The sequence below is a fragment of the Coloeus monedula genome (assembly GCF_965178545.1).
Source record: "Coloeus monedula genome assembly, chromosome: 6".
Classification (NCBI taxonomy): domain Eukaryota; kingdom Metazoa; phylum Chordata; class Aves; order Passeriformes; family Corvidae; genus Coloeus; species Coloeus monedula.
Window position 1 is genome coordinate 52,247,313 of NC_138786.1, and position 121,931 is coordinate 52,369,243.

The following is a 121,931-nucleotide window of genomic DNA, read 5'->3' on the forward strand; positions in this document are numbered from 1 at the left end:
GCTATTTTTCCTACAGTGTTTTTGTACACTGTGACCCAAAATTTAGTACTTAATTTCTTATTTTCTACTGCAGAAAATTCCAATATTTTGAATTAAGTTTTCGATTGAGACCAGCTTCTGCTGAGCATAGGAACAATCATGTAGCCCGGCCGTATGCTGTACTGTGGGCAGAAACAAATGGTCTGCCAGTGTCCTCAGCCAACCACACTCCCCTCAACCGCAGCTAACAAAGTATTAAATCTGACATAAGTCCAGCTGATAATGAACCCAAATATGCTGACATCAAGAAGGCAGACAACTGTCCCACTGTTTATGATGTTCCATTTTTTGCAGCTCAGCAGGGTTATGTCCTCCTACTTGTCAAATGAGTGTGCAGTGCACACGCCATATCAATACACCCACCTACAAGAGGAAACCAAGCCAATGGATTCATTCCGTGTATCTACAGCCACTAAATATTTGCAGTGAGTGAAAACACATATTCAGATTACAGCTTTCCACTGCTAAAACTCATGTTTAAATAATTTTCAACTTCCTTTTTAATTATGTGCCTTGGAGCCTGCATTCCAGATTGAATCTGTACTCTAGGCAGACTGGATCTGTGCTAGAACAGCATGAATCATTTCAGCAGGTATCTGGTAAGAGATGGCACCCAGAAAGCTGCCTTCTGCAGGGGAGGATGAAATGCAAGAGAAAAAACTGAGGGGCTGAGGACCCTGGTACAAGCAACCAAGGCAAGCAGATTTGGATATGCATGTTGTGCCTGCAGAGCAGCAAATTGCCACAGGTGAGATAAGCCTCAGATTCTCAGCCCCTGTCAGCAAGGACAGCTTGAAGTGCGAGAGTAACTAGAGCCAGCTCAGCCTTTTTGAGGCCAGAATTTGCCTTGCCTCAGATTCAGAAAGAGAGGTAAGGGAGCTGCTGCAAGTGTCCCAAAATTTTGGCCTGTACTTTTGGAACAATATAAATCATGTGAGAACGACCAGCTAAGGAAGTGAAGAGGACAGACAGGCTCTGATAGCCAGCCCCACCAGGGCTTCCCATTACACAAATCCCCACCAAGTGAGACAACACTCAGAGGGACAAAGAAACACATTAATTGTTTTCCCCTGAATAACTCACATGTATCTCTTGTCCAATGAACCATTCTTTTCCTGAAAAATCACATTTTATGATTCTATGATCAGAACTTGTAAAAAGCATCACATTCAACTGTCTCTGCAATATAACTATGGCTGAAGATTGAATCTAATATATTTGATGGTTATGGGCAGCAAATTCCTAAAACCCTTTACCATTTCAATTTTCCATGTGTAATTTACATGAGACTATTGTTAAAGAGTGGCTGTTGGTTCTCTAAAGTTTAATTCCCAGAGGTATTGTCTTCAAAACCCCACTTCCAAAAAGCAACTAAGAAATTTGTTTTCCCCGCTGAAAACTGCTCCTGGTTTTGGGAAGTACTGGATTTGTTTATTATTAAACCTTCTCTATGAAAATTGTCCTCCACAGGCAAGAAATCACAGCAAGTACCAACAATATGCACCTACAGACTTCCAGTTACTCAGTCTGGGAGCAGAACTGAAGAACTTCTTCCTCTCGTCACAATTATTTTTTTTGCCTCTGCCTACCTATAGCTTCCTCTGTAAGAAAAGTGAAATTTGCTGTCATAGCTTCAGTCTCACTATGTAAGTTAAAAACATGTCCTGTCTCCATTACATGATTACAGGCAGACTTTCAACTCTGATAGTCTATGAGCTAAAGTCGAGAAACGTGTGCCAGCTGTTACAAAACAGTTTTCCTGGAAAATAGCCACCGGACCAGCAGTCAAACTAGGACATTCTACATACAAGGAAGAATAAAATATAAAAAAAAAAAAAAAAGACAGCAGTACAACACATGATTTTAATAAAGTCAGGAATGCCATGAAATGTCCAGAAGAAAATATGTCTATACTAACTACTAAATTCGATGAAATCTGTGAACATTCACTGCAAGAAGAGCACCATGGCACTGAAACACTCCCCACAACATCTTCACTTTCTATTAAAATCTGCTTCAGAAATTCAGGTATCTTTCTGTCCTGTTGAAACTTAGATACTTGCTCAGCTAAGTATCTGAGGACATCAGAATATGTGATGTGTCTCACATCCATCACATGTTCTTTGTTCTCTCATCATCTCCCCATGGAGGAGGAGGATGTGGTGCCAGGCCTCTTGTTTTCCTAGGGTTTGTTGGGATTTTTTCTGGTTTTGTCTGCACATGTTTCTGCACAGTGGATAAAGCAAGGTCACAAAGCATGCCTCACATTTGGAGTGGAAGACTGTGAGGCTTGTGATAGTCCTTAGCTTCTTAGGCTTTTGTTTTAACTGATGGAGAGCTACCCTAAGGCTTTGTTTCCCTCCCAGACAAGTTTTATCCAAAAGGAAGAGTGCTCTCTTGAGCCAGAGGAGCAAAACTATCAGTGTCCACCACCAGAATGCCACTTATGTATCTTTCTAGAAACTTCCGTGAATAAATCCCAGGTGTTTCCTAGAGAATTCAAGAGAGGAGTTGTGGCTTGGTCCCATTTCTGATCAGAAATTACTAAGTCTAATGATCCACATTATGAACCACTACAACAAAAAGTAGTGTAGCTTTTATTTAGCACACAAAACAACTTCTGCAACAAGTGTTCACACTATTTAACTTCAGGAGAGAGCTCTGGTGACTAAGACCAACCTCCCATGTGTTCATAGCCTGGGGATTCAGAGCTAGGAGCCTACTCATCCACCCAGGTGTCCAGGCTCTTATGCCAGTTTCCTCATGCCAGCATGAGCACAAATCACACCAACATTAACCACAGACTTTCAGACAAATAAGAATGAATTTAAGGACTTACTGACCATAATGTTTTGTAAAATTCAGGAGAAGCAGTTGCAAGATGTGACAACGCTGTATGGCCATGATTGCTGGCATATGTCATGAGAGGAAGGAGGATGTTTAGTCAGCTTGTCCAGGATGTAGTGAGAGCTTTTGGCAGCTGGGAAGGACAGTTTTGGGCAGCCAGGGATATTGCACATGGATTAAACATTTTGGAGGGTCTGGATATCTCAGTTGCAGGAGATTGAGCAGCTGAGAAGACAAGGGGTTTGTGAGTACTCTCATCATGGTTAGGAGGGGCTTCTCTTAAACTGTCTCCAGACAACCCTGTGAATTTTGATGGCAAAGCAAAGCCATTCTGACATGCAGAACTGACAGTGCAGAAGCCAAGGAACACAGGAGGGCATTGCTGCTTGTTTAGGTTTGGCATTTCAGTGATTTTGTTGCAAGCTGCCCAAAGGAACTGCTGTACCTGGTGGCTGAGGTTCACAGTGTGCAACTGAAAAATAAGTCAAAGAAAATGAAGAGTGTGTGTGTGTGTGTGTGTGTGTGTGTGTGTGTGTGTGTGTAAACACACATACTAGTTATCCTGAAGATTCAAGACAAAGTTAATTGTTCTAGAAGCAAGAAAGCTTATATTTAAGACAATAAATACAATGTCAAGCCATCAAGAATAAAGCAGAGAATCTCATGTTTAGATGTTTAGCATATGCATATCAATGCTTTTAATGTTATCAGAGAGGAAGTTCTTTCAAGAAATGTAAAGTATCCTGATTTGGCTTGAGCATAAGTATTCCCTTAGAAACACTAATCAGTTAGGTAAAAATCTACAGAAAAATATTTTGCACAAACCTTTTGTCCTAGATATGAGCTAAATGGGAATAATTTCATGATGAGATGTACTCTACCCTATGTTCCCTAAACAGGCCTCAGTCCTAGCTTGACCTTCATCCATGAAAGCACCCCTCTCATAATTTTTTTAGTACAGGCATGAGCATTTTACTGTACATTGCAAGCAGCAGTTCAAACCATCCTGTTGTGCTTCTAAACATGCTCAGATGTGTTTGGACAGGGCAATATGGGTTAATTGTAACTTTACCAGTTATATATTGCAAACAAAACACTGACAATAAAACATGAGACAGAAAATCAATATGGTTACAGACAAATTAATTATCAATGGTATATGGAGTTAAAAATAATGGAATGAGATCATCCACTTAGTTATTTTCAACAGCCTGAGCCTCTGCGATCCTCTTTTGAGTTTAGAAAATTCTCCGTAGGTCTGCAAAAGCAGAATAGTTGCCTGTTCAGTCAAGCTCCTTTCTCCTTCTGCTTCTGCAGTGTAAACTCAAACACACCTCGCCAGCCCCAGCCCTGTGCCTCAAATCACACCAGTTCCTGCCTTGCTGGGACCTCCTGGTGCTCTCATGCCTTATTATCCCAAATGAAATGGGTACTTCCAATTTCCAGATCTTAACCCCGTTTTCCCACTTCCTACTCAGGTGCCCAGCAGTGAAACCCCCCTAACTATTCTGCTGACCCTCACCTCCCACAAAGCCCTGCTCTTTCTCATTGTCTTCCTATCATTTCCCTGGCCTGGATTTCATTCCCATGCATTCCTTGTTCTCTCCTTGCTTCTTTTAGCCTATCCCCTATTTTGCATCTTCCACATCACCCAGGCTTTCTGAACTTCTTATTCAAACTCGTTTGAAGGGCTTCCATATCTCCATCCCACCTGCAGCTCCCACAATCTCCTTTGCTACATGCCTTTAGGTCAGGTTTCCAACTTGAATGATACACTTACAGACTATCCCTTTCCCAAGACAAAAGCAGATGTCTTTGGGCCAAATCCGGATCTGATATGCATCAGCTTGGCTCTCCTGATTTCAGGGGAAGGCTGCAGGCTCCAAGCAGCTAAGCAACTCACAGGCAGCTTCACCCAAGGGGATGATTGCACCACATCACACTGAGAGCTGAGAAGTTCTCATTACCCCGGTAATGGCTAAGGCTAGCTCTGCCTAAAGGCCAAAGACAGGAGCCGGTATATTATGTTTTTACAGTTGTGGGTCATTCACAGTTCTGTCAGATACACAATAATCACAACAGACTTTGTTTGGCTGTTCTCAAAAACTTGGAATTGCTTGCGGGAAAAGGGTAAAAAGCAACAAAAGGACTTAATTAAGGCGTATTCACTGAGGTCACCAAGTTATGACACATACATTTGGTTAAAAAATTGCATTTTTGTTCATTGTCACAAAAACTGGCAATTCCGATTTACAAGGCCAATTTCTGTCTGCTGACTCCGCTGTTCAGTTTGGAGTCTCCCTTAGTGCCAGCATGTAACAGCAGTGGCCTCCTGTAACCAACATTTACGTAGGACAAAGTGTGATTTTCCAGGTTCTCCTCCCTCCTGGATTACCAAACTTTAATTAACAGGACTCAGAGGTCAGTAACTCAGACTTTCCACATTAAGGGATCCTTTCATCAACAAATTATGGCTCTGATCGTGCCGCAGGCGCAGCCCTGGGACAGCAGTAGGTGATGACGGCGAGTCAGCCCAGGAGCAGCCCTGGGAGGCTGAGCCGCTCAGAGACAGCCGCGGCAGCACACAGGCCCTGCTCCTGCCCCTTCCTCGGGGCAGAAAGCTCTGTCTGCCACCAGCCTCTTCCAGCAGCTGCCTCTAGCCCTCCCCCTGAGAGCCCCGCCGTCCCTCCGAGCCCCTGCCCGTGGGAGCGGGGAGCAGCTGAGGAGCTCCACCCGCACACCTGGGCACAGGCGGGTTCGCAACATCCTCACTCCTCTGCACGGACACACAGATCTGCCCCAACAGGTTCCTCTCCCCAGCTGCAAAATGACTGAAATATTCTGCAGATGATAGGTCTCTGAGCAAGATGAATGAGCTAAGAGCCAGGGCCAAACCCTCAGCTGTGAAGACTTACAGCCACGCTGATTTTATGCAATATGGAGATTTGCTTTTTTGTTTGCTTTTGGGCAGTTTTTTCCCCTTTATTTCCCTGCAAAACAAAGTTGCTGTCTAGGAGCAGTAAATTTTGACTGGAGATTATTCTATTGCTTTGACCACCCTTCTTTTTTCACTCCCTCCTTTTTTACACATTTTAACCTGATAGATTTCAAATAAAAAATATTTATTGCTTACCTAACTTCCAGTGTGCCATCCTGACTAATGAAAGCCAGCAAATCTCAAAGTAAAACCCACCTGAACTATGGTGCTACAAATGAAGAAAGAAGACACTTAGCAGAAAGTTGCTGTGAGATGCCAGATAAAAGCCAGGGATGTATCTGAGAAAACAAGGCAACTGCAAGAGATAAGGCAGATATAGAGATTTAAAGTCAAGAAATAAAGCAGGTTTTTGTAAATCAGAATAATGATATAAAGACAAAGATGAGAGAGAAAACCAGGAAGAACAACATGGAATTTATCAAGACAACACTGAACAAACAAAACAAAACTTGAAAGTATGGTAGTAGAAAGAAAGCACAAGAAAGGGAAATAACATTTTATTGCAGTGCTGGGAAAAAGACAGAACTCTGTAAGTGACAGGGCACAAATCATTAAAAGAACTGAAGTATTCTACAGAGACTTGGAGTCCTGCGTCTATAGCAACTAGCCAAGAAAAGAGTTTTTGCCTTCAAAAAGCACCTCTGAATTCACAAATGAATGAAATGCGTGGCCTGACCAAAGCGTACAGTAGGTCAAGGCACTGGCAGGCAGCTGCCTTTGATAATCCATGCAACAGCCTGTCTGACAGCAGTGTGCTGTTTCTGATGTCTGTTTGGTGTCCTGTATAAAAAAGAGCTGTTGGTTCCCCGTGCAGGAGGTAGTTGTCTCTCTCACAAAGGATACCAGGGTAGCTGGCACAACTGATTCTCTAAGCAAAGATGCTGAGAGATGGCTGGACACAGAGATTTTTTAAATTTTTTTTTTTTTATCATACGGGCCACAGACATAGAGATATTCTGAATGAACAAATACAGCATCACAGTTACCAACATATGGCATGGCCCCTATTAGGAAGGCCACTGACGATTTTTTCAGAAAATTTTAGCAAGCTGTCATGAAGTACATACACCAGCCTACAACACCAGCCTTCCACATTTGATTGTCAGCCCCTGAGTATGGCCATAGCAGCAACGTGTGGGATCAGAACAAAGGTCTGCACCTTTTTTCTCCAGCAGTGCCCAAAACCAGGAGAACATGAAGCATCTAAGATCAAGGTAGCATGTACAACATTTCTCTAGTCTTCCAGTCTCCATCCCTTTGTGCTTCAGCAACTTCCTAGGCCAAAGATGGCTTCTGTGTACTCAGGAATCCTCAGGTTCCCTTTCTGCAAGCTTAAAAAGCCTTCCCTTTTAGGCGTGTAAACCTTTATAAAGATGAATCGGGGAGTGCTTCAGCTTACTTGCATGTAGGGTGAAAAATCATTTCTTACCTTCCCTAGCCATCATCATTTCATCCATCCCTATCAACAAACATGTTTTTACAAACCTCAAATATCTTTTTCATGGTCTGAAGAGATCTTTTCTTAATTGTTCTCTTTCCATGTGTTGGATCTTCCCTTTAGACCTTCTCTGAATAAGAACCATGATGAACCACTTGAAAAAGGAAGTACCACCAATGGTCTTTGTAGCTGATCTGAGGACCAGTGGAAGGCAGTTTTGTATCCATGTTAATGTGAGGGGTTTTAGTGACAGAGGAAAGCAGAATAGAAAACACAAATTCTTTCAGAAAAAGTAGGCAAGAAAGATTTGAGAGTACATTGAAATTAATTTATTTGGGCCTGACATACGTGTAGAAATGCAATGCAGGTGTAACAGCATTTCTGTAATAGAAATGTTCTGTACAAAGAGAAGATCAGAATAGGTCCCCTCCACTCTTATGAAGCCACATCATGCTGAAGCAGCCCAGCAGAATAGGCAGAAGATCCCAGATCTCCAACCAACCCGTCTTCCCTACTGCCTTATCACACCGGTCCAGGTTGCCACTGCACCAAAAGTCAAAGCCCCTTAGGGGATAGCAGCAAGATCTGCCTTCCTCTGAGCTATTTGGGTAGCTTCATTCCCCTCTTTCTCTATCTCAGAGGAGGTGATTTCGCATTGCCCTTATCTTAACCTCCATTAAACCATCTTTAACTCCACAGTGCCCCTTAATTTTAGTAAGATCAACCACAGATTAAGACACTATTCAGTGCAGGAATGACCCTACCCTCCATTTTGCCTCTAAGAATCAAAGCCTGGGAAGTATTTCACAGGTATTTAACAGCTAGTACCTGTTACCACCCCTTCACAGATATTTAAGAGGCCAGTCTACTTGTTTATAGTATTCATTTATCCTAGCCTAAGCAGTCAAGTGCTACCCTGCCTGGGGAGAACACCAACAGTAGCAGAGCACTAATGGACAAACCCTTACAAAGAAAAGCAAGAGTAAACCAAGACAAAGCACTTGTAAATCATTACGTCTTTTCAACATCACCTACAACCCTCTGCCACCAGCTCCACGGTAATTGCTAACACGGTGGGTATGGGCTCCAATTAGGCAATCTGCAGAGGGTAAACACTTGGGCTGGATCTTGGAGCTTCTGCCGATTTTTGCCACCTACAGATCTGGCCTGAGATCTGCTGTTTTCCCGCGACAAAAGCGAGAAAGAGTATGTCTTATGCATCCTGTTAGCATTCGAGCAAACATCGTGTTTAATATTAGAAGCCAGTATGCATGTGGTTGCTTAGGAATGAGAAACATCCTTTTGCTATGCCCTCCGATATGCACAGGGTTGGTGTGGGATGTTTTTGTGCATTCTACTTGAGCAGTTAGCGGGGTCTAGAGTCCACGGGAACATGACATTGTAATCTTGGTCATGTTTTATTTATGGGAAGAAGCGCAGCAGATAGGGTGTGTTAACAAACAAAGATGATTGCTTCAGGGGCACTCTCTCGTCCTGAGGTAATTAAGACAAAGTAGTTTCACTGGTTGGGGGATTCATACTGCAGACAACCTTTCCCTTGCTAAAATGATCTGCAGCAACCAGGCCAAAAAGGCTAAATCAGAAGCAATGTGGGTAGTGTTTTATCTTTGGTTAAAGGTGCATCATTAAATGGCACTGACATAAATTATACTTCTTTAAAATCCATATAACATTAAAAGCTACTGAGAAGAAAATGTCATACTCAGAGTTGTGCAGATTTTCAGGTGGAGAAATATCCAAAGTATTACTGCTGTAGCCCAGCATCTCTTTCACATCTTGAACTGAAAACAGTAACTGTCACCAAGGCCACCCTAACCACAAACCCTGAGAGATGCTGGCCTGACAAAACGCGTAAACTCAGAGTCAGGCTCAGCTGTCAAAAAATCTCAGCGTCACAAGGGAAATCTATTCCACCAACAAAGGTCACAACTCAGAGACCTATGGCTGCTCACATTTGTTGGTTATTTGCAAACTGTATGACTGTGATCACAGCCCTGCAGTACTTGCTCCAGAGGAACAGACAGAAACACACACAAGGCACAGCACAGGTTTCACTGGGAAGTACACAAAGACCCTCCTCTTTTTCCATTGCCCCTTCTCCCTTCTTTTATCCCTAGCCCCATCCCTTCCACTGCATCATGTCCAGTAAGAAAACTCTCCCCATCTCCTTCTCACTCTCCACAGCAGATCAGCTTCTCCTGGTTATGGGCAGGTGCCTTGGCTGGCCAAGGTCAGGCTGATCCCATGTGGTCTAATGCAGTCATGCTGTGCCCACACTGAAAGTGGAGAATGGCCTTGTTCCCTGAAATTTTAAGCTGGCCCACTGAAATCAACAGGATGTTTTTCACTGATTTAGGCAAGCTCTGGGTAAAGCTTCTTTGGTGGAAAAACCTAATTTCCCACACCTTGAGATGTAACTTGCCATAAAAACATGTCTCCCAAAGGATGTCCCTTAGGACTTAAGAATAAGATCAAAACCCACCAGAGCTGAACTCAGGAGAGCTGCATGAAATTTCTGGTTACTTCACAGAGTTCTCTGTATGACCTTCAACAAATAAAGTAATCTTTCTGTGCTTCAGATCCCCATTCATAAAGGTATTATAATAACAGTTTTTTCTCTTACTGTTTATCCATGCTGCCCAAAGGTATTAGGTCTCTCCCATAAGCAGAGGTAGCAAGCGCCAGCACTGCTTTTCTGAGACAGTTATAAGCATATGGGGCATTTCAGAGGCATCAACAATACAGTAATTCATTTTCAAGATTCCCCATCTTTCACTAATAGGCTACATTTGCTGTGTAGAATGCTTACAGCACTGCTGCTGTCTTCTGTCACCATTAACCCAGAAGAGTGGTCTGCTCAAAGCAGAGACAATTTGAAAGGAAAGAATAAATACACTTAATGAAACCTGACAGGTACCTTTCACACCTTTCCAGGGAAAGACATTAATTGCCCCCTTTGCTTTTAACTGTCCTACGTTGATATTTTAAAATAGATCAATATAGTACAAAACCAGTATCTTGATTGCTTGAACTGTATGTTTAATTAGGCTAATTTGCATTTTTCTCTGAGTTAATTTAAGGGCTAAAATCAGGTCTGGTGGAAGAAGGGAGAACTCTTTCAAAGGTTGTGTTGCATTAGCTTACACCAGGTCTGAATCTGGTCCACAGGTCTTATGTTTGAAGCCTGGGTGAAGGCAAGGTTGCCATTGAACTCCCTTGTTTAGTAAACATTAAAAAAACCCCTTGCTCTTTTAAGATGCCATTCAAGGAAGACATGATCACTGATTCATGAGGAAAGGAAAAGTTTGCCAAGGAAAGTTTCTGAGAGTGGCATAAGGTGAAATTCCTTGTGAAGGTGCAGTGGATTTGTTTCTTCTTCCAGATACCATGGAATCATAGGTCACCACAGAGGGGGAGAACATGTTTACAACATTCTCTTCCCCACTTGAGAAGAGTTATCTTCCTCCTTCGCTTTGGCTCGTTCTGCTCTTATTTGGACAAACGATCCAAATTATTTCAGTATTTCCTCATCAAACATACACCGTTTCCTTTGCTCCCTTTAGGTCAACCTTCAAACTGGCCTGCATTTTTCTTGATTTGTATGTGCTGAACCCATAGCTGGATGTCTAAAGTCCTCACCAATGCTGGGTAGAGTACACATCACTCCAGGCTACACTCATTGATGCATGCCATGGTGGTATCTGCCTTTTTTGCAAGAGCATGTTGTTGTCTCCCTGTCACTTATGATCCTTCATACCCTTCTTCTTTCCTCTAACCAATGGATGTTAGTAAATTAGTCAAATATTAAGATTACTTTGAACACCACCATCAGCCTTCAAAACAGTGTGGATCTTTCAAAACCTGGTTTGGTGTGCAAATATAATAAATTGCCTTCAGTTCATCACCTAAGGATGTCAAGAAATTAAATTTAATTACACAGAACTGCCCTCAGTACTGACCCCTTAAAACCTGCTCTGTTTTGAGAAGGGCTCCTCCAAGACAACTTTGCTCCCTTCAAGCTCTATGTCTCTCTCTTCCTGAACAGAAAAGGCACCTTGAAAAGAAAATTGGGAGAGTGTAGTAATACAAGCAAACTGAGACATGCTATTTGGCTGGTAGATACAGAGGCAAGCTGAAAAACACTTTATTTGTAGGTATGCAGGTTTTTCTAGCGTCCTTTGTGCTCAGAGGATCTGAATTCCTTCTTCTTTAAGCTCCTATTTCACTTAAGCAGCTCTTGTGTGGGAGAACTGCAGAAGCAGATCACCAGACCCCTAGGCCAGAAGTGTTTCACAGATCACGAAATTTCACTTGAGGCACAATTACCTGCACAAATTAGTTCACATCAGCAGTTTAGGGAGAAATCAATGTCCAGTCTTGCTGGGAGAGGAAGAAAGACTGAAACCTCATCTGTGGGAAAACAGCATGGTGAAGAGAAACATACTGGTTTTACACTGAGGAATCATTCATCACCAGGGTTAAAGTGGTAACATGAAATCACATCTGAATAACAGCTAACAAAAGAAGCAGTCTGAGTATGGAAAATCATGTGAACTCTCTGCCCAAGGTTTTTGCATATCAAGACAAGTATATACTTCTGGGAAAAATTGCTTGAGAGGTTACATCAGACTGAAATGACAAAAAAGTTACTTCATTCTGCTGGCTGATCATTCACATACATCACAGAAGTTCCTACTGACATGCACAGTAGACCTATTTGCCAAGAGTTACTGCTTTCTACTGCTCTTTTTGAGGATTGACTTATTGGAAACTGACACTCAGTATCACGAAGCAATCAGGTAACTTTGTTTAAAACACCTCTCGCTTTAAAAAGTCTGAAGAACATGTTACTCTTTTAAAAAGATATATCCAATATTAAAACCATTTACCAAGCTGAGTTGGATAGCACACATTGGAAGATCACTCTTAGCTGATAAGTAAATATGCCTCTCTGCCTTGGCACAACAGAGCAATGCTGAGTTACATCAACACATACCCCACATTAGTTTGCGCCCCCACAAAGCAGAATTAGAAAATTCATTTCTCTAACTTGCTACTAAAAAAGGGAAAAAAATCTGCTTTTAGAATCCATATCTGGGAAGACAATCCATCTTCACAGACACAGCCCCATCTCCACTGGTCATTACCAGTGTTCTGCATACATCTGATGTGGAGTATCCCAGTGTTATGGGTGGACAAGACATTCTACAGCCGTTGTCAAACATACATTGTAGAACAAGGTGTGTCAATAGAAATTGTACTGCCAAAGTCCTCTCATTTTCTCTGATTAGCTTGATCTGTTAGCAGAGAACTGGTAAATCTACCTGCCTTTGCACTAGAGGGGACTAGGAGCACCCATGCGAGCTATACTGCAACTCTTTTATAGAAAGAATAAACTATGGCAGAGGAGTAAACTGCAAATGTTTCACATATCAAACTTCAAAACTAGTGCATACATAGCAACATTTCCATCATAGAACATTTTTCATGCAGAGACATGAATTTTTGACTAAAAATGTGTTTCCCTCAACAAGAAAGTTCATGTTTTTCGTCGCTTGTAGATTGAGCATTTTAAATAGCTACGATTTCATACTATTACTTCAAGAGTCTTTGCAATAAGCCAACTTGCAGATATAAATTTCAGCCTCCTGCAGATAGAGAGAGGCATCTACCAGGGTGTAATTTCAAGAGTTTCATAGGACTATTGGAACACTTACAAGCCATATTGATCTGAAGATAATGCTGCAGCCTTTCATATCTAGTGAAATGGTTAAAACACTGTCCTGGGCATGTGCTGCTTACCCTGAATTTCTGTTATCTGTTGGGTGCAGTGATGGGTTTCTTCACCGGAAACATGGGGAGTTAGGAGTTATGTCTCTTTTTAGTAAAGGTGAGGTTAAGCCACAAACTGAAACAGGATGAATCTGCCATTTCATTTTCTCTAAAATGTTCAGACATTAAAAAGCAATACTTTAAGCCATTGGAATATGAGCAGAATAATATCTATGCCTATTCTTTTTCTAAAACAGCTTTGGACCACTGCCTTATTTTCAATAGTCATTTGGAAATGTAAAGCTTGTTAAAAATCAGTGGGTCTTAGCACTCAAGTTACCTCTAAAATGTGATTTAAATCCCATTTCACTTAGGTATTTTGAAATGTCTAACAGTCCTGATTCATCAATGATCCTCCAACACATTCCTTTCATCTGAACATTATTACCATGTGAAACATGATTTTCTCCCTTGTTTATATCTCTTAACATCTCCTTACCGCTCCTCTTCTAATTCTGTAATTGTGTCATTTTGTTCTGTCAGTCATTTGGGAGTATTTTGCTGGAATGGTGTTTTTCTCTGTGAAGCTGCATTATGTTACATCATTGCTAAGAATTCAAACTATTCTGTAATAAGTGCCTGGATTCTAATTAGATTGTTTCAGCCACATCCTGAATAGAAACTACGATTGCTATCAATATCAATTTTCCTTGGTTCACATTGAAAATGTATCATATGAAGACTCTACTCCTTTGGCCTCTTTTCTCAATCCAAAAATTCTTCTCACCATCACATCACAGAGAGTTAAATGAGGAGAGCTTGTTCTGAGTTCTTTGTTTTGTGCTTCATGTCTACTTGACTTTTCTAATTTATCTGTTTCACTTTGTCTCTCTACATCTCACACTGGTAGGAAGACCCATTTAACATGATAAGTGAAGTCCCACATCCTCCAAACACATATGTAGTTATATCCATCTTCACATATAAATTAATAAATACAGTGAAGGAAAGAATTATCAACATACCTCCTAGTGGTACTTTGCTACCGTGGAAATTTAGCATGTGCCAGATTATCTTGGCTATTCATTGAACTTTGCTTTATGATCTGTTGGTTTCTAGTGAAAAACAGCATTTTAGAGATTTTAATAGTGTCTAGTAGAATGCTATATAGACATTGCCCGCACACAATGGGTGCTCCAGTTGTGATTTCTAGAGGGGAAGCAAGGGGTCTTCATTTATCATTGTAATATCCATTTCATTTGGCAATCTTAAGAATGTAGTGTGGTGGACTAAAAGGAGCTCAGTTACATTTGTCTGCTAATTAGGAGAAATTAAAATGAAACCACTACTCTAGCTTTCTACAGGTACACAGATATCTAAGTTAGGTATGGAGAGATGTATACATTGTTTTTACACACTCACACACATCTAACCTTTTGCTCATTGGACATTTATTCTTTATGCTTAAAACATTTTTGAAGAAGAATGTGTATATTTTTTTGCAGTATTGTGATTCCCAGTCAGTTTTCAGGAATAATTTAATCATCATTATTTTCTTTCACATTCTCGTTAGCTCTTGTGTTCTCTGATGATACCTATGATATCTACCATAATCAGCACAGCCACTTGCCAACCCTCTATGAAAAAATGCAAGTGATCTTCACTTGCACCAGACGTTTATCACAAATATCCTGACAGAATAAGAAATAATTTAAAAGATACACATACAAGGAAACTTGTCTAACTTGTGCAAAGGAAGTAATCTGTGAATCAATACCTTGTCTGCATAATGCAATGGTCTCCTCATTAGTATGGGAAGTAGAAGAATCAGAACAAATTTTTAACTAGTCTCACCCTCAAACTGAACTCCAAAAAAGCCCTGAAGTGTGTGTCCACTCTCAATAAATTTAGTACCATGTTATCTCCTGTGGTTAAAGCCACGGGAAAATGGACAGTGACAAACTGGATGAAGAATCTTTTCTTACCAGACAATTTTTTTCAATGGGTAGGTGTACAATTACATTTGATTCTGTTCTGCATAACAGCTTGTTTAGGAAATGTACTGAAAGAAATAATCTTGCATTGGTAAAGCATTGGCAAATGGAGTGAATAGGTCTTTTCCATCTCTAACGCGTGATCCCAGAGAATGGTCTGTCATCTGCCAGACAATGAAATGCATGTTGTCATTGAGTAGCTAAAGGTCAGTGTTTAGCTGAGCTAGGAGAATAATTCAGAGCAAATCAACTATTAGGCAAATGTTGCTTCTTTTTTGCTTACAAGTTGTCTGCAAATAGATCACAATTTTCTCAAATATATTCATTATTCAGAATTATTTCCTGAATGATTTCTGTGTGTAATTATTGGTCTGTTCACAAGCCTTTCATTTTGGGTGCTCAGTTTTCAAGCTGTGTTAATAGGGCATACAGATCACATGGCATCTTTCTGTCCTTTGGTAGGCTAAATGTAACTCTTGGACTCTACTTTCTGATGGAAAAATCTCAGTTATTGTCTTGGAGTTCAATGATCACTGCTATTCTGTTATATGTTCCTATCACTTATGTAAGTTTTATGTACATTAAACCAGATTCAAGTCCATGGAATACTTATGTAATATTTATTGAATCCAAAGAAGTAATATGGTGTACAACCAGTGTGAAGAATAAGGACCTTGAGAAATCGAATTACCTTTATAATAGTTTTTCATTATAATAATTACAATGCTGAGTTTAACTACCTCTCCTTTCATACCAAAGTTTGAATTCCATTGGTTTCACTTGGATTTCACAAAATTTTTTCTAAGCCCTCTTCCTTTACCAATTATAATGGACTTCTTGGACTACACAAGCATGTGTGAAATAGGAGTATCCATCCCAAGGATGTCACAAAGAGACTCATTTGGATTTAGTTGTTTGCAGCTTTATTTGTGTGATTTCTCACATTTTCTCTGTCAAAAGGGCCTAATTCTACTTTTTCCCTCATGCCAATGTGTATGGGTAATCAGGGCTCTGACAGAAAAACTCTAGCAGCTTCAGTGGTGATGAGTTACAGCATTACAACTTCCAGGAGGTCCAGAATTCTCCTTGCCAGGCAGATATCACTTTCCCTAGCAGAGGCAGTAGACAGAGACCCCTTGTACCTCCATACCCTCCTGGCCAGAAGTTGTCATGCACAGCAGTAACTGCCACCGCTAAATCTTCAAACACCACATCAACATCTGCGAGGCCTGCAGCGTCTTTACAGCTGACAAAATGACATGGTGGTGTAAAGCTCAGTTGGAGTGAAGTCATGTTTATGGGGTGTCAAAAACACCCCATTCAAATGCAAACTGTACGAAACTTAGAAGTAAAATGTAACAGCCTTTACAGCTCACTTCAGAAGGCATCCAACATGAACATGGCATTTGGGAAATTATAGCGTGAACTATTGCCCAATATAATTGTCAGCGTCGGGTTCCGATTTCATTTTCACTGGTTTTTCATGAGTGCAACTTTTCAAAGCCTGTAACTTTTATATCACTCTGAAGTCTTGATCCAGCAAAGCACTTACACACATACCTAAATTTAGACTGTAGATTCAGGGAGCCTGAGATCAGGAAGGGACCATCTGTAGGAGCTCCTCTGTAGCACACACCACTTAGCTTCCCCTCCTGACTTCTGAGTTGAGCCAAATACTTTAAAGTCCAGGAGCAGTTCCTTTGAAATGAATTTCAATTACCCGCCTGCTTTGAATCAAAAGCCTGTTACATGGTTTGTTGGACCAGGGCCTCCAGGAAACCAGAATCTGGTCTCCAACACTCCACATTTTTCCTATGCTTTCCAATAATGGTTTGAACAACAATTCTCTTATTTAAGATTTCCATGTGTTAGCTAACAGGTTGGCTTGATAAAGAGCATCAGTACAGTGAACTACCTGTAGCCATCAGCTCTTATCCTCAAACTGCAAATTGTGCAAAATTCTGCCTTTAGCTGTGCATGTCTTTGTCCCTAGCTGAGGGGGAGGAGCAGATGTTTAGCTGCAGTTACATTTTGGTGCTTCTCACATAATACAGTCTGTGGCCCAAATTCAGGTCCTGGTTGAATTGGTAAGTGTTCTCCCTATTTGCATTGGCATCCAAAAAGCAGAACATGTTAACAAATTTGAGTGCATACACCATATGTTTACATTTATGGGGAGGGATGGAAAAAACCACAAGAGCAAAGCACTTCTCAGCATCTTCAGAAAACTGAGATAATGGCCCCAAACATAACATAATTTTGTATGAGAAATGTGTCTGTACCAAGCATTATTCTACCATTTTCTCTCAAGACCCCTGTTCAGGAAATACCTTGCATTTTATTTAAGTCCAAGGGATGTAGGCAGGACTTGAGCATCTGCTTAGCATCATTCAGGTTCTCCTTCCCAAAAAAGACTTCTCTCCTGAAGGACTTCCATGAGAACTGATAGAAAAAATGGCAAGACCTCTATCATCTGTACTGAGGCTTCTACTCCCTGCCCCCTTCTTTTTTCCCCTTCCCACCCCTCAATGTCAAAAAAACAGGAAAGACAAGATTTGGAGATCAAGTCAAATGTCCAATTTATTTTTATAACTTGAAACTGGAACAAACGTTGTTTTGAACGAGCGTACAAATGAAATGGTAGACACATGCTGAACTCAACATTGTGACAATAAGGGGAAAAAAAAGAGGCCAAAAATCTTGTACAGAGAATAAAAGGAACAATAAATATTTCACTAAGCCATATTGAAATGACCTCCAGCCATCTCAACATTTTATCCATAATAAAAAAAAAAGTGCTCTCGTTTTTTAAACAGAGCACAAATACCAAGCAATAATAAATAGTTCCAAACTTGTAGTAAAAGACAAAACCTCCAAGTAAACAACAAAAGCTCATACAATAAGTAATAGAAAAAGGTAATAAAAATATTTTGCCTTGCCGGTACAAATGCAAACAACTTAAATCAACGTTACTTTGCTTTGCAGTTCTAAAATACAAAGAGCACCATAAAAATGAGTTTGCCTGTGATAAACAAAACCTTGGACTGTCTTTTACATAGGACTGGGATGAAATGCTGATTTTTTGACCCTTTCCTTAAAAATTGGTACTTTTCTTTCTAAAACCAGGTTCCCACACCTGTCCTGTTGCCAAGGGAGTCGACTGGAGTTTTGCTCTGGACTTCAAAGGCAGCAGGACTAGACACAATGAAAGTAATAAATTCAACCTTGAAAAAAATGTAAAACTATTTAAAGTGTGAAAAGAACTACAGCGGCATTCTAGCTATGTCCATGTTATATTGTGCTTATGGCCTGGTAAACTACAGCTCTTCTAAGCAAGAAGAAAAGGAGGGCCATTTCAGTATCACTACAGTCTGCAGAAACACAACCCTTGTGCTTTTGGGTGACTTATTGTTAGTTTCAGTGATCTAAGTCACAAAATTAGACAACTGCTGGTGTTAGCTATCCTGGATAATTAAAAACAACAGGGAGACTGAAGCTTCTAAGCAACTTACACTAAAATGAAAAGTGAAATTCCTTCTTAAATCAATGAATTGTGGACTGAAAATGTGCAGTTAACTTCTGATCTTCGTTTCACTGATGCAAGTCCAAGAGATTCTTCTGAGTGCTGTGACATGACTGGATTTATACAAAAGCCAGAGATCTGAATTTTCACCAAAAAGTGAAAATGTGCCTTTAAGGGACCACATTCCAACCTCAGTTATGCTGGAGTAATCCAGGACTAAGAGTAATGAATAATTCCTGATTTATATCAGTTTAATTGAGACATAGAATTTGTCCAGAAGACTTAAGGGTGCAATGTTCAAGCCAGGAAGGCATATATCTATCTGATAATTAGGTGGACCAAATTCTCCCAACTGTCACACCCATGCCTCCCCAATTGCTCCAATGGTTCTGCACCGATGAAAGCAGAAGAATTTGGCATGGCAATATATATTTTTTTCTTGCTTTTGTTTTAAGATTTACCGTCATTTTCTGCAAGAGCGGTGATCATTTTCTCCTCCCCTTCTCTAAAGCATTAGTGCCTCTTCTGCCACGTCTTCCCCTCGACCCAAAAGGGAGAGAGTGTGAGAGAGAGAGAGAAGGAGAACTGCAAAGAAGAGAGACATCAAAAGGTACAGGATTTCATCCCAGTCCCTGAAACATTCAGAAATTTATGGAATGTACAATTAGAAGTGAACAGCAGCAAAGCAGCTAATAACATGGACTGGCAAGACCTGTACACGGAGTCGGTCCTGTTCTGACAGGGAAGAGGAGGGCTGTGCCTGGACTAATTTTACTTCAACCCGATTACAGCTGTACCAACAGCAGGCCATTTCATCATTTTATGTCAAAGTGGATGCAGCAGCTCTCACTTTTTGCTATAAAAAGACTTTCTTCCAGAGGGCAGTGGTAGGGTGTGAGGAGCAATGAGTGGGGATTGGCCAGGAGAGGGAAGATGTATTGGGCATCTTCTTGTTTGGAAGGAGGGGAAGAAATCTCCTCTCTCTCTCTCAAATCTGCAGGGAAGCTGTGGGATGTCACCCCAGACACCTTTCCAGGAACAGAATTTCTTTTCACACAAATAGGCAATAACCATCTAGCCTGGTTCAACCATACCTGGTAAAACCTTGATGCAAGGGGTCCAGGCAACTTTGAAGTTATTTAGAGCCCTGTGGGAACAGTACTTTTTTGTAGGCCATTTCTGACAAAAAAAAAAATATATACAACTAAAATTATTTGTGAACAACAACAAGAAAAAAAGTAAAATAAAAAAGCACTTAATTATTTTGTTTTGTTTCTTTTACTCAAAGGTCGTCTAACAACCCCCTTTTTTCCTGTACAATAAGGACTTCACATACAAATTTTTTTTTATTTTTGCAATATTTTATCCTGCCAAATTAAAAAAATATATTATGGCAGCCTGTTTGTTTGTTTTTATTTTTATTTCCAAATTCACTAACAAAAAGGTACATTAAATCCCTTTAAAAGGACAAGCATACAGTTAAAAAATTACAAGCTTCAGTAAAAATACAGCAAGTGCCTACATCATATGAATCAACCAATATCAATATCCATTCCAGAAGGGGAAGGGAGGGGGGGAAGGGGAGAAAAAAAGAGAAAAATAGGTACAGGTCAGAAACGTGATTTTTTTTTTTTTTCTGCAAAGCAATAACAATATTAAGCACTTTTTTCTACATACTTTTTCTACATGGTGTAGCAATCACCTTTTAATCCCCGAATACAAGATTCTATACATTTTTTGAAATAAAAATTCAACACCCAAGGCAGAAAAAAATTTACTAAAACTCAAGACTTTACAGTTACAGTGACAAGAACAAATTTATAGACCCACCATTTAAATTTTACTGCAACATTTTCAAGGAAAAAAGAAAATTTTTTTTTTCTTTCTGGTTTTGTAAAATGCCCAGGCATTCTCCATTATTACAAATACTGGTCCACTTTTACAGTAATCAAGAAATTTTAATATATATAATATATACTAAAACCCCGTCACCAAAAGAAAACAATATACACATGGCCATTATGGCATTTTTTTTAATAACCTATTAAGCAAACTTTGAAAAAAAAAAAAGATTGCTCAAACACACATACACACAATTTCTTTTTTACCCTTGTATGTATTCAATACTGTAAACGTATTTTAAGACAGAGTGCACTAAATTTAACTTTTAAAAAAAAATTAGCCGTTGTTCCTGAATTGTTTTTTCTCATTCAATGATAGCAACTTGTAATTTGTGTCATTTGAGTTTTAATTCAGCAGTAAATCATTTCCATTCCATTTCCTAAGCAGCGTTGTCCTGAAAAAAAAAAAAGGCTGAGAATAATTCAGCTAATGTATGTCCGAAGTTGTGCTGGGTATACATCTTCATTTGATTGGGTCTTATGGCATTTTCATGTCCACTATCTTCAACCAGTAATTTTTTTTTTTAAGTAAATGTGGCTCTTTTTTTTCTAAAGAATGTACTTTTCTTGTTTTACTTTTTTTTTAAAAGTCTTTCCATTTCACAAAAACATTTTGCATTTGTCTCAAGAGACTCAAATAGGAAGATCAGTTTTCAAGGCACTCACGTCAAATTGAATGGCAGTAGAAAAACTGTCCAATAAATTATTTTTTATTTATTTTTCTTTATAGTGCCAGTATTGTGAATGCCATGCTTAGCAACACTGACACTTAATCTCAGCTGTTCCCTTACAGTTTAACCCACCTTTGGGCCAAGTAGAACATGATGTAATTTCTTGTTGAGAAGCCATTTTTCTCTTAACCACAAACAAAAGCTTTAAAGTGCGGGTCAACATAATTAAAACCTCTAACCATAATTATTTATTGTTTGCTAATATTAGTTGCAAAAGGCTTTAAAAAATTTGGAATTTGAAAGTAGAGCAGGTGCATTTTTCTTTGCTTTACTTTTTCTCTATCGTAATGCTTTTATCTGAATACAATTCCATTCTGTTCCTAATTAAGTTGGAAAATATCTTACCGACTTCAGTAGGAAAAGAATCTTGCCAAGACAGGTAGATCAACCAGAATTTAGTTTTTCCCTTCTGTATAATAACATCAGTGTACAGCATCTAAGATTGTTCTAATATTTCTGTTCATAAACCAAATGCCTATGAGTTGAGGCTTTTCATTGAGAAATTCACACTTTCCCATCTTCTAGTCATTAACTACAGCAAATATGGACTAAGGTAGACGTCCTGAATTCAAATGCATGATTTTGTGGTTTTAAAAGAAAAGAAAAAAATGATGGCAATTTGGCTCCTCTGAGGTTAGAAAATAATATTAAAATGCTTGAGATGTACTTTTATTGTCTCTGGGAAGAGTCACAGGAGGGTAAGAGGGAGGGAAAAACACTCCAGAAAGTGACAAACTGGCATCATTATGTTGCCATAGCTTTTAACAAGAAGAAACTATCTGATAGTAATGTACAATTAAGAATGTTTCTGGATTTTGAGTGTAGCAGCCTTCTGCATCTATGTCTTTTTTGTTGCCATAACTTAGTGCTGAAATCCATCTAGAAAAGGCCTCTATCGTCAGCGACATTGTCAGTGCTACGTATTTGATCCAATTTCAAAAGAAAGTGCTAATTTTAAAGATTGTTATCCGCTGTACAATTTTGTTTTCCCTAATCTTCAAGGTTATTTAAGAAGAGGAAAGAAAAATAGGAAGAAAGAAAGAAAGAGAGAAAGAGAGAGAGAGAGAGAGAAAGAGAGAAATAGAGAGAAGAGAGAAAGAGAAGGAAGAGAGAGAGAATGAAAAAAGAGAGAAAAAAAGAAAGAAAAAAAAGAAAAGAAAAAAGAAAGATTTCAGTTCAAATGCTGGCTTCTTCACAAGAAATTACACACACTTAGCTTAAATTTCAACAAAGCAGCGGCCCAAAAATTATAATTTTAAAAGATATGTTTCTCTTCTACAATGCAAGTAATCTCAGGCTACGACTGGGTAAAATTAAAAAGGGATACCCAACAAAATTTAAAAGAAATTTAAACAGAAAGAATAAAAAAGAGTACCTGCACATGCCAAAAAATTACAAAAACCCAATAAATACAGAAATTATTGCACAGTTAAAAGGCTCCACAATTTTTACTGCCTTAATCAACCCTCGGGTTTAATAGAACTTTGTAGACACAGGTTATATTTAAGTGCCAAAGTCTGGCACCTACCATAGTTATGCTAAGTTATGTTTACGGAGGCAAGTTAGGTCATCTTTTCTCAGTTGGCAATAGTTAAACTGTACAAATAAAATGTTACCTAGACCCCTGAAATTTAACCTAGCGGAGGTGGGGGGGGGCGGGGGGGGGGATGGGGGGGGGCCTTAGCTTCTTTCTGCCTGCTCAATTTTGACGTCATTTGTCAGCAAATGTTCTCCATGCCACTTTTTCATGTGTTTCTCCAGGGTGCTGTAAACACTGAAGGGCATCTGGCAAATGTCGCAGCGGTAGACCTCCTTCCCTATCTGGCCATGCGTTTTCATATGGCGCGTCAGCTTACTGCTCTGGGCACATGCATAGTTGCAGAGCTCGCATTTGTAAGGCCGCTCTCCAGTGTGGCTCCGACGGTGAACCGTCAAATTGCTGCAGTTCTTAAAGACCTTGCCACAGTACTCACATGTATCGCTCCTGCGTCCTTCCTTCGAACTGGGTCGCCCGGGGCCGGGTCCACTGATGTGGGGGGTGCTGCCTCCACTCGCCGTGCCGCTGCGCCCTGAGAGCCCCCCGTCCAGCATGTCCCCCGGCGGAGTGGAGAAACGCAGGCTCCCGTTCTCCGATGAGTGCTCGGAAGAGGTCGCGAAGGGGGATTGTCGGGAGTCTGTGAATCCGAGGAACGGATCCTTCATGAAGTGCCGCGATGCTGCATACCCTACCAGCCACTGGGAGTAAACGTTTTCAGAAGGTATTATCGTTGCTGGTGGCAAGTCTAAATCTTTCTCTACCTTTATTCTTTTAGAGGAATTGTTTAAACTGGGGCTCGTGATAGGTGTTGGCTTGCGGGGGAACAAGTTTGGGAAGGGTTCACCCGGGCCAAAGTTTCTTCCATTGACCGTACCTTCCTCAGTGCGGTCCAGCTCTCCTACCACTGAGTCTTCGTCACCCGGATCTCTCTGACAGAGGTCTCGAGGACACAAGTCTCGCTGGTCAGAGGACCTTTTCATGAAGCTACTCCTCTTCTGTTTTTCAGCTAACATGTCGTTATATTGCTGAATGGCACCTAGACTTACATTCTCAATGACTTTTCCCAGGACGAGGGATTTCTCGTCTGGCAGCGACTTGGAGCCGTTTTCTCGGTTACGACTCAGCTCTGAGTCCATACTGAAGCTCGACTCTGGCCGGCTCTCATTCTCAAGCTCCTCTTCCTCCTCCTCCTCCTCTTCCTCCTCTTCATTGTCATGGCCCAGGGAAGGATCGCTCTCATTCCTGAAATCTGCCTCACTGGATTTCAGTCCCTCTCCAGTGAGCTCGCTCGTGCCTGGCTCAGGGGAACTAGTGGTAGACAGTCCATCATCTGACCTGCCCGTCATGGAGCCAGCTTTATGCATATGCGTTTTCATGTGGCGTTTTAGCTTGCTGGCCTGGGAGCAAGCATGGTCACAGAGCTGACACTTGTAGGGCTTTTCTCCTGTGTGACTGCGCCGGTGCACGATAAGGTTACTCTGGAACTTGAATGTTTTCCCACAAAATTCACAGGACTTGCTCTTGGCCTGAGGCTGGGGAGGCGTAGTGCTGCTGGGGGGCATGGGGGGCAGTGGCGGGGTGCTCAAAAAAGGTGATTTAGGACTCGGCTGAAAAGGATTCAACAGACGATGCATAGGGTTGGTGCGACTGGGTGAGACTGGCGGAGGGGTGGAACTGTTTCCTGCCAGCTCTCGAAGCCTTCTGGAGAAATCCATCGCTGGGGACTCAATTGCCATGGGGTTTAAACGCATAACTCTGTCAAAGGCACTGGGATGCTGGGCAACTAACCCCATTTCTTCGGCACTAAGGCGATGTGGATCCAGATGATGACGAGGCGGTGGGCTGAACAGCGGAGGCGTGTTTGGGAGCCGACCCTCACCAAAGCCAGGGTGTTCACGCAAGATGGGTCCTGTCATGCGCAAAAGGTTGAAAGGGTTGTTGTCTCCAAGAAAATTCATCAGCGGGGACTGTGCAACAGTCTCCGGTCCCAGAGGAGGAGGGATGGTGATGCGTGGAGTAAGGGAACTGTTTGAAGGGCTTGTTTCCAGGTAGATGCGGAATCCATGTGTGTTCTGGGCATGCTGAAGCAAGAACCAAGCGCTATTAAAAGGCTGCTTGCATGTTGTGCAAATATAGCTTGAAGGCTCATCTTTACCTATAAAAGAAAAAACAGAAAGAACACTTAAAAAATAATACAGCAGAGAACATTTAAATAGAGTTGGCATTCACTTTATTTTGCTAACACATTTCCTCCTTGGCATTTCTGAAATAAGGATTTAATTGCAACGTATTGACTGATATAAATTGTTGAACAGCACATTTACTCACCACACTTATTCACTTAGTATGTATGACAAATATCACATGTACGCATTTGTGTTATATAGGTTTACATCCTCTAATTTGCAAATAAAACCTTCCTTTATGACGTATAAGCATCCAAATCCTTTCATGTGTTTATTCCACAAAAAGGAATTTGTTTCAAGGGATTTATGACTACTGACAAAAACCAAGAAAAATGCAGTGTGGTAGGTTTTACAAGGCACCTGTAAGGACCTTCAGTGTCATTTTCACTCTTTCATTTTATATACTTCATGCAGCACTCCCCTGAGATCTTGCTGAATTTAATTTATACATGGTTAAGTCATGCCAGCCCTTCCATTTTTAAAATACTATGTAGATATTTAGCCACAAAAGTCCTATTCAAGTCAACAGGAGCTTGGAAAACATACCCTTGCATAAACCACTCTGACGTTCTTTTTGCCAAAACACCAAGAAGCCACTCAAATGAAACATCCGGTAATCAAAGCCGACAGCACAGTTGCAATTAACAGTAACAAATGTCGGGCCGTGCTTGAACTGGGTCCCAAGAATTTCTGAGCCTGAGCCTGCCCTCCAATGCAGAAATGCTCACCAGAGCCAAAAACATTGTTCTGTTTGCTTTTCTAGCCTCTTTGAACGACTGCATAAAGGTGGAAAGCATTCCTTTAACCTTGATTCAGCTTTACATAAAGGACAGGTGTGGACAAGTCTGCATCACAGTCATAATTTTGCTAGCTAGAAAATTCCGGTCCTGGGCACAATATAAACTATGTGCTATCTGCAAAAAGCACTTCCCTCCTTGCCCTCCCTCCTTTTTTCAATGCCTCTGCAAGACTCTGATAAATTCATAAATATGTGTCAACTTGAAAATCATGATGTGGGATTTGTTTTGTTGTTTGTTTTTAAATGAGGAGGATGTTTTGTGAAAGAAACCTGCCCATTTTGGAAAATCTAAAATTAATTTCTTGCTTGTTTGTTTGTTTATGATAGCATGTATTTTCTCTAGCAATGGCCCCACTGAACCTAAAGGCACTAAACTTCCTGAAAGTTCTATACCTGAACCAAGCTTCCTGCCTGACCCATGATGGAGCAAGGACCTAAGCAATGCCTGATTCAGCCCCTCCACAGGAGCTCAAATCCAAAGCTGAGCTAACAGACGCTTTCTAGACAGGGGGGCTGCCATTCCCAAAACCCTGTTACATGAGCTTGAAAAAGAAAGAGTTTATAAGGTGAACGGAACCATATTATTGAAACTACCTTGTAAAGAGGAATGACTCATAGCACACACACACAAAAAAATTTACACTTGGGCGCATCAAGAGAAGCTGATTGAATTCCCCTCTTCTGGCTGTTGCAGGAATGACTGCTGCTAACAAAACCTACAAAACCTTAGACAAGGAGGCTAGAAGATTATCTGCCTACCTATCAGCCTGTCAGCTTATCTAATCTTATCACCCAGTATACATCCATAACAGCATAAAGGAAAAAGCGTGTATCAGATTGAGACTTATTTACAAAGGTAGGTGATAAATGTGCTGCAGCTCCTCACTCAGTTATTGATTTAGTAGGGCTATTGCTGTGAATAGCAGCTTGGAACCCCGATTTCAATGAAGCCATCTCTTCACAGCCAGTAAAAAACGTACACAATACAGTGGGCATTACTGACTGGCTGAAGTGGCCCCTGTGCCCTGGCCCCACATTCTGTGTCTGCATGGGCCAGACACAGTTGGTTTGATTAATCTCTAACAGTCGCTATTGGAAAAAAAAAACAAGTTTGGGAATTGCACTTGGCTTGGAAAAAGTGCCCATAACTGCTATTGACATTAATAAAAGCCACATACAAACATGGAAAGAAACTGATACATTATCCCTTAAAAATCTACTCAGCACTGAGGCAGTTAGGAAGTTTTATGTCAGCTTTGCAGCAAAAGAAGCAGTAAATGCTCCCATTATTACTTCAAATATTTAAATTTCTGTTTCTTACAGAAATATGACGAAAATGTCTAGACCTTTAACTTTTCTTGCACAGCAACATGTGTAGTATAAAAAGTGACAGAAATCACTGAAGCAGACTAAAGTATATAACATACTCTGTCAAAAGCTTTTTTAAACAATATGTTTTACCTCAGCTCACCCTAGAATAGATTTTAATAAAGCCCCTTAAGAAGTGTGATCTAATAGCAAATGAAGTGCAGCATCTTACAAGGTCATATATCTTCAAATTAAAGAGTGCTCTGCACCCTTCACCTTCACTTTATCCACTCTAATTAATCGATTTATTACCCACAGCTGTTCAATTCTTTCATTTTTAAAGTCACAGCATGCACTCTTTTTGTTGTGGAGTTTTTTCTCTCAGAAAATAAAGTGTCTGAGTGTCTGTCTATGTACATGCATTCTCTTTGCTTAGCTCAAGAACTGACAGGAGAAAGAAAGCAGCTGTGTATTAAGCGACAACAACAGCAACGTGTTTACTTCAGAAAAGGCACATACGTAAGAAGAAAAATTCCTGGGCAGGCTGAGGATCAAGGCCAACCTAAAACTGAAATGGCTGATTAAAAAAATTACCCTCAAAATGGCAGCTGGCAGGATGCTTGCTACTACATGTTACATGGAACTAAGATGTTTTTGGTTTGTTTTGTTCTCCAAAATTTCACCTCCATGAAGTTCAAAAGAGGAAGTAAGTCCCCTCCTTTTTAGTTTTCTTTAAAAAAGACAAAATTAGTGCTATTAGTGATCTAAGATTTATAAGCTAACAGTCATAAGTGTTCTCTCCCTTTTTTGTTTTGTTTAACTTTTATGTTCCTTAGCACTCCTCTTCAGGAGACCCCAACACAACAGCAAAATTGACTGCAGGCTACCTGGCTACCAATCTCTGACTGATTTTTTTCACAGCCCTAAAAGACTCTCCCTAGACTCCCTGTTAAAAAAAAAAATAGGAAAAAAAATTAATTACCATATTATCACTTCATGGTTATCTTGCATAAAAGTTGCCCTGAGCAGTGTAGATGCTCACTTTTAAGAACAGAAAAATGTCAAAAAGTCTTTGAAGATTCACTCCAAATATTTTTCTGTTCAAAAACTTGCTAAATATTTTAAACATGCCCAGAAACAGCCATGTATTACTCAAGAATGATCCTTATATTTAATAATGAACCTACACTATAAAAGTCTTTGTTATAAGGCTACTTTTGATATATGGCTATCTTAATCCCTTGCCACCTGCACTGAAGTCTGTCTAAATACTCACTTTACGACAACTAGCTATATAGTCTTTGCCATATGCAGTCTTTATCACTTTAGCATGTGCTTGACTTTGAGCATGTGAGTAATCAACATCAGTGAAACTTAAGCATAGGCTGAAGTGCTCTGTTGGATAGTGATGAAATTATTCATGTGCTTAGAGTCAAACACAAGCCAAGACTTCATTAATACTGTTGGATGAATTGCACATGGTTTCAATCCCACAGTCTGTAACTAGGCATGAATTTCGGGGCAAGCAGCTGAGGTATAATTCTTTATCTTTACAGTAGTTGGTAGATATGTTGTATGTACAGAGATGAGACATCTAGGTCACAACTCCTGAGCAATCAATTGTAGCTTCCAGGCTGCAGTAAAGCCAAACACATACTGCCAGTTCAGACATGATAGAGGTTTTTAGGGCTGAATCCTACTAAGACACAGGTATTCAGGAGGGATTGCGAAATTAAAGAATGAGAGGACTGGGATAAACCCTAATGTTTGACCTCATCCAATTCCTGACCCAAAGGATCATAGAGTCATGGTTTGGGTTGGAAGGAACCTTAAAGTTCATCTTGTTCCAGCCCTCCTGTCATGGGCAGGGACACTTCACTAGACCAGGTTGCTCAGACTTCCATCCAGCCTAGCCTTGAACACTTCCAGGCATGGGACGTCCGTAACTTCTTTGGGTAATCTGTTCCTGTGCCTCACCAACCTCATAGTAAAGATTTTTTTCCTAATATTTGATCTAAACCTACTCTCTTTTAGTTCCCTCTTTGTCCTGTCACTACATGTCCATATCTATGAATGTATTCATATCTATGCCAGCTGCTCCAATATCCTGCTTCAAAGGCCACCAAATAGAGAGTCTACAACCTTTTTAAAGTCTACCTCATTCTTTCTCTCCTTTACTGTCGTTAAGACTTCCCATGTGCCTAATCTAAATCTTTCTTCCTGCAATTTCAGGTCTTACTATATTGTCCTACCCAGATGTACGTGCAAAACGCAGGAAAGAAGTTAGTCTGCACCTCACAGTTATCATCCAACCCAGGGATTTGCAGCTGAACCACTTCACGTCTTTTAGCACCCTTTTCTCCCAGTTTGATTTGGAAATGTTGAAGGAGAATTCACTTTGTACTGGAGTAGTCTGTGGCCATGTTGACTATTTTCAGTATGAAAAAAAAAGCTGTCTTCTTTCCGATTCAAATTGCTGAGTCCAGTTCCCAACCATTAGATCTTGCTATATTTTTATCTGGAGATTAAAAATCTCTCTAGTGTCTTCTCCCAAAGCAGGTAATTATAAACTATGAACTTATTGAACACTCTTGCCTTTTCTGCATATTATGACAAAAGATGGTCCTTTCCAGAAATATTAAAATGTGTTCCCTCCATTAGTGCATGACAGATTATGTTCCATTCAAAATGTCAAAGCAATAACGAGCCTTTTTCTCTTTCATGAACAGCACTAAACAAAGCTGGATTCAGAACCTGCCTCCCAAATTTTGCCCTTACAGAGGACAGTGAGAAAACACAGGTCAGAACAAGACTAGGCTGGGTCTATAGACATCCACCCCGCTGCACCAGTGAGCCTGAATCCCTGATTTATCTGTCCCCTGCAGTCTGACTTGTATCATTTAGTGATACGCAGATCTTCCTTGCCCAGTTGGTACATAACTTTCTATATACCCTGAATGCTGAGCGCCTTTACCCTGGAGATAAAAATTTCCCTCAAAATATCCTCAGTTATTCTGGATACCATCAAACAATAATCAGTGTGAGATAAGAACTGTTGAGAATTCATTATTTTCTGCTGAGCTACAGTGACATCCACTGCCTTATGAATCCTCCCCTCAGCATGCCTGAGTAATTCCATTAGCTGTAACAGGGAATGAACTCTGTCTGATTTTAATCACCCACCCATAACCCCTGCCAGGACTGCGATGAGGACCTGCAGTCAGGTCCATATAACCACCGCAATTCTTTACCTCTAGCAGTATTTTCCAGATAATGTTTCTGGTTCCCTTTTACAAAGTTACAACATCAGCAATAAAAATGTTAAGGAATTTTAATGCTGGTTTACTGCATCTTTAGAAGTTCAGGAAAAGTAGAAACTTGCAAGCTTTAAAGAAAGTACACCTTTTATTGTAGCACTCAGGAACAGACATGTATCAGGTTCCTACAGTCTTTCCACCAATATTGCTCTCTTCTCCACCACTTGATTTTAATGAACATTTAAATAATTACTCCTTGTTATTATGATGGTTACTCTAATAATACCAATAAAGGCAGCGTGGATGCTCCATAAAAAACACACCTTTAATTGAATTATTATTAAATTAAAATGCCATAGTTGAGAACATGAGTTTAACAAGTCTCCTTAGAAGACCAGCTGACATTAAAGAGAAGGGCATTAAATAATGGAAAGATTTGGTGTTGCATGGTGAAAAAAATATATCATTATAAGTAGTTTGACAGACAAGGGCCAAATGCTTTTCAGGTGTCTGCAGTGTGGATCTGCTATGTGACTTGTATCAGTTCATGCTTGATGCTTGATCGGGTCTGCAAAAATATCTCTAATATACGTATTTATTCTGAAGGGGTTTTATAAGCCATATTATAACTTTAAATTTTCCAAGTTAGCAAGAATGTTTACTCACCTATGTTTATAATAGAATAAACATTATCCGAGCACACACAATACTTAGAGTTTTACCTTTCCTCCCTGCATTCATTGAGCTCTTTGGAAGTTTTGCTACCTCCATTTCAGAAGGACTGACAGTCTCAATAAAAAAGATAGAAATGTAAAGTAGGGTCCAAGTCTGGGTGTGAATCACCACTGCCAGTCCAATGCCAGTCACTAGCTTTAAACAACAAACACAAACGTCCCATATCTCTTTACACCTTTCTTCATATTAATTCTGTTTTCATGGCAGCAAGAGCTGAAGATGAAAAACAAGCACAACTCCTCTATACATCCCCAGAGCTAACACAGTTCATCCCTCCCTATACTGCCTCATCTAAAGAAAGGGCTCAAGAGAGTCTTGCAGTACATCCTGCTGAGGGTTACAGGGACTATCACCAACAGTTCATAAAGTTAGCATCAACTGGCAGCTAAAGTTGGTATTTTATGACTTAACAAGTCGCCTGCAGTCTCACAACCTACGCACCTCCAATTCTACACTCAGATAAACAGCCCTTGTCTCCTGTAAAGCTCAGCCAACCTGAAGTGCATCTCAGTCAAGAAGAGCAGATGAAGGTTTAGATGCAAAAGCCGAAGCATGAGGGGCCACAGAGCCTGTCACCATCTGGAAATGGGGAATCTCAGGATGAGGTCAGTGAAAGGAAAGAACGTGACAGGGAAACAAAAATGAAATGTTTTTAAGGGGTGGATGGAAAAACAGGGGTGTCTGAAGAAAGAAGTAATTGCAAGGTGTTACTTCTCAATAACAGAATCCTATTTCCTCCCATACAAGGCCCTCTTCTCTTTTCCTACTGTACCTCTTGATAGCCTATCTCCTCCAGTGCCATTCTCAACAGAAGAAAAATCACGACTTCATGCAATATTCTTCTCCCACACACTGCCTGTATGTTTTACAGCTTTCCCCATCCTCTTTCTACCTTGACTAGTGAGACTGCTAGTTCTCAACAGAGATTATGCAAGGGGCTTTATGCCAAGAGAACCTACACACCCCACAAGACCCTCTCATTCCCTGCACTGAGTTTGATTAGTGATGTAAATATTCTTTAGACCATTTTATACCTGTTGGAAAATGTCTACAGTAGTAGTGGTTGACACAAATATTAAAATATATTAATATTGCACTACTATTAGCAATGTGCTATTAATACTTGTTGTGCTAAAGCCAACTGTCAAACTCCAGTTTTGGTGGATTAAGTGCTGTGCCACTTTTGGGAAATTATTTTATCTTCTGAAGCCATTTCAGCAGTGGCTTTTTTTCTATTAGGCAGAACTGCAAATAATCTGTTTTTCACTCTTGTAATAATAAATATCTATTTTGCCAAATGAACTATTTTATTAAATGAGGGGAACACCAAACAGATTAATTACCAATCACAGAGCTGAGAAGACAGTCGTACTGTTTATCTACAGTCAATCCTTTCAGAATTCCAAGAACAAAGAGCATGAATCCTTGAAAGTCTTAGAGATATCAAGCTGATACACCTTGCCAAACTCTGATTTGAATTACCCTGCTATGAATTCAAAGTAGCTGCAATGATCACCAGCACAGATTTTGAATTTTTCCAGATAAACTATACCAGGTTGTCACTAACAAGGATCTTAACTAGACTTATATGAATATACCAAGTTGCAATTCGTTTTTTTTTTTGCATTGAACTTTCCCCAGAAGCATATTATATGTCCTCTCTGGCATTTATACTTACAGAAAAGGAGGAGGCTGCAGGCAGACTACAGCCATGCATAACACAAACAGATGCTTCCTGCGTCTTAATGGACACAGGCGACCTTTGGCTGAAGATGCAGCTTGTGTTCAATGGTCCCATTTTCTGTGAGACTTAATCATACCTCAGATCTGTACTGCCAGACTCACAAAATGAGCCAAATGCACAGCTCAGTTTAATTTCTAGTGTGTTACAAAATGGCAATATTATATTTTTAGGTATAAAATGTCAATAGGCATTTTGGGCAACTTCCTTCTGGATGTCCAATTTCTCATTCCTTAAAAGAGCTTCTGGCTTACTGGAAGTTAATCTTCAGCCTACAGAAGTATAAGAAATGCTTTTACTTAGTGCAGAAAAGGAGAGAAAAATGCGTAGCAAAAGTCGGAACTTGTGACACAGGGATTTTTACCCAGAAGAACTATTTAAATGGAAGGTAAAAAACAGGCTTGTCATCTCTGAACACCTTTTCCTAATTGGTGTTAAATCTAAAATGCAAAGGCAATTTATAAAGCAGAGGAAGGGAGAAGTGTGAAAAGTAAGGAGCAAACAGGAAAATCAATATTAAGAGATCAATAGTGAATGAGTTAACTTTTAAATTAGCCCTTTGTGATACAACAGTTTCAACTAACTCCACCTTTAGCATCTAAACAGCTTTGTGTCTTTTAGATAATTTCTTTGAACCTAAGACATCAACTAACAGACTGAACTAATGTTTTACAAACCTGCTGCATAAAATAGTGAAAACTATCAGCTAAAATGGGGAATGCAATACAGAGAGCCACCGTACCCACTTGTGAGATTAAAAGACTGTAGGACTACCCGTGGCTGATGGTATAATATATAGGATCCCATTTACAGCACTCATGAAAAACCCTTGTACTGCTCAAGGACACTTTTAGGCCTTTTCTTTGCATAAGGTATTCAAATGCATTTGAAATAATGTCAGTCTTTTCTACAACATATGAAATATGCCAGCAGCTTCCCCTTAAATCAGTTTCCTGTAAGCAGTTTTGTTTGAAAACTGGCAAGTGCTGGGATTTTTTTTTCCCACAGACTTTTCTAAGGTGCCATTTTCTCATCTTAGAGTCAAGAATTCTCAGTAATCTGAACAGGAACTAAACAGAGGGTACATGGAGGAAATTGTCCATGTCATATAATGGAAAAACTAAGAGTAAATTAGGAAACAATAAAAAAAGCCAAAGGATGAAAACAAATTTTCCTCTTTTTTTCCCCAGGAGTACTTCAGTCTGTTTTACTACAACTATTTCTTAAGGGTATTAGGTGCCTATTCACAGTTAGTAAAAGACATAGCATTTTTGTTTTAATTCATTGCTTCTTTAACAAATGCTATCTCCCATCTCTGCTTCTTTAAATCCACAAAATCTCCACATTCAAGCCTAAGAAGTATTGTAAAGGCTGTAAATCTTGTTTTAATGGAATGTACATTTAGCTATGAGGAGATAATTGACGTTATGGAGGGCCTAGATGCTGAATTATATAGGTTATCTAATACAAAGGGGACTCATTACCGCAGCACTACAAACAAGTAGTAATATATGTATATTGTTCTGAGTGGCGTTATAGCAAAAGTGTTCAGGTCTGCAGGGATTTATAAAACACAAGAAAACAGCAGACATGCACTTGTAAATTTGTCTCATTTGTCTCTGAAGTTAAAGGTTATTCCCTTGATCTGAATTTGTAATAAAAACATGCTAGACTAAGGTTTGTAGAGAATGTTTGAATATGTAAATTGTGTATAATGATAGGCAATTATAGGGTAAAAACTGGACCTTATGAATGTTACAGAATTGCATGGAGCATCAAAGTATTTTCCTTCAGATGAAATATTTATCTTTTATGCATGTTATAAGCACTTTTTCAAAGGTATTCAGCAACCTATTTGAGTGGAGAGTTGACAAAAATCAAACCATTACAACCAACTAAGACTGTGGGCTTATGCACAGGAGAAGCCACAGCTTTTTACTGAATATACATAATAAATCTCTTGAACTAATGGTTCCGGAGATGGATCCTCAAGGACAAGTTCCACTGATTTTCACTCCCTTAGATGAAAGCTGGTCAGATGTTCCTGGATTTTTTTTAAGACGATATGGGGGTGGAAGTGTAGGGAGGGGGACCGCAGAGAACAACTAGGTAAGAATGTGAATTTCCTTGGACTGATTCAATGAAGCCCCATTTTCCCTCCAGTTCTTTGGCTGCTATTTTCAGGGAATAATAAAAAAGGAAAAAAAAATAAAAAGACACTTCATCGAGATAGAAAGGAGTAAAGCCGGAAGATGATACTATAGTTTATGCTACCGAAGATAAGGTTTTCTCCTTCTCTGAGCACGACAGTCTGTTCAGGTTAACCAACTGCAGTGTTAGAATAACTCCAGCCGACTTGTCACAGAGTACAAAAGTCATCAGCAACTGAATGTTCTTTTCTGCACCGCAATTAAGACGAATCAATACGACGTGCCACAAATGGTATTTTACTCTCAATAAGAACTCGGGCTGAGTTTATTCAGAATATTTTAGCGCTTCCCCAGGGGATTTTGGTCCGACGCAGATGGCAAATAAAGTACTCAGCCTAGGGCTAGAGCACATTATGCTAATTCTAATGTCAGATGTACTTTAATATACAGCTCTATTTAATCACCCCATTATTTCACATTTCCATATGAAAAACCTGCGGCACTTCTGCAGAGCTTTCACTCTGCGACAATGCCAGCTTCCTTCAACTAGCTCACTGCGAAAGAGAAAAGAAGACTGGTCATTCTCGCCAGTCAAAATGTTACAGTTTCAAAGTTTCAGTATTCCTGAATTTAAAGTGGGTCTTCCAGTGCAATTAACAAATTGCTCGGCTAGAATGCTGATATGTACAAAATGCTAAGGAGGTGTGATTGAAAAAAATAAAAATAACAGCCCTCCCTCTCCAGCTCATCTGCTCGCAGACATAGGCATGCACGTATCTCAAATCCGCTTGCAGAACAGTAATAATAAAAATAATGAAAATATTTTCATAGTGCAATTCAACTAATATTCTCAACACTTGTCACTAAAACGTTGCTATTCCCGGCTGTGTGGCTTCCGTTACTTAGAAGAACAGACATGGCTGGCACAGCTGCCAACCTACAGATGTCTCTGAATAAAACCTTCCTTGTGTATCAATAATTTTCCCTGCAACAAACTACACCTCTAATTAGGTTTAGAAGCCACACACCTTCAATATGGGCCACTACCCAAATTATCTGCAAATTTACCTCAATGCCCCATCTCTGGTGACCACAGAATTTGAACCTTGAACATAAAATGATTTAAAACTGGATTTACATTGAAAGGAATGAAGGAAAAGACTTTGCTGTGGAGCAGTTTTTCCAGCCATGTAGGCTCTGGATGTGCAGGCAGGGAAAGCAGAAGCAGTCCTTGGAGCACCTCTTCAGCATCCAAGCTTTCCCTTCTGAATAATTCTGTGAAGGATTCTTAATTCATCATGTATGTACAACCACCAGTGAAATGAGTTGCATGGTCTCAACAAAATCTTCCCTCTGTTTGGCATAGCTGGGGCTGCATGACAACCAGTGCTGCTCATCAGGGAGAGCCAGGTCAGGCCTAGATTATACAGAGCTGTTATTAGAAGAATGTATGAAGCTTAAGTCGATAACTTTTTTAATAATTTCATTAAACCTAAAACATATTTTACCGGGGAAAAAAAAAAAGTATTTAGAAAAAGACATCCTTTTTTCCTCCTCCAACCACCAATCTGCATCCTTTAAAAATTGTTCAACAATGCATGCAGCAGCCAGCACCTGGGGCCAGATCTCACCTGGTTTCACTGCTATGCATCAACATTTAAAGATACAGAACTACACTCTGTGTCTTGACACGACATATGCTACGCTTTCCCTGTCCTAATTTGAACACAGAGGATGAAATCCTTCACAGTGAAGGCAGAAATTATTACATTTTCAAGCTTTCTTTTATTTTTGTATATATACATATATAAATGCATGTGTGCATGCATGCATATGTGTGTGTTTATATATGTATACATATGTGATTTGGTCTCTGTTAGACTCGCTATGAGTACAGCACTATGCACAAAGGAGAAGGGGGGCTCAGTACAGGGCAGAGAGGTCCATCCTTGCATAGCTACTTAAACTAGACCTTTAAACACATGATCTTACTATGGGAGAAGTATACACAACAGTTTCACCCCACTGGAAGTTTTGTGTGAATGGTAAACACAGCCCAAGTTAATTAGTAAATTAGGGCAACTTCAAGATTTGTTTAAAGTAAGGTCTCTCACTTTGAGGATGACTAGTTAAATTAAAAAAAAGATTAAATGAATGTTTAATATCCCAATGCAAAGCCCACCAAAGTCAATATGAATCTTTCCACTGGCTTCAACAGGGTCTGGAAGCGGGTCTTCTTCCACACTGGGATTTGTTAGACTCAAGACACTCTCTTCAATGTAGGGATAAATATGGCTGTGGTGGTGTAGTTAAAGGAAGATAACTGATTTCACAGCAGCTACAAGCCTGGAGAACTCAGCTGTAAATATTTTAGAGGAATAAACAGAGACACAGATAGTAAAGTATCTTTTGTATCTTTAGTTAAAATGAAAAACAGTTGAAATGTAAGATATACATAAACTGAAATTAATCCTTGACAATTCTGTTGCTTTTTCTTCTGCTGATATTATGTTGGTTTTTGGAAATAAAAAAAGGACAATAGCAGTTCTCCCTAGGTCTATCCTATTTCTTTAGCTCAGTTTAGATAAACTGACTCCATTCTTAAACTTCATTATTAAGAATTCTTTTGTTGAGATTAACAAAACAAATTTTAATAACATACTTATTCTTGAAAATACACATATTTGTGGAATCCCATTCAATTTCCATCATTATGGAAATTTTTGGGTGCCAGAATGTTTGCAGGCACATCTGCACTAAAGGGTTCCTACAAGAATCAGAAGTCCTGCAAAGGAAAATCCAGTCTGAATGAACAAAGAAGCAAAATGAACAGAAGCTTTAACAGTCTAAATGGGGAGGGGGCACAAGGGGGGGCAAGAGAAGGAGAAGGTATAAAATTCTCAGATGAAAAATAAAACCCATTAGTTACAGAAGTAGGGATCTTGAGGGTTGCTCTAGATAAAGCAGTTAAATTGCAATCTATGACTATGAAGTTGCAAAAGATGAATCTCCAATCATACTTCCTGAAGTGCAAAGATAAAAATACCACTTTTGATCCTTAAATAGGTGGTGTTTTATGTCACTATAACACTGCAAAAAATAACTCTGATGTTGGCTAAAAAGAAAATCCTAAAAACTTCTTATTTTATTTCTGTACAATCCAGACCGATCACCTAAGAGAAGCATAATTAAACAATGCTAAGCATCCCAACCCCTTGGAGAATACACTGCTGAAAAATATTTTTAGAACAATCACTGTAGTAATTCTTCTTAGTTGTAGAAACACTCCAAATCAGAAAGTCAATTTTTCCTCTATTTGCAGAAGTGTGCTGGTTTTCACTGGAAAGGCGCCTGTGTTTTGTTTGGCTGCTGTTCATATACTGCCTTGGCAGGATTTCCTTGGATTGCTTACAGTGAACATTGCTCTTGCATACAGTAGCACTCCCATTTTAACCGTCCCAGCCACACGTTTTCTAATAACACACAGAGAGCTGCAAAATCCCTATAAGCACAGCTCTTTAAAGCAGCAACAGAAGGGGGTGGGGGCGGAGGACCAGAGAGGGGGAGGCTCTGCCAGTTCAAAATCCAGCGATGCAAACAGAGGATAGTCCTTTTAAAAACAACCAATGTGAATTGTGTTTAAGGAACAGCTTTCCAGGGAAAGAAAAAACACCTCCGAGAAGGGGGCCTGATTCAGCTGATTCACTGAATCTGATCTGTACAGGCTGGGCTCTGAGCATCACAAATTGGGCCTTAAGTACTGTTTACATGCTGGGCTTTTTGGGTTTTTTTAAGTTTTTTCCTGCCATTTGGAGGGGTGTTCAGATAGATTAATAATTCATGGGATTACCTTGCATGTTTGAGACCCTGCACTTGAGCCTGTGCTCCTTGTGTGTCCAAATTTTTTGCCTGATCATGGAGAGGCTGGGGTGCATGGAGAACACAGGGCTCCACTGTGAAAACCAAACAGGCAGGAGAGATGAAAAAGGAGGACATCTATCTCACTGAGATAGTAGCAGGAAACAAATGCAGCATTTCTACCTACGGCTGAGAAAGAGAGAAAGCCAATAACAAAACCGTTATTCAGCTCCGTGCCCTTTACAAATAGGACTGACTTGTTAGTGGACAGCTGCGGCTCAGCCCCCCTCCACACCATTCCAACTTGCTGCCTTTGCCACCCTGCTTTTGGAGATCAACAGCAATTTGCATCTCCATGCATCTCATTTCTCGTTAAGTAAGTTGATTAATTTGGGCGAGGGAAGTTGTCATTCAAAAAACCAGAAATTTCCACTTGCATAATTTCTGCCTTTCAAAATTGGCCGACCTCCTCCCCACCGATCCAGCCCCCACTTCACACCTCTCTTTCTCTGGGTCCCTCTCTTCCCTGTTCCCGCTCCCTCCCTCCCTCTTTCCTTCTTTCTCCCTGTTGTTTACAAAGGTTTCATTATGTTTTCAACTAATCAGAAAGGCCTACTAATACACAATTAACATGTGACTATAAAAAAACAGCTTCCAGAAGAAGGAAAAGTAATTAAGTAGAGAATGCTTTTCAGTAAGTGCTTGCTTTAACCCATAGTCAGAGAACAGAGTGTAGGTTAGTCCACAATGGATGGAACAGATGCCAAGGGCGAAATGTTAAAAGCGAATAAAAAAGGACATTATTTTCTTTGGGAATAATAACTATCAATGCCACAAAAACGTACATCACGCTGCAGTTGTTTATATCTGACCTCCTCCTCTTTCCTCCACTTTTCTGAAGTACCTTTTCTGCCTATTTCATTAAAATAAATACAAAAATAACTGTATTTCTGAAGCACCTTTTCTGCCTATTTCATTAAAATAAATACAAAAATAACGGTATCATTTATTGCATCTTTGTTTCCAAAGTGACAGGACACCGAGTGTCTTGGTTTCAGCTGGGATAGAGTTAATTTTCTTCCTAGTATGGAGCTGTGTTTTGGACTTAGAGTGAGAATAATGTGGATAACACACTGATGTTTTAGATGTTGCTTAGCGAAGTCAAGGACTTTTCTTCTCATGCTGCCCCACCAGTGAGGGGGGCTGGGTATGCACAAGAAGCTGGGAGAGGAAACAGCCGGGACAGCTGACCTCAGCTGACCAAAGGCATATTCCATGCCTTATGCCCTCATGTTCTGTATATGAATTATGGGAAAAGCTGGCTGGGGGCTGCTGCTTGTCAGTAGTCTGGGTATCATTCTGTTCAATGTAAGCAGTGCTTTTTATTCACAAAATTTTTTCTTTGGTTTTACTTCTCTCGGGTTTTGTTATTTTCCTTTTGATTACAATTTTTCATTAGACTGTTCTTATCTCAACCCACAAGTTTTCTTACTTTTACCCTCCCGATTCTCCCTCCCACCCCACTGGAGGGGAGTGAGCAAGCGGCTGTGTGGTGCTAAACTGCCAACTGGGATTAAACTCAGTGACACCGAGTAATCACCGTCACTAGCAAAATAGCACAACGCTGTAGTTTATTAAAAAGATTTTACTTCAAAATATTTAGGCCTGAATGTACACATAAACTAAGCACCCAGAAAAATCAGTAGGAATTCTGCCCAAGTAATGACAAGGGGTGTTGGACCCTTCTCAAGATGTGCTGTGTTATTACAACACATAGGAACTACAGGAAACAGTTTTAAAGGATGTCGTGTTTGCAACACTTCAGTTATTAACTTAGATCTGTCTGTTGACACTGTCCTCAGGCTGAGAGCTGCCACACAGGTTGGAAGCCTGAGGACACTAGCATATATATATGTGTGTGTGTGTATATTGGGGAGGGGATTAAATGAAAGTGTTATCTAAATAGATTCAGCTTTTTTCTTTTTTTTTTAATCCAAAGATTGTCAAAATATGTCTAAATGTTCCCTGTGTTCTTTATGCATTCAGTCAACCTCCACAGTAAAAATTGTTCCCTTTGGAAAAATATATATGCCTCTATATGCCTGTCCTTGGAGTGGGGTGTTTGGAATATTTTTTATCTCTGTTCCCCTCCCTTAAATGAGTTCTAAAAAAACAAGACATTTAGTTGTGTAATTTCAAAACCAAATTCTGCAAGGAGCTCAGTGTTTTCAGCAAGATATTAAACACCACTTTCGTCCCACTGAAATCAAGTGGGAGCTGAGAGGTGTTGGGAGGAATAGGTCCGCCAAAGTCACAAAGGACTGCATGCAAAAACAGCTCCTTTTCCTTATGTTCCTCCCCACCACCCCATGAATTTATATTCCAAAGTATGTATCACATACAGAGTATTTTTTACTACCCAAAATCCCATTAGTTTCATTGGCACTTTAGGTAATAAGATTTGCATGGTAAAAATTCCATTTCTATTAGATTGGGTCCATAGGACTCACCAGCCTGATATGATTGTCAGAGGAAAGGGAGGATGTGTGGGTTTGTTACAATATGAGGATTTGTCCACACAGAATTTGGCACCAGTTTAATCAAAAGGACTCCGTTTAACCAGTGCAAACCCCAGTGTAGCCTCTATTTCTGTCAGCTTAAAACTGGCTGCATCAGGAAATTTCTGACTGTACATTTATATAGGTATGCTAAAACAGGTCAGCTAAACTGGAGTGGCAACCAGTTTAAACAATCAATACCCTGAAGTATTCTGGATTATCTGTCTGGAAGACTCCTTTGGGTAAACTAGTGGAAGAAGGTGTTCAGGCCAGACCCAAACGATGCTTCACACAGAAGAAATTATGGACTCCTGGGCTGAATCTCGAGGTCTCTTTCTGGACAGAGTGAAATCAGTGAGATCCTATCAGCCAGACGCTGCTGCTCTCGTTCAGAAACCGTCTGGGTCATGCCCACAGGCAGGACCCCATTTTCAATCATGGCCACCAGCTGAAGCTTAGGGACAAAGCTTGTGAATCAAGGTAGAAAAAAGTTCACAACTAGACCCTGTCCAGACCTCCCAGCTCCTAGCAATCAATGATTTAGAGTCTTTCAACTGCCGGGACTTGATCCAGACCAGATTAGCATTTTTATAAAACACCCACCAAATCTTCTGGATTTTGCCTAGTCCTTTTCCGAACCTGTTTGTTATTTTTAGCCCCTAACGCATCCTGCAGCAATGAGTTCCACACCTCTATTTGTTGTGAACAAGAAACCACATCAGTTTTGGGTCTGCTGCCTGATTCATGGGGTATTTAACAGGGACACTTGCACTGTCAAGTGCAACCTGAGTGGGTCAGAGCAGCAGACCATCACAAGGTACTGTCTAGAGATATGGACAGAAAAATCACACTCTCTGCTTTTACACAATTCTTACTTTAACCAAATCCTTACTGATCCCACAGGAGACTAAACTGTAACTAGCAACAAATGGAAAATTTCGGGATTGGGCACAAGTCAGACATGATAGCTCCTTTCCAGACCATCCTTCCCTTAGTTTGTTTGCTCCTGATTCCTGATTGACTAGAGTTTCTTGTCCTGCTCCTAGCCTTGACAAGGCTTAAACAAAGATGACACATTTACCAAATGCCAGGAGATGGGTTTGTAAGTACTTTGCTGAAACTTGGCAGTTTTCCTCCTCTTAAGTACACTCTACGACCTGAAAATCAGTCGTGGTCTGGAATTTTTTTCTGATGCTCATTTCACACACAGTTCAGTTACCTATTATTCATGGCTGTAGCTCTCATTCTGAAAATGCACCTGTGCAGCATCAGGCTGATACTGAAGTCTCTTTGGCCTCACAGACTTTGAAGCCTCACTCCAAACCTTCTGGAAATGAAGCCTGGAAGGGCTGTCACACTACTGAATCATCCCCAGTGTTCCTTGACACTTCAGTCATAATTCTTCTACCTGCTCGTTATTTAACTTGCTCATATATTTTTAGTTCTTTTCATCTTTCCTTTTGAAAAAATCCTGTCAACATTTTAATCGCTTTTGTTGTTCTTCTCTGAATTACCTCCAATTTGACAACACCCTCCAATTAGCAAGGTGCACAAAATCATAGGCAGTCTTGGGTCTTTGCTCTGTGAAAAAAAAGATTCCCATTTAGTCTTGCTGTGGATCACATTCTGACTTCAAGAACACCCTGGGATGGTGAAACTAAGGACTGAATTTGGTCCATGAACAAAACTGAGAAGTAAGATTCTTTTCCAGAGTTCGGTGTCAATGTCCGTGGATGTAGAGCTTTCCCTTCTCTACCCCTGAGACCAGAAGACAGAGCTGGGTGACAGAGGGGTTGATTGACTGCCTTCAGTCTGCACTGTTTTGCCTTTATCACTCAGGCAGATGCTTAACTCCACACTAACCAAAACATCATGGCCCGCCAGATTTACAAAAAAAATGCAGTTGAGGGATACGGGATGCAAAGCAGGAAGAAGGGCCCCGGAAGCACACAAAGCAGACAGCAGTGAGGCTGACTTAGAGCCAGAATTTGGTTGGAGACTCCAGATAATCATCCAGGAGTGTCTGACAGGGGACAGATAGTGAGGCTAGCAAGGAATTGTTTGGGGATCCCACTGGGGTATAAGAAGAAGTAATGAGATTTAATTGGGCTACTGACAGTGCAGCCTGATTATCAGGAAAACATTTCCTAACTCTGAGGCCAGCAAATCCTTGCAAGAAGCCCCAAGACAGCGACATCTCAGACGAGGAGGAGCACTTCAGAGTACACAATGATAATGTCCCATTGCCAAAGTGAGGCAGCATTATGAAACAGGCATTTTCTGCTTTCTAAATTTACAGTTGTGATTCACAAAAATGAATTGGGTTGATCCAAGCACCCCATTTAGAAACACCGGACTCAGGATGAGCTGCACACAGCCCCTCCAACCTCAACAGAGGCTGTGCCGTATGGGAGCCTCAGTGTGCTCTAGAAATGAGTGTTATCAGTATCAGTCACTGAGAGATCAGGTCAAAACTGTTAATATCTCATCAGTCACGCGGAATGCATCTCCTTTCCAACACACACCTACAGATTTATTATTAGGGTACTTTGACTCTTTTGTATTTTTAAATCAAGCTGATTCACATACGGTAACATTCATTACATAATTAAAAATATATGATGGTAAAAGGTTTTTTCCTAACTCATTAGGAAAAACATATGATATATATTTATAAATTGCTTATTATCATCTTTTTAGACTAATGATGTATGCTGTCTCAGGCAAGATGACCTGTTACTCAGACTAATTGAAGTCATTTCATAACTACAAGCACAAGGTATTTTTATCTAAGCTTGGTCAATTGGCTATATCCATAAAACATGTACTTTGGGTTTTGCTGGGAAGGGGGATGGGAGGGAAACAAGATTGAACATTTGAGTCAATATTTATCCCTTTGTCAAGATGGATGAGGAATGGATGAATCTAGTGTATAGCTTTGTCTGCTGAACCTGGCAACATGGACTCTGCTCAGCAGACCTATCTAAGTCAACAAATATTCTCCCAATTAACTAGCAGGGAACTCTAGGTATGAGGCAAACAAAGAAGTCCTGACTGCTGCAGTGAATAACATGAACTTTCATGAAGACAAAATCAACTCCTCCAAGAGGTGAGATAAACACTCAAGGTAATTGAAGTGTTGGGAGAAATAATAAAAGAATTTTGGGGGCGTCAAACCAAAGGTGCCTGTTTCTAAAGCCACTTTCTTCACCTAAGAAGATCCTCTACATATAGTAGCCTTCAATTCTTCCAAGCTCCAAGGCACACACAGTTGTTCTCAACTGCACTCTTATGTTTAAAAAAAGAAATTGGAGTAATGTGTAACCCTTGCCTTACTGAAGACTAAAATAGGACAGCGGCATGAAAGCACCCCTAATTCTCTAGCCCTCAAAGCATGGAACGGGACTTGCATCTTTTTGTTCTTCAAATCAAAGAGTATCTAAATCAAAGTGGTCACTCCTGCTTCAGCCTATGGGTCTGACCTTCCTCAGAGACAGGGAGTGTTTTGTCACATCCCCTGCACAGTGTGGGGTTCTCTGACAACACAAAGCAACAACCAGCGAAGGCTGGAGCCATATTCCACACAGCTCTACACTGCCAGCTTTCCCTCTCTTGGGGGTACACCAATGTGTTTGTGCTGGGTTTTGGAGCTGGAGGCAGACCAGGTTCCTCTGCACACTTCAGCCATGTGCTGAGGAAAGGCTGTGGCCATGGCATGCACAGTTCCAGAAGGACAGGGTAGGGCTGGGAAGCACCATGAGGACTGCAAAAGGTAACTGCCTCTGACAAAGCCACCAGGCTCTGATGAGCAAAGGCAAATGGTGGTGAGGGTGACATCTGAAAATTGCCCTAAGAAAAACACTGTGGAGCTCCATTGAAGATGCAGGGAATGAGAGATCTGCATTCTTCCCTTCAAATCTCACTATGTGAAACACACAGTCCATTCATATCTTTCCTATAAATCATCCATCCCTCCTTTGCCAACTTCCCCTTTGTTTTACATCCTGTCCTCAAGCTGTCTTATGGGAGATCCTGTTTAATTTTTCCACCACTGACTACCAGTCAGAAACTAAGCAGAACAAATTTTTGCCCTATTGTAAATCTACCAGAGCCTTTTACCAGAGATAATTGCAGCCCTGCAGACACAATAGCATGCAACAGCATGGTGTAAGGAAAGATCTGATTTTCATTACTAGATGGATAGACAGTGCAGTTATGTGGTGATCATTAGATAATCCACACCTCTATAATGGACAAACAGGAGTCAAACTTGTGTACTTCAGTAACAAAGGGTTTACAAATGGGCCTCTTCTATTCATGTAAATAGTCTTCCCTATTTTATTAAGACCCATCTACTGTGCAGTGCACTGAGCTAACAAGCAATCTTCAGTTGCCACCTTGCGTGTCTGCATTGCATAGTACAATTCCTCCTAGATAAATATCTCGGGAGAAGCAGGAAAACAATTAAAACTAGAAGGTAATAAATGATGAAGAAGCCTATGAACAGCCTGCTGGCCCTCTTCCCAGTCTTCATTCATGCATCAAAAAATCCCATAGCTCTGAGTCTTTGAGAGGGCAGCTGGGCAGTAGGGATGTCCACAGTAATATAAATGGGAATTAGATATGATCGAATGTGCTCATTGCATTTTCAACAGCACATGTAATATTCTCCCCCCTTCCCTCCAGTTCCCCCACCTCTCACCCTGCTACCAGAATAGATGACTAATGATCCTGTAACCAAGCAACGGGGCAATTGAAGAGTTTCAAAGTTCCAGTACATGATAATTTAGCTATGATCATTTGGGTGATCGGGCTCTGACTGGAGACACCATCCCTGAGTTAAATACCTCTGCTCTCTCCAAATAGTTTTACCCTGGCAAGGGTTTGCAAGGATTGGCGGAGGTAGAATTTTGTCCTCGGAGCTTGGCAGCTCTGTTCATTACTTCTGCTGCTCCCTGACACATGCAAGAGGATGACAACCACAGAGGAAATGAAGATGCATCTACTTGACAGTCACCTGTATAGCAGCAATGGAGGCAGCCCAGTTAATACAGCCATTGTGATACTCCATCAGTGATACCCCAATGAGATTTCATCCCCAGCGAGCAAGTGCTCATCCAGAGTACATCAGTAGGTACACTTAGTGCAGTTTAATCCACCGTTATTGTTTTGGTTAGTTTTGCATAATGCAAGAACATTATTTATAAGAATTAAGTCACTGAAAACATTTTAAAATACCTAAATCTTTTTCATGGGTCTATTCTAACTGCAGTAGCCCTTTCCACTGGGGAATGTATTGTGAGATAATTGATTTTGATGCCACCACGTGTGCCCTTGCTTTAGACTCAGGACACATAACTCACGTGGGTCAATTATCTCATAGTACAATCCCCAGTGGCAAAGTCTATTGCTTAAAAAGATCCTATGCTAGAAAAAGTAACCATTATCACTGGCTGGCGTTTGTTTCCAAAGAAAAATGTAGCGCTAAAATGGTTTATTGCCAGCCCACTTATGCACACATGCAGACAGATGTGTGTGTATAAAATATATATTGAATATAAAAAGAATATGTTGAATGTATATCTGCTTGTACTCATATGCCTGTAACTCTCACCACTACAACACCTTTGATGTAGATGTAGAAAAATGTACAGTAAGGATTTTTACCGCTTGCCTTGCCAAGAGAGTGTCTATAGTAAGGACATTCAGCTCTAGCCATTTGAATAAACAAGGCAAATATTTTTAAAAGAAATGCAGCCCAGATACAGCTAATTGTTTTTAACCTCTGAGCTTTATTAAGCCTTCTCAGATCCTGGACTATCCTGATAATACTGTGTCACTATTCACAAATCATCCGTAACTGCCAACTAGCCACCACAGTTGAAAACTATTAGTAATAAAACTTAACCCTATTACATTGACCCAAGATTAAGTTTTCTGGCTGATCACTGAATGGGGGTGGTCGGACATGCATCTGTACATCTCCATTTAGCCGCAGAGGCCCAAAAGAATGTGGCAGTATTCTAAAGAAAACTAGTCATAGGTAACTAAACCCCCCACAAAAGACTTGGCAAGCCTCACTAAGATCACACTGCCAAATTCCAAGGGAGTGAGTGCTTTCCAATCCTCAGCAAGTATAAAGGCTAGCCTCTTTGGTGATGTAGAGTTTAAACCAGTATCAGGTAGAGGAAATTGGAGCAAACAGTGGCATATTTACCAGTTTGGGATTCCAGGCTGAGCAGTAAAAGGTAGCTTGCAGATAAGGGGATATGGCAGGAAAATCAGTCAGCTGGAAAACATCACATTCTTTTTCTTTAGCCCAGCACCTTGGTGCCTCTCCATAACCAAGCACATTCAGGTTCCAGCCCCAGGTTTTAAGTTACGTTCAATTTCTGACCCCAGGTGAATGTTGAAAGTATTCACATCTTACCACTTACAGCTCCACTGTTCTTTACCACCTTAAACCCACACAATATAGCCTCAGCCATTTGAATACCAAACCTCAAGTCAATGTCAGTCCCAGTGAGAGATTTGCCACAGGGACTGAGATATGCCTTAAAGTGAAGACAGCAAAAGAAATTAGGAAAACTATCTTGGGAATGTGCTTGACACTTTAAAACTTAATGAAACCTATCTTTCTTTCGAAGTCGGGCTGAAAAACAAAGAGCTTCAAGTAAGAAAATATACACTTCAGGAAATCAAGAGGCTAGTGCAGATGGAGTTTTTAATCACTGCTTCTTAGTGTAGGTTTATTGGCCACTTTTAAGCAGAGAAAAGTATGCTTAGCAGAGATCATCTCTAGCACGAAGAGCTTCAAACCTGGAACTATTAGCAACATCTTCAGGGTGAGTAATTACAATCAATAAATTCACCCTCTTCATCTGTGTTAGAATTACAGTGGCTGTAATAGTGTAAATAAGGTGCAGGGATTTGAATAGTAAGCCTGCTCACTACTTTGGTCTTTCTGAACTTACATCTCACTGTATCAGGTAGTAATTTAGAAAAATAGAGAGATTTTTTTTTAATTATTTAAAAAGATAAATAAAAACACAAAACCAAATTAAAATTCCCTCCAGATCTTGTGAGCTATGGGAGTGAAGGAGGCCAGCTCCCTGTAGAGGCTGACATGTTTAATAAAACTAGTAAGAAAACAAGAGGAATAAAAAGAACGATACATGAGGGTATTCAAGAGCAGAGAACAGAATATCAACAACAGCACAACTTCCAAAGCGCTGCCCATTCTCCTCCTTGCTGAAGCACTAACTGAACAATTTGCTGCAGCAAAGAAGCAGATTTAATGAAACAACACGGCCGGCAGGGCTGCTGCGGCAGGACACCCGGCAGATCGTGTGACACACACATGGTCACCCGTGCCGGGCAGTGCGTGGGTGCCCACCTCCTCGCAGGGTGCTGATCCGCTCCCCTGCTCCCCACAGCGATGCCAGTCCTAGAGCAGCCATGCAAACAGCAGAGCCACCCACTCCTGCTCTCCCTCTACCCTTTCTCCTCTGAGGCAAACCCTGGGGAGGCAGCTTGGGTGCTCCAGAGCTAGTCTGGAAACGCCGGTGTGGGCTAAAGCAGAAGAGGAATGGAGGATGCTCTGCTGCTCACACAGTGGTGTTGGGAAATGCCTCACTCCTGTCTTACAAAAACCAGTTGGAAGCCTCCACAGATGCCAGCTGTGCTCCCCAAAACAGGTCACTGATGATCAGAAAGACCCATTCCTAAAAGGACTGCCCCTTGGCAGGAGCCAGGGTAAAAGAACTCAAGCCCAGGGAGCCCAGAGCAAATCCCCGGGAAGTTTCAATATCTCAGGTTTTGACCCAAAATGTGTCCTCCTAGGTGTTAACAGGGGTGACCAGCATGTCCTGTGTTTACTAATATGATTCCTGCTTGACTTACAAACCTCTCAGTTTCCCTGAGCATGTTCCACAGTTGCACATGCTGCATTCGGAACACCGCAGGCCCATCAATTCAGCGTTACTCAAATTCTCACTCTGGAGTGATGCTTTGCACCAGGCTATTGTCCACAAACCATTATTTGTCGAAAAACAAACAAAAGGAGAACACTGGAGATACTTTTATATGATACTTTTCTGATTCCTGAAAATGTGAGATAATGAATAAAAATGTTCATTACAGAATTATTCACTTTTCTTCGTGATTCACGTCCCAGTAATTACCGTGACCAGCCTAATAAAAACTGCTACAAAACGAAGGTCAACTAGCAGTTAGAAGTGTTCATTTTCATTTCAATGTATTCATCTCTGGCTCCTAATGGCCTCATTTTCTCCTATGCTCTTTAATAAATACCACTGAATTACAGGTTAAATAGCTAAATTAAATTATTGCAATTACAGCGTGCGGAGCACTGAAACTGGTTTACCTTTCCCAGTTCAATTAGAGGGGAAGTTTCAACAGCCTGAGACTCCTGATTGCTGTCAATATTCTGAATCACTAGGAATCCTCACTAAAGGCCAGGTTATTTGGTTACAGACTGGGTAATTTCCACACCCCTCTTCCCTCCTGTATAAAAAGGAATGACTTGAGTGCTCTCAGCTAAAACAAAATGAGGCAATCAAAGTATTTTGGGGGAAAGTAACCACAATGCATAATTGATTCTTTTTGACTGAAGAGGTGGAAGTCTTGAAGTGACTCAGGCTGAAGGAGAGTATATGAAACGACAACCTCCTTCCTCTAAAGCAGAGGCAAGTACATTTTAATAAATATGAATGCTTAACCTGCCATCGGCCCACAATTATTTTACATGTACAAATTAAAGATGTTCTTCATTATTTAAATATATTCCAGCATTTGTTGATGTTGCCCCTTACACAGGCTTAATTATTTAACATCCCTTTATAAAAATGAATATCTTAATAATAAGGACAGTTGGAAGATAAATTTAAAAAATAAGAAAAGGTTTCTTTCCAAAAGATCCCTGAGCATGCAGCGATATTTGTTGTGGAAGAGCTCCCCCTTACTTCTTCACTCTCATCTTTGCAAAAAGCACCAAAAAAACCTATCAAGAATGGGGGATTCTTTGCTGCAATCATAACAGGACATGAAACACAGGCACTCTCAAATACAGTTAGAACAAGAGACTGAAATATTTTGACTGCTCAGTGCTGTTGCTATTTCTAGCATCAAGGGAGAGGGGATATGTTTGTCTTTCACCAAAATCCACATGTTCAAAGCCACATGTTCTGTACTGCACTTAAACAGAGAAATTACACCGTCACTGTGAGAAAAGTGAGCTGGACCATGCAGGTAAATCATGCTATAGGCTTTCTTCTTAGGATACTTACAGGAAGTAGCAAGAAAGGCAGTTACTTTGTGCCAGGCTGAGGAGCCACATTAAAACATCTCTACAGCCAAAGTAAAAATATATAAACTCATTAAGGTAATTGGAAGCATACACAAAATCCTGTTATTTTATTATCTCATCTTTGAAATGTTTTGCCATTACAAGAATTTAATTCCTGGTAACCAACTGGGTCCAAGCAAGAACAGAATACAGCCAACACACTGAAATGAAGTTGGAAATTAGAAGGGGACACTGAGAGGTGCACAGCTGTGAATTAAAAATGCTACTGAGTCCTTGCATGTGGCATGTCAAGGCTATGTGACATTAATATGATTTTGCCTACTGGATTTTAGGCTGGGGTTTTCTTGCATGTGGATCCTGCTGCAATTAACCTTAATGAGCCACAATATTACAACAGTGAGTAGTCTCAGCAGCTTGAGCAGAACTGTATCCTACTGTATTTTCTACAAAATATAACCCACACTTCTCATGAATTTGGGTAGAGAGACAGATTCCACATGTGAATTACCAAGAGAAGATCAAATCACCAGCAAGGTAACATACAGCATAGGGAAGATACTGAATGCACATTATAGCAATACAAGAGCTAATTAGTGGCAGTACCCAGGGCCCCAAAGGAAAGCAGTGTATAGCATTTGAGTGACTCAGCAAAGAAAGACAGAAATGCAAGTAGAGGGAAAGTATTACCAGAATCATTTCAAAGTCCTGAGTAAAGAGTACAAAAGGGCTCAGTGCTCCTGTGAGTAGAGGAAGATGATGAGGAGTTCTGAAGGTGTGAATTTCTCTGATTCATCCCTCTAAGCAATCTTGAAAGGTTTGTTTCTCCACCCACCCTTCCTCAACCTGAGAGCAGGGTTTAGTTCACATAAAACCTTGTGAACTGGACCCTGCAGGGCTTGAACAGCACTAGACAAAACTGTAGCAATGGAAATGAAATGAGTGTTTTGTGATAGCTGACAAATTAGGTTACATCTCTCCAACTGCGAAGTGCATCCAGCCTACAAGGTATGTTTCCATCACTTTCCACACGGATCTAGGAGGGCATCCATAACACACCAGGGCTGAGTGACCCGTGTCTGGACTTTCATATCCTATTTGTAATATAGCTGGGATACTCAGGACATGGAAGAGAAAATTGGAAGGCATTTCTTATGTCTATCACATTGAAAAAGCCCTTTGATGATAACCGTACCAGCCAAGCAATGTAGTCAATGTGTAAAGCCCTCTTCTTCTCACAGAACACCACAGATCCTATCTTACAGATCTGACATGGTTAAAGTTAAAACAAGTTTGAAGATCATGAACTAGAGCTGCTCAGAACACTTTTACCAAAGATTCTTGACAGTTAATATGACCTGCGTTAAGAGCTGAGTTTCAGTGAAGCTTCATCAGAAAGACTGAGAGAAAAAGAGTTGCTAAGTGGTCCTGAGCCTGACGTTCAACTCCTCTTGTCAGTCTACAAATCGTCTGGGAGAAAAATGCTGAAATACTATTGATACTTACCCAGAAGTCATCAGATATAAAATATTGTGGGTTTGCCTAACGAACTGAGAACAAAGCTTAGTTTCTCACAAATCTCTATGCTTGGGTTTCATTCCAGTAGAAAAAAAAACACTATTTCAGACCTTAATAATTTTGCAAAGTGAACATTTGCTATTCTCAATTCTTAGGATGCAAATCCTCATGAAAAACCTACAGAAGTCACCATGAAGTTTCTGGTGGGTTTAACAGACCACAGTTTCACATGCAGATCATGTGGGGTTTTTTCAGAACACTAGTGCTAGTACCTGAAAAAGTGAAAGAAGATTAATTTTTCTGGGCAATTTCAAGCTTTTATATCACTATGAAGTTCAGGTTTCCACAGTGAGAAGCCAAGGAAGGAATATTAATGAATTAGTAACAGATAGGAAGCATAAAATATACACCTACAATTCCTTGAATTACAGAGACCAATCAAAGCTCAGACAACTTGGAAACATGAGCCTACACCAATTTCTTTTTTACTCTTTGTTTTTACTCAATAAAGCATAGTTTGTACCCTATAGGGTGAAACTTTTATTATACTCCCTAGGGAAGAAGCACCAGCGTGCTGAAGTCACTTGTTCGCTTCTGGCTAAATCACCACTCCCTTCTTCAAGGTGAAGAGAGAGGGCAATATCACCATAAAGCACTATCGAGATCTCAACAACTTCAAGAGACTCCAAACCAACCTCTCAGGGCTGGTGGTAAACTGCATCGCCTGAGGGAGGGTAGCAATAAAATCTAGAGACTTCTTCAGGGCTGACAACTGTATCACTTCAGTCAGATGCAAATACAGAGCTGGAGCAGCCAGCAGGAAAGGGGGTTGACAGTGACCAAGAAAGAGGAAAGGCCTGGGAGAAAGCAGACCAAACATTAGTAATGCAAAGTCAGTTGCCTACATTGCTAATCCATGTGTTACACAAAGGACCTCCTTTGGCAACCACTACTCAAGATGACTAACGTTTGCTCATGCTGACTTCAACGAAAATTGAGTGCCTGAGAAACTGCTACCTAGGGTGAGGAAGGGTATGTCTACATGGCACCTGGCAGGCTGACAAAGGCTCACCCTGCCTGCACTCCAGCCTGGCCAGGCACAAGCCAGCACCAATGCAGAGGACATGTAGCTGTGGTTAGTAAAACTTCAAACCCGAGCTAACCAGCCCTGCAGAGGAACAGGGCTGGGGCTCCACATCCTCGCTCACACAGCTGTACAGCTTCCGCTGCAGGTTGGCTGGGGTCCAGTTGGCTTGAAGCATGGGCAGAGCAAGCTCATGTCTGCTTGCAAAATACTGCGCACACCTACCTTCACACAGACCTGACTTTCGCCCAGGAGGTTGAAGAAATGAAGAAAACTCACATAAAGAAGCCATTATGGATTCTTGGCTTCTTCAAAACCTGAAAATTCACACTCTTAGAGCCAACCCTGGTTTGCCTTCCTAGCAGGTTCCAGGTATTAAATACTTAATCTCAACAAAATAAAATTAATTGCACTTAAATCTTTCAGCTCCCCTCTTTTTTTGTTTTTTAATTAATTTCACATGTTCTCAATTACAGTAAAAGTTAAAACCCATGATTTGATCAGAAATGTTTCAGTATCTCCACACCTAAACAAAAATTGTAGATGTACTTCTGTCATGCATTTCAATTCTGACTACCTTGGGCCAAAATACCTTCTACGAGATCATTTGATAACTGCTGACCTGGATTATGGGCCTAATCCAAACCCAAAGCAAAGCACTTTCAACAGTAAATTTATTTTATGCCTTTTGTTCATGTAGCAACGTGACCAGGCCAGATTTCTTGAGGCTGGGAACTTATTAACCAAGTTTGTGCCCAGGCCCTTTGTTTTTTTCTTGCCTGGATAATGGTCATACACACCTGTGAGGGCTGATTAGGAGAAACCACAAAGATGAACTATGCTACACAATCTCAGGCATGTTGCAGCATTTTTGAGGATTATCGTTCCATTTCTAAACCACCAAAGTTCTATACTTCAGAGAGCAGAGCAATCAAGAAGCACTACACTTTCTGATCCATACATAGCCTAAATCCTTAGAAATCTACATGTCAACATGATGGCCTCTATAAGTAACAAAGCTGGACACTTTACCCTGGTGCTTTCCAATCAAACCAGTTTGCTACACCCCTTTCCAAAAATAATGACTAATGAAATGACTAAGAGGGATGGGTAACTGAAAAGAAGAGGCTGCAGGAATGACACAATACTGTGAGGTATTAATTCTGTCAGAGAACCTGGCACTGTTTGAGTATTTTTTTATCCTTTCTCTTTGGGAACACAATGCTAACCCAGCCTGGTCATTTTATTACACAGGAGAGGGGAATTCCTCCTTGCAGCAGGAACCTCATTACTGCAGAGGAAAAAATAAGGTAATCCAGTGGAGAAACAAAATATTAAAGTAAGCCTGTGCATTAGAATTTAAAGTAGGACTCAAAAAGGTGGCAAATGACAACTGCACCAGAATCTTTTCTTGCTCTTTACAGTATAAAAATGTAAGAAGTGAGAGAAGTGAGACAAGAGCATGACAATTGCAAAAATGAATGAATGGACTGTGCCAGACTTTCTCTTATTGTCCTGCCAAAATGCCCTGTTCTTTCCTGAAATACAACTTAATGGCAGTCAGGGAGCAAGCAACCTGACCTAATGCTTACTGAATCAATAGCAACTGATTCTCCGGATAACTTCCACAGACTTCATCTATGTCCTGCCCTGAAAGAGTTCGTTTATTCCCTCACTATTTGATCATATTTCTTCTTAGAGTGGATCTCCATGGGTTCAATTTCTCTGAACATACAAGTCTATTCACAATAATCCTGTTCAGTTTCTTGCACTGCTTGCTTTATCCACACAACTGTTTGCCTGAGATTAAGCCTCACATATCCCCACTACAGCCACAGTTCACAGAGAGATGGTGTGGTGGGGGCAGCAGCAAGAAAACCCAATTTCTGCTGTCTTCCTAGTTCATCCCTTGAACTACAAAACTACCCCTGCTGTTATGACTTGGATTTCACTGTTTATTTCTTACTCACTCTTCAAATTAGAAGTGCTCTGGGCTCCTTGGAATGAAAAGTTCTAGCTAAGTACTTGTTGTTGTTGTTATTGTTATCATTAAGATTATTCACAAATAGAAGTAACAACGTAGATTCAGAACAAGTTCTTCTGAGGCTCATATATCTTCCAGGCATCCACCCATGCTGTTATATAGTATTAAGGTGTGAACAGGGAAAACCATGTACCCAGTCAGTGCTGTGTTTAAGTGGCCTGCCAATTCCAGCTAATCACCAAGTTATTTACTTCCAGTTTATTAGGCCGAAACTGCCACTAGCTGTTGGCAGCCTCTAATATATACATCTCACTTTCCTGGGGTCTCTTCAAGCACTGCTGTAATAAAAAAGCCATTTCTTCCAGTTTCAGATGCAAGAATTAACACACAGAGCACCTCACAAGGCCAAGGCAAATTCTGATCTCAGTTACAAATGTGCAACCCCATTGATTTCCAGTGGCTTAATTTGCAATGGTCTTGAGCTGCTGTACCTGAGAGCACAATTTGATCCACTGTTTTCACAGAGAGGAGTAACAGCAGTACCTCTTATACATTTGTGAGTATTTTAAACACAGTAACAGTTGGATAAACATCAATCACTATCAATGGCCCTCAGACTCATTTACATCACATCCAGTAAAACCCTGGACAAGCAATTCATGAAAAATTAGCCTCAATTATATGCATTCATTTTATATACTTCTGTAGCTTTTTATTATTTTAGTATTTGAGCACCTCAGAAACTTCCACATCTTTATCCTCATATTATTCCCATCCAAGAGTGAAGAGTTGGAATTCCTTACTGAGTTTGTAAGAGGCTTCCCATGGAGAAATTAAAGAACTTTTCCAAGATCACAGGGAAAATTCAACAAAGTCTTGGGGATTTAGATTTCCCAAACAGTCGGAAATAGGACAGGATATGCAAGAATCATCTTCTCTTATCAATGCTTTACACTGGATAACAATAAAAGCATACAGCAAATTCTCAAATCTTCTCATAATATTTTTCAACCTGGATTTTCCTATTTTAGCCAGATTCAGGGTCCTTTACATTGGGATCACTGGCGACCCCTGGACAAGAATGTTTTATTTTCTCCCACCTGTAGAGAGAGCCTGTTGTTGGTCTCCTACAGCTGCTTTTTCCAAGGAACACTCCCTGTGCGGTGTTTTCCTTTGATTTTAGACGCATGGTTAAACCTTAAAGCCATGCCTGCAGTTGTGTAAGGCCAACAGAGTATTTGTCCATGCAAAGCAAACATGAGATTCCTGATGCTAAGCCTGAGGTGTGCACTGAGCTATGAGCACCACATGAAGTTCCCAACCCCATCACACATTCCCACTGCCAACATGAGGGAGTTCCACATTATGCCCAGGGCCAGGCACACCTTTATTCAGAGGAAAACCTGCTAAGAAGCAGCCAGAGAAAACCAATACTTATTCATAGCACATGTGTACTTGCTCAAGTGACCACTTCCAGAAACAATAAAATACTGCAGACAAGCCCTGTCCTGCAAAAATTACACACTCACAGCTCATTCCGCGGGCTGAGTTCACTGCAATGAGGAAAGTCACCATGTTATAAAAGATACCTCCCTTTAAACATTTTCTCAAAGATATGTTTCTCCTACTCCATGTAAAGATGTAGAAGCAACCAGACAGGAGACCAGATAAAAAGAAATTGCAACGTATATTCCTGACTGCATGGTCAGCTGTGCCCCTTCTCTTGACTTCAGTCCTGACTCTTCTCCACAGAAATGAAGTTTGCTGTGCACTACAGGCTGATCAATAATGATAACAGCTGCATGAGTAACTCACTAGCTTAATTTAGGATAGTCATATTTGCACCAATTCCATTTCCTCCCTATAAGAAAATAAGAGCTAGGAAGAGGGTGGGGAAAGCAAGAGAAGTAAAGGAAGATAAAAAGCAGATTTTGTTTTTTAGAATACGTGAAAGTATGCCCTGACAGGGAGAGAGTTACCATTTACTTTATTTTGGTCCACTTTCTGATTTCCAGTAATTTTGTGACATATATCAGCTGGGAATTGTTTACATCATAAAACAGTCAGGTAGACATAGGTCAGGGAAAATCAACAAGAACACTCTGAATAGCTAGGTTTTATACCAGTAAAGTATAGTTACTTTAATTGAAAGTCTCACTGCTCAGTTCAATACTGTCTTTAAAAAAAAACACAAGGATTTTAATAGTTATATTTGGAATTAATGTTTTTATAGTTACACCCCAAATGAAAAAAACAGCTTGAAAAGACAGTCTTTTCTCTGTTCTCACCTGGCTGCTGTATGTAGAGTCCTACTGAGGTTCCAGGGGAACAGGAGGTCACACTGGAAGTACTCTTCTTTGCTGTAATTTTGACATGACTACAGTACAAAAGCTGACATAGGCAGAGCTCTGGGATGCCAGCACCTGTCCTTCTCCATGACTCCAAATCCTTTCTCTGTCTCTTTTATCCTCCATCTCCCCTCCTCTCTCTCTTTCCCTCTCCTGCCATCCACACGTCCCAGGTCAGCCTGATTTATCGACATCAAGGAAGAGTTATGTTGGTCTTTACATCTCCATCTGTCCATCTGTGAAATAGTTTTCTTGTCACAGAAATTACCTGAACAGCACTTTAACAAAAAGTGAAAATGCAAAGGCCATTTCACACACACACAAAAAAAAAAAATCAAAGTGACTAAATCTGTTATGCTTTCTCTTTTGCTCACAGTAATACTGGTGAGCATTTTAAAACTAATGGAAATAGTTTTAAAAGAGGCTTTACAAAGAAAGCATTCTCTATTTTTTGGAAACACTGACAATCCTACTGCCGTTATCAGAATTTCCTGCCCTTGGCCAAAATGTCTCCTCCTCCATGCACTGGCTGCTAACCTGCTGTTACACACTGGCTGGGAAGGTGAACTCCAGCAGCCCTGTGAGCACAAGAGAGCACCGCTTGTGAAAGGGCTGTAAAGCATCTTTACTAAACTGGAGAGCCCATGTGAAAAGATCCTGTCTGTACCTGCTTTTATCTAAAAAGCTGTTGCACTTATTTTGTGCAGTGTATGTCAAAGTTGCCTGGATGATACAAAACCTGATCTCATGCCCAGGCAATTCAGTCTTTTGTTCCTTTTAGTGTCTGCTCTCCACAGATCTGCATGAGCTCAAGCTAGCAAACTCTGAAAAGCATTTGGCCTGGCTTGCCAGAAATGCCTGAGCACCTAGCCAGACCACCAATAGCAAAGACACCAGTATGAGCTTTGGTTTGGTTTTGTCGGGTGGTTTTTCAGGGGTTGAGTTAACTTCAGAATCAGCACGGTGCACACAATGCACTAGAAACTGAACTTACCTGCCCTTGGACAGTATACCAACACTACTCATTGAGTGAAAACTCAGAGACAAAGTCCTTCTTGTCATCAATTCACAGTGCCTTCCCCCAAACTGGAGCTTGTCAAGTACTTCTGACAATTTGAGGATAACACTGTCTCATGTATAGATATTTCACAAGCAGAGAAAAACCTACCTGGGATACTTTATTTGTTAACTGTTCACTCTGCTCATGATAGGTGTGCGTCTCTGAACTGTGTTTGGCATCTAACATTTCTCTTTTGATAGATAGCAGTCTCTCAGCAGCCCGCTCTCTGAGCCAGTGCAGGCAAGGAATAGGCAGCACACGTTCATCAAACTAACATCTGCTTTCAGTTCTCATTTATAGATATGGAATCCTTTCAACTGGACATTAATCATTCTCTACAGCAGCAATTAGATACTTGAGACAGATCAGAACAAATCAAATTAGCTTTATTTATTAAACAAAAAAATCCTAAGGAGTAAATAAAAGGATGGCAGACCATCCTGTGTGCCTCAACATAAAAAGAAAATTAAGATATTGACACACAGGAGTCTAAAAGCTTTCAGGTGCTATTTTCAAAGTCTCAACTGTAACCAAATAGCAGAGGGCTCTACTGCAGAATGCCGCATGGATTATTTTAGCAATAAGGTATAATTGAAAGGATTATCATGAATGTAATGTTTCCCTTCCAAAAATTCCAGGAATGCAAAAATTAGTCTCATGTGCACTGCATGACTCATGTTTTTAATGCTGGAGCTTCATTTTCACTCATGAGGAATTCAAGCTCAGGGAAATGTTACCACAGAAATCCTCACTCAATCGACAAAGGAAAATCTTTCTTTTGCTGCAGTTAAACAAAGCCTAAGAATTGTATCTTTAGAGAGACTGGCTTGGTTCAGCTTCAGGCAATGGACATCCTGCACACCAAGAAGAGACACTGCTGTCCCTGAGGGATCAAATGGATTGCCCTGAGGAGCTCAAATTCTACAGACTTGGCCCAAACCAAGCAAAGCTACTTCCTCTTGCTGAATTTCCCCAACTTAACATGGCAGACAGGTTTAAGCAAGCAAGGTGGGGGACCCTGCCACATTTGCATGGAAATTAATAGCAAAATATTTGTAAGTCAAAAGCTGAATGGACTGATCGTGGGGAAGGTACACATCTACCCACCAAGCACCTGACACTCTCTCCCTCTTTCCTTAATCTGCTTTTTTCCAAAAGTCGCTTTTACTCTTTACTAAGGAAACAGTTCAACATATCCATCAGAAAAAACTAGCACTGCCTACGTGAAGAATTCTCGCCATCTAGATTACATGTATCAGCAGCATTCCAGGGTTTTCTTTTACAATGGAAGCTAAATGTTAAGCAGATGAGAAGTTTCATGAAAGAATATGCTGGAGAACAGGAAACAGGGTTTTGCCATCCAAAACCAAAATGATCCTCATCTGCTGGTGCCATAGGTCGTAAAGCCGATCATCTGCTCTCATCCAGAAAGCCCGGTCCCACGCTGGGCTGGCTTTGCTGCTGGAGAGCACTAGGGTGGGACAAACAGGCCTGGAGGAAATGTGATTCCCCTGCAGGCCTTGAAAAGCTGCACTGCTTTATTGCCTTTGTTCTCAGCACCTATTCAGGGTGTCTATGGGTGGGATGGAGGCTTGCATGGGAAGGAGGAAGACACTTTCCAGTGAACCCATCTGACTGCTCATTCAATATCCAGAGCCTCTCATGCTGATCCTTCAATCTGCCTTCCTCAACTCTACATACACCTGACTAATAACAGCAGAGATACCATCTGGGGTTAGCTCATTACAAGTTTATTACTCTTTTGTTTATTTCTTCATAAATACAAACTGCTGTTACCTGTGCAAGCCTGTGCATCTAGCCCAGTTCTGGTGAGCCTTGAAAGCCCCAAATTGAAAATAGCCTAAAGATGTGGGAATCACAGCCAGCAGCGCCGCCAGTTAGCCAAGGTATGGAGAGAGAACCATTGCAACATGCAACATGTCGGGTTGGGTTTATATTTAAGATTTCCTGGCTCGGAGGTACCGTGTTAGCTGGTTAGATGTGGTTATAAATGGAAGAACCTGCTGACATTAATCACAGTAATTTGGCAATGTGGCTACCAATGCAAAATTACAAAAGGGACAGGCACCCTGAAAACCTAAGTCCAGTTTGTCGTTGGCCAGATCAATTATCAGGCAGAGAAAATAACCTTTCCTCTGTGTTCTGTCGTGCAAATGGGGATCTGACGAAGAGAGGAAAGAAGAGGCCATGTTTTTTTATTTGATTGGATTTTTCATTTGGTTCAATGTAACTTTAAGAAATATTAATCTGCTCCTTCATTTAATTTCATCTGTACCACTGGCCAAGAGAAACGCACTAATTTATAAGTTGAAGCAAGCCTTGAGATAATGTCACCCACCATTCATCCAAATTTGTCACTAGCATCCCATTAAAGCCATAATTATTTTTTAATTAAAACTAAGGAAGCTGGCATGTGTGTGCCTACTTTATACATCTGTTATGGGTTAAAATAGCTTTTAAAAAATGTTTCTTTAGACCGCAGTCTTTTGTGGCCATGGCCTATGCCAAAGAAAACGCAAACTTGCTTATTTTCTCCATGGGGCGCAACACTGCCTATGTGTGCCTGAACAGATTCGACTGGCCGTGAAAAGAATTCTAAATAAAACACAAACATGGAATTTGGCAACTCCACAGAAGCGAGCTTAAGACTAATTCCAGCATGCGGACGGCTCTCACACAGCAAGTCTGGCTCCACTATAAATGAAACCAGGCTCTGTAAAATCGCCAGTAAAGTTTGAGTTAGGATTTAAAGAGACAGCACTCTTATTCCAAGGTTTAAGGGGGAAAAACACACACATGCACACACACACACACACATACCCCAGCTTATTAAGGAAATTCATGCTGGCTCAGTAAGTCTGTACATTGCAAACTGTGTTTATTTTCAGAAGTCATTTCCATTTTTAAAATTGTGAAGTTAAAAAACACTAAAAAGAACAAATATCATTTTGGTCTTGTGTTTTAGAAAAAAAAGGGCTGTAATTATGTCTGCAGGGACCACTGGCAATGACAGCAATGAATGAAGGACCTACCTGATGGAAAAGGTGAAATGTTATATATAAAATCAGAAAGAAATATGAATGTCTAGGGCAGAGCAGGGGAAAGGAAAGATGCAGATGGGCAGAAGCTCCATGGCCAGGGTGGCCTAGGACAGAGCATCCTGTTCCCAGCAGACAGCCAGCAAGCAGGATGGTGACTCACTGAGACTTGCTGGGAGGGAGCTATATGCAATACAGCTCCATGCTGCTGTGTAGATGGGGAAATCTAACCCTGGGGCAATGAAATCCCCTGGGAAATACCTCCCCAGCAGTGCCAGCCAGTCCCAGAGAGCAAAGACTTCTGTGAAGAAAGAGTGAAGAGAAAGTGAAAAACAGCTTTCGCTCATCTTTACCTATTAAGGAGAATACAAATTCAAGAAATCTCAGTTTATAATCACAAGACACAGCCTGGAAAACTTAGACAGAAAGGGCAAGGAGCAAATTATTTAAGCAATGATGGTACTCTCTCCCACACTCTTGCTCTCCCTTATAGCTCTGGATGATACCAGGTCACTGAATTAAAATTATACCTCAAGTGCCCACCTCAAACCTGACTGTTGGTTTTTTTCTCAAAAAGGGGAGAGCAGAAGGGAAGATTTGCTGGCTAGAGAGCTCTAAATATGGGAAGAGCTCAGACATTTATGAGTGTGCTCAGCTGCACTAATGAACGGCGACAGTGGTGGGTGATAGAGGCAGGGGCAGCATGGGTGCAGATTTCACAGCACTCTTCATGGAAAATGGGAAGGGAAAGTGTGAAGGAATTTGGGAAGGAGTTTACAGCAATCTCACAGGATTGTTTTACAACTATTCTATGTATCTATTGATAATGATAATGAAGTGTTTGGCTTCAATAGACTGTGGAGCTTTTAAGATTCTACCTCAAATTTACAATGGACAAATTAGTTCCTTTTGAAGAGAAAATGATAAAAATAGAGAAAGAATGACTTTTTTTTTTTTTTTAATAAGGCTTTACAGGAAGGTAAAATTACTCACTAATCTTATCCTCACTGTATGACCACAATGATCCTGTTCCCAGTTTAATCAACAGTTCACATATTTTTATAAAATATTTGGATTAATCAAGCCATAAACACTCAGATCTAATTTTTGGACATACTTTATATTATAAGCCTGTCTGTGCCATAATAAATTAACTTACTCTCTTCCTATTCAACCAGAAGTGATGAGAAAATAACCCAAAACTCTGTTAGAAGATGCAAACTGAAAAAAATTATTCCCCTGCAGGCAGAAGGCTCTGGTGCTGATGTCTTAGAAGAGTCCATGATCACCATGGACGGTTTTAAATTATATGTATTTCCCAGCAATACTCTGACTCTTACTTAAATCTCTGTGTGTCCTGGATTTCCACAGACCAGGTTCGCAGTTCGCAGAACAGTATAACACCACTGAAGTCAGAAAACACTTCACAGGAAGATGGTCAGCCAAGCATCCCCAGGCAGCCCCTAACCCATCTCTCCATGGACTGTTGGCATGGTACAGCACGCCCTGGAAGCACCACGTATGTCATGCAGCCATGGAAGAGATATAGGGACCAGGTTTAGATCCGTGTCTCACGTGAAGTAATCTAGGTCAATACAGGACATGTAAGGAGACAGCCTGACACACAGGAAGGACGAGATGCTCCTCTCATATTGCCAGGGGATGTTCTGAAAATAATACATTTACAGTTGGCTTCAAATAGCCAGGTGAGGTTTAAGCAAGAATAAAAGCTGCAGGTACGTTGTGCAAACCAGCTCTTCTCTAACCAGACATCCTTTATGTGAATAGCAAAGACAGCAATTTAGAAAGCACCATTTCATAGCATGATTCCAGCGGCTGTGTCTCCCCATCGTCTTGCTTAGTGCCTGCATTAACCTCATTCCTGAAGTCCCAGGACCTCTGACTCATACAGCTGAATTCATAAAAAATGTAAGCCTTCTCTATGTGGGATTTTTGCCTGCTTCCTTCCAAGTGCATGTTTTAGTGTCTCACTGAACCTGGCTTACCCAGCCTGTGCTATGGCAAGTTACATTACCTGGAACGGGGACCCAGAGAAATGGTTTGATTTAGACAAAAACAAGAGGAAAATAAAGATACCAGAGGCATGTACCATACACTAGCCTACCAGATTTCTGTACGTACCTCTAAACTGCCTGGAAAAAGCCTGTCCAAAAGAAGGCAAACAGCATAAAAAGGTATGTTGCTAATAGTTGCTCAGCTGTTTACTTCCCAGCAGAAAGAAGGACCAACATGCACAACACAGGAGCCCAGTGGGACACACATGAGATGCATCAGCATGGCTTCTTTGACTCAAATCACATTCTGAACATAAAGCATCCTCTCTGAGCACAGAACCCTGCCTTTCATCTACTTTTATGAAGCACTCAGAAGACAAAGGAGCAGAGGTCCTCTGAATTAGACAGCTCTGGAGGGACACATGGTAATTCTTTGCAGTTCTCTGGCCTAAACCTGAGCCACCCCAGGAATAAATGATCCAATTCTTCTAAAGCAAATAAAATAAAATTAAGTTATTTCACTACAAAATGTACAACACCTCATTGTTCCCTCCACCTTTTCCACTCTGGCTTGTGAACTAAAGAGCAGTTCTCATCACAACTACCTACGCCATACACCATAGCTTGTCCTACTTCCTTTGACACTGAGCATTATATTTGTGCACGAGAGATTTATCTCTGTTCTCACAAACTGAACAGGCCAATTCACTTCCTGGCTCAGGCACACAAACACATCCGCACAAATCTGACAGAAAGCAAGAAGAAATGTGATGACAAAAAGCTACTGCTGAAGGGGCAGGAGGAAACTCCATCCTGAATATGCCAGGTGAGGCTGTACAAGTGAACTGTTTAGCATATGTTATGTACAAATGAATGGCAATTTGCTGAGAGAAAGAAAGAATAATTGCAAACATTTATGCCTTGTGCATGTGTATAAAAAAAAGTAAATCAGCTCTTAGGAAGCTGGTGCATTGCCCAACCAAAAGGGAAGGCACCTGACAAGCACTACCCCTAATTTTGTCGCTTTTTAGGTGATTGCTTCCTTCCTTCTCTTCCTGCAGTTGATTTCTTCTCTTTTTAGGAAGTGTTCACCAAGAAGCATTCAACTCTCTGAAAATGGATGGGAAAACAGTGGCAGCAGGGAAGAGACTGATCCCATCCTGCAAGCCATCCCTGGTGGTTACTCTGCTGCAGAAACATGAAAGCCATTCCTGTCCCTTTGCCAAGCATGAACATACACCACACTGCAACTTCAAAAAGAGGTCTGCTCCTCCTTCAGTCAACCAAGGTGTTCCTGGACATAATGGCTGCTGAGAGTCATGGTGGTGCCCAAACCTTACCTACTGTGCCTAATTAAAGCAGTCTTCACTTATGCTGGTGTCTTGTGCACAAACATCATGAAAAAAGAAGACTCTAATTTGTTTGTGTCTTCTGTCAGAGCAGCACAAACCATGTCATCAGTGGTGCCTCTTTGTAACCAAGCTACTCTCTCCCTTCCAGACTACCAATACTCCATAATGTTTAGTGAATCAAGGGGAAAAAATGGGGGTGATTACTGATGGGAACAACAAGGCACAACAAGGCACAAGAATGAAGCCCTGCAATAAAACAAAAAACCTGTTTAATGAGATAGAAATTGTCCTTCCCTTGCTTTCCTATAAGCTCCCTTTTTACCTCATCTCCCACCAGATACCAAAGCCTGTTTGGGCTTTAACAAATATGGATCTGTTGCTGTGTGATCTCCTGGTTCTTACCTATGCTCTGAAGTCACCTACTCCTAATCCAGCCATCGCTCAGCAAACTTCAAAAGGACATAAATTCATTTATTCCAATAGGCAAATTATAAAATCACCTTCATCCATCTTGTTCCTATATTTTTAAATTTGATTGTGGCCAGAGAATTGCTGGCTGGGAATTACCCTTCCCCCACTCTCACATGAATCCTTTAAAAATGCAAAATCTAGCCCTCTATTTCAATATTTCTGATGTCAGTGACCGGTGCCGGCTCTCCCCATACAGTAACTGCTTTAAAGCGCTGCATACAGCACTGCATTAAAAATTAATTACACATGCTATTTTATTGATAGTGCATAATGTAATGAGCACCAGCTGTGCTAAACATCCAAACTCCTTTTTAAGACAGCTATAAAAAAAGAAAGAAACTGCACTTCCAAATGCTTCTCCTGTCAGAGGAGAAAAACAGCAACATCTTGGATGGATTTGAAACAGGATTCTTTGATTTAGCTCTCCATTTGGAGCGTTTGAAGAGTTCAGACTCTCGGGCTCAGTGTAGTGGTATGCGATTGAGTTAACTCTCTCAATGTTGGAACCATTGTCCTTACTGCAGGCAACGTTGCCTTGAACCTTTTTGTCCCAAGACTACCAGATTCAGTTCTACCCATTAATATTGCAATTAAGGGGCTTTTCTTTTTTGCTGGGGTGTCTGGAAATGGTAAGCATCCACTTTAAAGCACCTTTAAATATCACTATTGCTCCTGCTGGTTCTTAACTTGACATAATTAGGACTTAAAAAGTTATAGTGATCAGCCCTCTGTCTAGAACAAAGCCGCAGCCAAGCACACATTGCCAGCAACCCTGCCCCATGCAGCACCCTCATTTTAGTCACCTCTGCAATCTTGAGGTCTCTTTGCTGCCTCTTGACACACTATTCAGTCAAAAAAATCAGTCTGTGTTAGATCCATCTATTTTGAGTTTGGATCTGATTTTAATAACTAGTGAGACAGGGAGCTGCATAGACAGCAGGTCACATATGATTTTAATACTTGGACAGATGAATGAACACATAGATCAAGGGATAGGTGTAAAGATGGATGTGTGCACTCAGACTGATGCATTACTCTTTTTAGTGTATACATCTCTTGCACATCCCTGCACTCTGTAAGTACTGTCCACAAAGTCGATTCTACCATAGCATGCATTAAATATTTCACTAAAATAAGTAAATACATGTAACCATGACTAATAGGGACATCTTTCCTGAACATTACCCAGTATTTTATGCAAACCTCTTCTTTATGCAGAAAAATGAAAAGAGACATTTACAAAGGGTCTTGGGGAAACTATGGACCTTTGTCTGTCCTTCAAAACTTATATCAAATTCCTCTTTCTCCTCTCAAAACAGCACCCACTGCTGAAGGGAAATCAAGTGGGTTTTGGGGTTTTATTGAGACTCCACTCAGCAAAAAATGAAAAGAAGAGTATCAACCATTGTCCTGGGACATGATGAGTTAGAAGGTTTTTGCTGGATGAGTTTGCATTCTCTGCTCTGATTACTGTTTTGTTTTCCATTGATCCTCCTGTGTTAACAAAACCCAGTCTGGAGTGAACAAAAGCTTGCTTCTTGCTCAAGTAAGAAATGCACCGAGTGCATACCATATCATTAACATAAAAGTTTTTGAAATAATACTTCTTTCTAGACAGACTGTAATAATTGCATCAAGCTTTTTACAGCAGGGTGGTCTAATCTAGCTCTTCTCATTGGCTGACTCCACTTATAAAACCAACATAAAATTAATATGGTGATATAATAGATGGAGGGAAAAGTATTCTTTTAAAACCTATGATTTACTTACAGGGACTGCTTTTATCTTTACTGTCACCTTAACCTCTGCCAAGAAAACACCAGACTACTTAAATGAAGCAGTAAGTAGAATTTCAGTAGCCAAGTAAATTGATATTAACTTTACAAGATGACTGTGATTTTCAGAATGTCCTAATGACTAACACAGCTGATTCCTTGAATTAGCAGGAGCTTGTTCCTCTCTTCTGAGATATGGCCCCATGCCTTCCTCTGTTTTAGACCTTAAATTTCACAGCCCTCTCCACTAATCGCTGTTGTCCATGCCTACTTGCTGTTTTTATACATGCAACTAAGTATCGTAATTGCTTTCCACCTCCTTCCATCAGCCTACGTGTGGGAAGGAAGCAGTTTCACTGGTTAGATTAATATATGTGTATTGGACAGAGTTAATTATCTTTACACGGGTATATAAAACCCTCACTCATAGGCCCAGGTCCAAAGAATTTGGATCAAGTATACATCTGAATGCAGGCACAGGGGATAAGTTATTCTCTGTGCCATTACAATCCCCTTTGTCTTAGGCTGACTACGATCTTCTTCCTGGGGCTTTTGCACCATACTATCTTCAAGGCAGGGACGTTTTTCTTTGGAGAGCACACTGTAAACTGCCATGCACTTCTGCGCTGAGACTTTCAATGCTCATTTCTCGTTAACTTTAATGGGAAATGGGCATCCAAATCTCTTAGGCAGCTTTGACAATTTAAGCCTTAATGTACAATATTAATAAATCAGCATCATAAAAAGAGCCTTATGAAGATGTATTGTGAAAAAGTAGCCCCACAAAAAGCATTGCAGTGTATGTATGCATGCACACAGGCATATACTTTTCTTTACATAATTATGTCTCTCAACAATCATTTGCATGTCTCTGTTATGCAAAAAAAACTCTGTGCGTTTTACAGTTACTCTGAGCAGTTGCAATTCATTGAAATGAAATAAAAAGCAGGCTCAAAAAAAGCACCCTAATCTGGCAAGGGGTAAAGCAAAATGAATGCTTTGCCCATTTATATTTTAGATCCAAGCTACACAACCCTGTGAATTTCATTACTCTATTCCAACTTCTAATTAAATAGGCACTAAAAACATTTGAACGGGAGAACCCAATTCAACTGACAAAAGCTTCTGGGGCAAAATATATTAAAAAATAAATAGACTGAGAGTGATTGAACCAGTGGTAGAGATTTTTTTTTAAATCACATGAAAAAACATAGACCTTTACTTGCAAATTCCTCGTCCTGGGGTGCCCTGAACACAAAGAATTGTACAAAGACAGAGGGGACCACGATCAGCACTGGCTGAGCAGCAGAGTGGACATCCAAGCAGACCTCCCAGCACCATTTGCTGGGATTGAAACTATCAGCAGCACGTTTTCTAAAGATCCCTAACAGCTCTGGATGAGGCAGCACAACTTCCTCTGCGCATGACTGAACACTACTCAGCATCCCAGACAACCACTCTTATCTAGGTCGGAGATTTCCAAACGCCGTTTTTCACATATATGTACCCCAAATCCCACCAGTAGCCAGTCATTTGGAATCTCCAGCACAAACTGCTCTGAGGTACTCTTGAGGGCCCGGTTTGTGAGTGCCCAGCAAAGATTTTGGAGAACCTGCAACTTCAAGCCGTCAGAGCTGCAGTCTGCTTGAGAACTGCATGGAAAATCCCCAGGTACTGAATTAAATAAATGCTGAAAAACAGGAAAGGTAAGAAATTATGAAGGATGAGGGGAGGCGGGAACTGCTGATGGCTTTTGTTCAAAGAAGTAACCAATTCCTCAGAAGCAAGAACAGGGCTGACAGAATAAAAGGCTAATCAAGTCAGAGAGACAAGCTGATCTCTAAAGCTGGAGCAAGTGACTGTTGTAAATGTCTATATTAAAAAAGAGGGCACAATGGAGGGATTGTCGCTAGATTATTAATCAACACAAAGAACTCACTTTTCTTTCATTTCTACAAAACATTTTGGGGGACAGAAAGATCCCATAACCCTTGCCGTGGGGTTTAAGCCATGCCTAGGCTCACATACAGTGAATATTATGGGAGATAAGAAAGGGTTAAGTAGACATAATCTCCTTTTTCAAGGGAAGAAAATGTTTCTTTCAAGCAGACCTTGACCAACTACTGTCATAAACATGTAACATGCACTTTGATAAAACCTATTCTCTAAGTGTCGCCGACTGCAGCAGTAACTACAGGAAGCCATGATAGCAGCTCTCTCTCCACAGAGCTGGCAGCACTCTCCCAGCAAACAGGCAATTCTGAAAACTCACAGCACAGAACTCCAAAGTGAGAACTCCAAGTACGCAAAGTACAAAAGCCTCACCTTCCCCACATTCTTTATTAAGTTTTTCCTTCCTCCCTTTTCTATTTTTAGTTGTACTTGCTTCCATTCCCATTAGCTACTGGCATCAGAAGCAAGAGGGAACCAGGGCATCCAGTTCAGTGTTACAACTACCTGTCTCCCAAAGGCTTGTGTGCACATACTACACCAGTTAAGACAGAGGACAGCAAAACATGAGACCAGTTCCAATTTGGTTTACTGCTTCCTGGGAGGAGAGAAGGCAGGGCATAGGGAAGCTTTCTGACTTTCTGATCCAACACTCACCATCTGCAAGAGCTGGTCTGGACACCCATCTCAGGCCAGTTGGTCAATCTGCCAAGGCTGATAAAGCAGAGTTTGAACCCCTGCCACACTGCATACAGCAGCTTGGATAGAAAATTTAACCAGACCCCTAATTTACTGACAGCACCTCACCACACAGCACATTGCTACAAGCCCAGAACCTGTGCCCCAGTGCAAGCAGATAGGTGAAGGCTGAGCATCTTCCAGGCTGCATGGGAGCCTTCTCTGTGTGCCCTGAACTTCACCCAGGATCTACGCAGCACCCTGCAGAGTGCTCTTAGCCTCCTCCTGAGAATATTTTATCTCTCAAGATGCAGGATTTCCAAGATACAAATTTAAGTTTCTTGCAAAACTTTATATCTTGCTTTATTACATCAGTGAGAGATCTACAGGAGCATTCTCATGATATACAGCATACTGTAGCCAGGTGGTACACCACTGCTTGCAGAAGGAAAAAGCTAGCACAACAAAGTTTTGCCAGTTTCAGGGAGAAAATGAGGAGCCATTTCCCGAAGGCTTTACTCCTGACAGTCATTGCTGTCTCTCTAAATCCTTTGGTCCTCACACTTTACTTATCCAGCAACATTTAGGGAACTCCCTATTAAAACTACATGCACATTATCATGAATGAGACCTGTGGGGTTTGGCCCACCACAGTGAGACTCCGTAAACATTTGTGGATTTTGCCACATCTGTATTTTCTTTTAAACCCTCCCCATTTTCACCTCGCCGGCCCACAGTTCAACATAGACCTAGTCTTGCAACTGAGCCATGCTCAGAAACACCCACTGATTTCAAAGAGATCTCTGGGTCTGAAATTATGTGGTCTGGTGACAATATGTCTGTGTTCTCTTTGGCTAGCTTGGTGTGCCTTCATTTTCACATCACTTTCCCCTCCTTGTGGTGACAAAAGTCAGACATCCAAAAGGAATAGAGGAAAAGAAAAGCTGATGGGGTAGAGGCCAGGGATGCATGGTGAGTTACCAAGGAGCATTTTCTCAAAGCAAGGGAGAAAATAGCATGGAGCACATACATCCTGCGTGCATATGGATGCAGAGGAGAGCCTTTAATATGAATAATTGAGAAGGAAGGGCAAAAAAGAAGGAAATAAAAATACCTCAGATGTTAAATGTTATCCAATTAAGCTTAAAATAAACAGCCTAGAGAGATGAAATCTTGATACTGGGGTATCACATTCTGTGAGGAGTCTCAGACATTTGTTCACAACATGGCACAGAGGTCTGGCAGTGGCCGCAGGTGACAACTGAGAGTGGGCAGGTAGGAGGAGAGGGATGGGGAAATGGAGGGAGTCATATGCCCTTTCCCACTCCCCATCCTCTTCCAGGGTGGAGACGGAAGGAGGTAGGGAAGTGGAGGGGGGTTAGGGCATTTTCTCTGCCTTCCCCATGCGACCCAGCAGAGGCAGCTCTCCCACAGCAAAGACGACATCACTTGGCAGCACTACTGACCTTCAGATAGCAACAAAAAAAAAAGTATTTCTATTACCTGACAACTGACAATGACATCCAAATGTGCCTGACGTCTCAGTCTGAATCTCAGTCTGAGTCCCGCCAACTGAGACTGCACGTGCACCACAGCAGGGCAGGCTAAGGCAGGGCGGGAGGGAGGCCAGTGCGCGGAGAGGTGACGTGATCACGGATGTGTGAGGGTGGGAGGAGGCAGCTATGGGAGCCCCCGGCAGGTTTGCAGGCCTGGACGGCCCTGGAGAAAAAACAATAGAAAAAACTGTCAGTCGGATCTAAGTTTGGAGGGACAGAGGAGGCATCAAACAAGCGAAGTGGGGCTGGCTGCCTAACGCACAACACGCTTGGTCTGAACCCCTCTCTGGGTCCAGCTGAGGCTGGCAGGCTCTTGCCGTGGGGGAAGAATAAGAAGAGACCTGGAGGACCCATGAACCCAGGCTGGGGGCCTGTGTGGGCATGGAGCAGGGTGAAGGTGGGGGATGGCCAGCCCTGGCACAGAGAAGAGCCGGAGGCAGCAGCGTCGCCACCAGCACTTGCTCAGGGACCAAATCAAAAGGGGGATAATTGTTTTATGGCTGTGTTAATGCACTGAGCTGACACAAAACTGGGCAGGCTTTCTGCTGAGCCACTGCTGAAGCAGGCTCCACACACCAGCCCGGACAAAGTGAGGTGACTTAGAGCTCAAATGGCTTCAGTGAGGTGCCAGGAGCCGAGCTCCCAGAAGGAAGCCTTGGCGGCCATGCGCTGCCTTCCCGCTTGAGCTGCAGCCAGCTGTGCATTTTGCATGCCCCGATTATGCAGGCTGATTCCCTACTGAGCCTGCAAGGAAGGGAACAACCTTTTTCCTGGTAGCTAAAAGATGATACTGTAACCTCCAACCGTATTATTTATTTTTAACCCCTCTAGGAATCACCTGCCATTTAAAAGCTGTATTTAAGAGTTTTCTCCTGCTCCACTGGAAATGCTTGCTCCTCCTGGCACTAGGCCAAACTGAACTCTGTGACTTTGAAAAACTAAGATACAAGTCTTAAATATCGACATATACCTGCACAAATACAGACACAGACACACATAAAATCACGTAGGAGTCGTGTTTTTGGCTGGCACAAATTAGCAGAGTTTAAAGGGAAGCTGAGTGAAAGGCACCACTTTCTATCCATTGGGAATCCTAACCTCTCCATTTGATACTATGCCTGCCACTGAGTTATTAACTAAAGGGTAGCTACTAATCAAGGCCAGTTTCTAAATGAAGATATGTGGTGGAGCAGTCGCCATTAAAAAGCTGGCATTTGCCAATAGTTACCGCACAGTGGTAGATCAGAAACCACAGTTTCCCCTGTATTTAGATCAGGAAATATGTGTGCTAATTGTGGGGTACCTTCTGGCAAATGCTTTCTTTCTAAATGGTGGCATCTCTGACTGTGCATGAGTGTGCACCTTGCAGATAGAGGCAAACACCATGGCAGCAAGAAGAAATATTTACCTGTGTTCCCTCCAACCCTAGAAAAAACAACATTTGCTAAAGGAACCCACACTGTGGCAGCAAGGAAGAATATTTATCCATGCTCCTTGTGACCCTAAACATGCAACATATTCCAAGGGAGTCTCTCCACCTTGAGAGTCCCTATTTGAAAACCAGGCGTGCATGTTGATCTGACAGCTACACATGTGAGGCAAATGGGGATACTTCATCCTTGGCACAGCATCCAGCGCTCCAGTCTGCAAGGACTGCATTTGATTTTGGCGTTTATCTTAAATGGCTAAGAGACCACCAGTGCAAAACATTTGTGTGAAGCTTTTGCCAAAACCACAAGTGAAGAGTCTAAATTCCCTGTGTAAATACTTGAGCTTCAAGCATCGAGGATAAAATTTGTGCTCTTTTGTGAGGACTGGTTTTAAATAGAAGCCATCTCTGCGGCTTGTGGGACAAGGAAGGACTTTTTTTTTATTTTGGGAGCTCTGTCGTTTGACTTTTGTAACTCTTTGATCTCTCTGGAAGTACTATACAAGCAGGTAATGATAACTGCTATCCAGATCATACCTACATTGCATTTTTGGCAAGACAGTGCGCTATGCATGTGGAAACTGATGTTGGACATGCATTTCTATGTGTGTAGGTACCACCCTACTGCCACTGTAACAGACATAAATAATGTTTGCTTTTTTCATGGAATAAGCAAATAATAATACAGATTCCCTCCAATGACTTAACAATTGTATCTTGTATTCCTAATACAATAAAAACAGCTAGGCTGTGTTGAGCTGCCTGGGCACTTGTCATTGCTTGGAAAGTCATGAGCTTGAAATGGAGATTTAGAGTAGAACCACAGGGCAGCTACATCTCAGGTTATACTGAGCTGTGTCTGTGGTCCCACCATGACTAAGGGCACAGGTCTTGCAGCCACTTGGACCTATATATATCATGATGCCTTACTACGGGTTTTGAAGGAGATAATCACACAGAGAAACTGTATGAAGCCCACCAAATGCACCATCCGACTCCACTACATGGGGCTTTAATGTGGAGGTCGGTGGGCCCTGGCACACAGCACTACCTTGAGAGTAACAGCCTCCTCTCTAGTCCTATTGTGTCCCACATGTCTACTGGCAATGAATTTAATGCAATCTGCACAGCCCTGAGGTGTGCAAGAAAATGCAAAAAGCTCTCACCAAGTGGGTACAGGGAGGTCCTCCCAGGTCTTAGTAAGCACATCTCTGGTGTGGAAAGGGAATAAAGGTCTCAAATAGGAGGTTTCTCACCATCTGGTCAAAGAGATCCTGTAAGCCTCCCAAAAGAGGTACTGGGGGCAAAACAGCAATCTGTTTTAACAAGGTACCTAACAATTTTACCAGAAGGACTGTGTGAACCAGATGCCAGTGAATGGATGGAACTGAACCTGTCACTCAGAAGGTCTTTTTCTTGTCCTCAGCCTGGAGAAGAGAGTCTCTGGGGTAACCTTATAGAAGCCTTCTAGTACCTGAAGGGGGCTGACAAGGGAGCCAGTAAGGAACTTTTTACAAGATATGTTGTGATAGGTCAAGGGACAATGGCATTACACTGACAGAGATAGGAGTGGGTTAGGTTTTAGAAAGAAATTCTTTACTGTGAGGGTGGTGAGAGACTGGAACAAGTTGCCCAGAGAAGCTGTGCTCAAGACTAGGTTGAATGGGTCTTTTAGGTGTCCCTGACCATGGCAGGGGGGTCTGTTCCAACACAAACCATTCTGTGATTCTATGATTTGATGTATATGTGAGGAAATCTAAAAATTATTAACCTAGCATCACAAAAGTGTTGGCAAGGGAGAAGAAAAGTGGACCTAGAGAGACTCTGGCAGATGATCAGGGATTACCACCACCAGTCCTGAGTCCAGCACTAAGAGACAAATATCATGCAGCTGCCAGACCAGGAGACTTGAGTCTGCCCCTACAGGCAAAGTCAAATCAGGTGATTCATCCTCCTCTTTACTACCACTTCAAGGTTCACTTCTTTGTTACTAATCAGGACAGTCCTACAGAATCAGATCAAGTGGAAAATCATGAAGATGGAAATCATATCCAGTGGCATCAAGAAAAGGCAGGGAGAAAAGGAGGGGTCCACCATTAGGTACATGATACCTCTTCATAGCTATAGAACAAATAACAGTTGAGTTCAAAAATACTCAACTTGTATCTGCTAGGAACATATTCCCATTTCATCTCTTCAGCTCCTCTCTGTGGGATCCTGTGTGTGATTTTTATCCCATAAAGGGTCTATTTAAAGCTGAAAATGAAGATGGAGGCTCTTAACTGTTACAGGTGACAGACATACACAAAATGAACAAACGTAAAAATATAGAGATACATACATACATACATACATACAATCTTAAGGTGGTGCTGAGAGTTTTTTGCTCAGCCCACACAGCAACAGGCACGGGAGTGGAGCTGATCTCTGGAATTCTACATCCAATCGACCACATCACATTGCACAGAGGTTTCAAAGAGAAAACACACCTGCGAGCCCCTGACTGCCACAAAGGGCACAGCCACAATCAGCACTAACGGGAAAGCAAACCGCAAGAACTGCAGGGCAATCTTAGAGGCAAATATCCCATCTGGATGGGGAGAGCAGGCACACACATGCAGCATTGTTTCGCTTGGACATCCCTGACACGATGTGTGAGGCTCGATTTTCCTCTTGGGTCAGCACTGGGAAATCACTCACCTGCACTGCAGATCTCAATTATATATTCTGCATTCATTCTGCACGGATGAGAAGGGGAGTTTTGCACATAGCATGAGTGTGAAACACGCACAGGGACTGTCACCATGTAAATAAAGCATCTGCATTGCTGACGGTAAAGGAAGATTTTGTTCTTGTGCTTTAAACAGGCTCAGCATATCCTCAGAGCCTGTACATGGCAGCACCTCACAGGTGATGTTGACTCCCATGCACCACTAAGAGTAATTTTTTTTCTCTCTGCTATTTTTAAACTTGCAAAGAAGAAAATAAGGTAAATTGGACATGACCCCAGATGGAAAATGAACATAAAAGCCTAGATGAACCTGACAAAAGCCACAATCAAGACATAAATTGCATCCTTTTGTTGCCCCTCTCCCTGAGCCTAGGCATGGCTGGCCATATGATATGGTGTATGTAAAACACCATGCTCCTGTGGCACACATGCAGAAAAGTCCCTGAGCAAAACACAAAGATGGAGCCAAAGCAGCATTCACAATGTCCCACCTCAGCATGGCTTAGAACAGGGGAAGCAATCTTAAATTAGGAGACCTGGCTTTACATCCGATGTCACATGTAATAGCAGCCACACGTAGCTGGTGTGCCCCAGGGGTGCCGAGTGTTTGGCTGGGTGGGTGCCTGGGTGTGTATCTGTGTACCGGCAGACTGGCAGGTGCACAGGCAGACGTGTGAGCACTTAACAGGGCATGAACCAAGTTTTTCTGTGTGTTTCTCTGTGCCTGTCTGGTGACACAAAGTCCAATCAATAGCTGGTTAGAGAATAAAGCTCAGCTCCATTATTAAAAAACTCTCTTTCAATAAAAAGAAAAAACATCTGCTCAAACAGTGTACGGCTACAAATTTGGAGTGCAGGCTGAAGCCTCATCCCTGCCCTGTGCCCGTCATGTTCAGGGAAAATACTGCAGATGTTCTGAGATGGGTTTTACATGAACCATTGCAGCAGGTTTGAGCAGACACTCCCAAAAATGATAGACAAATATATCCACTAATCTCTCCAACAGATTTTTTCCAAGCTTTTTCTAAAACAAGTTGTCTTATCTGTATCACACCCTCTCCTGTGGACTGTTCTCACCTGATAGTATTGTCTTTCTGCCATGTCTCTTTATGCAGACACCAACAGCTGGGGAAGCAAACGCACACAAGCACACACATACACATACAGAAACACACATGCACAGACGCTTCCAGCAGCAGCCAGCAGAGCACTGCCCGCACACCCTGCGAGGGGCAGATGCACACGGCATCCCCCAGGAAAGGCAGAACGACTCCATGGTGTGGGCAGACACACTAGTGTACACACTCACACCCAGAGTCCAGCACTCGGCCAGACACACCTGCACACCAGCCTTCACCTCTCCCCCCAGCACGGCGGTTTGAGAGCAGTTTCCCCACACTGATTATGATGCTTAGACTAAAACTTTGCTGAAGCTGGAAATGCAAAAGTTGCACCGGGTAGAGAAGAAGGAGGGCAGGAAGAGATTTCCTGTTGTATTTTGCTCAGAGATTTTTTCATTTTGGCAGACAAGGATTCCCTTTGAATTGATACATTTCTTTCTCCCAAGAATTTCGAATGATAATGCATAAATGAGTCATAGATCAAGAACGGCGACATGGTGAGCAAGGAGGAGAAAGAGTGTGAGTGAGGGGCACTGGCACAGAAATTTGACAGTACCCCAACTCCCCCCCTTCCTCCCCCCATGCCAAGACATTAATTCTCACAAGTCGGAGAAAATTACTATGCATGAATGCAAAAAGCATGATCAGGAGTAATTAACATGGCTTCATATGCAAATTTTATTAATGCAGAAGTACAAAGTCATTATGCAAATGAAACTTACGTCAACTCTCTTGACAAATATTCATCTCTAAAGCTCAAGTTTCTCCCTTCTAATTTTTTTTTTAATTTTTGGTGTAAAACCAAAAAAAAAAAAAAAGTGATGAGGACTGCTTGACAAGTTTGCAAAGTTGTTTTTCAACCGGAGAAATTTATTCTTGCATTGTTGATATTTTTTTTTGTTGTTGTTGTTGTTGGCAGGTACACGACAGCTCATGGAGGAGAGCGGGAGGATGGGGGACGCAGGCTACCAGCAGCAGGCAGCCAATCAAAACGCCAGCGGCTGTAATGAGCGCGATTGATGACTGTTTGGCTTTACTGCAGGGTAATGAACTAGAATCCAGTCTGAGGAGGGAAAAAATATGAATATTCATGAAGCTGTGCTCCTGCCTTTGATGATTAAAGAAATTTTTAATATTCAAATAAGCGCTTGCCAAGTGATTAACAAAGAACAAGCACGCAGGAATATGGAAATGGAGCTGTGGAAGATTTGGGAGTCACAGTCTGTGCAGAAAAGACAGCACAAAATTTCATAAACAAGATAGGCAGATAACCTAATTCAAATCTGAGCAAATAAAGGGGGAAAAAATCACCTTCTTTTTCATCAGTTTGGATATTGTATCAGTCACTTTGTTTTAGAGAGCAAAGGAGAATAAAATCAACCGATGCAATAAGATGGGGGGAAATACCCAAACCCTGAGAAACCCAACCCAGCAATTACAAAGTAAGAATCCTGGGTGAGAAACAGATAGGAAAATGATGGTTAAGCCCACCGTCTGCTATGGGCTATTGCTTTGCAAAAGCAGGAGCCTGCCTGATGCTGAGAGCCTCCTGGCTACTGAGAATCGCCAACTTGTTGTATACAACAGGCAGGAGACGTAAGTATCCTGAAATAACCAAGACCAGTCCCTGCTGTTAAATCCCTTTCCTTGGATAAAGGGCACACTGCAGGGCTTGACTGCTGTCTGGGAGAGGAAAGAGTGCAACAGAAAGAAGAAATATTATTGCCAGGGAAAAGAAAGCAAGAAAAAAACTGAAAAGGAGGGTGCAAGGAGGTCTCAGCTGCCCACCCTGGTAATCAGTTGATAAAAAATGTGTTTTCCATGTCTGAGCCAGAAAGGTCCTCCACTCCCCACAGATTTCTGAACAAGGATACAAAAATTCAGTCGCATTATAAAATGTCTGATAAGTTCAGGCTCTCACAGTTTAATAGCTTCACTAAGGATTCACACTGAAGCACATAGTAACAATATTAGCTGCTAAAATGACTTTGCAGTTAAAATACATCTAATTAGCAGCCAGCTAATTTTTTTTTGTCTTTCTTTGAAAAACAGTTAACTTCAGGGCTACATTATACCAGAATGAAATGTAGTTGAGCTCTTTCTGTTACTCAGAGTAAGGATATCTTCAAACTCTTAGGGCACTGGAAAACCAACTCACCTTTTTGTTATTAGATCCTGGGGTTTCACAGGCCTGTTTGCCTTTTCTGCAGACCTTTAAAAACTCTGGTTAATTATTTCTTATTTAAAAATCTAAAGAAAGCAGAGGCTAAGTACCACTTAACAATTAATTGGTGTCTTCAGAATGTAAAATTTCAACTATACTTAAAACAAAAATAATTACAGTAAAGCATAAGGACAATGCTACAAAATGCAAAAAAATGGACATGATCAGAACATTCAAAGCTGTCATGAAAACACATTATATAGCTAATGGGATTTTTTCCCCTATATCTGCTCCATTTTTGGAGATACAAAAATACTCACTATCGATGTACCACAGGAAAGAACAGGGGGGAAAAAGGAAAGGAAGGAGAGAAAAAAAAAAAAAGCCTAAATGTAAGTAAAGATAAGGTTAAACACCATGCTGGGGTATTGCTGAGAGTCTTTGCTCTGAATAATGCCAAGACCTTTCGAAGATGTCTGTTGTCTCTGGGTGCGTGTGGGCGGGTGAAGCGTGATATTACATAACACACACGCGGCAGTGGCTGTGCACAACCGTACTGATTAAAACGTTTGACTGTGAAACTCAGATCTCCATTTCCTGGGCTGTTTGCAGCTCGTGTCAGACCTCTGAACACCATAAATGTTATCCCTTGTCTACAAGATTCCTTGGCTTTATTTTAATCAGTGCATTTTCTTTTTTAATGACAGAGGAGCAACTACCAGCTCCTACAGTTGGTTGCTTTGAAGCCCTTCTTAAACGACCGTTGAATTCTACCACGCGAATGTGAATACTTCAAATTTATGCCATATTTTCATTTCTTCTTTAAAAGTACCCCATTTACATATTTCTGGAGAATAACGATACTTCTGCAGGGCAGGTGAACACACATTTCTGCATATGGAGTCAATGGGGAAAAGCATTAAGAGTCCATATTGCAAAAATCAGCCCCTAAATTTGAGTGGCTTAAATTGAGCGTGCAGCTGTGGTTGCCTGTCAGTAGTTAGATGCTGTAATAATAATAACAACAACAATAATAACAATAATAATAATAATCTTTTCATTTCTCTAGTGCCTTCCACGCAAAGATCTGGAAGTACTTTACAAAGATAAATAAACTGAGTTTGGAACACCCCGTGTGGTTAATAATATCCCAATATATCTAAAGTGCATGCAATTTGTCTCACCGTGTAAAAATCCATGTTACGTCACCCACATATTTGTGTATGACATTTTGGAGGCTTGGACACTAAGGGCAGGCTGTGGAGAATTTTGCTTACCTTGAGACCATGTGAATTCACAGAAGTAGCCCACACTATGCCTGCAGGACTGTTTTTGCAGTGCCAAAATCCCTCTTTTAGAAAAAAGTGGTGTAGATTGTCACTGGTGTCACTCAGGGGCCAGGGTGGGTGGTCCCCAGGGGTATCCAGGTGCCACGTGGCAGCACTGGCAGCATCCCTATGAGCCAGGTCTCCACAGGGGCTCCTGCAGGACTACCTGTGCCTCTCTCCCACCTGATGTTCATCTAAACTAGCTCCTCACCCCTTGTCTGTGCTATGAAAAGAGAAAAACTGAAACATCTTGGCTCACTCCAATTAAACAGACAAGAAAAAGGACTCTCGCCTACCCCAAGGCAGCCTTCATCACCTCCCCCTGTTGTGCTCTCTGCCCACCCCACCAACACAAGCCTTTGTCCCAGGAGGACCACATCCCTTTGCTATGAGAGCAACTGGGAGCAAGAGCATGGGAAAACAGGGCAGTATTTGGCCTAAAACCTTCATAAGGCATGAGTATATATGACATATCAACAGATGTGCTAAAAATATAACACAGGAAACCAGGGAGTTTCCTCATCTCGGGAGGGTGGTTTGCAGACCACTGGGCTGGGAAGGGGGCTGGGGTGCACACCCCAGGGCATGAGCCACCCAGGCTATGGCACATTCTCTCCTGGAGCTCAGCTTCCCACTGACTGCCCGTCTGGTCTGTTCAGCCTCAGCAAGCTCTCAAGTAGAGCCCAGCTCTCACTCTGGGGATGCAGAGTGTCTAACACAAGGGTGGCCTGATCTGAGCTGCAATGTCCAGAAGCTACCACAATAAACCAACAAATAATAATAATAATAATAATAATAATAACAACAACAACAACAATAACAATAATAATATATCATCCTGATTTGTGGAGGGTTTGGGGTTTTTTCCAAAAGGCATAAAGGGTAGACAATAAACAGTTCATCAATTTTCCCAAGTTTTTTCCCTAACTCTTGTAATTAAGTCCTGGGGAGTTTCAATGGTTGTAAAAATCCTTGTGGGAACTAAAAATTTTAGTCCTGATTATATCATGAATATTTCTATCTACCAGCAAATATTTCTGATGTAATTGAAACATATAACTACTACAATATAAATTGTAGCAATTTAACAGGCCCTGAAATTAATAAAGGAACTCGGTGGATGGAAAAAGCTGCTTCCAAAGGGCAAAATTATGTATTTATGCAGCTAGAACAAGAAATGCCACTACAAATAACCAGAGGGCTTGGCCGCAAGAGGATGGTCAGGAGGTTAAAATGAAGGAACTGAAGTGGCCAGGGAAGAGCCACAAATAAGCAGGAGTCGTTAACATCAGTGGACCTCCCTGCCTTGGCCGTTCAGAACAGTCCCACTCACACACTGGCAGATGCTGCATTGCAAACATGTATCCTCAGGCTGAATATGGCCTCTGGAAAAGAGAACAGCAGGATTTGCTGCTTGGGTAAGTAACTGCCTCACTCTGAAGTTTGCTTTCTACTCATAGTTTTAAATTTTGTCCCTATCTCTCACAATAAAAAATAATAATAATTTAAAAAAACTTGATGGAATTAGGCAAAATGAGGCTTTAGCAGCTCTTCAGCTGTTTGGCAGCAAAAGCAATTCCTGGAATGGGAGGGAACTTGAGGAAAAAGAAGCAGATGAAGTCACTCTGCCCCTCTGTGCCTCAGTCTCCCCATCTGTGAAAATCGGCTAATGACATCCACCTGATTTAGTTAAATGTCCTGGAAACTAAAAAGACTCTGTAACAGCAATATATTAAGCAGCAGCACTGTTAACTGCTTCACTGCTGGAAATGCAAAGGAGAACCATCAGGTGATGCCATGTCCCTGCACAGCACAGATGGACAAACTTAATATACAGAAACAATTAGCTTTGGGAGAGAATCACAGCTTCTGGTTTTTTGGCTCACCCCTAGCCAAAAGCAATATAAGTGTAGACACTTTGTAAGTGCTGAATTTCTATGTGGAAAATAGTCTACCTGCCTAGTGTGAATGCACACATCAGATTTAAAGTAATGCAACTCTAAAATAAGTGGGGGGAGGGGGGGCATTAATAGGCACACTTACAATTTTCAAATTTTTCCTTGTGCATGGAGCACTTTCACACTTAGAAGAGCAATTCACTAACACCAATAAAACTTGAAAAAGCAAAGCAGAGCGAGCGACTGGGGAGGGAAGGAGGGAGGGAGCAGCAGATATTTTTAAAATGAAGGTTCCCTTTGAGTTTTGGATCTCTCAGGGGAAAACTACTCCAGCTATGTGTGTACGAGTGGCCCCAAGTCTGATAACGGAATCTGTCAAATTAAACGAGCAGACCGATCATCTAGAGATGGTAAAACAATCCAGCAAATGAGAAGAACACTGAGGATCTAGAGATCCAGTCTTCAGTTCACTGGACACCAGCACAACTAAGCAAATAATGCTCTCTGAATGGAAATGAGGCTAGGAAATTAACTAGCTTTAAATAATGAAAGAAAGCAGATAAATAAACCAGCAACCAGCAATTTAGTTCAGACTATAATGTAAGTCAAAAAAAGGGAATAGTGAACCAGTTTCATTTGTACAAGGAAGCATGCTGGAAACTTGTGCCCAGTCCCCCTGCTAAAGAGAACAATGAAGTTTTACCCAAAGACTTGGATCCAAACAGAATTTGCCCAGTCACAAGCACTAATTAGACAGGAAAACCTAACCCTGAACCAGGAGAGGTAAAACACAAGTGCAGTATAATAATAACCCTGTAATCCTTTCACTCTGACACAAAACTAAGAGCAAAGTACAAGAAACCAAGAACCATTCTACATAAAGAATTTTTTTCTGAGGTATATATTTTCTGGACCAGATTTTCCTGTACCTCTCAATTTACCCATTATTTGCACAGAATAGCATCTTTCTCCATAACATAAAAGCATAAGACACAAAAAGGCTTATTATCAAGTCTGCTCGAAACGGAAGCTGAATACACTTAGCCAGGAAAGTGTATAAAAAAACCAGACATACTGTACAAACAAGGTGAGGCAAGAGAATTCCTTCAAAAATCCATGGTTAGGATGAGGAAGTAATATTAAATTCATAACTATCACCCCAGTAAAATAAAGCTGAGTAGACTTTTTTGTATCTGATGAAAATGTCAATATACTCAAATGACAGCTTACTGCTGTATATCACAGTCTAACCAAATCTTTCTATAACCTCTTGTGTTACGAGCAAAATCTCTAAAATGTCACCAACTAAAAAGCTGTACCAGCCTGTAATTAATTTCAACAAAGTCATCCTTTTAACCCTAATTTTCTAGATGTAGATGGTATTTCCGCAGTAAGCATTATGAACCTTCCTTAAGGACAAGTGGAATCAAATTGTAAAATCATAAGCAGCGATCTAGTAGTTCTTCCTTGAAGCAAGCCCTTTATTTGCCTGTAATAAATTCAAATCCAGTCTTCAGTCTCTTAATAGGTGATCAGAGAAAATATGCATGCACACCTAAACCACTACAACAAACCTTATTTTTTAAATAACACTTCAGTCACTAATATAATAAAGATTGTTGTAACCCGTTAGCACTGGTATCATTATTCCTTATGATTCAATATTCTAATGACTGGCTGTAACAGAGGTTTACGTTCTGCAGAGGTTTATACCACTATTTAATGTAATTAAGCAAACTGGCAGCCAGTGCCTCTATGGAAATATCATTTCTATCACAGAGTATTCCCACCAGAAATTCAGAGGGATCATAATATACAAACTTTGATTCTGTTTATTTTTTCCCCTGTTCTGAAACTGATCTGGCATTTCTTGGACGTAGTACTAAGTGGAAGAAGGAATTAATTTGGCTTCTGTAGACATGTTATTATTGACAATACTAATAATCTATGACAAATGGGCTATCCCGGCTCCTCTCCTTCAGCAGGCACTGCAGCCTGCAACATCGCTTTGCAAAACCCCAGAGCTGGACTCTTCTCCTGCCGGGAGCCCTGTGAGTGTACCAGCAATGGGGTTTTAAGTAAGCCATTAAAATGCTAATATTCAGCACGGGCCAGATCCCTGTTACCACTGAAAGCAGAACTAAAGCTTCTCTGGAGACAGGATAAGGCCCTTCCAATGTGATCAAAGAGTAAATACATGCAAAGCTCTGATGGGAAAACGGATCTTTTTTCTAATTTTAAAACTAAACAGGGAGAGTCCACCAGGCTCATAATCCATATTACAGTAACATCTGGGATCACTGACACCTGGGATAACAGCAGTGAGGAATATGGGCTCAGGCTCAAAAGTTGTCACCTGGGGTCAAAGAGGAGCACTTAATACCCAGGATTCTGTGAAAATTGAGTTATTTATCTTTTGGGCTACACTCCCCTCCACTCAACACAACTCTGCTGATGACAGCAAATGTGCCACACTATATATATTTGGTTTATATATATATTTGTGTGTGTGTATATATATATACATGCACTGTGCATTGCTTTTTCACACTTGCATTTACTCCATCTTGCAAAGGAAGCTCAGCCCCTCACTCAAGCAGGGCCACCCAAGTATGCAGGGTCAGGAGCAGAATTCAGACCAAAAACCAGAGCTCACCCTCTGCCTGCAACAGCAGAGCCAATTTGGTTAAATAACGGCTTAGTTACCTCTCCTTTCCAGCTGTAAAGTTCTCTGTAGAGGGAAGGAAAAAAAAAAAAGAAACCAGAAAAACTGTAAAAGAAAACCCACTCCCATTTTGGGGGGGGGGGGAGGGATGTGACATGGAATGATAACGGGAAAGGGAAAATGTCTGGTTCCTATTATTGCTATCTCCAGCACTTTCACCTCCACAAACAGCTTAAAGAAGGGCTTCTGGAACAGAAGTTCAACTTTCCTTAATCTGGGCTCTTAAGTGCCAGGATCTGGTTACATTTTCTCCTTCTCCAGATTTTAATACTTTTATTATATATTCTAATGGGGAGTGGGGGGGAGGAAGAGTGGGAATCTCAGTGTCACTCTAAGAAAGAAGTCACCAGGTTTTGTGATCCAGCAGCTTCCTTGGCAGAGGGAACTGCTGGTTGGCATAATCTACTCGTTTGACAAAACTACTATTTCTGGGCACAGGCTCAAAAACAGGTAGGAAGCAAATGCTGAGAAATAAGGAAGTAAAAACAGCCAACAGATTTTTCACTACCAAGAACGCCAAGAGTAAACATGATTTATTTAGCTGTGTTTAACATGTCTCTTCTGCACTAGACTGCAGAAATCTGCTTGCGTTTAGAGCAGGAGGAGGAGGAGGAAGGGGGGAGGGGATGAAAAGGGAATCCATTACGGCGCTCCGCTGGTACTTTCTGAATTGTTCAGTCACACAGTTTTATGGAGTACAAGTATTTTCTAGCCCAAAATATATTCATGTGTCAGAAGAAAGAAGCACTAATCTGCTGTTAATTAACAAGCTGCTGCTAACAAAAGATGAAGGACCCAATTCATACAAACAATATTTACGTGGGTGTTGCATGATTTTGTCACAGATCTTTTCTCTTTTCCCCTCCCCTCCCCCCCGCCCTTTTCCCCCTGCCTCCTTCTCTTCCTCAGCACCCAGTTGCAGGAATACAGCACAGAGGAGTCCCAGCTCCTCTGGAACCAACACCCAGAGTGGAGGTGAGGGCACCAGCCAAACTCAGACAGGGTCTCACCTGAGCCACCCAGCTCTGGGGTTCACGACTACCCACACGAGAAAGGGCCATATGACATGTTCACAAGTGAAATTTCCTTAGATCCTTTATTTATGAGGGAGAGGCCATCTCCTGGCACTGTGCCCACAGTGGCAATGCTGCCGAGGCCCCAGGAAGTGGCATGAAGCCTCACATCCTCCACCCATCCGCACCAATCAGTGCAGGCTGTGACAGGGGGTGGGAGACACCACTGCCTTCCCCGATGCCTGGCCTGTGACTTCATTTTTGTTTAATCCAAACTCTTTGCCAAGGAGTTTGGGGATGGGGGGGAACAGCACAGAGACTCAAAGGGATCAGGGCTTGTTCAAAAATACCCACGCACATACAAACAGGTAGGGCTGTGAGCAATGAACCAGAGGACAGTTCTCCCAGCCACAGAACTGCTGCCCTCCCCTGCTCCCCGCTGGAATTTTGGACAGTAGCACCTGTGGCCTCATCCAGAAGGGTGCTGAGTGCTGCAGGCTGGCCCAATTCCCTCCCGAATGCAGCTGGGCACTTTGGAAAATAAACCCATTCACATCTTTTCTGCCTCATCTGAGAAATGAGAGTGCACATCTCCTGTGGGCATCTTAAAGCTGGTGCTGGCAGAGATGGGAGAGTTAAAAGCAAGAACAACTAGCACTAAAAATTCCTGGACTTGTTCAGCTCCCAGGAACAAAGCTGGGGCTGCTGGGTGGGAGAAAGGGCTGATGGTGTTCTGCACTTCACCCATCAAACCACACCAACTTGTCCTACAGAAGGGTTACAGGGTTTAGGCTCTGCTCTGCACTGTCATCACACAGCCAGGGCTGGGAGAAGCATAGGGACAGGAGAGTGGGAAGCAGAAGTATTTAAGCGTGATTCTAGAAGTGCCAAGGTTCTCCCGTCATGGCACACTGGTGTGGTATCTCTGCTAGCACAGTTCTCTGCACACCACAGTAACTGTCTCACCCTCAAGGCCACAGCTTCCTCAGTGAGAAACAATCACTGGAGCATACGCACATCTTCCAGGTTTTCCCTCTGTACCTTTTCCCCATTCCCCAAATCATGGGGTTTTCACTGCAAAAGTCACAACCCCTCTCTCAGCGCATCCCTCAGGCACCCTGGCCAGCACCCAGCCCCACCACTGGCTCCTTCCAGGACCTGCTCTGGCAGGAGCCTCTGAGAGGGACCAGCCCTGAATGCAGACTAGCACTGACTCTCCCCCACATCATCTCTTTGTGCATTTCCACTGTCATCTCTGCCACTTCTAGACCTTACTTCTATCTTGAGAGATAGATGGAAACAGATCCATCTATCTCTCAAGGAAGTAAACCTTTCCAGATAGCAGGGAAGTCTCCCAAAAGTGAAGACAATAGCGGTTCCCAAGCTTCCCCCAGAGGGAGTGAGGTCAATCAGTGAATTGCCCCACCCAGGTAACGTCTGTTACAAGCTGCCGGCTGCCCGGAAAAACCCTAACCCAAACAGCCTCAAGCCCCAGCCCACAGGCTTCATCAATCCAGCTCATCAGTTCTTCCAAAACAAGCAGGTGCCTTTTCTAGGGGTCTCTGACCACCACTGCATCCATGACTTCCCCTTGCCAAATTATTTCTAGTGGATGTTAATTGTTAGATAGGGAGCATTGCGGATTGAGGATGTTTTTCCTTAGCCACAGAGCAGACAGGGTAAGGATGAGGCCAGTCCAAGACAATGCACTGTCAAAATCCCCTGAAGGGATGGGTGCTTCTGGTGGCCAGTAAAGATTTTGCTCCTGTGTACTAGCACTGCTAACAGAAAACCATTGTGCATCCCTTTGGAGAATCAGCTCCAATCAGGAATCCTCAATCAGCTTCAAAATCAAAAATAACATGCATCATCTTAGATGATGAACTTGGCATGATGAGGATAACTTCCTCCAGAGGACTCTGGGAGCTGGAGTGGGGGCTCAGGGGCTTTTTAAGGGAGTTTTGGGGCTTACTGTTTTAACTTCTTTCTTGCAAAAAGGCCCTGTACCATAAGCATTAATCAAACACTATATTCTGCCTTTTAGTCTTGAACAATTATGAGTACAGTTTTGTGATCTTTAGCCATATTTACTGATACTCAAAGGCAGATTCTATCTTGTTAGATTGTTATAAATGGGACCCCAGGGAATCAGCACACAGGCAGAGGCAGATGTCAAAGAGCCTTCTCAGAGCTCGGGTGTGCTTCAGTTTTCTACTGCTGAAATTACGAATGTTTTGGAGAAAAAAACCCAACCAACTTTAGATTCCTCTGCCAGATCATTACAAAGAGCTGTCTGTAGATTACAAATAGAAAAAAAAAAAGGAGAGCCATTTTGCTGAACTTAATACTTTTTAAGGTTAACTGTTAAATTTCAAAGTGTGGTTTACATGTGCTGGCCACTTGTATGAACAAAAGTTTCAGAGACAGACAGAGAAGAGGTTTCTGCTTATAAACCATTAAAGAAAGAAACCCACAAATTCTATCTCATTCTCTCTTACTTAAATATGTTGTTTCTGCTCCAGACCTGTTTCATAATACCATAAAATAGAGGCATGTTTCCAACACTAGATTTGAGAAGCTGTCACATTAAAGGTAAACTTTTAATCTGCTAGAGACAAACAGCACATATTTTAACTTCCTGAGAAACAGCTCTTGAGAAATGTTTAAACAGGAATTTAAGAGCTGTGTGGTAAAGCCACATACAGGGGTCTCAGACAGCTACTGGGTTTGAGCTTCTTTTCCTTGATGTTGTTTTTTTAATTCTTTCAATAACCCACAAAATGTAGACTTCTAGGAACAAAGTAACCAAGATGCATGGTAAACTGAACCTCTAGGCTTGCTTTTATTCCTAGTTAATAGAAAAGAAATGTTTTAACTGAAACACAGGCCTGAATTTCTAGCTGTTCATCTCCATCTTTTTGTTTTCTCGGGACTCACAATCAAATATTTTTAAGAAGTTAATTGTGTCACAATTAGTAACACATTAGTCCTCCGATATTTTTAATAGCAACCCAGGTTTTTCCCCAAGGCACTTAAAAATGGCAGGCTAGGCTATATTCTCCCTTTTTTTTAAACTCCCATGCACTTTCTTCTTTAAAAAACTCCTACATGCATTTCACTTGGTCTGAAAATACCAGCACAGATCTTAATCCTGCCAACGCTTACAGACATGCTTAACTTTCTGCACATCAGTAATCCCGCTGACTGCAGAGCACTGTTGGCGTACCTACAGCTCAGTGCAGGCTGAGGATGGAATCCGGCCTGCGCCGAAGCCAATGGCAAAACCCCCATTGACGTCAATAAGGTTGTGCTTTGACATCCAATTTGTTGCAGGATTGGGACCATCCTCATTTCAAGGTACTTTCCCAAAATCTATTTTGGTTTAGTTTTTTGTTTGGTTTTTTTTCTCTCTCTTTTCTCTTACTGCTCTTTCACCCCCTCACCTCCCACACTCACTCTTGTGGGGCCCCATATTGAGACCACTTGAAAACTTCTGCCGTTCAAATCCCTCCATGAGGAAAACCCCCTCACTGAGACAGGAAACATCCTTTGCAGGTAAAGCTGAAAGAAACTATTTTGCTCCACTGTGTGCATTTGAGTAAAGTAATTAAAACCTGGGAACTTAGGTTCCAACCGATGCCAAGAAGCAATCATTAATATGAACTGAAATGAAATGGGAAGCTCCAGACATTTAAAATCAGCTGTAGGGGGAAAAAAAAAGAAGTAAAAAAAAAGTAAAAAAGGAGGGGGAAAAAATGGAGGAAAGAGGGAAAGGATGTTTTGTAATTTTTGCTAGAAAGTCAACTCAATGCAGCTTGAACTGCATGGGGTTAAAATGCATTTGGGGGGCATGCTATACAATGAGGGGATAAAGCCCTGCTGAAAAGCAGGCAGGGCGAAGCAGCGGCAGCCGGCTCGGAAGTGCTGCGGTGCTGTGAGGAGCGGGCAGAAGTGAGCAAACCAGCTGAACCGCTTGCAGAATTAATCAGTAACAAAGGGGCTGGAGCTGTTGGCGGGCTTCAGCCCTTGAACCTGGACTCTGCTCTATAAATTTCAACTTGGAATGGCTCTCTACTTGTTGAAAGACAGGTTGGCGCCAGGCCAAGACATAGGGGGGGAGGAAAAAATAAAACAAAAGAAAAAAAACTCCTTCTTGCTCAGGAAACTTCCCTTCAGTTTCTAACTCTTTTTATGAGCTAGTAATAAGGCAGTCTAGAAAATGGGAAACAAAAAGTGGGTCTTGAAAGGAAAAAATGAACCAGAAGTTGGTTTAATAAAGAAAATAAAACAAGTAGGTGCTAAATTCAAATCTGAGTTTTGCCTGCACACAAGTACATCAGCTCTAACAGAATACTTCAGAGCACCTCAGCAATAATTCAGAGGAATTTTACAGTTACATTAGCTGACAACAGGTTTGACTCTGAAAATAATAAATGTCTCAAAAGAGGAAGAGGGCTGTTTAATCCTTGTCTGCAGTCTCATCTGTTGTCTCCTCCCCCACCACTCCACCTTGTTTAAATGACCATTACAAAAGGAGTGTGGTATAAAAAACATGTAGAACCATCATTTATTCAACAGCATCTCTTTCCTTTCTTATTTTTCCCCTCTTCAAACAGGGGTGTGCGGGAGAGCCGATGCTCTCCTCAAGCTTTCCTCACTGCCAAGGCAGTCTCAGCCACAAATACCTTGCTGCCGCCGTGCTTTCCCAGCATGAGCAGACAAGGAGCAGGCTGGAGCAGAGTGAGGGGCTGGAGTGCAGAGGGGGGGAGCTGTCAAAGTGGGAAGAAAGAAGGCAAACATCTATTCAGAGGCCAGATGCACTGAGCAAGGTCAGCTGCAGAGACACAGCCCTTTGCAGCAGCTATGCAATTACATCCGAAGTCTGCACAGCACCAAGAGTCCCACGACCTGCATGCAAGGGCCGGACTGGAGGATCTAGGGCAGCTGGAAGAAGGTCTATAATGATTTTAATTGCTCTTCGGAGATGCTAAAGGGTGGATGAGATGCTCTTTAGCTAGAGCAGAGGGGCTGATGCTCTATACCGCTTGCAAGAATACATGCAGATAAAATATCCTAATGAGAGAACGGAGAGAGAAATAGGGTAAGTGCCAACAGCAATCACAAGGTGAAATAAAACAGTGAAATAAGATGCAGCCTAATCAGAGCATGGAGGACAAGGATACAAAATCTTTTCACCAAAAGTGGCTGTTAAGGTAAATTAGATTAATCACTCCCAGCTCTCTTCCTCTCCAAACTCCATTAATTTTAAAGAAGGGGCTGACTCCTGTAAGGCTGCACACCATCCAAGACTGCTGGACATTTAAAGCTATATACGTAGCATGCCTGCTACAGACACGCATCCTGTACTTCCACTTTCCAAGAAAACTGGGATCTGCTACTTGGTAGGTCTTTTCCATCTGCAACTTTTATGACTCTGCCGAGGGACCGGTGAGCAGTGTCCCCTCTTTTCTCACTCAAGAAATATGCTACTAAATGCCAGAAGAAGGAGCGAGTTTAAAAACCGTTGGGCTTAACAGCGGTTTCTGCTGATCACACTCGAATCTTTCTGCAAAGGCGCACATGCAAAGAGAAAAAAACAACAACCGCTAAGTAACCACTTCACATCTGCCATTAACATTATTAAACTCCTTACAAGCGGTATCTAACCCCACCTTCCCCACTACACACAAGCATACACACACCCCCGAGCTCTGCAACACAGCAACTGGGAGCCAAGACGGCTCTCCTCTCCTCACTGCAGCAACCACATTCATTCCTGTTAAGGGGTTAACGATTCATTTCCACTACTTCTCTCGAGAAAACCTACAATGAAAACATTGGCTCACGAAAGCGTTCTCACTGCCAGAATGCCACAGCGCGAGTGAAAAGTCCGTTTTGTTTTCATTACATCTCTGGGATTTCCGGCTTAACTCCTGAGCTTAGACACCAAATCCCTAGATACCCCACCCACCCAGTTTTTCTTCTCCTTTTTTTTTTTTTATAACATTTCTACTGCACAGCCCACCAATTACCATTTGGAGGGTGGGAGGGAATGGGGAAAAGAAACCATGCTGAAAAGGATGCTCTCGTTGGAGAGAGCACACGTATCTCCCAAGACAAGAGTTACCCAGTTTCTCCCGGCTTCCAGGGTTTTCTGCTGAGAAACATGGTTTTATTTCTATACCTGGCCTCTCTCTTCTATTTCTTACCCTCCAGGCTCCCATCTTCCCACTCAGCCTCCGAAGCCAGTGCTGAAAGTCAGCCCCAAATCTATGCCCTTTGAAGTTATGTGACATGACATAGAAATCCAAGCCTTTCTTGTACAAAAAGTATGATTACTTCACAGGGGTTTTTTTCTCCAGTTATGATAGAAAAATGTTCCAATCTCAGAAAAAACCTAGAAAGGTTCAACCTTTATGTCACAGCCGATTTGGTCACTGTGTGTATAGGCAGCACAGTTCAAACACCGGCTGAGAAAGAAAAACAATCCATGGAAAACGCATGAAGGGAGGCAACCTCATGCTATAGCAACACTTCTGTCCTGCTCAAGCAAAGGAACCATTTCTGTGTCTTTATGTATTTATCCACTGCTGGAGAAGAACATCATTGGAGACAGCTTTTGTCTTTTATAGTACTTCCACACACCCGGCTTTCCTTTAGCTACAGCCCAATCCAAAATTCCCCTGCAAACACATACGAGTTCCTTTCTTGCAGTCAACACTCCACCAAGCACAAGCGTATTGCTATTAGTCGCATCCACATAAATGCCAAAGCAATCCACAAGATGGTTGGGCACCTCTTTTACTTTGCTCTTAACAGTTGCTCACAAAGTTGTCAAGAAAAATGAGTAATGGCTGGTTGAACAGTGCCTTTTCACCATTCACCGTTACTGTTGCCTATAAAATTCTACCAGTCTTTCCATGGTAATTATAACCAGATATGCATACAGTTTCTGGACACATGGCCTAAGTACTTTCACAAAAGAAATTAAAGAAAGGCAAAAAGCCACTTTGTTGGGTGACATTTTTAGTGGGTTCTAACTCTGAGTAAGTCCAGAGTTCTTCCACTGAATTAAAAGAGGCTAACAGCAGTGCCAACGTGGTACAAACAAGCAAGTTTTGCTCTTAAAGAGTGACTCCTCACATGCATTCACCCCAGAGCAAGAAGACTCTGGCCATGTGTACTGAATGACCTTCTTAAATCCCTTCTCATCAGCCTGCAAAATGGCACTTCTGTCGAAAAGGTTTTACCCAGCATTGTCACTCATAAAACTGAAGATGACTATAACTAGGAGAGATTAGAGAGGGAGAAAATAACAGCAGCAAGCTCCTGTTTCTCAGTACGGCACACCATGCGCTCAGGGGCAGGTCCCCACTTGCACCATCCGATCAATCTGGCATGGTCCTGCTGGTTTCAGGGGAGTTACCCCACATGAAACTGGGGCACAGAAGGGTAAACTGGACCCCCCCACCACTATTACAGCCTCATAGAGATGCTGCTAACCACATACAGGGCACAGAAGATAACTTTGAAAAACAGGATGGTGAGAGGAACAAAACAAAAAGCTAAGATTGGCAGGGAGAATTGAGGGCAAAATATCCTCAGCATTTTTTAAAAACTGCTTTTAAAACTCACTGTGATTAATTTCACTCTTTACTGGCAGATGCTGGGAAAGCCTTGGTGCATGGCAGGGCTGGACCCTAAGCAGGACACAGCTGGGGACAAGCTGAGGTGGCAGCAGGGAGAGGGTGGTTGGTGGCCTTGGGCTGGGTCTGAGCAGAGGGGCCCCAGGGTGTGGTAGAGTTCAAGCGAGGGGAAGGAAAGGTTTTGTAACTGGAAGGTTTCTCACCTTTACCTCTTGCCAGGATTAGCAGGGTCCGTGCTGCTGCCTTGGTGAGAGACACTGCAACCATTACCCTGTGGCTGCAGCCCTGAAGGTGGAATTGCCCTCTCTTAGGATCTTCCACAGGGGCACAATCATGTTCCTTGGAGACCCCCATGCTGGCTTCCACCAACAGCCTTAAAACTTTAAGCCATCAACATTTCAGCAGCCCTTTTACAAGCTTGAAGTCTCAGCAAACCAGGGGAGGGCAACTGGCACTGTGGACTGCTCCCGTGGGCTGGGGGGTGCCCTGTCCCCAGAGGAGAGCCAAGCTCCCCAAGCGTGCCCCCCACCCCCAGCCCTGGGTGCCAGCAGGGCTCTTGGTGAGATCACCCTGCTTGTTTTTCTCTCCACACCCCAGCAAGGACCTCAACAAGGTCCCAGGGGCAGGAGGTTTGCTCATTAACCCGCTCTCAGGGCACTCTCAGTTGACACCTTCCTTGTGTCATGTGTCCTCCCCTTACTGCTCAGCAACACTAATTAGCAAAATGTGTTGCTAAATACCTGGTGAAGTAGCAAAGGAGTAGGAGGAGGTGACCAGGTAACTCCTCTGCACTCAGGAAAACCCTAGCAGATTCAAGGGAAGAAACAAGCCTGGAAAAGCCTCATGAAAAGGATTGCAGCTGAGTTTCTCTGGCATCGTTACCACATACTTCTAGAAGCCTTTTTTCTTCACATACTTGTTTCTCCTGGCCTCACTTTTACAAGTCACTCCTGCAAGACCCATTGCCCCAGGGAGGTTCTAGTAGCAGCACCTGGTGCCATGACAGCCTTGGGAAGGGGATGGCCACCAAGCCCTGTGCCAGCTCAGCTTCAGAATACCTCTTCCCAACCTGCCTGATGTTGCTGTCACAGTACTTAGGTTGTTTCAGCTCGCGTTTCCCTCCCCTCACGTGTGAAGGCATCACGACGGCTGTCTGAGTCCTGCAGTTAATATGGGTGCACGGGTCCATAATGGTACATTGTAAGTGAATGTCTCAGGGTAGACAGCAATAATAATTAGCTGTCATGATTTGAAAAAAGGATAATCCATGCCATTGAGTTAACAATCACTCACACAACACACATGGATTTAACTAATCTTAATTTGGAGAAAAATAACAATTCTAAATATATCAAATAGCCCATTTCATGGCAACCTGCAGCGGTGTTTATCTCTGGCTTCCAGCACATGCGAGTTATTTAGTTTCTCTCACTGGCAGTTTTACCATTCAAAAGCCTGAAATGAACATTCATGGAGCAGGGGTTACAGTTAAATCCTGCCTCTGACAGGGAGCCTTTTTTCATGATGTGCATCTAGTACAATGTATGGAGCCCAGCACTGGTAGCTGGGACAGGATGAATGAGGAATTCCAATCAACCCCCTCCCCTTTCCTAGCACTATCTTTGCAAAAATTATCTCACCATCTTAATGAACCTCTGCTGCTGCTGTAGTTACGTGTTTGTGAGGGCCTGCTGGCCTCAAGATGCAGACCTGCCAGTGAATCTGGAGAAGGTCTGGTCCAAGTGGTGCCTGCCCCACAGAGGCTCCCTTCTCTCTGCTGGGGTTCTATGAAACCACTCAGCATTAAAATCAAGCTGACTAGCTGACTGGTACTTTTTCTTTAACTTGGGTAGTTCCAGAGAATCCTGAAAGGATTCCCAGGGCCATGGGGAGGAGATGAGACACCATCAGTCAAAAGACAGTGGGAGCAGCTTCCCAGGTCATTCTTCAGCCAGGACAGGTCACCTGGTTATGCCCAAGATCTGATAAACATGAAAGATAAAAAGAGGTGTAAAATACAACAGTGGTCTATTTTTTTCCAAAATACCTGCCAGCAGTGAAATAAAAGAAGCAGTGACCAATAACTGCTCGCCAACTCATTGGCCTGGCTATGTTTTGCTGTGCGACAATCTGGTACATCTCTTCGATACTATCACACCCTCTGTACAAGAGGCAGAACTGATTTTCAAACAGGTCAGCCAATTCGGAAAAAAAAAAAATCTTTACAGGGCAGACTGTTCCTAAGCAAGTCACGTCCTCCCAGTGCCAGCTAACATGCTACCACATATCTTACAGACAGTGGTAACTAAATGAAAGCACCTTCAGAAACTTGGATTTGCAAGTCACCAGTCAGGGAAAGATGACAGATTTCATTATCAGAAGATCTTTAAAAGCTTATTGCAGAGACAAAGTTGCCTTTGTCTGCGCTGTAATATAGAAATGTCAGTTGGATATTTGTGTTGCATACATAAAAATTCTCATGGACTCCTGAGTTCTGCCTCAAAGCCTCCCTCAAAGCAGCACAAGGTCTGTTGTGTGGTCAACAGGCATTCAGTGACCGGGGCAAGAAGAGCTACAAAGAAAGTTAAAAAAAAAAAAACAAAAAGAAACAGAGGAAGAAAGACCTTAGGAGCACCCTGTGCCAGGATGAATACTCGGCGCAGTTCTGCATCCCAATATCCTCACACCCAGAGCTACGAGAGGTACAATGGCAGAGCCAGGCTCAGCACTTGACATACCCTCAGAGCATTCAGCCATGGGCAGCCGTAAGGTTTGGTGGCTTAGTCACACCACAGAAGGCTGTACAAATCATTCTGACCAAATAAGAAGGTCTGCAAAAATAACACAAGATCAAGGAGAGGAGCTGAAACCTCTTTGAGGACAGCAGTGGTGGCAGCATATTTCAGAGAGCCGGAGTGGCGAGTGGGTGATTTCTGGTTTCCCTCTTCAAATATAAAGACTCAATTATCTTTGAACAGCTTGCTTTACACATGAATTGACACATTTATTTTACAATAAATAACTGAAAGTTATCTATGTTTCCTTTACTGTTAATCTACACAAAGAAATAATAAACAGAGCTTGTCTACAAAAATGCAACTACTGCAGTCCTCAGAATTCAATTAAGCTAAAATAATTAATGCTTCCACCATATTAAATTACTTTATACATTTGAGCCACTGAAGTTTTTTTTTTTTATTATTCTTTAATCTTTTTCGCCTTTTTATTTAATAAAAAAAAGTTAGTTTCAAAGCGGGGGGGCTGGCTAGGAGGAGGAAAAAGAACATGATTTGCTGTTAAAATGTAATGGTCTCCTTTAGCTGACACAGCATGTAGAGTGTTTTGTGCCTTTGATTAAAATAACATTTTAAATGCTTTGAACAAACATATCTCCCCATACTTCTAAGGGATTATTTTACATATTTCTTGGTGGAATAAAGAAATTCATTCTTCCTGTCGCAGTACAGAAAGGCTAAGAATATCTTTCGTCACATATAAAGTAAAAATACTGTAGGCTGTTGCATTATTAGAAAAAAAAAAATAAAAAAGTAAAGGGAGGGGGTGGCAGGGTAGGAGAAAGCTGCCTTAGAGATTAAGTTTCCCTTTTATGAAATCGTATTTAGTCTCTTTTTTTAACAAATCTAACAACAATGCTCTACAGCCGCTCACTGGGAAATACCTTTAATGTTAAATGCAGATTCTGATTTTCTTGGCTAATGCAGAAAGCCTTTCTATTGAAATATAAATAAGGGGTTTGGTATATCCCACTAAAGCCTTTCCAGTGAATGACTTCTGTGGGTTTTTCATGGCTACCCTCCATGGCTGTAATGTGAGGCTTTTATCCTACTATTGAAAACTATCCGCTGCTATTAAAAAAAAATATGGAAGGACACTGCACCTTTTTATCTCAGAGCTGGGCTCCTAATTGAGAAAGCATTATTATGGCACTATTTAGTGGATGTCCCTATCTCCATGCACTGATGAGAAAATGCCAATCAAATGATAAACCCTTTTATTTTTCTCAATTCAAAATCTTTCCTACATATTTTTCATTTGATGTTCAGTTTAGCCTGAAAGAGATTAGGTGCTCCAGATTGGCTTTTAATTTTTTTTCATGCCTTTTCCACATGTGAACATCTCCTTCACCCCCTCTTACCCCAGCAGATTTTCTGCATGGCAAAAGCTTTGGTTATGTTGTTGCTGACCCCCCAGAAGCTGGGATGGGACAGCCCCCTCTGCTCTGGGAATAGCCATTGAGGTACTATGGACTGAACCTGGGCAGAGATTAGTAAGAGATGAGCTCTGGACTGCAGCTGCAGCAGAGCTCTCCTAAACCAACCTTACTAAGCACTGCACACGGTCTGCAAGGGGCTGAGGACTTGCACAGCTTGCACAGAGATCAATGGCTATTGGGAGTGCTCAGCACCACTCGGGCAGCCTTCAGCAGACTAGGGAAGGTCTTGAATACTTCTCCTCTGCTCCTACCAAACGGAAAGGAAATCTAGCCCTCAAATCTGCTACACCATGATGTAGTCATCTCTACCAAGAAATACATTCACAACTGCAAAAGGATGAAAAGAGCTGAAAAAGCATGAGGAAAACATGGGATCAGATCTTATGGTAGATTTGCTTACAATGCTACAGCACAGGCCTGCCACAGCTAATGCTTCCAAAGCTACCAGCTGTCCCATGTCAGGGTGGTGGCTGCACCCAAAAAAGAGATTCCTAGAAGAAAACAGTGTAGTCAATGGGCATCCTATGCCCTGTCCTAAAAGACAGGAGGTCTGAAGACTGCAGCATTTTAAAGGCAACACCCTCATTTATGTGATGCCCAAGCCTGTCAGAGATGCTGGGGACTGACTCAGAGACCTCCAACACTAAAAGCTTCAATTGTAAAGATAGGAGCCTCTTGCTGGTCTTCTGGGGATCCACTCATGGGAGCATCTCTACTACAGGCGGGATCCTGGACTGTCAGATCTAATCCCTTAGGACAATTCCTAGAGAAATCAGGATAGTGGCAGCAAAGACAAATTGCCACTGGTCTTCTGTATGGGATGCAGTCAGTTTGAACAAAAAAGGCCTGTTTGAGGGGAGATCCTGCTGTGTAACATAAAACCCCCACTCACTAGCAGGGAGGAGAGTCATCCTTTCACCACTGCAGAGGGGAGAAACACCCCATACCAGGCACTCTGCAGGAACCACTTCAGATCACCTCACCCAGGTGGATAATCATCACCTGCCTACCCACATCTGAGCAGGGGAGGTCCACGAATGAATGTTAACTGCCCCACGTATGAGAGTTTTAGAAAAAGAAATGCCTGCAATTTGCTCACTCAGGCCAGCCTGTGCTCCTGTGTCCTCTGTTTGGGGTAAGCTTGAGAATGGAGGTGTTGCCCACCCAACCCAAGCCATCTAAGGAGACCCAGGACAGGCGGCACAGGCAGCAGTGCAGGCCAGGAAGCTGACATCCACCACAGAGAAGGAAAAATGAGGGACTTGATGAACCCCTGCTTTAGCCCTCACAAAAAAAATCTTCTGCCCACTAACAGTCCATGGGAAGAGGATTTTCCACTGACTTCACTAGGGTCAGGATGTGGTCCTTCCCAGTGAGTCTGCATGTGACAAAGAGTATCTGGAACAGGACTGAACGGAGCCTCTCACCAAAGTTCACTATCCCTCTGCCACTGCTCCTTGCTTAAGGATGCTCCTGAAATGTCTTCTGACCCCAACTTCCTGCTATTTCCTTGATGTACAGGCTGCCCTTCGTCTCTCCCAGGGACCTGAGAGGCCCCTTTCTCCAGCAGCTGGCCCTGCACAAACAGCTACAATGAATTAAACAGGGGATGGTGAGCCCTGCATAGCCATGAGGACCCTCCAGATGGATGGCTCCTATGAAGACATGTTGCTGAAGCCTGTTTCATGGCACTTTGTAGAGGACTCTAGCTAAAAGATTACCTAGGCAAGTTGATTGAGTGTAAAACGTGCTGTACCTGCAATGTTCTCCTGCTTGGGGCAAATTCCTTTTGTAGGCGTGAGAAGACGGTCTTCTTCATCGGGTGTGACTTGGATCCCGATTTCCACTGGCTCTGACACTTTCCTGAGCTCGGCGCGTGAGGAGGGAGGAGGGCTGCTCTTATCCATGCTCTTTTCATAGCAGACACCACCAGTGCCATTGCACTGTTTTCTCTTGTGCTCTATAAAAACCAAGATGTCTCCCAGCGGGAAGTTCATCTGACACTGTCCACAGGTTAACAAGTCGGGGTCTGTCCCACCTGCGGCGATGCTGATGCCACCTGGGTCTGCTATTGCCAGGCTCTCATCCTCGTCGGCCAGTGCCGGTTCCACATGGTCAGCCTCTGCTTTGCATGGACAAGGAGAAAAAGGGAGGAAAGGGACGAGGGAGAAGAGAAAGAGATTGCTTTGAGTGTTCACAGACTCTGAAGGATGCATCACCAGAGGCCCAGCCTCCCCCCACCCCCCCTCAAAGAAGCCAAGCCTGATTAGATCTTTCTTTTATTTTTCAGCTTTTCAGCTCTCCCAGAATGATTTCAATATATTTTGCAACCAAGCCTGCCTGAAACAAAATGGAAAGGCTGACCTGGCATAGCTTTCTTGACAGCTCCTTCCCACTGCTGCCAGCACTGCAAGGATATCAGCAAAGAGCCATTTTGCACGCGTTCGAGCCCCGAGTCACATTCTGAAATAGTTCCTCTCTTTTTATCCCACCTTCTCGTTCCCACTGCGTCTCCCAGCCATCTGGCCAAGGCCCCATCCAGCAAAGCTTATGCACCCAAGTCTTTCCTTCTTTTTCAGAGAGATGGGGAAAGCTTTTATGCACCAAACTAGCAGGACCAGGCTCCCTGTTACATACAAAATCAGTACCACCTTGTCTCAATTCAGTTACCGGCAAGATTAAATGACCACCCATTAGCAGAAATTACAACAAACTATTTGCAAGACTATCATAAGCAGGATATGGTCTCATGAGCAGTTAAGAGGTTTCAAAAGTGTGTACAGTGGGAAAGGGAATGAGGCACTTATTTAACATACTGGAATATTGGCTGAGCCTGAAATATTCCACTCTATTTTTCCAATGCCAAATAACCCTGCCATTGCTATATAGGCTAATAAAAGGGCTTTTGTTTAAATCTTATCCACAGACCTGTTGAATTTCCTACTTTTACCCCCAAAGACTGGAAAAGAATTTCTGAATGACCTGAATAAGTTTCTAGGAAATATGTTAACTTCTCATTTCACAATTAATAAAACCCAGTATGTTTTAAATTGGTATTTAGAAGAGAATTTTTACACTATAAAATAATTGTGGATCACAATCCATTTCTGGGGCAAAACATGTTTTTTTTGTTTGTTTTCTCTTGTTCTGCCATGTAACTGACAAATCACACAAACCTTGGACTTTGCTCAGGCAAAATTTCCACTGACTTTTGCCTAAGGCTGGTTTGCCTCTGCAAGGACTATAGGATTTGGGCTGAACAAAACAGAGGAACTAACAGTATGTAAATCAGTGACTGAGACCTCTAATCGAATCAGGATTAAAGGAATAGGAGGAAAAATGTTCTCTATTAGCCCTAGCAGTTTCCTCATAGATTTCCTGGGGAAAGTAAGTAACACAAATATCTCAAAGAAGTAAGACTGTGATAAACAGATGTTGTAATTCAGATCTGGACTCTTCTCCAGTCTGAAAACAAAAGGATTTTTGTCCCAGTTTTCAGCAATTGTGAAAAAAAAAAAGAAACACATAGAAAAGGGGCAAGAGGTAGAAGGTGGAATGCATTGCCTGGCAACAAAAATGTTTACGCCTTGAAAAAAGGTATTTTAGAAAAAGAATCGTTCCCATTTTTGCCTTCCAGAATAAATAACTGATCAGCATATCAACCAGCTGTATTACAAGTCGCATCAGAGCTCCCTAGCAGCAAAGCGGAGAGCAGCAGCAGCACCAGTGACCACAGAAAAGGACAGGGACCCCAGAGAAGTGTCCAAGCATGGACCATCCTGCTAGAGCAGACGATGGGCACAAGAAGGCTTATGATTCCCAACTCACTCATTCTGAAAATCATTAATTACCTTTTTCCCCTTAATCTAAGTTTAAAAGGAGTTTGAAGACAATACTAAGCAATTAATTCATCAATTTATATCATAAGAAGATGCGTCCTTGCCTTAGTAAAAATGTAACTATAGCTCTGTGCTGAAAAGGCACTGCTGGGAAGGGAGCGGATGCCTGCGAACAGCGTGTCATGATGCAAAAGGTAATTATTTAGTGCTGCGGTTCCCTTTAATGATCTAACATTGAGCAATATTGTTTATATTGAAGAGAGCTTGCACCTTTAATTACCAATTACATATACATCATTTTAGAGCCAAAAGAAAAGGACTGTGAAAAGGGTCTTTTAGAAATGTGCATGCTATTTGTAGCCAGAATTCCTATTAAGGGGGAGCAGTGTGTCAAAATATTAAAAAAAAAACCATACAGAGAGGCACACACAGGCACGAAGATACACACGCAGGAGATGGGACAAAGAGCTGGAAAAGACTACGCAAAAACAGGAACTGAATGAAGGGTCGTAAGAATAAAAGGTGGCAGAGGGGAAAAATGCTTCTTACTAGTTTCACTAACATTCCTGTAAAGCCTTTTGATTAAAATCTGTGTCTTACATTACGAAGGCTGAATTTTAGCATTTATATATATGTAACAAATAAAAAGAAAAGCACTGATCTCAAATTTATTGTCTTTTTGTTGTGAGGATTTATAATTTTTTTTGCCTATGATATAGATCGTGCTCTTCAGAAAAAGTAGCAAAATTTCTGCATTTGATAAGGGTCCTGACCAGGTGTCTGTGGAAACATGAAGGAGGTTTAAACAGCTAAACTGTTACGAATTCTTTCTTTTCAGTTCTACGCTTCATTTGAATATTAGTTAAATCCACATATGCCTATTCGCTTACACTCGCTCACTCTCTCTTTCCAAGGACTCCGCAATGGCACTTTTTTTAAAATAACATCTGGTATTCCTTCATATTTTGGCAGTCGTCACATCACCGAAAATCAGCTTTTCGTCTTCTTGGTACGCTGAGCCCTCATGATCAGTAGTAATTGGGTTTCAAACTATCAAAAGATTTTTTTTACTCAACTCTATTTCTGATTTGAGCTTAATAAATCATCAATCATGAGACCAGCTATTCACCCAACAATGCAGAAGCTATATTACATCCCCTTATTCACAACATGGAAAACACATATAAAAGAATGAAAAACAAAATACTGAATAGATCTTCAAATGCATTTTATCCATGTCAATTTGCATTTTTTTTTTTACTCAAAATAAAAAAAAAAGCAAGAAAGAAAACGCTTCCTATTGACAACTCAATTAAGCCATTAAAAACCTACATTCAAGTAACATTACAGGAGAGATTTAAAACCCACAAAGGAAAAGAGAAAAAAGCCTGCAAGTCCAGCCCATAACACATCGGGTCATGCCTGGTTAATACAACAGCCAAGATCTCAGGCTGTTTAAGGAGCCCTTTAATACCAGTGGGGCAATTTAGGCCAGTCTCAATCTAGAGTTCTGACTCTGCTTCTGTCTGTGGGTTTAAAATGAGTCGCTTCACATTATTTGAATTTAACTCTGTGGTTTTATTGCTGTTGTTGGTAGCTGGGTTTAGAGGTAGGAGGGTGTTTCTTCACCAGCATTTATTTTAAATTAATTTATATTTTTTAAGAAGAAGAAATTAAGCCACACAAAATAGGAGAATGAAAAACATCTCATGTCACTTACATGGAAAAAGTAAAAAAAACCAAATGAGCCATCTCCAGCCAGGACTCATGCCCTGGTTCTTTCAGGTGTGCTAAGGTATGCCCAGTAATTTCCCTACATCCAGAGATTCCTGTGCAGAGGACTGCCTTGGCACTGCCTGCCTAGGGAGCCCAGTGAGTTGGCGACGGGCAATCTTTGGGGACATGAGTGACACAGTTGTTATACAATGGCTTTGTGAAATTAATGCAACCGGACAGTCTGAATCATTTGCTTTACTTAAAAAAGCATTACACTTGCTGACTGGACTCTAAGCAGCATCTCCAAGATCTCTGGCTGCCTACCACACCAAAATACAGTGGACAAACCCCTTAATTCCATAAAGGCACTGTCACAAAGCCACCAGCACTCCTACTCCAGCGTGGTGACATCATTAGAGCATATGTGTCCCATGCAAACAATGCTCTCATGCCCAGTATTAAATTGAATGCACACGCTAACTACTTTCTGCCTGTCAGTTGTCTCAAAATCTTACCCACTAATCGTGGAAAAGACTGTTTTGCTAAAAAGCATTTCCAAGGCCTCAAAGGACAGAACCATGGATGCTTTTTCACAGAGTTTGGGTGAGGCTGAGTCCAGACAGCCGTCATTTCTTTTCTTGCCTTTTTATTGCACTGCAGAACCAGGGTAAGAAGGGATCTAGAAGTTGCCAGCCTATTCTCTTCCTTATTTTTCTTGTTCCACAGTATCAAAATGAGGCAAAGAAAGGGGGAAGAGGAAACATTTTGGTGTTGGGCCAAACTGCTGTGTGTGAAACTTCCCCCCCATGGCTGGTTTCTGCACAAATCAATAACGGGCTGGTGAAGGTGAGTGCTGCCAGTACCTTCACTGCAGAGCTGCTGCTGGGTGCCCTGCCTGCTCTGGCACCCTGCCACAGCCACTGCCCACCCTTGTGCCCACCTGGGGGACAAGGCACAGGCTACCCCAGGGACCACCCTTCTCTGGGACAAGCTGGGGGTGCCCAGGGTCCACCATGGGGACTCAGTTCGTGATGGCCAGGCACAGGAAACTGCCCAGAAATGTGCTGCAGCACATTAAGTGCACTGTTCTCCTCACGCAGTCCCTGCTGTCTTGAAGGCACAGCCAGAGAGAGCTCAGCCTAGTTGGGGAGCGAGCACAGAGGACTGACTTGCTCTTCAGGGTGTTGGCCCAAAGCAGGCCTGAAAATGATGTCCCTTCAATCAACACCCACATGTCACATTTACTGTAACATCAACATGCTTAACGGAAATAGCTCGAATCACACGCTCTCTGGCTGGGTTATCACCAAGATCGGTGTCAGGATCCTTGCTGCGCAAAGACTAACGCTGCTCAAAGTGGGCGATGCGGCTCCTTGCCGTCAAAGTTTATCAATAACCTGCTTCCAGAGCCTCCCAGCAGCTCCCTGCAGCCACAAGGTGCAGAGTTGAGATTATGCCTACATATTGCATCAGCATCACACTCAGTGGTGCTAGGCACCGCTTATCTGACACCAATTTTTAATTATTCTGGAGACTGCAAAACAATTGTTTGTAGTATTTAAATTTTTCCTAAATGCAACTCTGAGGCTGAGTTGGCCAAAAGAGGCAACTTGACGGAGAAGCTCCAGAAACACAGGGGGACCTCACTCTGCCTCACTTGCCCTGCGGCTCTCCGGCGTGTGCAAAGTGCACAAAGGCAGCCGGAGCAGCGGCAGGCGAGGCTCTGCCGCTCCGTGCGAGCGTGGCCTCGGTGCAGCCGCCGAGCCGCCGCCGTCCTGTCACCCGCGGCCACGTGCCGGGCGGCCGGCGGCACAGCGCGGCAGGTGCCGGGGGCCCCGGCGGGCAGCAGGGAGCCGGCCGCCCCCGCTGGGACCGCAACGGGACCGGGACACGGCGGGGCAGGGAGGGTGCGAGAAATGACCCGGTCACTCCAACGCTTCAGCACCCGCAGAGGGCTGCGAGTCGTAGGACTGTCCTGCAGCACTGGTACCTCAGACACCTTTTGCAGAAGTAGACCGGATCTCTCAGAAAGCAGTTTAACCCTCTGTACACACCTGAGACAGAACAAGCCCGAGCACTGCCACAAAGAGCCAGTCAACACATCAGGATTTAGGGAAAAGAAGAAGGAAAATGACACAATAACCACGCCGGACCCAAACAGGACAAAAGACAAGAGTATCCAAGAATCTGCACAAATCTCCAACACTTCTCAGAGGTTATTTCTTCAGAAACTATGTACAGTGTTACGGAAGGGAGTAGTGTGTCTCCTCTTAAGTAAACTGTACATTCATAAAAAATATTTACTGCTTTTGAAAGCAGAAAATGCATAGGCTCTTCTATAGACTGCAGAAGCTGTAAATCTCTGCAGATAAAATGGGATGTGATGATGTGATATAAAAGCATTCTTTGTTCCCCAGTGAATACATTTGTTTTATTTAAAACTAAACGACAACCAAGGAGAGAAAGGAGTGCTCGGTGCCACAAAAGGAGAAGGAGCGGTATTTGGGTACAGGCTTTCAACTGGCATAGAAAAGAATATTGGAAGCAGAGATCCTTACCCAAGGATTTAAAAGGCATGATCAAAATTAAGTAATTAGTTCTGAGCATGTATTAAACACACAACAGCTCTGTTCTTTTCTTAAATATCAGGCTCAAAAGAGACTGCATTTTTCAATTGTTTATGGCACGCTGTTGCTCATATACAATTTTCTTAAGCCTTTTTTTTTTTTACTTTCATTGAAGCATATTCATTATAACATTCAGCGAATTTATGGCTTCTTCCAGTGGCTTAGTAAAAGGGGTCATAAAAAAGTTAAGTAAACCAGTATGTTTTTTTCTTCTCTCTTAACTTTGGATTCCTTTTTTGTACTGTGCTGTCTAGTGCTTAGTCTTTGGAAAGTACCTTGGGCATATCCAGCACACACACAAATTATCAGCTGCTCCAGGAAAAAAACAAAACGGAATTTCTTGCACTGAGGCAACTACACAAAAGACTTGCATATGTCAAAAATACAGAACTAAGTCCCTGTGAATGCTGCACCATTAATCAAATCCCCGATCTGGTGTCACTTTTGCCAGTAAAATGATTATATTCTTCTAACCCCCTTCTACTGGCGCGTGCCTGCAATGCATGAAGTGTGTCCCTCTACTTTAATTTGTTTTCGAATAGCCTGCTTTAGGCATTTTTTATATATCCTTTGAAAAAAAAATTTAAAAAAAAAAAGAAAAGAAAAGAAACAAGCTGCTACTTAAAGCTCCAGCAAAGGTCTACAGTACTGAGCAAGAAACAGCTTTTTGAGAAGGAGGGCAGACAGTGAGAAAATTTAACTGATGTTCAGGAGCTGAACACACAACTGCCTCTGAGGCTGCAACTGAGTGCCGAGAAGTGGTGTGTAGCCTGCCCAGATACATTTTAAAAAGTAAATAAACACCGAGGAGGAAGGTGCTATAGTACGAGCAGCTGAATGAATCATGCATTTATCAATGCATGCAGTTATTGATGCCTTTTCCCTCCCTCATTAAAAAGATACATACATATAAAGCCGTCTACAGACGATGCTGATGCTTCACCAAGTGCTTTAGTGGCATTGCTAACTTTAAAGCATGTGGGTAAACCCAAACCACTCTTTATTTTTCCACATGCTTTCTCTGGACGGTACCAAAGGCAGACTAAATTCCACCAACAACTGCACTGCAACCCTAGAGAAACCGGCTGCAACCAAAGAGTCGGAAATGCTCTGGCAAGGAGGCTGAGAGCCATTTTGGGGTAGCAGGTCTCTGCAGGGACACTTTTCCACCAGGCTTCAGCTTGGGGTAGTGGGAAGGGTGGGAGGCAGAGGAGGGAGCAAGAGGAAGGGGAACATGGGTGTGTGTGCACTTGGTGAGCAGAGGCGAAGGGGAGGAGAAGAGAAGGATAGCTGTTTCTCTTGAAAAAGTTAACAGTCATGCGATGGAAGGAAAGCCACAGTAAGTGAAGTCTGAGGTTTTGGGAGGGGAGAAAGGAAGGTTTTCCCCATGGCTGTGCAACAGTAGCATCAGCAACGGCCCAGGCACTGTGCTCTTCAGCTTACCGGTCTGTCAAATGAGCTGGCTGCTTTCTATATGCTTCCAACTAGCTCAATTCAAACATTAAATGAAGTAGAGAAATCATCAGATAAATTACTGGTCCTCTCTACCCAAGAGTGAAGGGTTTTTGTACAGCTGATGACAGCCCTGATCCTTTGTCTGACCTAATTTACTTCTCTTGAAGGTTAGAATAAAGTGCACTTTCCTGTCACAGGATAACCTCCATCCACATATTGCACCCTAAAAATAAGATGCTTCTGCTATGTTAATAGTGCTGTAACTTGATGGACTTCTCAGGAAGGGTGAAACAGACATCCAAAGCTTCCCATGTGTATGCCACTAAATTATACGTTTGGGCAATAGAGCATCCTGCTAAAGTCCGTCCACGACACACGAGCCGACTGCAGCAGAGAATAGCACAAGCCCACTGGAGAAGCCTGTGAGCCGCTCAGCAGCAACTTCTACATGACGGATGTGATTTTGTGTTTATTTCTCTAGAAAACAAAAGAATGCTTATTTTCGTTTGCAGGAACTGCAGATAGTTTGCTCTAAGGACCTGAGGATCAAAATACAGTAAACTATTTCATATCAAATCCTCTCAGCAGGGGTATGTGTGGCTTTCTGATACATAATCTAAGCCAATTTCTGTACAGGTGTGTCTGCTTTGTTGCTGCACACATCTTGTCCTACAACTCCAGCTTCTTCACTCTGTCCTTGCACATCCACTGGAACAAACATATGGATCTCCGTGGGTTCCCCCCGCTCCCCACCACACTGGAGCTCACTCATGTACAGGTATCATTACCACGATCATTATCTGACAACAACAAATCGAGAATTTAAACATTGTCTGTTGACAATAAAAAGCACCGTTAAAAACTAATTTTAATTAAAAACTCCTGTCCGCCCGAGTCAATTAATCAGCGGCGATTTAGTTAAAAATAGATTTGTCTCTCTGTCAGCCTCTCTCGGCTAGCTCTATATAGATCTTCGCATGAAAATCAATACTACAACTTTGTGCCGAGCACATTTCGCAGCGCGGTGCGCGCCGGGCGCGGCGGTGCGGGCTCCGGCGGCGCATCCCGCGCGTCCCGCGGCGGGGCCAGCGCGGCCATCGCACGGGCTGGGAGCTCCCCCTAGTCGCCAACCCCCGCCACTGGCGGCTGGGGCACACTGCAGGCGCCGGCAGCCGGCGAAGTTTATTTTGGAAAGTATTTTCCATCAACAAACAACACAAAGAGCAAAGAGATCCAGGTAGGAAATGTGGGAGACAAACTAACATCGTGTGCGAGGTATTTTTGAAGCAGAGAGGTTTGCTCGCAGCGAACTCAGCCGTGGGAAGAGCAGCTGAAGTCAACCAGAGTCCATAAATGACATCAAAAATTTGTGCTACTTCTTCGACCACACACTCCTCTAAGTCATAATTATTGCCAAATATGCCACAAGAAAAACCTTTGTTCTGCAGAGAAACACACATTTTGTGCAAAACAAGGGCTCCTGCCATTCCTATTTAAGGCAGCCAGTTTGTAAAATCTTGAAGAGTTTTATTTCTCAGTATTTAAGCAAGCCTGACAAAATATGCTCTGCATCTGCCGACCAGCAAAAACTGCACAATGGTTTCTCACCCGCTGTATATCTATTTAAGCCACCAGACACATCAACCAAAAAGGACAGAACAACCCACAGCCACAACCTAGTTACTCTGCACCAGTATTTAAAAATATTTTAAAAGACCAGAAACTATGAAATTGTGCCAGTATTTTTTTTATTTATCTTTTAAGTCCAATACAAATACACTTAAATGAAAGACAACCTGGAAGTCGACAGCATACAACCGTTTTTTTTCCCTGTCCTGTTTAAAGTAAACACAAGTAATGTCTTTTAAAAGCATGTTAAGCTTTTCTGTGCACAACCATGCAGGTATTATGAAAAAGTCATCCATCCTTAAAATAATAGTAATTTCCTCTCTAATTCTTCAGTCACAGCTTACATTCTCTTTGTATTAGAGTTGATTACATTGGTGTGGGTTTTGTTCTGCAGGGAAAGTGCGTTAATTGCACTAAATCTAAATGCATTTTAAGAGAAGCTCCTTGAAGCAATTTGCAAAACTTTGACATGCAAAAAATCATAGGGGTTTTTGTTATGATTTTTAATGACTACGTACAAAACAAAGTGATACAGGAAATTACTGCTCTTCCTAGGAAACCTGTTGACCAGGTACTGAAGAGCTGCCTTGGGAAACCTGGTTCCCTACCTGGAATTGTATGATTTTCCTGTGCCTTTCCTTCTCAATCTGCTGCTGCCCTACATGAATGTTCTTGCTTTGCCACCTTCTGCAAAACTGCTACCAACGAGCTTTTCACATGCTCTTGCCTTTCATATTTCCTTCAAATGCAAAATGCAGGGCTAGTTTGAAAACAGATTTCTTAAGTTAAAAATGGAAGATCTTAAGCTGGAAAATCAGCAATTTGAATCAAATCAAAATAACGTTTCTTTGCACAGAGCAGCTCAACACTTCAGCCTCCATTTCTTTATATAATCGGGGGTTTTGCATTGTCCGCCGATTTAAATGAGCTTGGCTACCAAGTTTGCTCTGTCCACCACCACTGAAGAAAGGTCCAGAGTTGCACTCTTCTCTTTGTGTGTTTCATCTCTTTTTTTTTGTCCTGCACATACACAGTTAGAAGGCTGCCTGGGTGAGCCTGGTAAGAACAAGCAGGCCACTCCGTTTTGCAGTCCGAAAGACCACTGTGCTAATGAGATGCTGCAACTCTGGAGCACAACTACACTGCACTTTCTCTCCTTTTTGAGTTTGTTTGTCTTACACTCAGGATCTAAACCTTTCTCCAAACACCAAGTGCATGAAACCAAATAAACTCCAGCTGAAGAGTGTCAGAAGACCCTTCTCCCTCTCTGTATCTCTCCCAATCTCTCTTTCCTTGCCTGGCAAAGACCTCCAATCCATCCTGAAACGCAACTCTCCTGACAGATGCTAAAAAGGGAGACAGGGAAAAAAAAGCCCAAGCTAAACATGACATAAACGCAAGATTTCTGAGAATAGTATCAATTCATCCTGGCTTTGGGGGCTTGGCATGGGGTTGACTCTATTTTGTTGTAAGTGCTTTGGATTCCTATTCTGTTGCCCGCTGCTTTCCAAACTCCCCTTTAGAGAGGACACTCTGCCTGGCTGCTTTTTCCCCATGAATGACACTTCCCAAGGAGTGCACAGTTTTCGACCCCCTCTCCTGCAAACCTACAGCTGAGGCTCAGACCTGTGGGCTGAAATGCCTGTGCTTCTGCTCCCCAGCCCCAGCCCCAGCCCAACGCAGCTCCCCCCCGCCCCCTGCCTCCCACCACCTCCTCCCCTGGATACCTTCATTTTTTTCTGCCACTGTTCAGTATGCAGCCTGATTTCTCCGCCAGCTTCCTCAGGATGGAGAGGTAGATAAATACAAGAGGGGAGGGAGGGAAGCTCGTACTGCTCTGCTCTCCATTCCTCCCCCAGCCTTCCCGCTAAACCCATTGTACACGCAGCTCCTCGGCACCTTTGAATGCTCTCCTGCCTCATTATTTACCTTCAAGTAAAGCGGTAGGAAAAGGAGATCGAATTGGAATAACAAACCTACCTGGCTCTCTTCTGCACCCCACCTCCCCCCCCCCCCAGCAGCAAGAGCAGCGAGAAAAGAAATGTTTCACTCATTGAAACAAATTCAGACGTGCGCAACAAAACAGATTTTCCACACACCCCCTATCAATATCCCACATCTCCTCGCTAGTGAGACAGAAAACAAGTGGGAGAAATTACACAGGGCGATTTAGGTGGCTGTTGATGCTTTTTCTTTTTAAAAGAAAATTAAAAAAAAAAAAAAAGGGGGGGGGGGGGAATAAGAAGCCACCAACAAAAACAGTAAGACATTTTCCAAACCGGATGGTTAAAATAAAAAATGCAATTAACGAAGGGGAGGGAGTTGAGGAAGGGGGGAATCCACCTTTTATGGTGATGCAAATCTGGCTCCAAAATAACAATGAATTAAAAAACAACCCCCTCAGAAAAAGCTGAATACCAGATGCATCTTCATCAAGGTTCCACCAGCTGATGGGCTGGGGGTGGGGTGGGTGAGGGTACTTTTTAAGAAATAAAGACGCACATTTAAAAAAAAAAAAAAAAGTATATATATATATATATATTTTTTTTTTTTTTATTTTTTTTTTTTTTTTAACAAGGAATAGAGAAACAGAGAGAGAAATTTATATTTCGGAACTCAAACCGTCCCCCAACAACCCTCCGCTATGAAAAGAAAATCCCAAAGGAGGTGGAAAAATTATATACGTATATATATCTCGATTCCCAAGGAAATCTTACAAACAGAAATTTATCACCGGTAACAAAGAAAGAGAGGAGCTCGCAAGCACCAAATGCTCCTGGCAGATGGCTCCTATTCTTGGCTTTCAGGGGAGGGGAGAGAAGCCGGGGAAATATTTTATTTATTTATTTAAATTTTTTAAAATCTCAACATAAATATTCGGATCCGCCGCGGCTCAGGCTCAGCCCCGGGCTGGCTCCGTGCGAGCCGCCGCCCCCCGCAGCACAACTTGCGGACTCGTCTTGCGGGGCAGGGGGGGGCAGGGGTCCGACCGGGCTTCCCGGGTGCGGGTCCACGTCGTGCCCGGTATTTTCTTACCACCCCCCCAAACTGGCCCTATGCTATAGGAGGGAAATGGAGACCCCCTTGACCTCCCCCTTCCCCGTGCCCCGGAGGCGTCGGAGGAGCGCGGAGCGCTGGGGGCTACGCGCCCCGGGAGGCGCCCCCACATTTCCCCCCCGCCTCGCGGCACAAGCCCCCGGGGACGGGAGCGGCGGAGCGGCGGAGCGGGGCGCCCGCTCGGGGACCTGCCCCCTACTCTGCCTGCAGGCACTTGCCCCTCTACCAGAGCTTTAGGGGTGGGAACGGGGAGGAGGGGGATTCTGGTGCTGGGGGAGGGGGAATGCCTCCTTCCCTCCCCTCGCTTTATTTTTTCCTTCTTTTTTTTTTTTTTTTTTTTGGGGGGGGGGGCGGGTTGGATATGTGTGTATTTTCACTTACAATGTGAGCTTCAGCAAAGTGCAGCCTCTGCTCCTGCCCCGCAGGCGAGCCGGTGCAGCTGCCCGGCCCGTATTTCATGCACTCCATCCCCGGCCCCCGCCTCGGCTTTCTTCGTACCCTCCGCCACCGACAGACACTGCCGCCCGCACCCGGCCCCTCGGCAGCCCCTGCCCTGCCTCTAGCCTCAGCTGAGCTGGTTCTGCCTTGCCCCGCGCTTCGGAGTAGAGTTCTCTTTCCCCGCCGGCGATGCACCTGGGGCGGGCAGGGCGCAGCTGGCCCTCTACCTGCCCCGCGCTCCAGTGCCAGGGGGCTCGGCCCCGCCGCCGCCGGCCCGCCGTCTCCATGTGCTTCCCGCTAAGTCCCCCCGGCCGTTCCGCTTCTCCCTCCCTTGCTGCCCACCTTGATCCGCCCCCCCCCTCCGCGGCCCGGCTGTCACGCCGAGGCAAGGCTCTCGGCCAACTTTTCCCACCGCTCCGTGCTGCCCCCGAAGCAAGGAACGAGGAGCAGCGGAGCCCCGGCGGGGTGGCCCGGCCCGGCCCGGAGCAGCGCGCCCCGCTCCGCCGCCCCCCGCACATGCAGCCGCTCCCCGGGAGAGCCCCGCGCCGCCCCACGCCGCGCTCTGCCCGCCGGCTGCTCCTTCCCCGCTCCACGCCGCCTGCCCTCCCGCCTGCCTGCCCGCCTCACCTCCGCACCGCTGCAAAAACGCACAGCAAACTTCGGGCTTCTCCCCCCCTCCACCCCCAGCCCATCCCCCCCAGCCACACACCCCCCTCCCCTCTTTAATTCCCTTCTCCTCTCCCTCTCTCTGAAGTCATTTACCAGCTTTGGTTGCTCCTGGAGTTCCCCCCCCCCCCCCCCCAACCGCTTCCTCCCCTTCCCTAATTTTGCTTCTCGATTTCGGCTCGGTCTGGTTCCAAGTTCAAACTTACGTGTGATAATCTCTCTTTGTGACAAGTGCTGCGGGTTTCCCTGCTTGCGACGGGACATTGCCCTGGCATTTACACTGGCATCGCCTGGAGAGCTGCACTGGTTTGGGGGGATGTGTTGGGGGCCGATCCTCCTCCTCTTTTTTTTTTTCCTCTTTATTCTTCTTCTTCTTTATCGAGTTCTTCTTTCAAAAAAAATCAAAAACGAAAAAAAAAGCCTCCTTTTTGTTGCTGCTGTGGTGCACTGGATGGGATTCCCTCTCAATTAAAAATCATCATCGTCATCATCATCATCAGGAAAAGCTCTTTCTCGCTCTTTTTTCTCTTTCTCTTTCACACACTGTCTTTTCTCCACTGCTTCTGCCACTTGGACTTCCAGATCTCTTCTTGAACTTAGGAGGATATGCACCGCCAGTGACACTTTTCTCTTTCCCTCTTTCCAGAGTGCTTGGCAAATTGGCAAGTGAGCTTTTCCACCAGGAGGGTTAAAAAAAAAAAATTAAAAAATAAAATAAAAGAAAAAAAACAGTAGTTAAAAAAAAAAAAAAAGAAGAAGAAAAGTACTAGAATTGGGAAAGCCCCCACACAAAAAAAAAATCGCCAAAAAAAAATGTTTCTCAGAGATTGACCCTTGCTGGGTAGATATATAGAGAGAATTTTTTTGAAAAGGGGTAGCCGAAACTGTGTCTCCTCTTTCCCAGTTCAAGTGGCACTGCTTTGCCCTGGTGCTTTTGGATTGCCAGTGCTCCTGCACCACTTTGCACTCTTCCCCCCTCGCCTGGCACTGGGACTGGAAGGAAGGAAGCCCCCAGTGCAGCTGGGCTGGTGCTGGCTATTACTATTATATATTGCAATGTGAAGATGGCGGAGTCCTGGTTCTCTGGGAGCGCTCTGTCTCTCTATGGCTGGGGCTGCCTCTGTACAATGGGATAAAATTCAAGTTCAAGTGCGGACGTGACGTTTAATCTGCACTAGAGACAAAAAGACCCAGAGAGTAGGAGCACTGGGGGCGACTAGCGGTGGCTTTTTAACATTGTACCCTGCAAGAGAACAAGAAACGCCACTCGCACACACCGCACACACCGCACACGCACACACACCGCACACACACCAACTACGGCACACGCAGGGCTCGCCGCCGCTCCGGGCTTTGTGCAGCGCCGCTTCCAGTGCGCGGAGCGCCGGCGGCCAGGGAAAGAGCGGGGGGAAGGAATAAATCTGCATCCTCACGCACGGCCAAACTTCCCCGAGCTCGGCGCCGGCCGCAGCGGGGGCGGCTCGGGCGGGGGCGGCTGCCGGGGTCCGCGGGGGCGCTGGGGGAGGCGGCGGCGCTGCCCGCCGGTCCCGCGCTGCCCGCCCGTGCCGCCGCCTCGCCGCTGCTCATCGCGGCCGCCTCTCTCCGCCGCCCGGGCTCGGCGCTGGGTCGTGCTCCCGCCGTCCGTGCCCAGGAGCGGAGGCTCTCCAGGGGTCGCGGGCTGCTCTTCCTTCCCTCCAGGCGCCGCCGCAGCTCCTCGGCGGCGAGCGCGTTCCCCCTGCATTTCTTCAAACAGTTTTACAACAACACAAATATCTGTGTGGGTTGGGGAGAGGGATTTTTTCCCCCCTCCTCTCTCCCTACCCGAAGTGCGATGGTAGCGGGACACGCGCGCACACTCGATCCGCACACGCACACACGCTCCGACCTTCTCCCAACCCCCTACCCCCCTTCCCTTAAAATCCTGGCAGACACTATTTTTCCTTGGAGGAATTAAGTCTCAGCCACGAACGGAGAGACGCCGAGTTCCCAGGAACCGCATCCCAGTGCACTTGTCCTCCTATTTCACACGCAGGTAAATGCCCTCAACTGCGTGCGCTTCTAACTTGGAACATTCTTGGAAACCAACTTTTCCCCCTCTACCTCCTCTCTCCCAGCCCATCTCCTGCGATTGTTTCTCTCTCTCCCTCCTCCCCCGATAAGTAAACAGTTCGGTGCAAATAGCTTTTCAGCACCAGGTCTGGTCAGGGCGAGGGGAACGGGGAGAGGGGAGGCCTGGGGGCTCGGAGGCAGAGGGAGCAGAAACCCAAGTAACCAGTCCGTACCCGGAGCCCACTTGGAGACCCGCGCTGCACTCGTGTCATTTACTTTCCTCGTTAAATGAGTATTTTTCGTATTAAATCGCATGAGAGCCTTGAGGGGACCAGAATTCATCTCGGTGCCCTTAATCAGCTTTGAGAAGAATTTGGCTAAACAGCATCGCTCTCGCCTCCTCCAGGAAATCTGCCTCTCCCTCCCCACGCCCGCCCGCCCGCTCACAGCTCTCGTTCCGGCGCTGCCAGACCCTGCAGCCCGGCCCGGCGAGCGCCGAGGGCGGCGGGCACCCCAGCCCCTGCCGGTGGGCGCCGGGCCAGCCTGGCACTGCCCTCCGTGCCCGGGCTCGGCCCTCCGCCTCTGCTAACGCTCGACAAACACGTACAAGACCATTAACGGCGCTTAAACTGCTGCGATTGTTCGCCCTGTGTGTTTGGTTTGTTCTGCGGGGTCCTGCAAAGGAAAATGACCGTGGTGATAGCAGGGGCCCCGCCGCCGGGCGGGGAGGGACGGGCCCACCGCCCCGGGGCCCAAGGGGGGAGCCCCCAGTCCTGCCCTGCGGGGCAGCCGCGTCCGAGTCGGGGTGAAGGATGCGGCACCAAGGCGGGGGAACTGGGGGGGGAGAAGGGGCTCCCCTCGCTGACCTCCGCCCCCGCGGGAAGGGGCCCGGACCGATCAGCGGGGATGGGGTTGCCCGCACTGCTCTCCCCGCTTTGATCCCTCTCTGCTCGCGGCTGGCGAGGCCGACAGGCTTTGTGTGGCTGTGCTGCTGCGCTCAGCGCGGCCCGTCCCCAGGCCACGCCGCGGGGCTGCGGCCGTGGGCATGGGGCTGCTGAGGGGTGCAAAGTCCGGCCGCCGGCGGCCGCCGCCGTTCTTGGGCGAGCTGCAGGAAGCTGCACCCCTTGGGAGCGCGGCTTATCGGGAAGTTACTGGGCATCATCTGTTGATTAACCAGTGTCTTCCAGTGGGCACTGAGAGCAGGAGATAAGGGCCGGCAATGATTGACCAGGCGGACTCCCCAGCTGCCCGGGGCAGCGGGGCCACCGCAGTCCCCTCCCGCCCCTCCAGCTGCTGGCAGGGCTTCGGGGGTTGAGCCCCCAGCCTGCCTCCGACGACGACGACGAAAATACATCCCAATAGAGGAAAAAAAATTCCAAAGTGATTTCTCAGTCTTCTCTTTCCTCCCCTGTCTGGCACTTGTGATCATTAGCACTGAAAGCTGTTAATGTCTTGTCTCACAGCTCCCCCTTTAGTCTCTCTGCTCTCCCTGTCTCGCGTTCAAAGCCAGATCAATAGCAGGCTCTTTCTAACCTTGACCTATCCCTCGACCTGCCTCCATCTGCAGCTGGCCCTGCGTTTCTGTCTCTCCCTCACCCGCCGCAGCAGCCCCTTGAGAGGGCCCTGGGTCCCTGGGGGCTGCCCGGGCGACGGCGGCCCCGGCATCGCCCCGCTTTGTCCCGGTCTGCGCGGCCGTGCTGGGCGTTCGCCGCCGGCAAAGGGGGCTGAGCCCCCCCAGGTCTACGCTCCGCTGTCCTGGAGCTGCGGCTCAGCTCCCGCCTCTGCCACCAGCCTGCAAACTTGCGGCCGCAGCTCCCCACGACAACAAAAAAACGCCCAAAAAACGCCACAAAAATATCACCAAAGAAAGAAAAAAAGCCCAAGCAAAATGGGAGCATAATCTGCAAGAAGAAAACAAGTTTTTCACTAGCTTTAGAAGTACTAAGGCCCCTTGTTTTGAATTAGGGGGGAGAAAGCACTCTCTTGCGCTACATATCTTGTATTAAGATAATAATCTTTCCTGTCTTCATAATGTATAAGGGATTTGAGGAGTTCTCATGCAGAAACACTGTCCTTATCGTAGGGAAAAACAAGCTCATCTGATGTCAAATATTCCATTTTATCCTATATACAACAAGGCATGCTGAGTCAAGAACTCTCAGCACACATGCTCAGCTTCTGGGTTTCTCTCTTTTTTTCTTTTCTTTTCTTCTTTTTTTAATGTGTTTAGCTAAAATTTGGCAAGGATATAGATGCATAAACAACTGCGGCTTCAGTGTAAAGAGGAAGTCCCAATATTCTCATGGAGGATAATCTTGATGTGCCACTTGGACATATTTTGAATGCATTTCCACTTTCTCCCTATTTGGTCAAGTAACTTTTCAGTGGAAGAAAAATTGTAGTTGCAGATTCTGTGTGATGTGATTTTGGTTTCTCCTCAGTCTTTAATGTGAAAGCTTATGCTAAGTTAGAAGTAAATTGTTTTTGATACAGGTCTGGGAGTTGGGGCAGGGTGGGGGGAGAGAAGAGAGGGAAGGAAGGAAGGAAGGAGGTTTGAGACAATCTTGACATAAATGAGGCTGCTGTCCTCATTCTCTTTGAATCTTTAAATGTTGCTGCTTGGGAGGGGAAAAAAAAAGAAAATAAACACAGGGCGTTGATCTGTTCGGCTTAGTTAGCCGCTCCACCTTGTGAAACGGCACAGAAACACAGGATCTAACCAGATCATATTTACATACATATTAATAAAGCTCCCGAGGTGGCAGTTCAGCCTTCACATACAGAGCAAGGATCTCTGCGAGTTCTCATTTTAGACCCATAAAAACAGATAAAAAGAGGTCTTTTGGGCTTCCCTGAATATTTTTCTGCAGTGGTTTTATATCATTTCTGAAAATTACATAGTTAAGTGGCATCAAATTTCTGGGTGATATAATAACTCAAAATGTGTAATTTTTTTGTATCAAATCACTTTGCAACCATAAACAGAGCTTCAGAACCTCAATTAGAGGAATGATTTGGTGGGGTTTTCATTTATGGCAAACAGTAAAATTGTTCTTGTTATCTATTCAAATATATATAAATTGCAACATTTATTCACTTGATTTTCTCTTCCATGACACTGGTGTATTTGAGAGTGCAGTGAAATGAAGGCTTAAGAGGATAATGTATTATCCCCTGCACCATTCCCAAGACTTTTTGGAGTGAGGCAAAAGAGATGAAGATTTTGCTGTGTTTTCAAGACATTTGGTGTCCCCTTATTTTTGGTGGCTGTCACTTGCTGATGTTTCTCTGAGTGAATTTAGAAAATCAGATTTTTCTCAACATTTACATTCTAAACCTTCCTTGGAGTCCCTTCCTCAGTCAGTGGTCTGTGAGTTCTTTTGCTGGCTTTTTTTGGTGGTATTTTTTTCAATTCACACAGAGTCCCTCATCTTAATAACTCTTTCCAAGTGTTAAACGTACTAGATAACAGTCAAAATGCTGGGGCTGAGTTTTCCCCCACACCTATTTTTAATAAAACTAGATAAAAGCAAAACAATACCACCTCTCAAAAAAAAAAAAAAAAAAAAAAAAAAAAAAAAAAAAAAAAGCAAACCCCCCTCATGGAACCAGCAAGCCAGAACAGAAGAAAAACGCTGTTTTTATTTTGGGGCTTTTTTTAAACCACATAAAGTGCAAGATCAGTCCATGTTTTCTTTCTTTTAAGCTTCAGACTTTCTGACAGTAGAGACCCAGTTGTGTCCCCACTGAAATTACTTGCAGGACCTCAGGGATTGCAGTGAGAACCAAACCTGCCCCTACAGTTGTAACTTGAGAGTTCTACTAAAAGGCAACAATTCTGTCCAGCACCTTCTCTCATACTGCAAAGGACCACCTGCACCTGTGTGCACATGCCAATAGGCAAAGGTAGAGGAGAACATGCTTTACAAGCATCCAACACAAAAAGGAGTCAAGCATCCCATCTGCTACATGTACTCCATCCCACTATGAATGCCATTTGTGCATCCACACAGCACCCGCTTTAGGACAAGAAAAAAAATTTGAAGGAAGATGGGCAAAACCCGCTGTTGCTGGGGAGGCTTTTTTAAAAAAAGCTGGCACATCTTTTCTAACGACTTCAATCCAAGGATTGTTTGTGCCTTTGGAAAACAAATGCCATCATTGCTTGGTGCAGTAAGCTAAGTTTTGTGAACCAGAACTAAATTCATCCCAAAAAATATATATCCCTGAAAACCTCATAGAAATTGAGGGCTATTTTTGTCAGAAGAAGTACTTTTAAAAGTTGGTCCATTATGGAAATGCATAACACGGTCTTGCATGGGAGATTCACGTGCAAGTTGGCTGGCATGTGGTAGGGACAAAGAACCCCTCCTCCCTCCATAGGTGTTCCTCAAAACTTACACAAGCTGAAATTTGGGATTGATACAGCTCTCCTCTGCTTTCAAGTGCAAGTTTCAACCAATTTCTTCTCTTTCCCTTCTCAGATGATTTCAAGAGGATTTGAAATCTTTAGATTGTTTAAAATAACAAAGGCCTCTAAGCTCTGAATGTTGCAATGAAATCTTCAGCTTGAACTCATGACAGAAACATTCCAGTCTGTCTCTTGTGAATCATGAAAATCCGAATCTGAACATCAGAAGAGAGCGGCAACCCATTCATTCTTGTTCTTTTTCCCTCTACCTTCTTCCTACCTTATTTTATTTAAATAGGGTATATCCATAGTAACAAATTAGCATCGTTGTTATTATTATTTTTACTATTTTAACTTGCACGACGGAACTCAAACAGGGAAATTCATCAGTTTCTAGGTTCAGTATCAGCCTCTGCAGTTTCATTATTCCTGTTGACAATTACAGATCGCAGAAGTGTGGATGCCTGGCCAGGGAGTGCTTGTGTATTGCACCCAAATTACACATTCCTGTTCATAAAGAGTGGAGCAAAATATGAATGTTAGCGTCATTGCTCATGTCTCAGGCAACTACTCACATCTTAATTGAAAATGATCAAATAACAGTATTCCCTTCGACAGACACATGACAATGTCTGTCCACGCTCACTGAGGACGGCTGAGCTGGAAAGCCAGGGGCAACAGCTGGCGTTGGCTGTAACACACTGAGAGCACACACACGTGTGCACACATGCATGCTCCAGCCCTAAATTGTGTTCCCTTCCAGCTCAGTTCCTTCAAGGACGCTGCTCCTGACTCCAGGATTGTGCTTCCCACTCTCCCAGTTGTGATTTCACCTTCTCCCTATGCACCTCACTTCCAGCTTCTGCACGTGAGCTGCGGGTCAGTGCTACAAAGACAGATCAGTTCTTTCTCTCACTTCCACTGCTGCTTTGAAAGGTAATTTAGGGTGATCAGGCCACTTCAGTGCTGGGTGGACTAGAGGTTTGATAGCATCCTAGTCAAAGGCCACCGAGAAGCAGAGTATGTACAGAGCAGCAAATGAAGTCTTCTCTGAGCCAACTGTTCCACCTGGACCCCACTACAAATTATTGCTTTCAATTACCACCTGTGTTCTCCTTCCCATGCAACTTATTGATGTAAAATTACAACAACACTGGTATAAATAAGTTATGCTGTGGTTGTAAAATGGAAGAAATTTTGTTGTAGCAATTATGTTCAGCAAGATGACAAAATAAATTTCCAGTGCTGTGCTTGCAGTAACCTGGGGAATTTAAACCTCATAATTTCCATTCATTTCAGATAATTTGGAGTAATTTCTATATGTAATAACTTTGTAATGAAAAACACAGCAGTACTGAAGTGATTTCAACTCTTTTTTTTTTTTCCTATGGTATACATGGCACAAAATAAATAATAAAAATAATATTTCCTTTTTGTATGTGTTCGGTAATTCTTTCAGCAAAATCATAAACTAATACCAGGACTAAATCTCTGTCCATGAAATGAAAAATAAATTGAGTTAAAGAAAGTGAAAAAGTATGAAAGGCCTTGGATGTTTTATTGTGACTTTATTAAATTGTATAATCTCTATGCTCTATGGTATCCCCAGGGGTTACTGTTCTGGGGAAGGGCAGAGAGCTAGATAGATACATGTCCCTAGATCAAAAACAGAGATGGTTGGAGGAAATTCATACAAAAGTGCTTAATTCAACCCCTTAATTTTTAAAATGGAAACTGGAAGTAATAATAAAATTTAAAAAAAAAGAATATGAGAGAGGTGGGGTATGGTACAGGACAAAAGGCACAAGTTGCTTTGGGGCACTGATTTTCATTAGTGTATTTGGTGGTAAGTTACTTAGAGACTGTAAACATGTGTAATCACAGAATGTGTTCCAATACAAGGGAATAGCATTTAATTAAAGATAAGAAAGAGTACTGTACATCATTGAAAAGCTGTATCTGTGTCCTACTTACCATTGCAACACAAGGCTGTTATTACACAATAAACAAGAAATCATGTGCTTGGATTTGAGGAAAACAGTGAATTGCTTAGGAAAAATAATAATACTATACCAATAATGTTACTTTTGCATTTATGTCTCCCATGCATCTCCAGGTAGTTTAAAAAGGTGTGTAATGATTGAAATGCGTGTCCTAATAATAAGCAAAAGGAGACATAAAAGGTGT

The 121,931-nt window shown here is 42.6% G+C and overlaps 1 protein-coding gene across 4 annotated transcripts; it reads right to left on the reverse strand.

Annotated features, from left to right (window-relative positions):
• Positions 1-22,944: 22,944 nt before the first annotated feature.
• On the reverse strand, positions 22,945-113,548 carry BCL11B (BCL11 transcription factor B; the record flags this gene model as incomplete). Of its 4 annotated transcripts, none has more annotated exons than XM_082284308.1 (4): positions 22,945-24,956; positions 71,516-71,731; positions 99,614-99,979; positions 113,491-113,548. In XM_082284308.1, 4 exons carry the CDS (start codon positions 113,546-113,548, stop codon positions 22,945-22,947), a joined length of 2,652 nt encoding a protein of 883 aa, XP_082140434.1. The 4 variants fall into 4 exon arrangements, with proteins under 4 accessions (XP_082140434.1, XP_082140433.1, XP_082140436.1 ...); XM_082284307.1 differs by having other exon boundaries at positions 99,614-99,982; XM_082284310.1 differs by lacking the exon at positions 71,516-71,731.
• Between the last annotated feature and the right edge of the window lie 8,383 nt (positions 113,549-121,931).